Here is a 121896-nt window from a genome sequence, read left to right on the forward strand (position 1 = left end):
AACCTTCAAAAAAAGAAAGCACTAGGCCCGGATGACATCACTGGTGAATTCTACCAAACATTTAAGAAAAAAAAGATACCAATTCTCTACACTCTCTCATGGAAAATAGAAGCAGAGGGAACATTTCCTAATTTACCCTGTAAGGCCAGATTACCCTGATACCAAAACAAAGACATTAAAAGAAAACTACAAACCAATAACTCTTATGAATGTAGATGCAAAATTCATCAACAAAATACTATCAAATTAAATCCAACAATATATCAAAATAATTATACACCATGACCAGGCATATTTCTACATTCAAAAATCAATCTGTGTATGTACGTATAAATAAATCTATCTACCCATCTGTCTGTCTCTCTATCTCCTGGAGCTGATGAGCAAGTGTAGCAGGGTCTCAAGACACAAGGTTAATATACGAAAGTCAATTGCTTTTCTATAAATCAGCAATGTACAATTGAAATTAAGAAAACAATACCAGTTACAACATACCCCCACCACCACCAAATTGAAATACTTTGCTATCAATTTTACAAAATACGTATGGGATCTATATGCTGAAAACTACAAAACTCTGAGGAAAGAGATCAAAAAAGATGGAAATAAATGGAGAGATATTATTCCATGTTCATGGATAGGAAGACGAGTTATTGTTAAAATGAGTTCTTCCGAATGTAATCTGTCCAATCAATGCATTCCCAATCAAATCTCAGCAAGCTATTTTGTAGCTGTCGACAAAAGGATTCTTAAAAGTTTATACAGAAAGTCAAAAGGCCGAAGAGGTACAGCACACACTGAAGCACAGAGTTGGAGGACTGACATTATCCGATTTCCAAGCTTCCTATTTAAGGCTGCAGAAATCCAAAGAGTGTGGTATTGGTAAAAGAATAGACAAAAAAAAAAAAAAAAAAAAAATCAATGGAACAGAATAGAGAGCCAGATCGTAGACCCACACAAGTACTGTTAACCAAGCTCTGACAAACGGGCAAAGGCAATCCGATGGAGAAAGACGGTCTTTTCAACAAATGGAATGATTGGACGTCATGCGCAAAAATTTTAAAAGTGAATCCAGACACAGACTATGGACACTTTTCACAAAACTTAATTCAAATGGATCATAGACCTAAGTGTAAACCTCAAAACTATAAAGCTTCTAGAAGAAAACATAGAACCTGTGTGATCTTGAGTTTGGTGATGAGTGTTTTGTTACAACACCAAAAGCACAATCTGTGAAAGAAAAATTGATGTTAGACGTTTTAAAATTAAAAACAAAAGACACCGTCAAGAGAATGAAAAGACAAGCCATATACCAGGAAAAAATCTTTGCAAAGTACATATCAGATAAAGGACTTAAATCCAAAATACACAAAGATCTCTTAAAACTTAACAATTCGGAAACAAACAAGCCAATTTTAAAATAAGGAAAAGATCTGAACAAACACCTCACTAAAAAATATAAACAAATGTATACGAAAAATACTCAATGCCATTTATCAGTAGGGAAATGCAAATTAAAGCAAGGAAAAACCACTGCATGCCTACTAGAATGGTCAAATTCCCCAAAATTGACAATACCAATTGCTCTCAAGAATGTGGAGCAATTTTCATCCCTCGCTGGTGGGAATGCAAATTGGTACAGCCACTGTGGAAGACAGTCTGGCAGCTTCTTCCAATGCTAAACATAATCTCACCATATGATCCAGCAGTTGAATTGCTAGGTATTTACCCAACTGACTTGAAAACGTATGTCCACACAAAGCCTGTATGCAAATGTTTATAACAGCTTTATTCAGAATTGCCAAAACCTGGAAGCAAACAAGATGTCCTTCTGTAGCTGATGGATAAACAAATCCTGGTACATCCATACAGTGGAATATTAGTCAGGGATAAACATTAACGAGCTGTCAAGCCACAGAAAGACATGGATGAACCTTAAATGTATATGGCTAGGGGAGAGAAGCCAATCTGAAAAGGCTATGTTCTGTAGGATTCCAACTCTATGACGTTCTGGAAAAGGCAAAACCAGGGAGACAGAACAAAGAGACAGGGTCCCAGGGCAGAGAGCAGAGGGTGACCAGGTGAAGCACACAGGATTTTGAGGGCAGCGAAAGTGTTCTGTATGAGGCCGGCATAATGGATACATGACCCTATGCATTTGTCACAGCAAAGAGCTTTATGCAAATGAGTGGTCTTAATATATGCAAATGTTGAAAACTTAGGAGGCTGGGGGTTCCCGGGAAGATGTGCAGACTGGGACAGAAGAGCCTAACTCTAATAAAAACGTATGAAACATCTTCGCTGAAGGAGGTGAGAGGGAAAGTGCTGATCTCAGTAACTTCAGAAAGGAGTGGAGCCTGTGAGATTACAGACAAGAGGAGCTTCGTGTAACACTGCGCCCTGGTCAAGTCCCCCCCTGCTCCCCCCACAGGGAGGACACGTGGACGATTCTGATACTGCTATACGTATACACTGGAAATGAACGATGAGGTCCATGGTCGGGGGGCCAGGTTCTACAGCTGGAGTGGGAGGTCACAGACAGCACGGGGAGGAGGCTGGGACGACCACATGGTGATGGATTCGAGGTGAAGACATCTGCGGGAGCTCAGCTTAGCTTAACAGTGTTATGAATGGGGGGTGGGCAGTTTTGTGTGTCAACCCCATGGCCACAGGTGCCCAGATTACGCACTGTTTCTGGGTGTGTGTGAGGGTGTTACTGGATGAGGTCAGCACTTGGACAGGTGGACCAGTAACACAGGTGACCCCCCCCCCCAGTGCAGGTGACCCTCCCGTACAGGTGGGCCTCATCCATCCACTGAGGGTCTGAATAGAACAGAAGGTGGAGGAAGGAGGGATTTGCCCTTTTGCACCTGCCTCACCATCGAGCTGGTCTCGTCTCACCTCCTGTCCTCAGATGGGAGGGATGCCATCGGCTCCCCAGGTTCTCAGGCCCTCGGACTTGGGATGAATCACACCACCTGCTCCCTGGGTCCCCAGCCTGCAGACGGCAGCTCGTGGGACTCCTCAGCCTCCGTGACCGCATGAGCCGACTCCTCATAATAAAGCTCCCTGTCGGGGTACGTCCTATTCGTATGTGTCTCTGGAGAACCCTGACTACTAATACAGATGGTTACATAAAGAAATAGAGACGTGAGTCATGTACGTGATATGCGTGTATGTACACACGTTAGTACCCACACGTATTCCCTGGGTCTGTCAGCCGAGAGGGCCAAGAAGCAGCAACACCCCAGTAGCAACCAGCACACCTAGGGCCCAGACCTTGCTTTCTAATAGGATTCTCCAATAAGAGGAACCAGAGCTCCCTGGAGCAATGGCTGATTCTAGGGCTGGGGCAGAGAGAATTCCAGAGAACCTGCAGCTTCTTGTTCTGCCAGAAAGTAAGAAAGTGTCAACAAACAATAAGCATGTCAAAGACAAGGGAGCCGGGCTTCCCTGGTGGCGCAGTGGTTGAGAATCCACCTGCCAACGCAGGGGTCACGGGTTCGAGCCCTGGTCTGGGAGGATCCCACATGCCGCGGAGCAACTAGGCCCGTGCTCCACAACTACTGAGCCTGCGCGTCTGGAGCCTGTGCTCCGCAACAAGAGAGGCCACGATAGTGAGAGGCCCGTGCACCGCGATGAAGAGCGGCCCCCGCTTGCCGCAACTAGAGAAAGCCCTCGCGCAGAAACAAAGACCCAACGCAGCCAAAATTTAATTAATTAATTAAAAAAAAAAAAAAAAGACAAGGGAGCCACCTGAAGGGCTCCCAATGGCCGAGAAATAAAATAAATAGCACTGGATTATCCCAAAGCATAAAATGAATATCCATGGGTCCATACTGATATAAGTAAGTGAAATAGATAACTAAATGCGGAAGAGACAAATCTCCCTGCAGAAGAATTCCAAATCATTTATGTAGATGCTCCGGCCTCAAGGAGGTGAAGGATGACTCCCTGGTCCTCAGGTGTGGGCTGAGGGTGACCTTCCAAAAAGGACAGTGTGGAAAGTGGGGATTGAGGGAGGAGTCATATTCCAGCGGGGAAGCCAACTCAGACCACCTCAGCCAGAGATCAAAGTCAGTGTCAACTGTGATACGTCCTGTCGAGAGTAGGAACCGCTGAAATGATGTGAGGAAAGCTGGACTTATCTCTGCATCGTCCGCCTGAACCCCAGTGTAATCAGGAGAAAAACATCAGACAAATCCCGATTGAGACACCCTATAAAACCCCCAACCTGTTCACCTCAAAACTGTCAAGGTCATCAAAAACAAGGAAAGTCCGAGGAACCGTCAGGACCAAGAGTAGCCTAAGGAGAGGTGATCAGTCAGTCAGTGTCCTGGAACAGAAAAAGGACACTAGGCAACAACTAAGGAAACCTGAATGATGTATAGACTCTACTTAGTAATAATGTATCAATATTAGTTCACTAACTGTATGAAATGTACCATCCCAATATGAGAGGTTAATAAGAGCGGAACTGAGCTGGGGTATATGAGAACTCTCTGTACTAGCTTCACAATTTTTCCGTAAATCTAAACCTGTTCTAAAAAATAAAGTTTAATTTTTTAAAAAGGCATGCATTTCATTGCATGTGAATTTCACCTCAGTAAATTTGATTTTAAAGTTTAAAACATGGGCTTCCCTGGTGGCGCAGTGGTTGAGAGCCTGCCTGCCAATACAGGGGACGTGGGTTCAAGCCCTGGTCCGGGAAGATCCCACATGCCGCGGAGCAATTAAGCCCGTGCACCACAACTACTGAGCCTGCGCTCTAGAGCCCATGAGCCGCAACTACTGAGCCCACATGCCACAACTACTGAAGCCCACGTGCCTAGAGCCTGTGCTCCACAACAAGAGAAGCCACCGCAATGAGAAGCCCGCGCACCACAAGGAGGAGTAGCCCCGCTCGCCACAACTAGAGAAAAGCCCGCGAGCAGCAACAAAGACCCAATGCAGCCAAAAATAAATAAATAAAATAAATAAATTTATTTTAAAAATAAAAATTAAAAAATAAAGTTTAAAACAGGATAGACCTAGAGATTGTCACACTGAGTGAAGTAAGTCAGACACAGAAAGACAAATATCATACGATATCGCTTATATGTGGAATCAAAAAAAGGGGTACCAATGAATTTATTTACAAAACAGAAGTAGAAAACAAACTTATGGTTACGAGGGGATGGGGGGGATAAATTCGGAGATTGGGATGGACATATACACACTACTATATATAAAATAGATAACTAATAAGGACCTACTATATAGCACAGGGAACTCTACTCAATACTCTGTAATGGCCTATGTGGGAAAAGAATCTAAAAAAGAGGGATATATGTATATGTATAACTGATTCACTTTGCTGTACACTTGAAACTAACGCAACATTGTAAATCAACTATACGCCAATAAAAACTTTTTTAAAAAGTTTGAAACAAAATGTGGTCCCTGCTCTTTGGAGCTTTAGTCTCGTGAAGGAGGAAGATACAGTAGCCGCCTAGCACAGGGAGATCATCTCGGTGCTTTGTGACCACCTAGAGGGGTGGGATAGGGAGGGTGGAGGGAGACGCAAGAGGGAGGAGATATGGGGATATATGTATACGTATAGCTGATTCACTTTGTTATGAAGCAGAAACTAACACAACATTGTAAAGCAATTATACTCCAATAAAGATGTTAAAAAAAAAAAAAAAGGAGGAAGATAGTATAGCAGAAAAGCATGCATTTACGTCGCAGGTTGTCACCACCCCTCTGAGTTAAACCCATAGGGACCAGCAGGGAAACTGAGGCAGGCAGTTCATTGACTTGGCCAAAAGGAGGCAGTACAGAGCTTCAGGACAGCTGACTCTGAAACCAACCCTCCCACCCAAGGAGAGCCAGTCCCCATGGAATCACAAATGTGGACGAATCAGCATGGGGGTACATCGTAAGGCATTTTATTTTCTTGGAGGAAGACAGAAGCCCCCGCAGCACTGAGATGAAACGTGCCCGGCATTCGGCTGTGGTCAGAGACTGTAACAAGGCAATCACCTTTCCCAGTTTAACCAGGTTTCTAGGAAAACGGCCCATGGCCAAGCGGGGACCGAGACGGTACTGGTGAGAAGCTCACAGCCATCAGCTAAGTCTCCCCAGCCCCCAAGCCCCCGCCTCCAAAACACACTCTGCGTTAAGTGTAATGGGTCTTAGGGAATTTATTTTGCCAATTTTAGAACCCACCATAAAGAAGAAATATGAGAGGATTTTATGGGGTGTACTGTATATCTTTAATACTCGTATCTTTTCTCGAAATGCTGAGAATATCAATTACATTTATGGCTTTATGAGGAGACGCTCCAGCACCATGGAGGGCAAAGCAAGTTTTAGCAGAAAATAAACAATGGTGGGCATGGGTCACTGGTGCCCGGTGGGCGCCGAGATCCCGGACTGTGTTTGAGGGTCCAGCAGACGTCAGACAAACCAACGGCTGCCGTTCGGGGGGATTTTATGTTTGGGTGTGCATGCATGCGTGCACACGTGTAAATGCAGGTGTGCGTGTGTGTGTGCGTGTGCCCCTCATTCCTCATTGTTTGAGGAGAGGATGGTCTTAGGGGAGAGGAGCTCCTACCCGCCCCGCACCCAGGGCAGATAGCAGCTCTGCTCTGGGATCCAGCCTCAGCCCCCTCTCCCCCGGCCACAAGCCTGACCAAGGGACTCCCACAGTCCTCCGGCCCAGCCTCCACCCCCCCTCACGTGGACCCCCCCTGTGGCCCCCCTCTGGCTCCAGATCTCTGCAGGATCTTCCCCTCCAGCCTGGTCTGGTCTCCCCAGCTGGCCGGTAGGAGCATGGACATCAGAGCCAGGGACACCTTTGGCAGCAGGTGGCTGGCCTGGGGTCTCCAGACTAAGGGCAGCAGAAGCGTGCCCTTGGGGTGCAGGGACTGGGGGCGGAGCAGGCTGGGCTCCAGCCCCGCCCCCTCAGCCACTGAACAAGGGCTCCAGCAGCCACTCATCCTACGGAGGGTGCACAGCGCCCCAGGTAGCGACCGTGCATCTCAGACGGGCTGGGAGCCTGAAGAGACACACTGCACACGTGTGCACACACACGCACGCATATGCACCCTCGCCCAGGTGGGTCCCTGCTCCTGGGGACTGAGAGCTCCTAGCAATGAGCCCCCTCCCCACCCCGGACCCTGCCCCCCTCGGGGTGGGGAGCCCAGAGCCTTTCCCTCAGGCGGTGGCGTGCCCCCCGCCCCCCGGGCCGCTGCGAGGTGGCAACACTCCCGCCTCTGCTTAGAGTTATTTATGGCTCCGACGTGCGTGTTTGTTTAAAATCTGCTGCAGAATTCATCCTCTCTGCCACTTACTCAGCTATTATCAGCCATCGCAAAAGTGCCAAAGAGAGAGTCGTAAACGGCAGAGATTTACGAGGCAGCAAGAACACAGGAACGAACGAGGGGAAATTAAATCCTTTACCTGCGTGGTTATTTACGAGCTGGGCTGACGCGCGCCACCACCCGGGTGGACGTGGACCCCGACCTCCGCCCTCAGACACCGCCCTCCCGCCGGAGGCAACCCTCCTCCACCCCCGCCAGCTGTGAGCTGTGGTGGGACCAGCCCGCCAGGAGACGTGGGGGCTGCCTCCCGCCTGCTGTGTGACCTTGGGCATATCCCTGCCCTCTCTGGGCCTCAGTTTACCCTTCTGTACCAAAGAGGGGAGCGGACAGATGGGCTCTAGGGAACGTGCTAGTCACGCAGCAAGATAGGGCTCCCCAGCTCCACCCCGTGCTGCCCTTCTTCCCAGCCCCACACCCCAGCCTGGCCGCCCCGTGGCCCCTGTGTGCAGGCCAAGCCCTCTACTGCTGGGCTGGGCTGGACCCCGCATCCTGGGCCAGAGGATGGCCCAGTGCCCCATCCTGCCCTTTACGGGGGACCCTCCTTCGTCTCCCACTGCTCCCCACAGAGGGGGCTGGAGGGTGGGGGTCCAGGTGGCTGACCGGCCTCTCCTGAGACGCGGAGGAAGGGGCTGGGGCAGACTTCCCCGGGCCTTGCTGGAAAGCCCCAGAAGAGGGAGGAGGTCAAGGGGAAGCACCGGTGGGAGCGGGAGTCCAGGCTCCTCCTGGGTCAGAAGAGGCCGCCACTCCACGAGAAACCCTTCGAGCCACGGTGGCCACAGCCCTGGCGGAGGGGCGGGGGGTCAGTGGGCCGAGGCCTTGGCCTGGCGTGAAAAGAGCCCTGGACGGAGAGGGGCCCAGGACAGCCGCCTGGGACGTCCCCCTGTCTCCTTGAAAGACAAGACCAGCATCTGGGCCTCGTCCACCCGAACTGCTCTGAGAAGGGACCCAGCCCCGGGGCAAGCAGGAGCCTGGGGCCATCTTCGGGGACAAGAGGCCTCGCTGGGGTCAGCTCAGCCAGGGTGGGCTCGGGGGCCAGCAGGTGGCCCCACTGTCCCCAAGGACACACCTAGCCCTGTTCGCCCAGCCAGGCTAGGTGTGTGGGAGTCGCAGCCCCCCAGGGTCAGGGCTCAGGCCCAAGCAGGAGGGTCCCTCCCTGAAGTGAGGTCTCACTGGGCCCCTGCCCTTCCCTTGTGCGGGCTGAGTCCCTCGGGGCCGGGAGAAGGAGGCAGAGCGGAGAGGGTGACTGACACCTGCAGCCACCCCTCTGACTGTGACCCCCCGACTCCGACCTCAGCACCCCTGCCCGGGCCCAGTACCCCCAAGACCCGCCTGCCAGAGCCCCTCTCCCCTTGCCCCTTCGCCAGGGCTGCCAGGGGCTCAAGCCGTGAGCCTCACTTTGACGTTCCCCTACTGCCCGAGTGTGCTCACCCCCCGGGGGCCAAGGACGCAGAGAGAGCTGGCTCTGCCCCCACCACAGACCTCAGCCATCCCCGCAGCGGCCCCGTGGTGCCGGCCAGATCGGAAACAAGAAGCCAAAACTGGGAAGGGGCAGACAGGACGGGGGGTGCCCTGGGAGGACACAGAGGAGGGGGTACTCTGGCCAAGACTGAAATTTTAAAGAGGGAGCAGCGAGAAGAGGCCCGTGATGACGGTCACCTGAGGGCAGGTGATGTTGGGGACAGTTTGCAGAGGATGCCAAGCCCCAGCGTCCACACCCCGGCTGCACAGCTGCCGCAGGGCTCCACGGGCCCCTCCTGGAAGGTTCTGGCTTGTCCTGACCGCACATGTTCACAGCAGGGCAGAGCACAGCCTGACCCCCTCACTGGAGCCGAGGATGCCTGAGCAGCACGGGGCTGCTCTCCCAGGTGGCGGCCCTCCGACCGAGGACTCCCGGGGTGGGGGACCCGGTCCATCCCGGCCTCAGACCGCAGGTGAGGTCGTTCTCCCCACCCAGGCCTCGGTTTCCCCAGTCAGACAAAAGCCGGACACATGAGGGCACTTGTAGCTCAGAGGCCCCGAGGTGTTGACCAGCTTGAGGTCCCTGGCCCGTCAGGCCCCCCGCCGAAGCCACGCCCGGCCGGCCACCTGGGGTCACCATCTGTAACCCCGCAGCCGCCCGCTCTGGGCCCTCTCCCTCCATCTCATTCTCGTTTTCTTCCCGGTGTAATTGAAAAATCAATATGTTGCAGAGTTTCTGCGCAAACCACAAATACAATTATTTCCAATCACACAAGGAATGAGCCGAGAGTAACCGCAGCTGCTCCATGGCGAGACCCTGGCCTCAGCGTACACGGGCCCAGAAGTGAGCGAGGGCCCTGCAGACACCAGAGCTGCGAGCCGGCCCGGGGGACCCCTTGTCCGACACCCACTCTGGTTCTAATCGGGTCTTCCCTCCCGTGACTTTGCCTGATAGTGTGGTGCCCGGCCTCATAAATAACAGAGCTTAATGAACGGCATGAAAAGTTAATTAATTGTAAGCGTAGTTACACACAGCCACGCCATACCTGTCATAAAATATATCTTCTGTTGGAACTTATTACATTTTTATCAACTCAGCCTCACAAGTCCCGACGCGTACCTGGGCCGTGGACCGTCCTCTGCAATCAGAGTCATTTGGCTTTTATGGGTTTGCTCAATTTCACCCAAGGGACAGATGGGACAAAGCAAGGAGAGGGCCACCTGTCCTACCGAGCACAGGACGAGGGAAGGCCAAGTGCCAGCCCCGGAGTGGATGCCGCCAGCCCCAGCCTGCCCACCGCCTGCCCCAGCCCAGCTGTGCACAAGGGCCTGCCACCTGCGCCCGGCCCCACGTCCTGGGGGACAGCATCACCCCAGCCACCACCAGCGCAGCCCCCCTGCAAGGCTGCGGTGTGCCTCCGTCTTCAGGCTGGCTCCCCAGCCCCACGGTCCCCACGTGAGGGCTGAGCGGCTAAGCTGTGCCACCCTGAGCTGGCACCTGCCCCCGGAACTGGTCCCTGCCCCCCAAGGAGACAGTGGCAGGGTGCAGGAAGCTAGGCTACTGGAGTCCCAGCCAGGGGTCCCTCTCCCCCTGAGTGGCAGGGTCCCCAAGACGGAGGGAGAGGCAGGAGCTCAGAACGGGGGGCTCCCCAAAGCCTTAACCTGCCTGGGCCCCTCATCTGTCCCAGGGCAGCTCCCCTCGGGCCAGGGTCAGGGAGGCTCTGAGACCTGCCCTCACTGCTTGTAACCACACGCATCACACTTACAGGGGTGGGTCCACCTGCCCCCCCACCCCGGCGTGTCCTCTTCTCTTTCCCAAAGGCTCAGTACTGACCCCACCCCTGACCTGAACTGACCAAGGCCACCCCCCACAGGGCAGCATCTGTGCCCCTACCCCCAGGGGCACCGCCCTCCGCTCTGGCCTTAGGCCCCTCACCACCACTGGAATTTGGCATCACCAGTACCCTGCATGGGGGCCACCACACCTCTGTCCTCACCGGGATGGGGAAAGGGCCCTCCCCCCACGGAGGGTACTCCCAAGGCCTGGTCACCCTCCTCCTTGTTGTCCCCAGGTGGTGCACACCCACGGTACGGATGCCACCACTGGCCACGGTGCATCCCTTGTGCACCATGCCCTCTAAGGGACACTCTCCTCAAGGCAAAGATGCTCTTTACCTGCCCCATCTGGGGGGTCCACCGGCCGCTGTGGCCACTGAGCACTGGACAGGAGCCCAATCCAGCTGCAGGATTGGATTTTTAAAATTTTATTTGAGTTAGTAGCTTTATTGCGGTACCGCTGATACAGAGTAAACTGTATGCATTTATAGTAAACAGTTTGAGAGGTACAACCATCCAGGCCCAGCGTGGATGACATCTTGGTGCCCCTTTGTCACCAGCCCTCTCTCCCTCTGCTGCCGGCCCCAGCGCCTGGGCAGCTCTGATCCATAGTCTGTCATTCTGGACTAGTTTGCATTTTCTAGAATTTTCTATACATTCTTTACAGACTCGTAATTTAGATTTTATCTTTTGTCCAGCTTCTTTCACTCGGCATATGGGCATTCATCCCTGGTGTGCTGTTTCTCGCTGACAGGCGTCCACGCTTGGACATACCAGAGTTTATTTGTCCATTCGGGTGTTGATGGACATCTGGGCTGGGTCCAGTTTGGCGCTGTTACAAATAAGGCTGCTCTGCACTGCCACACACAGCTCTGTGTACGCGGAGTCTTTCTCGCGCAGAGGAATGGCTGCATCATACGTCAGGTATACGTTTTTTTTGTTTGTTTTTTTGGGGTTCTTTTGGGTTTTTTTTTTTTAAAAGCACATATGGGTTTCACATTATCTTTCTTTCTTTCTCTCTCTCTCTCTTTCTTTCTTTCTTTTTGGCTGCGTTGGGTCTTCGTTGCTGCGCGCAGGCTTTTATCTAGTTGCGGCGAGCGGGGGCTGCTCTTCATTGTGGTGCGCGGGCTTCTCACTGCGGTGGCTTCTCTTGTTGCGGAGCACAGGCTCTAGGCGCACGGGCTTCAGTAGTTGTAGCACCCAGGCTTAGTTGCTCCGCAGCATGTGGGATCTTCCCAGACCAGGGATCGAACCCGTGTCCCCTGCATTGGCAGGCAGATTCTTAACCACTGCGCCACCAGGGAAGTCCAGGTGTACGTTTAATGGTTTAAGAAGCTGCCAGATTGTTCCCCAAGGTGGTTGTACCACTTTACATCCCCCACACAAGCAGGTCTGAGACTCCCAGCCCCTTCCACAGCCTCTCAAACACGGGGTGTGGCCAGTCTTTTTAGTGTTACCATTCTGATATGTGTGGGAGTGCCTCACTGTGGTTTGAACTTGCATTTTCGTAACAACTAACAAGGTTGAGCATCCTTTCCTGTGCTGATTTACTGTCTGTTTATCATTATTGGCTGTTGGTGGTGTTTTTTCCTTTAACATTCGGTAAAATTCATCAGCAACCCAAGTCTGGAGTATTCATTGTAGAAAGGTTTTGTTTTTGTTTTTGTTTTTTTAATTTTTGGCCGTGTTGGGTCTTTGTTGCTGCGCGGGCTTTCTCTAGTTGAGGCGAGCAGGGTCTACTCTTCAATGCAGTGTACAGGTTTCTCATTGCGGTGGCTTCTCTTTGTTGTAGAACACAGGCTCTAGGCGCTCGGGCTTCAGTAGTTGTGGCACACAGGATCAGTAGTTGTGGCTTGAGGGCTCTAGAGCGCAGGCTCAGTAGTTGGGGTGCATGGACTTAGTTGCTCCACAGCATGTGGGATCTTCCTGGACCAGGGCTCGAACCTGTGTTCCCTGCATGGACAGGTGGATTCTTAACCACTGCGCCACCAGGGAAGTCCTGTAGAAAGGTTTTTAAGTACAAATTTTATTTCTTTAATAGATATAAGACTAGCAGGCTATATATCTCATCCTACTTTGGTTATTCGTGTCTTCCAAGGAATTTATCCATTTCCTTTCAGTAGTTGAATTTATTGGTATGAAGTTGTCCCTAACACTCCTTCTCCTTTTAATATCAGTGGAATCAGTTCTGATGTCACTTCTTTCATTCCTGATATTGGTAATTTGTTTTCTCCCGTTTTCTCTTGATCAGCCTACCTAAAGGTTTATTGTTGTTATTGATCATCTCAAAGAACCAGCTTGGGTTTTATTGATTTTCTCTATCCTTTTTCTGTTTACTATTTCATTGATTTTCACTCTGATCTTTATTACTGCCTTTCTTCTTCTTACTTTGGGTTTCATTTTCTCCCCTTTTTCTAGTTTCTGAATGTGGACACTGAGGTCATTGATTTGAAATCTTTTTTCCTTTCTATTATAGACATTTGATGCTATAAATGTCCCCCTAAGGAGTGACTGAGCTAAGTCCACACATTTTCTGTGGGATTTGCTATACTTTCAATTGGATTCAGTTCAAAATACTTTCCAATTTCCCTTTTGATTTCTTCTTTGACCCATGGGTTATTAAGAAATGTGTTAGTTTCCAGATCTGAGAGATTTTCCAGAACTCTTCCATTTCTAATTTAATTCCACTGTAGTCAGATAACATACTTTTTATGACTTGGATACTTTTATATTTTTTGGACTTGTGTTATGGCCCAGAATATGGTCTATCTTAGTAAATGCTCCATGTGTGCTTGAAAAGAATGACCATTCTGTTGTTGGGTGAGTGTTTCATGAATGTCAGTTGAATCCGAAGTCTTTACTAGCCTTACTGATTTTCTGTCAACTTGTTGTGACAATTATTCAAAGAGAGGTATTAAAATCCTGGCTTTAATTGTGGATTTTCTCTAATTCTCCTCATGGTTCTATTAGGTTTTGTTTCATGTATTTTAAAGCTCTGTTATTTGGTGCATAAACATTTAGGATTATTATGTCCTCTTCATGAATTGACCCTTTTATCATTATGAAACAATTTTCTTTATCCCTGGCAATATTCTGTGCTCTGAAATATGTTTTGTCTGGTATTAATATAGCCACTCCAGAGGTCTTTTGATTAGTGTTATCATAGGATATCTTTTCCAATTCTTTTACTTTTAACTTATTTGTATCTTTATATTTAAAATGTGTTTCTTATAAATAGCATATATTTGGATCTTGCTTTTCTACCCAATTTGTCCACCTGTCTCTCATTTTGGATATTTAGACCATTTACATTTAATGTATTATTGGTAGGTTTAAGTCCATTATCTTGTTATTTATTTCCTATTTGTCCCATCTGTTTTTCTCCTTTTCCTCTTTTTCTTCCTTCATTTGGATTAATTCAATGTGTTTTTACAATTTTATTTTATCTTTTTGTTGGCTTATTAGCTATGGCTCTTTGACTTGTAATTTATTTATTATTTTAAGGTTTATAGGAAACATTTAATTTATCACAGTCCTCTTCAAGCGATATTATAGCACTTCATGTACAATATAATAACATTAAAATAGAATATTTTCATTTATTCCCTCCAAAATTTATGCTGCTGTTTTCATGCATTTTACTTGTATGTATGTCATAAACTCCACACTGCATTATTATCATCTATGTTTAAACAATTACCTGTTAAATGTGTTTGAATAATACTAATACATCTTATGTATTTACTATAAAAGTGCTAGTTGCTGTACTTTCCATTCCTTTATGTAGCTCCAAATGCCCAGCTGGTATCATCTTCCTTCTGCCTGAAGGACACCTTTTAATATTTCTTGGAGTGCAGGTCTTCTGGTAAGAAGTTCTTTCAGCTTTGGTATGTTTGCAGAAGTCTTTATTTTGTATTTGTTTTGGAAAGATATTTTTACTGGGTATAGAAGTCTACATTGTTAGATTTTTTTTTTCTTTGAGGACTTTGAAGATGTTGTTCTACCATCTGTCCTGCATTTTCCACAAACCTGCTGTCATCTTTACTTTGGTTCCACAGTATGATTCTTCTATTTTCTGGCTGCTTTTAAGATTTTGCCTTTATCACTGGTTTTGAGCAATTTGATTTAGATGCGCTTGCTGTCTTTTTTTTTTTTCATATTTCTCATGCTGGGGATTCCTTGAGCTTCTTGAATGTGAGTTTATACTTCTCATCATATGTGGAAAATATTTGGCCATTATTTCTTCAAGTATTTTTTCTGTTTCCAATTAAACATGTTAGGCCACTTGGAGTTTTCCCAAAGCTCATTGATACTCTGTTTATTTTTAGAAAGTTTTTTTTGTTTTTTGTTTTTTTTAATTTATTTATGGCTGTGTTGGGTCTTCGTCTCTGTGCGAGGGCTTTCTCTAGTTGCGGCAAGTGGGGGCCACTCTTAAAATTTTATTTATTTATTTCTTTTTGGCTGTGTTGGGTCTTCATTTCTGTGCGAGGGCTTTCTCCAGTTGTGGCAAGCGGGGGCCACTCTTCATCGCGGTGCGTGGGCCTCTCACTATCGCGGGGGGCCACTCTTCATCGCGGTGCACGGGCCTCTCATTATCGCGGCCTCTCTTGTTGCGAAGCATAGGCTCCAGATGCGCAGGCTCAGTAATTGTGGCTCACAGGCCTAGTTGCTCCGCGGCATGTGGGATCTTCCCAGACCAGGGCTCGAACCTGTGTCCCCTGCATTGGCAGGCAGATTCTCAACCACTGCGCCACCAGGGAAGTCCTGTTTATTTTTAAATTAATGTTTTTCTGTGTTTCTATTCAGATCATTTATAATGCTACATCCTCAAGTTTGCTAATCATTTCTTCCACAATGTCTAATTCACCATTAATTATATATGCTATGGTTTTCATTTCAGGCATTAGAGTTTTCATCTCTAGAAGTTTAATTGGGGTCTTTTATTTTACATCTTCCATGTCTCTGCTTAACTTTTTGAACATATCCAAAAACAATCCAGTTGTAATAACTGTTCTAATGCTTTTGTGTGCTAATCCTAACATCTGTGTCAGTACTGGTTTGGTTTTGGTGATTTATCTTCTCATTATGCATTGTATTTTCCAGCTTCTTTAGATGCTTCTGAATTTTTTATTGGATTCCAGACATTGTGAATTTTATCTTGTCAGATGCTGGGTTCTTGATCTTTTTGTGGGATGTAGCTAAGTCACTTGGAAATAATTTGATCCTTTGGGGCATTGCTTTAAAGGCTTTCTAGGCAGAAGTGGAGCAGTGCACTAAGTCTGGTCACCCCACTGGTGAAGCAAGGCCCTTGGGAGGACTCTGTCCAAGGTCCAGGAGTCCTGAGCTTTTCCAGGCTGACTGTGGAGCACGCACTATCCCTGAACACTGAGCCTGTTACTCCTAATCCTTTCCCCACCTCGAGTAGTTCTCTGACCCACTTGTGCTGATCATTCCTCAACGGAATCAACTGAACCCTAAAAGGGACCCTCTGTGACCCCAGGGCTCTCTTGAGCTGCTCTCTCCTCTCCAGCTTGCTAGCCTCACATCCTCACCTCCTTGGTCCCCCTCTCAGCTCCATCCCCCATTCCAGGGAGCCCCCTGCACCCCTCCTTCCAGCTCCAGGGCACTAAGCTGGGGTGGTTGTATGATTTCCAGCCTGTCACCATACTCCACTACCCGATGTCCTGCACCTTGAGAATGGACTTTCTATATATTTTTGTCCACTTCTTGCTTATGTCAGGTGGGACAGTGAATCTGGTCCATGGTACTCCATCTTGGCTAGAAAAAGCCCCATTTTATTTCATTGTATTAAATTGTAATAGTTAGGAGTGGCCAGTACCAACTAAATTGGGTAGCGCAGCTCGAAACTGTGGGCTACGTGGGGACAGGAGTCCGGTTGGCCTGGTTCCCTGTGGGCACCACGGGCACTGGCACAGCCAGGGTGTCCAGGAGTGCTTGCTGAGTGAACAGTTGGCAGGACAAATGTGACAAGCATAAGCCCCAGGCCTGGAGGGAGGATGGAGACCACCAGGAAGACTTTCCCCAAAGACCCCCACTCAGCACGTGCACCCTGGGATCCTCATGGCTCACTCTCGTCCACCAGGGGAATCCCCTGCTGGTCCTGGGCACCCCCAGCACCTGCAGCCAGGGGGGCTCTGCCATCACTCAGCACCCCATCTCCTGTCACTCCTCCCGAGAGGTCATTCCTGTCCTAATGACCCCCAGCTTCTCAGAGCCCCCACCCCAGCATCCCTCAGCATCATGGGATCCCGGGCTCCTGCAGTTTAAACCCAGACCACCGAGACCCAGCCTGGCAGTGTTCCTGCCCTCTGTGACTTAGGAAGACAGACCTCAAAAAGGCTGGAGGTCCCAATTCAAAAACGGGCAACGGACTTGAATAGACATTTCTCCAGTGATGACCTACAAATGGCCAACAAGCACATGAAAAGATGCTCAACATGGTTAGCCGTCAGGGAAATGCAAATCAAAACCACAGTGAGAAACCACTGCACACCCACTAGGATGGCCAATATCAGAAAAACAGAAAATAGCAAGTGTTGGCAAGGCTGCGGGGAAATTGGGACCCTTGTGCACTGCTGGAGGGAATATGAAATGGTGCAGCCACTATGGAAAATAGTTCGGCATTTCCTCAAAAGGTCAGCCATAGAATTATGATACGACTCAGCATTTCCACGCCTGGGTAACTACTCAAAAGAACTGAAAGCAGGGACTTGCACCAGCATTTACACACCCATGTTCACAGCACCGTTATTCACAATAGCCAAAAGGTGGAAGCAACCCAAGTGTCCGTGGGTGGATAAATGGATAAACAAAATGTGGTCCATCTATACAATGCAATAGGATTCAGCCATAATAAGGAATGAAGTTCTGACACCTGCTCCAACGTGGACGAAACTTGAGGACATCATGCTAAGTAAGACAGGCCAGTCACAGAAGGACAAATACTGTATGATTCCACTCATACGAGTTACCTAGAGGAGTCATTTCACGGAGACGGAAAGTAGAAGGGTGGGTGCCAGGGGCTGGGGGAGGGGGAGGCGGAGGGGATAGTGTTTAATGGGGCAGAGTTGTTAGAGATGATGAAGAGTTTTGGATGCAGATGGTGGTGATGGGTACACAGCACTGTGAATGGCCTTAGATGGCCACTGAATAACTGTACACCCAAGATGATAGCTAGGCGGTTATGTATATTTCACCACAATATTTTAAAGGCTGGAGGTGCCTACAGGCCAGGCCAGGTGACCTCTGGCTGCGTGGAGTCTCGGGTACAGCAAGGCTGGGTGTCCGGGGGCGGAGCTGACGGACAGGGTGACGCTGACGCTCTCAGCCTCTGACATCTTGACGCGAGGGAGGCGGGGTTCCTCCCACCTTTATATGAATCCCACTCCGCCCCGGCCAAGGACGTGCGTCTTCCCAGAAGCATAGATTTAGCAGATTGACTGGAAAACGGCAGCTGCCTGGGGCTAATAGCATCCTGAGCGCCCATAGTTTAGAGGAGGGGGCGGCACTCTGGCTGCGGGGGTGGCGGAAGCGGGAGAGGACCCAGCCCAGCACCCTCTCCTCCACAATTGGCTTTGGCGGGGTTTATGACTTTTTACAAAAAGATAAGCCAGGCCCAGACATTCCCTCCACTCAACCTGGCTCTCATCACTCCCCCCCCCTTCTCCTATCTCCCGGCCTCTGACTCTGCCTCAAGTTTCCCACCTGCACCAACAAGCGTGGCTTTTGTGCCTTGGGGAGCCCTCAGTTCTGACCCTCCCGGCCCCTCTCCCACACCTCCCAGGCCAACCTCCCCTCTTCCCTGTGTCCGGCTGAAGTTGCCGTGACCTGGGGCCGGCCTCCAGGCACCCGGCCCGCTGCCCACAACTCTGCAGAGGCATCAGCTCACACGGACACACACACACAAGCACACACACAGAAACAGACACAGACACACACCCACCCACCAGCAAACCCGGGCATCCACGTGCATCTTGCAGAAAGAAACAGCATTTGTGCCCCCCTCTCTGCCGCCTCCTTTGGGGGCTATTCGGAGTCCCGCAGGGTCCCGACCCTATAAGCCCACAGCGTGATGGGCAGACACACACCAGGGGGCTGCCGCACGCTCCCCAAAGCTGATGAACACGTTCCCTCGGCCCCAGGGGGTTGCCGGGATTAAGTCTGAAACTGCATGCGTGGAGCTGGCGTCTGGAGCCCCTGCCCAGGCTCAGTGACCCCAACGATGCTGAGGACCCTCTCCTGGGAGCCCCCGCGCCGCCCAGCCTGTCCCGGTGTCCTTGAGGGCGCCCTACTGCACCCCTGCACGCTGGCCGCTCCACGGATGGGGCACAGCTGATTCCTGCAGGTCCCCTGAGCCACGTGGAGTCAGACGGGCAGGGCAGGGTGTTAATGAGGATTTAGACACGCCGCACACACAGGTACACACACTCGCAACTCTGCTCTAGGGGTAAGATGCCGGACGCCTTTCTGTCTCAACTCAGCCCCTAGGTTTGCTTGCCTCCCCCTCCCCTTCCCCCCATCCTGGAGCCCACCCTCACCCCAGGTAACACTGTTAACCCCTCCTGCTTCCTTGCGTATCCATCTCCACTGCACTGTGTTTAAACACATTCACTCATTGCTGACGTTTATAAGCAGATTTCAGATCAAAGCCGAGTTCAGGCTTTCTTGAAATACTGGAAGCTCCGCTGCACAGGCCATCCTAGAGCCATCGGCTGGCACCCAGCGAAGGCTGCGGCGCCCTCTGCGCGGTACCACACTCTCTCGGCCACACCCAGCCCTGCAGGCTCCGAGTTTGCCGCCCCAGCACGAAGACCAGGGTGGAGGCCGGCTGGACAGCCTGCTCTGCCGCCCTTGGTCAGAATGAGACGGGACCCCAGGGCATCAGCTGCAGCCGGGCCCGGTGAGAGACGGGGAGGCCCAGCAGGCACACCAGCAGCAGAGGGCTTGGCCTGGTCAGCAGTGCCCGGCCTGAGTGGGCGACGGGCCAGCCGAGGCAGCGGAGCGGCAGGGTCCGCAGAGGCAGTGGGCCTCAGGGGCCCGGCTATGGGGGAGGAGAGGACACTGCCCGCAGGTGCTAGAGGCCAGACCCATTCCAGAGAGTCTGGCTTCCTCCTCCCAGTAACCTAATCGTGCCCATTTTATGAGTGGAAAAACCGAGGCTCAAGGAAGTGATCCATTTTGCCAAGTTCTCCCAGCTAACAGCTGGTGGAGTGACCCCTGAACACCTCCCTTCGACAGCCGAAGTTTGACGCCCCCCGGCCCCTCCAGGCATGGTAGCCAGGAGTCGGGGGAAGGAGTGGGGGGCCGGGGGGGGAGCCAGCTTGTGTGCTGCGAGCCCGTCCCCACCGGCTCGCCATCAATTGGCTCAGTTCCGCCAGGCTTCCTTGTCTGCTGCGAAACACTTGGTGGGATCAGTGGTCTCCGAGGGCCCCCTCCTCAGGACCACTGGGTTCGGCCAGAGGCGGGAGGGGCAGCTCTCACAGGGGCGGGGGGTCAGCGCTACCCACCGTGGGGGTCTGACAGAGGCCTGAGGACCACCTGGGCCGGGGATTTGACCTAAAAAGCACCTCTGGTCCTAGGCAGGCTCCTGAGAACTGGAATCCTGAAGCCCCCAGGATGCTCATGGCCCTGCCACCCTTGAGCTCAGAGACCAGGGCGCACGGGGTTGTGGAGGGGGTGCTGGGGGGGCCGTTCCTGCTGCCCACCCGCCCGCCTGCCCGCCAGCTGAGCCGCCAAGCGGGGCCACGCTCGACAGTGGGGGTTAATTGGAGCCCACACGGCGCCTTAGCTGCATCTCAGCTCCCTGATGTTGGCCGCCAGGCCGGCCACGGCAGCTCAGGGGGCCGTCAGGGCCGGACAAAGGGCTGCCTGCAGATTGAGGGCAAACTGAGCTGGCCTGCGGCGGGGTGTGATCATCGGGCCCCGCTTTAAGGTGTCTGGGGCAGGGGGTGGTGGGCGTTAATGGGGAAGGAGAGACGGGGCAGGGAGGAAAGGCGCTGGGCTGCAGCTGGGGAGCAGCTGGGAATGTCTGCCAACAAAGGGCCCCCGCTGCGCTCAGGCCCCTGCACAGGCGCAACCTCAAGGGGGCTTGAGAGAGCCCCTGCCCACCACCCAGCGCTCTCGGGGACAGGGGTCGGCAGGCCTGAGCCTGCAGGGTCCCAGGGCAACTGTTCTGGGGAGTGAGATGAGGCACGAGGAGGGGGCTTCTCAGCTACAGACTCCCTTTCCTCATCAGAGACTGGGAGCATCTTCGCTGAGGCTTTAGTGAACATGGTGAAGGAAGGCAGGGATGGATGGATGGATGGATGAATGGACGGACGGACTGGTGGATGGACGGACGGACTGGTGGATGGATGGATGGATGATGAATGATGAATCACAGATGGATCATGGATGGATGTATGGACGCGCTGCCTTACCAAGTGAAAGGGAAGGCCGGCAGGGCCCTCGGGACACCCAGTCTAACACCACCCAGAGCGGGGTCCCCTCTGCCCCATCCCTGGGGGCTTCTGCACAGCCTCCCTCCTCCCCTCCAGTCCGTCTCCCTTCCTCCCCCCTCCTCCGCTCCCGCACCCCCCACCTTTCCCGGTGCTCTCACCTCCTCATCTGCCCCACGAGGCTCCCCTCTGGCCCCTCTCAACTGCGCCATGGCCCCAGGTACCCTCAGCCGGCCCCACCAGACAAGCCCTCGGGTCGGCCCAGTCCTCTGGTCTCCTGGGTCAGCCAGGCCACTACAGATAGGACCACACAGGACCCGCTGCCCAAGGAGGGAACCCGTGCCCACCCCAGGACCAGCACTTCATACTCCCACCCTCACCATCCCCACCCCATGATGCCTGCCAGGCCTCTCCCCCCACAGGCTCCAGGCACCCCACGCCCCGCTGTCCCCCATGCCTTGCTCACCCGGCCCCCGGGCAAGTGCTCCCTAAACCCATGAGGCCCTCCTGACGGCCCCCAAGCACCCTCCCCGCAGAGGTGCAAGGAGAGAAGGTGGGCTTTAAGGCTGGCAGGGGGAGGGGGGCAGGTCCCTTCCTGCCTCTGAGCCTCGGTCTCCCCACTGAAATGTGCAGGCAACAGCACGACCACCGGGGGTTGGCACGAGGGCTCTACAAGATGCTCGGGGCCCGTGGCCCCTGCCTGGCAGCTGCAGCGTCAGCACTGCAGGAAGAAGTACGCTCACCTCACCCCCAGGTACCCTGCTACCCTGCAGCTCTCCGTCACTCCCGAAGCATCCTGGGGTCGGGGACGGGAGCCCCCAGAGGGCAGGACATTCTCTGCTGTCACCAGGCACAGCTGTCCAGAGGGCAGACAAAACACCCCCCCCACAATGCCCACCCCCAGGCCCGGGACCCCTGAGCCCAGGAGAGGAGTGGGAGGTGTGCTCTCCTCTCTCACCCTCCCAGCTCCTTCCGCCCGACTGCGGGAGGGTCCCACGGCACAAATCCCCTGAAACAACCCTTGAGCAAGTGACTGGTTCATTTCTGCTTCAAAAACTTTAAATCACCCAAGTATTCTTTTGTGTATATTTCATTGGCTTTTACAAAACTCAGATCACCATTTAGTCTGATTACCCCTTGGGGGGTGATGAGAAGGCAGTTTAAGTCATTAACTGCATCTCCTCAGTGTTCCTCCACTGGCGAGATTGGGGGTGGGCAAGCCAGGCACACGTCCCCCCTGGCAGGCAGGGGGCCCGGCAGGGGGGCCAGAGCAGCCCCACTCCCACGACCACCCCGGGCGGGCCAAGGGGTCCAGCCTCACCCAAGCTTCGAGAGGACAGCTGGCGTCCCCACGGAAGGCTCCGGCCAAGCCTGGGGCTCTGAGCTCCCCTCTGGCTGGTCACTGTGGGCAGGATTCTGTCCCAGTAGAGCTGGTTTTCTCACCGGGGGAGCAGGCCGGCGACCTCCACCTCCAGGGCTGTGGGGGATTGTAAGGGAGAAGGAGCCTAAGTGGGCAAAGGGCTGGGCGCCCCCCGGTCTCCCGCATCCCGGGGCCGGAGGGAGGGGCTGTGGGAGGCACCTCACGCCCACCCCCAGCCCCGTGCCCACTCTGCTCTGGACCTCGGGCGCGCTCCATGGGACCGACCCTAGAGCCCATGGGCCAAGCCGCGTGCAGCCGCCGTCTGAGGGGCAGATTTCGATGACATCCAAATTGCCTGGCGCAGCGAGGAGCTTCCACTAATGCAAACCTGAGAAGAGAATCGGAGCTATTGATTTTCCCCGTCCAGCGCTGTCATATTCCCTTAAAGGCATTTACCAAGGCTTTTAAGAGCTATAGCACTTCCACAAAGGAACAAATTACGTGCAAATCAGGCTGCTGAGATTTATTCTCCCTTCAAACCCTTGTTAGGAGAGCTGGGAGGGCCGGATGGCAGCTCCAAAGCGTCCTGGTGCGGCAGCCAGAGCCCAGGAGAAACCATCCCCCGCAGGGCCCAGAGCAGAGCCCGCCGCCCGGCCTGGCCCGCCGCCCCACCCAGCTGCCCGGCCAGGAAGACCCCCGGGGAGGTGGCGGCAGGCCCCCAGAGGTGCCCAGAGAAGGACACAGAAGCTCCCGGGAAATCCTGCCGCCCCGCCCAGCAGCCTCTGCAGAGGGACCCGTCGGCAGGTCCATCGCCGGCCACAGCGGACCACGGCCCCTCACCCAAGCGTCCCAGGACGGGCGGCACCCCCGTCAGCACCTCAAAGCCTCCTGCTCTCCGCCCTCAGCTCGGGGTCCCGGAGCCCCAGTCCTTCCTCAGGGCAACTGCAGGGGCCAGAGCAGCCCCTCCCTCTTCCTCCGGGCGCCCCGAGCCCACCACAGCTGCCCCCCGACCCTGGAGCCCACCCAGCAGCCCACAGCCTCGAGCACAGCGCTTCCCCCGAGGCCGGGCATGGCCACGCCGTGTCCACGCGGGGGGCCCAGCACCGGACAGGGCGTCTGCCGGGCAGGCGGTGTGGGTGGGAGCTGAGATCTCTCTGAGCACACAGCCCCGGGCCCGGGCCTGGCTCTGCTGAAGAGAAGCGACGGTGGCCACACCGGGGCCCCTTGACAGGGAGACCCTCCGGTGGCCTTGAGGCTCTGCCGGCTGCTCGCTCTCGGGGCCACAGCTCCAGGAGGCTGCACTCGAAACTCACGCTAGGCGCAGTCCCGGAGCAGAACGGACCCTCGAACGCCTGTCCCCTCCCGGGTCACACACGCCACACACACGCCCACACACACACAGCAGGAACACTGCAGGGTGCCAGCCTCCTGATTCTGGCCAGGCCAGCCCTCTGAGGGCCCCAGGCCCCGACGACATCCCGCACACTGTGGGACCAGTCCGGGTGTCCCTGGAGCCCCGATCAGGAGAAGACCCAGGAAAGCAGGAGGCTGGGGTCCCCTGGACGGAGGGGACAGCATTCTCCCTCCCATGCTCGCCATCCTGTCTGCTTCCTGTGCCGGCGCCTGCGGCCCCTGAGCCAGCACGAGGCTGTGACCAGGGCTGTCTCTGCATTAGGACACGGTTGAGGTCCTAGCAGCAGCCCAGGCCGGCGGCCACGTAGTCAGGAAAGCGCCCACCTCTGCGTCTCCACCCCCTGGGCCCCGGGATGGGCTGCAGCCGTCCCGTGGGTGTGTTGACACTGCGTGCCGACGCATTAAGCAACCTTCTCTCGCCTTCCTCTGGGGTCCCTGCGGCCCCCGCCAAGGCCCCACGTGCGTGAGACGCGTGTCAGTCCTGCACGGGCTGCCTGTTGAGGCCGCCACAGCGCTGACGGCTCTGCTCGTCAGCAGCCCCTCCCAGCGGGACAAGGGCCCCCCGCCCTCGACGGTGAGGCTGACACGGGGGGAGGGGGCACGGCGGGGCCTCTCCTGGTGCCCTGCACGTCCTGCTGCTCCGTGTGGCGAGTGACCGCGGGGCTCTGGGCTGAGGGCCCAGCCAGGACCCTGAAGACCCAGCTCGCCGACTCCCAGAGACTTGGTTTCCCCCTGGAAACAGGCTTTTCCTTTCATCCGGTCACTCCTTCAGCGGTCAGTGCCCGCCACGCAGCTGGTCCAGTGCCAGGAGCCCGGGCGCTCACACCGCTGTGCACTAGACGCCCACGGGCCAGGCCTGGGGCAGGGGCTCTGGACCAAGGCGAGGCTGGCTCGGACCGCACGCCAGCCGCTCGGCGAATGTCGTGTGCCCACCGGCTTGGAGGCCCGTGGCTGGGCAGGGTGCTTAAACCTGCAGGCCTGGCGCCTCTTCTGAGAGCAAGGGTGACAGGGACGCTGTGACAGGCTGTTGGGACAGCAGCGGGAGGCGCTGGGGACAGAGCCCGGCCAGGCCGGGAAGGGCGGAGGCTGGGGGTGCATAGCGGCTCGTGTACAGGGTCCGCATTCTCTCTGTGGACAGGGTGATTTCTCCATCCTTCCGGCGTGGCCCACCAAGGGGAGGGAGGAGGGTCAGTGTGGGCAGCGGGGAACCAGCAGAGCCTGGCGCATGTCAGAGCACCGTGAAAACACCCCCAGGAGGGAGCCCTCACCTGCCACATCCCCGCCGAATTCCCCGCAGCCCCTCCGCAGCCTCCTGCTCCGTCCCGTCTGCCTCAGGTCATGAGGAAGACGACCGGCCGGGGGGGTGTGTCCATGGGCATGTCTGGGGCAGGGTGGGCGTCTCCCAGGCCCCAGCAGCCATCCTGCGCAGGAGGACCAGGACGTGGGACCCCAGCCTCCCCACCTGGTGGTCCATTCACCTCCCACTCAGGGCTGGGGGCAGGAGCTGGCCACACCCCCTCCCTCGGGGAGGGTAACCCGCTCCGTCCCAGCACCGAGGGCGCCGGCCCCACCCCACTGCCGGGCAGACCCCGGGCCCCCACGGTGTCTGCCGCTGCGGGACCCCTACCCAGACCTTCCCTTGTGTCTGCCGGGCCCCTCTCCCACCTGCCGCGGCCCACAGGAGAGCAGGAGGGACACGGTGCCCCGAGGAGCGGCCTCGGTGTATTTTGGGCCTGGGCAGGAGTTTGGGGTCGGGGGCGAGGACTAATTATGGCTCGAGGATGGAAACGAGACAGGCAGCTGTGCTCCGCGGGAAGAATACCACCCTCAGAGACACATTTTCCGATTCCTGGGCCGCCAAGAATGCATTCTTGGACGCTTACGAGGCTTGGGTTCCCCGTAAACCCAGGACTCCAAACCGCCTGACAGCTGGCCTGATCCCTGGAATCCGGGTTGCAAGGCCTGGTCCCTGTGGCCGTTCACAAGCGGTACGCTGGCATCTGCTTTGCCCGGGGGGATCCTTGCGTCCCCTGATGTCCCCTGAGCAGTGAGCGGCCAGACCGGGGGTGGGCTCATCTCCGCAGCCCGAGGAAAGCAGGGCATGGTCCCTTTGGCAGCTGAGGGGACAGAGGCTCAGAGAGGCTGGAGGTCCTGCCAAGGCCGGGAGCCGTGGTCACCACCGTTTATGTCCTGGCCTGGCCCTGCCCTGTACAAAGCTGCCTCTCTCCATGCACAGCGCAGGCCCTGGGCTGAGAGGGAAAGTCCCCAAAATACCCATAGTGTCCTCACTGCTGGTTGCTTTATACCCTTCTTCATCTTCCTCTTTCTCCCACCATGACCCGATATTAATCTGAAAACAGAAATAGGGGACGTCCGCTTCCGGGAAGAACAGGTTAGGTGATGGGGACCAACCCTTCCACTGAACACAACTAGGAAAGCTGAATGCAAACGGTTTAAATCTTCTTTAAAGCATAAAAGAACACATCAGACAATGAGGAATGAATCACCAGGCCCAACCTCAGAGGAGGCAAGAGGCCAACAAGGTAAGCCCGGAAGTCAAATCTGCTTTTGCTTAAAAGGCCGCTGACTGACCCCTGGAAGCAGCAGGTGAGGCATGCCCAGTGGTGGCTGGTTCACAGGAGCTGATCGTGGGCATTGGTGCCAGTGTGACGCCGTGCCTGTGGCTTAACATCAGCCACGGTGGGAGCACTTGCACCACAGGCATCAGCAGAGGCTGTCAATCAGGGCTTGTGTTTTTGGAGAACCGGTTGTTAAAGATTTACTGGCACAGTGGACCCCAGAGCTGGTAAGAGACAGGGTCTGCCAACGCCCTGGCCCTTTCAGCCCAAAGGCACGGCTCAGGGCAAGGGGGACCAGAGGCAAGTCAGCCCTGCCTGGGGTCACACTTTGTGATAAACATCCTGACCCAGGAAACGTCAGGGCTTGATTTTGCCTAAAATAGTTCCAGGTGGAGCGCCCCGCCCGGCACCTGGAAAAAGTAAGCCAAAAGCATCTCTAATGGAAGGGTCTTCCCTCCTAGGGCACAAATGACCACTATGAGGACTTCTTCCAATACAGTCTCTAGCAAACAAGGACAGACCCACATACTGTAAACCAAACTCCATGATCAGGAGCCAGCAAAGACACAAACAACAGAAACACACACACAGGAAGTCTAGGTTCTGGAGTTACAAGCACAATATATGGAATAATGATCCTTTAAAGGATAAAAAAACAAATTCTGCAGAGACTGAAAACTGTAAAACACGTCAGAGCAGATTTGAAAAAGAACCAAAGAAAAACGTGTAAATCTGAAAAATTATCACAAATGAGAACCGGATGCACAGGTTTGACGGCAGATTTTACACAGCGGAGGAGAGAACGTGTATCTGCAGATACTGTTGGGAATGCAACACGGTGACATCACCAAACAAGTAGGAATGTGATGTAAAAGCATCAGATGAGGTTGGCTGTCTAGGGATATAGCTAACAAAGTTACACAAGGCTTCAGTAAAGAAGACTAAAAATTATATGACAAGAAATTAAGGAACACCAAATAAATAGACATAAGCCACGTTCACGTGTTGGAAGACACAATGAGTGAAGATGCTGGTTCTTCCCAAATAGTTTTGATTCCATAAGATTCCAACCAAAACCCCAACAGGGCTTGTTTCTGTGTCTCTGGGGACAAGCTGACTCTAAAAGGTCCATATGGGATTATAAAGAGACTGGACCAGCCCAGAGCCCTTTGAGGAGGAAGAGAGTGGCGGGGAACTTGCTCTACCAGACATCCAGACTCATCCCAGAGCCACCGAGACGGGGGATATTGATGCCGGGACAGAGAAGCAGACAGAGACCCCAAATACAGACCTGGGAGTTGATGGCCGCTTGATTGTACTAAGGTTGGACCCCAGAGCTTGGAGAACAGACAGTCTTTGCAACGATAGGGGGAAAATGAATTTGGAGCTCTCCTTACACTATGCACAAAATCAACTCCAAGTAGATTTACAGACCCAAGTGGAAAGGACAAAATACCAAGCTTTGGGAAGATAATATAGCATCATGGCATCATGACCCCTGAGTAGGAAAAGGCTTTTTAAATAAGACACTAAAAGCTTTAACCAACAGGAAAGATTAATAAATTCAACCGCATTAGCCTTAAGAACTTCGGTTCGAGGAGGCCCCTGTAATGAGAGTGAAGACACCCCACGCAGCGGGGGAAGATAAGCTCGCGCCCCTTACCGAGGATGCGTGAGGAGCGTCAGCAAGAAAAAGAGAGATGGCGCAAGTCTGAAAACGGTGGAAAGACTCCAACAGGCGCTTCGCCAAAGAGAATATCCACACAGCAGTAAACGTATAAACAGGGGCCTGATCTCATTAGAAGTCAAGAAAACACACAATAGAACCACAATAACAAGATCCCACTACCCATCCAGCAAATGGGCAGAAACTGCAAATTCTGGTGATCCCAAGTACGGCACATCGGGAGCCCCCATCGACGCTGGTCACTTTGAGAAACGGATTGGGTAGAGCACAGCATTTTGGGGCCATGAAACAAGGCTGGGTGATGCTGTAGTGATAGATTTATGACATTATACATCTGCCCAAACCCACAGAATGCACAACGCAGCGTGAATCCTAATGTAAACCACGGACTTTACTAGTAACAATGTGCCGGTGCTGGTGCATCGTGTGTAACAAGCACACATACCAGTGCAGGATGCTGGATGCGGGGAGGAGGCTCTGTACATTCCACTCAATTTTTCCGTAAACCTAAAACCACCCAGAAAAAGTCTATTAAAGTAAAAGATTAAAAAGCCAGATGGGTTCTCTCTAGAAGGGTTGAAGATGGACCCACCCTATGACCCGGAAGTTTCGCTCCCTAGAAAACTCGGCACCAGCGGACAAGCGCAAGAATGTTCTTAGCGATACCGCTCCGGGCAGACAAACTGGGGAGCGGCCCAGTTTTCCATCAGCAGGGGGATGGACGAAGAGACTGTGATGCATTCGTGCAAGGAAGCCGCACAGAGCCACACACGCTGGGGGATTCCGGCTAGACGGTCAGAGAACACCAAAGCGGAGCTGGGAGAAGAAATACTGCAAAAACGGGCGTCAGGTGAAAGAAACAAGAAACAGAGGGGAAGTCACGTTTCATTCCATTTATATAAAATCCGCCGCCGGGGACAACTCCACGGGCTCGGCGGAGGGCTGCTTACTTAGGTAGCAGGGACCGGAGCGGGAGAACGCAGGGTGATGGCCGTGCGGTTGGCAAGGGGTCAGCTCGCAGCGGGGGAGGAGGAGCGGGGGGGGGGGGGAGGGCGAGGAGGCGGGATTTCAGGACCCTGTGAGGCTCTCACAGACCCACAGTTACTCATTATATCGTATGTTTCTGATTTACGCACTTTTCTGCATGAGTGTTGTGTTTTACAGTAAAATAAGAATTAAAAAAACAAGAAGAACGTACTTTGTTCTGTGATTTGGTTTATTCTGCTTAATTCATGGTGCAAATCTCCAGCCGCTGTCGTCGCTCCGGGTCCAGCCTTGGGCACCTTGGGGCGTTTCTGGGTGCAGGGCCTGTGCTGAGGCTCCCACCCCACGGTGCCAGGCCAGCGTGTCGTGTGCTGTCTGGGGGCAGCTGCAGTGCCTCCAGGGGACCTGCCGTCCCCAGTACAGAAAAAAGCCTCGCGTCGGGCGCCCTCACTGCGTGTCTGGGCTTCCCTCCCAAATACACAGAGCGAAGGTGACTGATGAGGTGCCATTGCCACCCCGGGGGTCCCGCCACGCGGCCAGCGCCCACAGCGGGGACCCTGAGTGGCCGACAGGAAGCAGCAATCAGGCACGTGCTGTGCTGGTCAATAATTAATCTGAACGTTAAAAAGCGTTTTCTTTGTCTGACAAGCAGCTGATTGCTGCAGTTGCCCCGGGATCCCGGTGTCCTTCTCCAGCCTCCTCCTGGGGGAGGGGAGGCCTCGCCTGCCAGCTCGGGGGGAAGGGGGGTCCTGGCTGCCGTCCCCACTCATGCTGAGAGCTGCAGCGGGAGCCCCCAGCCTGGTGGAAGCCGCCCCGCCCATGACCCCATCCGCCCCGCGGCCTTCAGGACCGGCTCGGAGGCCCCCTGCACAGGGCCCCCTCAGGGACCCTGTGGGGTGGCTTCATTCTTCGTAGGCCCGGTGCCGTGGGCCCCGCTGTCCCCCGAGCCCGGCTCCTGCCTGACCGCCCGCTGCACACATCTCCCCGTGAGGATGGTGTGGCCGCACCATCTTCAGACGGGCCTCCTGAGGTCAGCATCTCCCCGTGAGGATGGTGTGGCCGCACCATCTTCAGACGGGCCTCCTGAGGTCAGCATCTCCCCGTGAGGATGGTGTGGCCGCACCATCTTCAGACGGGCCTCCTGAGGTCAGCATCTCCCCGTGAGGATGGTGTGGCCGCACCATCTTCAGACGGGCCTCCTGAGGTCAGCATCTCCCCGTGAGGATGGTGTGGCCGCACCATCTTCAGACGGGCCTTCTGAGGTCAGAAGAGCACAGTGACCGCCGGGCCTCCAAGTCTAAGGCCCTTTGAAGGGCACTTACAATGTCCAGTTTGTAGTAAAAACATTGATAGGCGAGCAAAGAGAAAAATGACGTTAAAAACAGGTATTATAACTATGTCCAGGGTTTAAATAAAAATATTATGTAATTTGTTATAGAACCTCAGTAGAAAAACAGAAATGATAAACAAGAATGAGAGAGAAATTCAGAACTGAAAAATATAACACTGAATTTTTTTTTTAAATCACTAGAAAAGTTTAACAGCAGGTTGGAGACTGTAGAAGACTCAGGAAGATTAAAGGTGGATCAGTAGAAATTATTCAACCTGAAGAACAAAGAGATTGTAGAATCTTAGAACATGAAGAGTATCTGTATTAAGCATGTCTTTTTATTCTGATGCTTTGACATCTGGGGCCTTGCTGACCCTGGAATGACCTCCCTTCCGAGGGCAGCCAATTCCAAGAGATAGTACATGACTCAGGTGCATCTTTCACGAACAAACAAACCAGTCCCGAACCCACACCCCAGTCACCTCCTTCACTGGGTGATCACACTCTCACCCATTCTTCCTCTGCCCCGGTCACCCCCGAGGCCAGGTACCAGACAGCTGGGGACAACCCTATGCCCACAGCCCCCTGAAACTATTCAAACAAGCCGTTCCTCAGCCTGTTCACCAGGCCTTGCCCTGACCATGGAAAGGGTAAAGGCTCTTGCCCACAGTTCTCCCCTCTCCCTCTGCCTCCTGACGGACCCTGGGGCTTCCCCATGTGGCCCTACACGGCGCAGCTTGACCCTGCCTCCTGGGGTCTGTGAGTAACAAAATCTCTTCAATGGTGCCTCACGATCTGGTGGCCTCACCATACCTGACTGATAATAAAACCTACATTTTATAACAGTGCCCCAATGGCCTGAGGTGGCCTGAGAGATACGTGTAACTGGAATTAAGAAAGAAAGGAGGGGGAATTCCCTGGTGGTCCAGTGGTTAGGGCTCCATGCTTCCACTGCAGGGGGCACAGGTTTGATCCCTGGTCGGGGAACTAAGATCCCACAAGCCATGCAGTGTGGCCAAAATAAAATAAAATATCGCACAAAAATTTTTTTTAAAAGGGCAGGAAATGTATTTGAAGATAGGATGGCCAGATACCCTGAAAAGTATTATAAAAGTATTGAAGAAAATGTCAATTACAGATTTGAGAATTTCAGCAAACCCCCAACAGGGTGAACACACACACAGACACACGCACCCCTAAGCACATCATAGTCAAACTACTGAAAACCAATGATAAAGAGAAAATCTTGAGAAGAAAACAGAGAGGAAAAAAGCAGGTATATTTCTCCTGCAACCAGCGCTCTCTCTCCTGCACTATCAATTTCTCCCTCTCTCCTTGTTCACTCCTTTGACGTAAAATTATTTCTTAATATTATCCTTCTTCCGTCACGTCTCTTCTGTGTTGCCCCATTTCTTGAAAGGCATTATCTTCCAAGATGATGATGACAGTAATGACAAAGACAGTGACCACAGCAATGACCTTGGTGACGACGGTGGTGATGGTGATGATGATGGTGATGGTGACGATGGTGGTGATGGTGATGGCGATGGTGGTGGTGATGGTGGTGGTGATGATGGTGGTGATGATAGTGGTGATGGTGTTGGTGATGACGGTGATGGTGACGATGGTGGTGATGGTGATGGTGACGATGGTGGTGATGGTGATGGCGATGGTGGTGGTGATGGTGGTGGTGATGATGGTGGTGATGATAGTGGTGATGGTGTTGGTGATGACGGTGATGGTGACGATGGTGGTGATGGTGATGGTGACGATGGTGGTGATGGTGATGGCGATGGTGGTGGTGATGGTGGTGGTGATGATGGTGGTGATGATAGTGGTGATGGTGTTGGTGGTGATGGTGATGATGGTGGTGATGGTGACGATGGTGGTGATGAAGGTGGTGATGACGGTGATGGTGATGATGATGGCAATGGTGGTGGTGATGGTGGTGGTGATGGTGGTGATGATAGTGGTGATGGTGTTGGTGGTGATGGTGGTGATGATGGTGATGGTGACGATGGTGGTGATGATTGTGGTTATGGTGAAGATGGTGGTGGTGATGGTGTGATAATGATGATGATGGTGATGGTGACGATGGTGGTGATGATGGTGGTGATGGTGATGACGGTGGTGATGACGGTGATGGTGATGATGATGGTGATGGTGACGATGGTGGTGATGGTGATGGCGATGGTGGTGGTGATGGTGGTGGTGATGATGGTGGTGATGATGGTGGTGATGGTGATGAAGGTGGTGATGATGGTGATGGTGATGATGATGGTGATGGTGACGATGGTGGTGATGATGGTGATGGTGGTGATGATGGTGGTTATGGTGACGATGGTGATGATGATGGTGGTGGTGATGGTGTGATAATGATGATGGTGGTGATGGTGGTGATGATAGTGGTGATGGTGTTGGTGGTGATGGTGCTGATGGTGACGATGGTGATGGTGATGGTGTGATAATGATGATGATGGTGAGGGTGATGATGTGGTGGCAGAGATGATGGTGATGATAGTGGTGATGATGTTGACAATGACAATAATGATAGTCGTCTCTTATTAGGCACCAACTGCATGCTAGGTACGTCCATGCATCAGCTCATTTGGATCTCACAACCATTCAGAAAAGTGCATGGCATTTCTTCCCTCCATGGAGGAACAAACAGACTTCTCAACATGAAATGTTCACCAAAGTGGACAGACACAGAGCTGGAGCCACTGTGAGACTCAGGCCAGGCCTTATGGTAGAGGCTGGTGTGTACAAAACACCCGTCCCTGTTCTCTGAATTCTCTCAGCCCATCTGTCATGACGCCCATTTTACAGATGAGGAGACGGGCGTCAGGGGGGCTAAGTGACCCAACAAAAGTCAGCGCTCCATCAGGCCACGGCAGGAGTGAGAGGCAGCGTCGTTCTGCGGACGAGAGGCCGGCAGAGGCCCAGCCGCTTGACGGTGGGGAGCTTCAGAATTACAGAGTCATCATTACCCATCTCACAGGCGGCTGGGGAGATGCACTGGGCGCCAGGCACCCACTGAGTGCTTGGTCAACCTAGTTGGGTCTGACTCTGGCCCATCAGCACCAGGCTCCTAGCCCAGTGCCCTGCCCTATTTGGCCAGAACTCCAGGACCTTGGATGGGCTCGGGCCATGGCCCAGTCCAGGCAGAGTATCAGCTGCAGACCTGCTGAGGGGTACCTGAGGCCGGCATCCTGCAGCACCCACCTGGGACAGCCCAGCAAGCCATGAAATGGTTAAGACCCCCCGGCCCCGCAGAATTGGCTCATTATCATTTCTAATACCAATCAATACTCACCAGGCGTCAGACAAAGCAGCAGCTCTCAGCTCCCTTCCCCACCCTCCACAACATAAAAGACCCTCTAAGCCTCCGCTGGCCCCGCTCGGGCCAACGCCCCTTCTGCAGGCCTCATCTCCATACTGCTCTGCACCAAATCAAGGGGAAAGATGCAAATCGATCGACCATCATTGATCAACTCTTCTCCCCTCCATCCCACTGACACTTCGTCACCCCTCCCCCACAGTAGCTGGGCTAATAGGGTCCCTGCCTCCCGTGCAGGTGGGGGCCTCTTGAAAGGCCCTGATTGCTCTGAGGCCCTGAGCCTCCATGGCGCTGAGAAGCTGCCAACACAACATATGCTGCCCGCCCGCCAGCTTTGTCTGCAATAATAAAAACAGGATTTCTCTTCCATTTCAGCCCGGAGTCCGATTTATCAAGCCCGGCGCTGATAATCTGCTTCCCGGTGCCGGCCAGGCTTGGGGGATAAACAGAGGCAAGTGAATGCGGAATTGCAGTGATCAGATCTCTCCAGGCCGAACAGAATCCGCATTAGGCTCCTCAGAGGCCGCGTCTCCATCAGCGCAGACACACAAAGGGGCAGGAAAGGGAGGGGCGGGCCCCAGAGAGTCAGACTGAGGTCCTCTCACCGCAGGAGACAGAGGAAGGTGCAGCCTGAGTCCCAGGCCGGGCTCCCTTGGGCAAGTCTCCCGCCGCCCTGAGCCTCGGCTTCCCACTGGGGACACCAACCTCAGGCTGCTGGACGCGCTCAAGGAGAGAGTCTGCACTCGAGCCTGGTACCTAACAGCCGCTCAGTAAGTGGCTGCTGGTGCGGCCGCCTCTACACTGCCTCTGTCCACGTGAAGCCACCACACATCCTGGCATACGGCACGCGTCACATTCACGCGGGGCACTCGCAGCCCAGCCGGCAGGTGTACGCCCCATGGCAGCATCAGTGATGTGGCACCGTTTGCCCGTCCAAGGCCACCACACCTAGAGATGCTCCCTGCGAGCCAGGTGCAGGGGTCCTGTGCGGTGGGGGAGGGGCGAGCTGCCGCGGGACTCCGGGCTGATCAACGCCCACCCATGTCGGGAGTCGCCGGGGGCTCCACAGAACATCTCAACAAACGCTCCCAGACGCGAGCTGGAAGTCGATCAAACACCATAAATACCGCACAGCCAAGGCCGCGACTACATCACTGCAAAGCAAATAAATACCAGCCCCACCGGAACCACGGCGGCCCAGTAATTTATGCCGCCCGCCCCATAAAACTCGGTTAGATCCCCGCGCAGTAATGCTTGGGATTAGCAGGTCGCGTTCACAGGAAAGCCGGGCTAGTAAGCGGGAATCGCAGCATGCGGGGGTCGGGGCCCATGGGGAGGTGGCCTCCCCGTGACAAGGGACAGGATGGAAATCCCCATTTCAGCATGCAGCGGGGAGGCCCACCGCCCGGCCTGACAGCCTACAGACAGCCCTTCACTGGCGTCCTCCTGTCCCCTGACAGCCCCTCGCAGTGACAGAGGATGCGCCGCTCAGCACGTTTCAATCTAAATGGAGATGCGGGTCCAGCAGGAGCCGCCATCCACACCTTCTTGAGCAGGAGGCCCAGCAGGGAGGAGGCAGCCTGGGGCCCGGGGCCAAGGCAGCTCCAGCCCAGGGAGGGTGAGGGCGGCTGGGCGCCTCCTCGTGGCAGCAGCAGTAGCAGGGTCTGTGGGCAGCGGAGCAGGGCGGCAGCGGGCCGGGCACCTGGGAGGGGCGCCCACCACCCTCCCGGGCCCCACAGTCCTCCCTCACAGCCGCTCCACCTGTGGCTGCAGCCTCGTGGAAGAGGCCCTCATGGTCGTCCCCCCATGGCAGTTCCTCCGTGGCTGCCGCCCCGTGGCTGCAGCTCCCTGCCTCTCTCTGTGGGTCTCACTTCGCGGTCAAACTCCTGGAACAAGAACCTGGCAGTTTGCCAGCGGCCAGGCATTAGGGGCACCCTGATGGGCAGATCTGGGGCCAGCGCATGGTCAGAGCACAGGCTCAGGAGCCAGACCTGGTGGAACTGAGTGACTTGCTTGAGGAGCGTAACCCTCTGCCTCCATCTACTCATCTGTAAAGGGACGAACAGCAGCTCCTGCCCAGAGGGTGGGGGGTTCAAGTGAGCTACAGCATCCAGCACCCGCCGGCACACAGGAGCGCCAACGGTGGTCACCATCGGCCAGCCAGACCTCTGATCCTGGCACTGCCGGCAGCCTGGGGAGGGAGAGCCAGGCTTTGGGGGCACTGGGAGTCCCTTGTGGCCACTGGCCTGGGTGGGGGAGGGACTCAGAGATCACGACTCGGGGGAACGATGGCTGCACCAGAGCCCAGGCATGCTGGTGTCCCCTCCAGCTAGCGTGCCACTGGGGGCAAGGCCCTCCTCCTCTCTGAGCCTCCAGTCGCCATCCGCCCATCCCCACAGTGCCACGAGAAGGATCTGATCTTGTCACCCTGTTAAAGTCCTCCTGTAACTCTCCATCATCTCCAGACTGAAGTCCAAGGCCGTTCCATCCAGAGCCCAGCTACTCCCCCAGGCTCTCCACCCTTCCCGCCATCACTGTGGCTCTGGATCCATGCTCCATCTTGTTGAACAATTTGTTCTTCCCAAGCAATTCCAGATCTCCATGCCACTCCCTCAGGTTTCTTCGCTCTCCAGCTCTGCCTAGTGAACTCTTATGGATACTGCAAAACCCTATCCACATGTCCCCTCCTCTATGAAACTGTCCGTTATTCTTTCTTTTTTTTTAAATTTTTTTTGACTGCGTTGGGTCTTCATTGCTGCGCATGGGCTTTCTCTAGTTGTAGTGAGCGGGGGCTACTCTTCGTTGCAGTGTGAGGGTTTCTCATTGCAGTGGCTTCTCTTGTTGCAGAGCATGGGCTCTAGGCACACGGGCTTCAGTAGCTGCAGCACACGGGCTCAGTAGTTGCAGCATGTAGGCCCTAGAACACACAGGCTTCAGTAGTTGTGGTGCGCGGGCTCTAGAGCGCAGGCTCAATAGTTGTGGCACACGGGCTTAGTTGCTCCGCAGCATGTGGGATCTTCCTGGACCAGGGATTGAACCTGTGTCCCCTGCATTGGCAGGTGGATTCTTAACCACTGCGCCACCAGGGAAGTCCCCCATTATTCTTATAAGTAAAGCTAAGTCACACCTCCCTCTGAGCTTGGTGAGAGAGGAGACCAATGTTAACCCTTAGCCCAATACTCCTTTCTAGGAGCTACTCCCAGTTCTCCACACCCACAGCTATTGCAAGAGCCGTCGTGTTAGTAAGATGTGGCCCTACCGCCCTGGCCCCAGCTGATTAATCCTGAGAGAGTCACCTGATTCAAGTTGGGCCAATCAGAGCACTTTGCTGGGATTACTGGAACTGGAACTGGGAAAGAAAAGTCCATCTCTCTGGTAGCCAAAAGTGTAAGGTATAAAATTCAGAAGCCTCCAGCCACGTGTTTGCCACAATATGGAACAAACCAGGAAGAGACCAGAAGCTCAGCATGGGAGGCGAGAGGCCAAGTGTTTCCTGCAGACCTCTGGGCTCAGGTCCCAGTGGCCCCTGAAGCCCAGCCCCTCCCACCCTTCTCATTCCAGGGGGTCCAACCATCCTTGGATTCCATACGATGCCCAGGTCTGGTCCAGGAAAACCCTCAGCCCCACTTACTGTGAGTATTTCTGTTCCTGCCGACCAGAGGCCTCATCCCTGGGGATGGCAAAGGTCCTTCCCACCTGACAGCCCCTCAGGAAGGCTCAGTGCAGGCCCTTCACTCACACGGGCTCTTGCAAGGCCCAGGAACTCATGTGATATTTTTACTTCTAGGTTTTCTTTCTTAAAGAATACTCCCCCCCACGCACCCCCGAATTGCATAAGCCTCAGGCCCCACGGGATCCACCCCCAGCCCCCGAGGTCCCGCAGGGACTCAGGACTGTGTCTCGTGACCCTCTCTTGGCCTGGTGCCCAGCACACAGAATACACACAGGCAGTGTGGACACATCCCTGGGGTCCTGTGGGCCATGACTAATTTCGTGCTTCCTGACCAGGCCCCCTTAATAACTCAGGCACGTGAGCGAGTGGAGAGGCAGAGCTGGTGGCACCTGCAGGGCTGTTTCACGGCCTTGTCGTAACAGAAGCGTGCCCTTAGCAAGGAGCCGGGGACACGCTCTCCCACGGCCAGCCCGTTCCTTATGGCAGTGTCGTGTCCGCCCAGGCCCTACGGGGGGCCGTCTCGGCAGATCACCGTCCCCAGCGGCCAGGGAGGCCTGCCCAGGTCTGCTGGGAGGAGCCCATGCTAATGCCCCTCCCCTGGTCCTCCCAGGACGCCCGAACCCTGGGGCCCCACATGCGTGAACGAAACCGTGCTCACCAGGGTTCCTGCCAGTAAATCAAACACTAATAAGCTCCCCCTAATTTCTCTAAGACAATAGTAGCCACACAAAATGCAACGTAAATGTTAATAAGACACGGCTGTCTGGAGGCCCAGGGGCAGGCGGCCTGGGAAGTGGTAATTTATTGCGTGTTTGCCGAGGCAGGCCAGGCGCAGACACCAGGGACAAGTTGGTGTCTTTAACTTAACTGGCGTCCTCTTAAAGGCACAGCGGCCTCTCCCCAGAAAGCGGCCTCCTCGGCCGCGATGCGATATGTGCACCGGGGCCCGTACAGCTGGAGAGACACAGTCACGCTGGGAGCAAGTGTGTGGGTCCGGGAGCGTCCTTGTGGGAGCTCCCTCGCTATTTCAGCAAACAGCTCAGGGTCCTAGAGGCAGAGGCAGACAGATGCCCCCCATCACCCAAGACAAGAGCAGCCGTGAGGCGTGCGGAGTTACGCCGTGATCACGTCTGCTCCCATCAGCACCCTGTGTCACGGGTCTTATTAACCCAATCTGCAGCTGAGAAAACTGAGGCTCCAGAGAGTATAAGCCACTCCCCAGGGTGAGGGTCAGAGGTGGGAAGCAAGCCTGCCTGCCGGCCACACCGCCCACAGAGCCCTGGTCCCAGGAGGAAACACGGCCAGGGTGATGGCAGGTCGATTCCCACCCTTAGTCCTACTTGGTCCGGGAAGGTTGGGAGCCTCGCCCAAGGTCATGCAGCAAGGTCAGACCAACCTTGACCTCAAGCCCAGCGCCCTCTCCTCAACCCCCGGCTGGGGTGGGCCTGGAGGTTGCGGAAGGGTGATTTCAGGCAGGCAGCGCCTCCGCCATCTGCAGCGTCCTCCAGCTTCCTGGAGCCCCCTTCCGCCGTGTGTCAACAGCTCTGCAGGGCTCAGCCCACCCCCGATGTCCCCCCCACCGTGGTCCCCAGCTGGCCCCCATGGCAGAGGGCTGGGCAGGACTGCTGGGCCCAGGGAGCCTACCTGGACCTGCTCCTTCCACCCGCCTGGCTCACACCCTCAGGGTCTCCATGTGAAACCCACACTCGGCAGGGCAGGGCCAGGTCACTCAATGACCAGGGTGGCCACCACGGAAGCACTTCTGCTGCCCACAGCGCTGGCTTCCCCAGCCCACAGGAACCACAGCGCCCTCTCCAGCCCAGGAGTCCACACACCCCATTGGTCACAGCTGCCCTGTCCCCTGCCAGGGAAACAGGGCTGAAGCCTCACGGGCAAGGCCATCTGAGGCAGTGGACTGAGCCTGGCGTCCCCGGACCCTGGAGAACCTGGGTCAGGTCTGGAGACCCCAGACCCAAGGCCAACTATCACAGTGTGACTGGGTGGGTCTGAGACGGGGCAGCCCTCACCCACGAGACGGGGTTAAGAAGACCACCTTGCCGGCAGGGAGGGCTCGGCTGAGGGTGCGTGCGCCAGGCAAGTGGCCGTGTCTGCGGACAGAGCCTGGGCCCAGCCTGGCCATCTGCAGAGCCCCAGCCGTGCATCTCACTCTCCCTGGGTCACCTTGGGCCACATGCACCGTTAGCCAGTAACGCCTCGCCGTCCAAAGCTGACATCCGGCCTCCGGGCTGCAGTCCCCAGCCCAGACCTCCAAGTTCCGGGACCAAATCAGATCTAACAGCCCCGCCAACCCGAGCTGCCTGTTAAGGGTGAGGGAGGGGCCAGGGAGGGGGAAGCTCCATAAATCTCTTTGGAGATTCTCCCCTGGTACCAGACCCCAAAGCCTCCTGGGCAGGCTCGTCATGGGAAGGAGATGGAAGATGAGAATTCGCAGAAACGGGCTGAGAACCAAAGACCAACAGACAGGACGCATCCACCAGACAACACGCACACGGCAAGAGTTGTGACGGCAGGGAGTTGGGGGTTTGTGTTTTGCTTTGACTACAGTTCAGCTGTAAAGGGAACATCAGCGAGGGTCCTTTACTCATCGAGGAGGAGGAAGGGCCATGGGGTGGGGGACAGCGGGCCACGCGGCCTCCCAGGAGGCGAAGTGCAGGTGCGGGGGCGTAGCTGCCGGCCGGCCCCCTGCTCTGCAGCCCACAGCACAGGTGGCCCCCTCGGGCCAGTGGAAATCCGTCCAGGTTTAATGGAAACGTTAACCTCAATTTCACCCGATGTCCTCCCTGGGCTGCCAAGGTCTGAGAACAGTGAGGACCGTCCCCGCAGCCCCCAGCCACACGCAGACACATCCCCGGGCCAGCCAGCCACACGAAGACACATCCCCGGGCCAGCCAGCCTCAGGGCGGCCCCACCGACGTCCCCTCCTCCCTCCCCTCCTCTCTCCCCAGTCCCAAGCTCCCTAACACCCAACAGATGCCCCACGTCCGTGGGTGCTGCACCCAGGCGTAGCCATCAACGCCAGCCACCTCCCAAGGTGGGGCAGGCTTCAGGCAGAGGCCTGAGGGTAGGAGTCTGGGTCTCCGTGTCAGAGACCACGCATCTTGTCATTTTTATCTGCTCTGTGGGGGCCCAGAGCCGGGGCCCTGGAGGCAGCTTCCCAGGCGTCAGGTGGCGGGTGGTCCGGGTCGGGGGTGTGTAGGCTGGGGTGGGGCCTGCCCACCTCCGGGAAGGCAGATCCCTAGCAGAGCGGGACCGAGCGTCCAGGTGCGGGGGGGCAGAGGGCCCCGTGGGCGCCAGGGCTGCCAAGGCCCCGGACCTTTTGAAACGGTCACCCCTCTGCCTGAGGCCGTCCAGACCGCCCTCCCCACCTGCAGGGCGGAGTCCACCTCTTCACCTGGCGCCCAGCCCCTCAGACATCCCTCGACGTCCACTCGCTCAGCGCTGGCAGCAAAGCTCTTCCATCCTCTGGGTTTGCCCACGAGGTGCCAGCCGCCAACACTGAGAGCCCCCTGCACTGAGCGCCCCCCTGCTCTTCCCTCCTAGACACCAATCTCTGACCCTAGGACTTGGCCCAGACTCCTCTGGTGCCATCTCCTCCCTCCCCCTCCAGGGCTCTCCAGCCCCTGGGCCCTCCCGAACCCCGGTCCCCTCGCCTGCTGGGCCGTGAGCTCCCAGAGGACAGACCCGGCTCTGAGGCCTTTCAGGAGCCTGGGGCCCAGCTCCGGGCCTGGCACACAGTAGGCGCTCAGGGAACACGAGCTCCGCCGAGCAGAGAAGCAGAGAGAAAGACGCTTTCGATCCTCGACCGGCCTCCTCCACAGGGAGCCGCCAATGCCCACCCAGGGGGCCAGGAGCTGCCTGTGTGTGCAGCTGGGAGGGGGAGGGTCCGGGGGCTCTGGGAGCTTCAGGGCCCAGCTGCCCGATGTTCCTGACTCTCCCCAAGCACCCTGAGAAGCCGCTACCTTGGTCCCCCTATACAGATAGGAACACTGAGGCAGGGAGCACTGAGTAACCTGGCCTGTGCCACGTGGGCACCAAGGGGAGCCCCTGATCTCACTGTTTATCAGCCCTTGGATTTGAACCTGCTTCAAAGTGCGGTAAACCCCCTGGCCGACATCCTCTCCTTCCCCTCTCCCTCTGGAGGACCCGCCACAGAGATACCCTCCCCCTGCCCTCCCTGGGAAGAGTGTGTGGCCCACAGAGGGATGGGGAGGGATGGGGAGCCCCATGCCCCCCCCTGTTTGGCCCAGGCCCCTGCCACAGAGGGTCCCACAGAGGTTCCCGCTGGCCTGAGCCGATTAGCGTGAAATGGACTTTGTGTCCTCAGCCCTGGGCAGCGTCTCCCGATGCAGACAGCCAGCCCGGAGAAGGCCCCTGGAGGCCTCAGACCCACCCACCTGCGGGGGAATGCTCCTTCCCGAGGAGCAGACCAGGCCTCGCCAACCACTGACCCCGGCGCCAAACACCACGCGGGGCTGAGTCCATAGCATCTCCCACCGCCTTCCCGAAGGGCCATAAATCCATGGCTAGAATAACCCCTGAGCTGGGAGCCTCCGTTGTATCAGAGGAACAGGCTGCCAGCCCCATGGTAGCAGCCTCCCCCCGGCCAGCTCCGGCCCCGTACCCTGGGCTCCGTGCTCCCCGCCTGCCGAGGGGGCTGAGTTACTTATGGACGTGGAAACCAGGCCCAGAGACACGTGGCAGCCACAGCGGACTCCCCCTGGACGCTCGCCTTGTCACCCCCCATTTATCCAGGGCAAGGTGGGAAGCGACACTGCATGCTCATCTGCGGGCTCCAAACCCATCCCCGTGCTGCCTTGTTACCGAGAGCCCAGCGTTTCCAGACACCGCGGGCTCCTGGTCCGTCGCGGGCACTTCCTGGGTACAGACAGGACCAGCTTCTCTCTTAGAGGCTGGAATTCTGAAGGGGATGGGGGGGGCAGCCATCATGTTATGTTGCTGAGGGGGTGGTGGCAGGGTGGTCCCCTCTCGGCGACACCTGCAGAGGAGCGCTGTGCATAGCCCTGGTGTGAGCAGGGCTTCTGAGCAGCTGCTGAATCAAATGAAACGCTCCTTCTTGCCGAGTCTCTCCAAGAGACGATGCACCATCGCACGCCACCCCCTCACCTGGTCCTCCCCACGAGGAGCCCATCTCCCCCACCTCACCACATAGCCCCGCCCAGAACGGAGGCCCCTAACCGCAAGGCCACCGGACACTTTGTTAAAATTCATCACCACGTTCCAGGCCCCCCAGCCGCCGGCCACCGCAGCGAGGAGGTGACCTGTGAGCTCGGACACCTGCCAAGACCTCTGTCGCTGTCACATTAGAAGGGGCCGCAGAAGGATTTGCCACCAATAGCATCCCGCGGCTTGTCATTAAATATTGATGAAAGGCGAGAGGGCACAGCTATGCAAATTAGAGATTGATCTTCCCGGGCAGGGCTGAGCTAATGAGGGGACCAAGTAGGGCCCGGGCGCTGGGAGGAGACCCCCCCATGCCAGCCTGCCGTGGATGGGGCCTGGGACGCAGCAGGCCCTGGGGTCCCGGCACCAAAGGAAGGAGTGGGGCGGGGAGGGACCGGGGCAGACCGTGCAGCTGCTCGGCTGTCCAGCCTCTGCTCCTTGGCTAAGAGAAGCCCCTGCTTCCCTGGGCCACCCCGCAGGAGGGGCCTCAGCCCCAGGTGTGAGATACAGTCCCCCACACACAGATCCATATTCTGGCTTTGCTGCCTGCATGTTTTTTGTTTTTTTAAAGAAAGATTTGACTTTTTTATCTTAAAAGAATTTGCATAGTAAATCTCTAAAAATTAGTGACAATTGTATTAGTGACAAATGTATATTCTTGAAAATTCCCTTTGTAAAAAAACCTCAAAGAACTGAATTATGTATCTGCTTTAAAGAACAGTGATGCTTAAATTTTCAAGAAGGAATAAAAATGTCTTCCTTTGTTTGAAAGGGTGGCGGCTCTAGCAGCATTACTCTCTCCTTCCAAAGGCAAGACTAAAATCATCACAGTGGGCAGGTGAGGAGCTCGGTACATGAGGATGGAAGCTTCTGAAAGATTCCCCCCTTTCTAGAGAAAGGAACATTCTCCTGGAACATTCTGACCGTCCAGCGGCATTGCCTTGTCTCCTTTAATCCTCAGAGAGCCCCGCATCTGTGCCAGGCCCCACCACCCCCGATTCCTGGATTGTCTGAAACGGGGCCAGTTTGTAAACGCACATCTGCTGGACCCCAGGGGCCCCTCAGGGGCCCCTAACCAGGCACTGTGCCTTCTGCTTAAGAAACGAGTGGGTCCATCCTTCATTCTAGAGAGATTCTGGTGCAAAATGGTTCCTTTCCAAAGCGGTTTCTTTAAGAAGTGGCTGTTCAGCTATCCGGAAACCTCTGATTTCCAGACACAGACCTCCTGGTGGGGATTTCCTGGCCTAGTGCCATCCCTGTGCTGGTGGTGGTGGTGGTCGTGGTCATGGTGGTGGTGGTCGTGTTCATGGTCATGGTGGTGGTTGTGGTGGTCGTGGCCATGGTGGTGGTGGTGGCCGTGGTTGTGGTCATGGTGGTCGTGGTGGTGGTGATGGTGGTCGTGGTGGTCGTGGTCGTGGTGGTGGTCGTGGTGGTGGTGGTGATGGTGGTGGTGGTGGTGGTGGTTGTGGTCATGGTGGTGGTGGTGATGGTTGCAGTCAAGGTGGTCCTGGTCGGCCTGGGAGATAAGCCAGGGAAGGCAACTGTCGTGTTTCCTCATCCAACATTTCCCAGCACCTCCCCTGCTTTAGTCCGATCCGCCACCTCTGTTTCCTCCTATTAGTTTTCTGTCCACTGACCCACCTGCTCCTTGGCTGTAAACCCCACTGGCGCGTGCTGTATTCGGATTTGAGCCGAATCCCCCTACCCCAGCAAAATCCCATCACCGTGGTCGTGGTCCCCATGCCTATCCTGACGGCCCCTTAAATAAAGCCTGCCTTACCCTGTTTGACAAGTGCCATGAATATTTTCTTCCACAGGGGCGAGAGTCCAGGCCAGCCGACCTCTCTGCCAGCTGTGCCCCTGGACCCGCGGAGGCGACGCCCCCCCCCCACCTTCTTCACATCTGGCCTAGCCTCTGCCCCCTCCTCCCTCCCCCCTCCCCATCATTCAATGTCGAAGTCACGAGCTGGGGGGCAGGCCAGCAGCAGACTCAGTTTCCCTTACCCACGTGCATGTGCTGGGTTAGCTGGGCAGAGCCGCTTCCAGGTGTGCCCTCCTCCCAGCACGCATCTGGGCAGAGCCGCCTCCAGGTGTGCCCTCCTCCCAGCACGCATCTGGGTAGAGCCGCTTCCAGGTGTGCCCTCCTCCCAGCACGCATCTGGGCAGAGCCGCCTCCAGGTGTGCCCTCCTCCCAGCACGCATCTGGGCAGAGGCTGAGCGGGCAGCGTCCTCCCCACCCCCATCCACACTTCCAGGACTTTCTCCTGCCTGGAAGAAAGAGAGAAAAGGATTTTCCTGTCCCCCCACCAAACCTGACAACGAAGGGCGTTTTGTTGCTGGGAGGACTGAATTGCTGGGGTCTCCCCGGCCCCTCCACCCCAGACAGAAGGGGCAGCTGGGGCTGCGTGTGACCCTCCCACCTGCCTGATGCTTCACACAATTGGAAATCCAACTGGCGGTCGTCCTGCTCACAGCAGGGGCTCAGCGCCTCCATGCACCCTGAGGGGGCAGGGGTCACTCAGCAGAGAGCCCTTTGCTCCATGGTCAGATGTGCCAAAGTGGAGGCGGGGGCAGTAGCCCCAGGGGGGCCAACACACCTCTTCTCACCCCCTCCTAGCCTGTGGGCGCGGTGCCCCCAGCTGACCCAGCAGGTCCTAACACCCAGTCTCAGGCCCTTCCTGCCTCCCTCCATGTCCCACACTCAGCGGGCTCTGCTCGTGGGGAGGCTTCAGGGAAGGAGCTGGGGGAGCCCCTCAGCTCCCCACGAGCCCTGGCCCACACCCTCCTCCTGGAGGACAAGCCTGGGGGGGCTCTTGGCAGCCCATCCCCCGTCCCTGTGGGAGGGGTCTGCTGCCCACTGGCCTCCCCAGACACTCCTTCCAGTTCATTCCAAGGTGTTAAGAGGCAGTCCCAGCAGGACAGGGTGTGAAAGGCTGAGAAGCAGCGTTTCCCATTAACCCTCTCCACCCCTCCCGCTGGAAACCAAACCTCACTCCCAGCCTTTGTCCCGTTCACAATGACGCTCACGCGTAGGAATAATTAACACAAAATAAAACTGGCAACAGCCAGAACTCTCCTGGAAAATGCTGTGCCTGCATAAAGCTTGGCAGAAGCGTGCCCCACCCGCTGGGCCTCCCGGGTGAGAAGCCAGGATGGGAAGGCATGACCGCAGATCAACCGTGCAATGCACGATGTGCCCGGAAAACCATGGGCAAAGGAGGCTTCAGGGAGATGGAAATGTTTACAAAGACAACTAGAAATGTGAATCCACGCCTCTGCAGAGAAAATTGATCAGGAAATTCGAATGTCTTTGAGGCTGAACGTGGCCCCAAAGACAGGAGATCCCAGCCCCAGAACCTGGGAGTGTGACCTAATTTAGTAAAAGAGCCTTTGCAAATGTGATTAATCAAGGTTCTTGAGATGGGGAGGTTACCCTGGATTATCCTGGATTTTCTGGCAGTGGGGGCGGGGCGGGGCGGGGACAGCCCGAGTGCATCATGTGTATTTTATCTGAGGGAGGCAGAGGGAGATTTGATAACACCCAGAGGAGGCCCTGTGAAGGTGGCAGCAGACACTGGAGGGAGGTGGCCACAAGCCAAGGGATGCGGCAGCCACCAGGAGCTGGAGGAGGCTGGAAGGGTCCTTCCCTAAAGCCTCCGGGGGGAGCTCGGTACGGCCGACACCTCGATTTCAGCCTGGTCATGCTGATTTTGGACTTCTGGCCTCCAGAAACTTGAGAGGATGCTTTTCTGTTCTAAGCCTCCCAGTTTGTGGTAATTTGTTATGGCAGCCACAGGAAGCTAATAGGAGGCACGTCTCCAGAAAAATACCCCATCGGGTGGTGTGTTAGTTTCTGGTGCTGTGTGACAGATCACCACAAACTTGGCGCCCTAAGACAACACCCACTGAGGATGTGCAGCCTGTCTGTCAGACGCCCGGGGCAGCGTGGCCTGGTTCTGCGCTCGGGCTGGGCTGAGTTCTCATCTGAAAGCCCTGGGGAATGCTCCCAGCCAGGCCCCTTCTTCTTTTCACAGAATTCAGTTCCTGGAGGCCTAGGACAGAGGCTCTCGCTCTGGCTATCGGCCGGGGATGGGGGCTCTCAGCAAGCAGAGGCCGCTTGTTGTGTGGCCTCCCGACCTTGAGTGGCAGTGGCGTGTGGAGTCCTGCTTCCAGCCCCTGACCCCCCCTCTGCCACGGGCCAGGGAAAACCTTCTGCATTTAAAGGCCATGTGACTACGTCAAGCCCACCCAGAGAATCTCCCTGTGTGGAGGTCAGCGGATTCATAACCTTAATTATGAAGTCCCTGGTGTCATGTAACAGAACACAAGAGCGGATCGGGCCACGGGACCATCCTGGAAACCTGCCCACCGCAGGCAGCCTTGTGCTGACGAAAATACTCATAGAAATAAGGTCAAATAGCTCAGGGCCAAATATGTTCAGGTTGGAACCACAGGGCGACGGAATCTGGGCCCAGCTTGCGTGGTGCACCCCAGAGCTTTCCCCCCCTCTCCAACCTGACCTCCCACTGTCCCCAGTCAGGTCCTCTTGGCCCCATCTGGTCCACCCTGGGCCCAAGCTGACCTTTCAGTCCTTGAAGGGGCCTGGAGGCCGAGGGCCTGGCTTCCTGTCCCAGCCGTGCTGCACAGGCCGTGGGCCTCGGGGCCCGTGCGGGTTTATGGGGCACCCGCCATGTCAGAGGCTGTGTGCTCAGTACCCCAGGGGTGCAAGTGAGGATCCTGCACGCTCCAGATCCAGTCAGTCCCTGAGTGTAGACACCGTGGGTGCCCCGGCCACGAGCCATCGGCCCTCAGAGCCCACCGTCCAACCACACGCACCTGTGGTCCTCCACCTGAGGGCATCTCCGGCCACGCCGCCGGGATCAGCCCAGCCAGCTCAGGTGGGCCGACTCTGGTAGGTTCTGTATCAGCACCAGAAGCCCCCGAGGGCCTGCGCTCCGCCCCCCATCGTCAACCCCCTGTGTTGGCTTGCTCCGTCCATGTCTTGCCCCCGCTTCTCTGCTGGTGACCCCAGGATTCTTCTCCAAATTCACCACTTGCCCTGAGTCTCAAGGCTCACTTCTGGGGGAACCTCAACCAAACACTGAGAGCTCAGATCCAGAGGATGCAGCGCCTTTCACTGATGAAGAAACCAAGGCAGAGACATGAAATAACCCACCCACGATGGCAAAACTGGTAATTTGCAAGAGTGGGGACCGACCCCATCTGGCTGCAAGGCCACCCTCCTAACCTCCAGGTCTTCTGTGTTCTTGCCTAGGTCTCCTCCTCCCTGGCCCTGCACCCTCCCCAATGAGTCAGGGGCCAACCCGAATGTCCGTTCCCTCAGAAGCAGCCTTGGATGGCTCGGGCCCTGCCGGCCAGCGAGCACAAGACCCCGGCAGACCCGAGACACAGAGCGCGGGCTCACTGCCCCCCGAGCACCCCAGGCAGCGTCCACGGGTCCCCACACACCCCAACACCACTCAGTCTGTCACTCGTGCATCCCTCCAGACAGATGGGCCGGGCTTATCTGCAAGGTGGGAGCTGCAGGATTTATGTACTGAAAAGTCTATTTCTAAAGCTGACAGTAGTTGAGGAATAATTTCTCCACAGTAAATTCTGCCTTCAGCACCTGGGATCTTCTTTCTGCTGATTTGTCACATTCTGAGTTTCTCCCAGGGATCAGAAACCCATCATGTGTCTGAGAGGCAGTTTCCTGCCTGGGGCGGAGGGCGTGGTAGGGGGGATGGAGGAGTGACACACAGGCATCAGGGGGGAGATGTGCACACCACCCGCTCAGAAGGGACCACGGCTGTGAACTCGGGGGCTGGAGTCAGTTCCTCGAGTGATGCCCCGGAGGTCCCAGGTCTCTTTCCAGGTAGGAAGGAAAACCAGCCGAGTTCATAGACCCCTAACTGCTCAAGGCCTCACCCGGCTCCCCGGACCTGGACCTACCAGTGTCGGGTCAGCCTCCTTCCTGGGCACCTGGCTCTGACCAGGTAACCCAGACCCACACCTACAGGGACTCCCCAGCCCCTTGGCTCTGGCATGCTCTGGTGTGCCCTGCCCACTACCCTCTCCTGCCCAGGCTGGCTGGCTCTCCTGACCCTGCCTCAGCCCATCCCCCATCACTGGCCACCTGCCCACTGGCCAATCCCGCTTCCTGGAATTCCGGACTCCTTGCCCTCCAGGCCCAGGGCCCCCATCTCTGCTCCCCAAGCTCCCGATGTGGGCGGGGATGGGCCCTCCCCGAGCACTTCTGAGGTCCTGCTGGATCCTGGCACAAAGCAGCACCAAGGGCGTACAGACTGTTGGAAAGAAGAGGCACTGATTCGGGTCACGCAAGTGGCAATTGAATCCTCAGTCTGACGTTTATTTCGGCAGAGCTGTAATTAAAATGCATTCGGGAAGCACTTACTTGTGTCTAATTAGAACTTGTTGGGTTTCTATGGGGATCCCTTCAGCTGTAACGGGCAGATCACCGTTCCCGCCCTCTCTGGCGGCCGTGGACGGACAGGAGTCCCGGGGACAGAGCTGGCCACCGCTAGCTGCTCTGTTCCCGCCACTGATGGGCCAGCTAACAGACTCTCGTGCGGGAGACCCAGCTGGGCGAGTTGGCCAAACGGCTCCTGGGACTGCTGGGTCCCCCGGAGAGGATCCAGCCTCACTGCTCCCCAGGCCCCCACCCACCCACAGAGGGGGTGGCCCCAGGCTGGGGAAGGGCTGGACCTCAGAGCCCCCCACCCCAGCCTGGCAGGAGTCTCGGCCTCTTCCGGAATAGTTCAGGTGCCTGCAGCCTCCCATCCTGCCCCCTGCAGAGTGGCTGGGTCACCGCACGCTGGCCGGCCACCCGACCCACACGGACAGGTGGACAGAGGGTGAAAGGCTGTAGAGACAGGACTCTCCAAAGGGAGCAAAGACGGGCCTTTGGGGTCAACGTCCTGTGACAGTTCAGCCCCCCTGTGGTGCCCTGTGGTGGACGCCATGAGGCTGGCCCCCCAATATGGCTGTGTGACCCACACACGTACTTTACAATGCGTTCAAGGGCCACGTGGGGATGCGGGGAGACAAGCAGAGAGACCGCCAGCACCAAGAGGGGTCACTTCAGGCGGGTCACCCATTTTGCTGATGAGGAAACTGAGGCAGAACCACTCAGCCCAGAGGAGGGAGGGGCCGGTATTGGATCTCAGGCCGGTTAGTCTCCTGAGCCCCCGCTGTCCCAGGCCCAGCGGGTCTGATGGTCAGGTGGAAGGCAGGAAGGAAGGAAGGCAGTGTCCCCCTGACCTGCAGGGGCTCGGCACTAGGGCGGGTGCAGCCCAGGAGCCCCCAGAACATGCCCAGGACAGAGCTCCCCCCAGGCCCTGCCCCTCCCCTCCAGGCTGACACCACATCCAAGGCCCCCCACAGAGGAGGACCCTGACGGCCCAGGAAGCCCTGCCCACCCTGCCCCTGGGCCTGAGCCCGCAGCTCAGCCGCATGAGCTAGGCAGCGAAGGGTTCTCTCCCAGCTCTGAGCTTCTCATCTGTGGAAGGCCCCGGGGCCACCCAGTCCCCACTCCCTTTTGGTCTGGGTTGGCCGGGCCAAAGCCGGTGCGTCAAGTTCAAGTGTGTGGCGCCATCACTGTGTTCGTCATCTTTCGAGAGCTCAGTTCTCTTCACCTGACACCCACGGGGGTGGGCATCCTGCGGGCTCTCCTCATAAAGAGCGGTGTGCCCTCACCCTGCCAGGCACGCGCTTGCATGTACACGCTTGCACACATATACGTGCACACAAGCACACATGTGTGCGTGCACACACGCAGGCACACGAGCATGCATGCACACGTGTGGGCACACATGCACACACATGCTTGTACGGACGTGCACAGGCACACACGTGCACACACGCACGGCAGTGCTCATTAGGAGCCGGGGGACAGGCCTAATCCCTGAATTTACATAAGACCTCCCGGGTTAGACTCATGATTGGACCCGGTGCTGCCGAATGACCAGGGAAGTGGCATTCGACCCTCGGGCTGGGGGGCGTGCTTCCTGGGGAGTGGGCGCGGCTGTAATTGGCACCCCCTCCCTTGCACCTGGGGCCTGCTGGGCTGCCTTCCCCTGGGGGCGGGCGGGGGTGCGCGCTCTCATCATCCCTCCCAGCGCCCCCCCTCACCTTCTCTGCACCCACCTGCGCCTGCCTGGTCTTCGCGGTGCTCGGCCGGCTGAGTGGACACTGTCCACGGCCCCCGTTACTGATGGCCCTCGCCACCAGATCGTCCCCTCCACAGGGCCGGGACGGGTCTGCCTGGTCACGACCATTTCCTCCGGGGCCCGGAAGAACATCTGTATTTGCCAAATGAAAGATCACCATTGCTTAGAAGGGGAAACCGAGGCCCAGAGAGAAGAGCCAGCCTCAAAGGCTACGGGCAGCAGGGTCAGCAAGTGGGACAGGCCATGTGGGGACCACTCTGTGACCAGGACAGACTGGCCACAGGCCACGCAGGGACCACGCTGTGACAAGACAGCAGTGGCTTCCAGCCACCCCGTCCAGCTTTTTGTGGCCCGAGACAGTGTCCCAGCCCAGCCAGGTGTCTGGCCGGACGCCCCCAGACTCTGCCCCCCGAGAACCGAACTGGCAGCTGCACCAATGTGGCCCTCGCTGTCGCTTCAGTCCAGGGCACAGAGCCAGGGTTGTCCCACGCCTGCCCCCAGCTCTCCACAGAGCCTCGCTCCACACCGGGCAGGGCCACGGGACCCAGCGCTGCAGGGCTGGAGCGAGAAGTGGCCCAGGAACCACCTGGAGAGCCAGGCCTGCCCACCCGCTGGCTCACCGCCTCTCGTCCCAGCTACACCGCACCCCACACCGGGAGCCCTTGACACGCGCAGGGCCGGGGCGGGGAGGGGGCGCTGTCTCTCCCCGCCCCCGCCCCCAGCCTGGCAGCAGTACCCCACCAGCCCTAAGTCCTCGTCTGCACCCCCCTCCTCCTGTCGGTATGGGCAGGGTGCTTATAGAACACCTGCAGGGAGCCGCCTCTGCCTGCCTCGGGCTCCAGCCCTCCTGGACAGCAGCAAGGTGTCCACCGTCTGTCCCCTGAAGACGAATATGTGACAGGACAAGAGACAGAGACAGAGGGGCAAGCGGGTAAACCGGGGGGAGGGCGCCGGCTTCTGTGAGACCCTCCCTGGAAACGTCCCAGCAGGAGGAGAGGGTCCCCAGGCCCCAGGGGCTGCAGGGACAGGCTTGCTGACCCTCACACAGGTCAGAGCCCCTTCAGCTTTCCAGTGACACCCAGCTCAGGACATCAACCGTCGCCCAGCTGGGCCTCAGGGCAGGTTTCAGAGCCGCTGCCACCACAAGGAGGCTGCAAGCAGCACGTGCCCAGAGCCGGCTTCCTCACCCATAGAATGCACAGAATCACCCCATAAAATGGGCTCCGCGGACCACCGAGAAGTTTCACCACAGAGCGCAGAGCTCCACACACACAGAACTGGTGCGCCCGCCATCACCTCCCGCTCCGAGAGGATGTGGGTGCCACGGTGAGCCACGGAGCCCAGGACCTGCCAGCCCCACCCCAAGGGGATGCACACCTGGCCGGCCTTCCACCCCATGAAGGGGATGTCCCAGCTCAGGGACACTCCAGGATGTCCCACAATGGCCTGTCCTGGTTCACTGCCCCAAAACCCTTGGTCCAGGCACTATGGTGTCCTCCCAGGAGTGCCTCCCGGGCCCTCGGCTGAGCTGGGATCGTCTCTGGGTCCTCCCAGCCTCTGGCTTTCCTCTTTGGGCTACAGCACTGGACCATAATGGCCTGACGGTGCAACCCCACAGCCTAGGGCCAAACTGGGCACGACTGTGTTGGAAGAGATAATGGGCGGGAGGAAGGATGGATGAAAGGGACGGAGGGGAATAGATGGTCGGAGGACCAATGGATGGGTCAGTGGACACACGGAAGGAAAGGTGGGCTGTGGATGGATGGATGAGGGAAGGAAGGAAGGATGGAAAGAAAGAAGGAAGGATGTGCAGGTGGGAGGGACAGGTGGACAGACTAACCAGAGGATTCCCTCCCAGTGACAGCGTGACAAGGAACCTTCTCCTTCACAGGCTTCTGGCTGCTCCGGCCCCTGTGAGACAGAGCTGCAAAGTGACCCCAGTACCCCGCCATCCTAAGCTGTCCTCTGAGGCCAGCTTCAGTGTGTCTCTCCTCCTGTCCACGGCTCCATGTGCTGGGACAAAGTGGACCGGGGGGAACCGCCACCCCCCACGTACCATGACCCCGGGGCCATCGCCCTGACCCACTGTGGGTGGTGCAGACCCAGAGGACTCCTAAACAGCTGAGCCTCCTGCAGCCTCAGCTCCCTCGGATTGCCTTGGCCTGAGCGTAGATGGGAATGCTCAGCTGCTGAACAAGCACCGTGGGCAGACTCAGGGGCCTGGTGAGCTGGAGCCAGGGGGTGAGGTGTGGGGAGCTGCCCAAGGGATAGAGAAGCCAGCGGCCTCCACTGGGAGGCCAGCGAGGGAACCGAGGGCAGGGGAGACTAGGCACACGGCCACCTCCGGGCACCTTCCCTGATTCTCCTAGCTAAGAGTAGCCTCTCCCTCCTCTTTCTAGAACTTTCTCTGACCCCTTGATCATGCCTCACTCTCCCCTTCTGCCAGCATCATCTGTGCCTGCATCTTGTACCCCTGGAGCCCAAGCACCCCGGCTTCCTTGTCTCACAACCGCCCCAGGGTCCAGCCGTAGGACGTCTTGCCCATCGCCTGTCTGCAGGGGGGACAGTGCCGGTGTGTCCCAAACTGGGAGGTGTCCCCGTGCACCGCTTGACTGTCATCTGCACGTCTGTGCTTTCACTCAGCGCACATGCACACTCCAGACACAAATGCATCCCCAGCGAGCAATTAGCCAGACTCGATGCCACCTCCTAAAGACTCCAACAGGCTGGTTTGACGGACACGGGAGCAGCCGAGACCCTGGCGATCTGCCTCCTTGGGGAGGGGGGGCACCAAGCGTCCCCAGATGGCCATCAGGAAGGGCCAGGCCGGCCCTGGGCCGTGGTGGATGCAAACGAGGCCCCTCTTGGTCGGGCGGGGCCCCCCAGCTGCCGCCGGTCACCTGGCTCACTAGCACCGGCCGGCGGGGGCACAGCAGGAGGGTCCCCCCATAAATCCCACACCTGCTGTGGCCGCCGCACCTGCCGCCCGCCCGGAAGGAGCCAGCTGTGCCACCAGCCCGGCATGAGGCAGCGGGCGGGCGGGGCAGGCACACTTCTCAGCCTCAGGGGTCCGGGGGAGGCCGCCACGTGAGGGTCCAAGAAGGCTGTCTCCTGCCAGACCCCTGCTGCTCAGAGCTCCCAGAGAACATTCTAAATCAACACGCAGCCGCCGGCGGTGGGGAGCTGCAGAGGAAGCCAGCTTCGAGGACAAATCCCAACCACAGCGGGCTTGTGACTCTTCCTGGGGAAGAAGGTAGGAATGACTCGGGCACCTCCAGGGCGGAGGGGAGGCTGGGGTGCGGGGGTGGAGGCCAAGGCGGCCGGGGCTGGCGTTGAGGCTGGGCGTGCTCCCGTGGGGGCCTGTGTCCGGTGAGGAGACCACCAACCCCGGCGAGCAGCCCCAGGCCTGCTCCCCGTCGGTTCGTTCCTCCGCAGCACACCCCCCGGCCTTCCTCAACATTCACGTCCTGGGGGCCCACAGCGCCCAGCCGCCCAGGTGAAGGGACTCAGGCCTCCTGCTTCTCTGAGGGCGGCCCCACCCCAGAGGGTCAGTGTTTCCGGGCCCTCCCAGAAACAGCGTGCGTTTGGGGTGCAGCTGCTGGGGCACAGGGAGGGGGGCCCCTGAGACGTATCTCCGTGGCTCAGGGGCAACAGGGTGCAGGGCCCCATGGCCAGAGGGGGGCCCTCCCTCCACACCTGCCCAGCTTCCCAGCCCTCGGTGCCCGTCTCCGTAGCACAGGTTGGCGGCGGGGACGAGCCCGGACCCGCCTCTGGGGTCTGCAGGGGAGGGGGCCGGGCCAGGACTCGGATGGCCCCTCCTGCCTTTAGCACCTATAGCCACCGCCTCGGCAGCCCCCCACTGGACCACTCAGGTTCCCAAACGCCATGGGAGAAACCGCAGCCCTGGCACATCCAGCTGGAGTTCGTGGTCCCTCAAGTACCCAGCTCAGCAGAGGTGCCAGCCCAGCTTCTGCCCAGGCCTCCTGGCACCTCAAGGACCCCCGGCCACCAGGACAGGCCCCAAGCCCTGGCCACGCCTACGCTGCACGGTGGTGGTTTTGTGGCTGCCCAGGGTGGGGCTTGGGCTCAGGCTCTGGCCAGAGGTGTAGCCAAGGAGCTTGGGGGATTCTTCCGAGGGCAAAGGCCCAGGAACCCCACACACCCCGCTGCCGCCTTCCCAAGGGGGGCTGTAATTGGAGGCTCCAGGGACAGACAGGCCCTGCTGCCGGGACACAAAGCATCAACCGGCTGATCCCCCAGCAAAGATCAGGCTGGGCTCGGGCCCCCTAATCCTCATCCCCGTCCCCGGAGGGTGCCCAGGTGCCCGCGCCAGGCCAGGCCTCCACTAAGAGGCTCTAATTGGTAGGCCCAGAACGGGGCCCGTCTCCAGGGCCGCTCACACGGGCGCAGGTGGGCGGGCGAGTGTGAGCCAGGGGCCGGGGCTCCCCGTCCCCTGCTCCGGAGCACGAGGGTCTGCCGTGTCCCCGGGCTAGGGCTGCTCCTAGGGGCACAAGCCCACCTGTGCATTCAGACCCTGACAGCCTCATCCACGGTTCCAGGGTGGGGGGCAGCCAGCAACCCACGGGGCCCCATGGGGGGTTCATGAGTCTGCTGCCTCCCCAGGGCAGGTGTGGGTGTTGGCGGCTCAGCAGACGTCCTGAGCACTGGGCATCCACCGTCCCACCATCTGTGGGGAGACCGAGGCCCCCTCCTGACCTGCGGCACATCAGACCCCGACACCTGCCGTGGGGTTGCTGCACAAGACAGCAGAAGGGTCTTTGTCCCAGACTCCATTAGGGGGGAACCAGGAGAGGACGGGGCACTCAAAAAGAGAGGCCCCAGCCCAGGCTCCGAGGAGCCCCTGCCCCCTGCTCCTCCTGCCCCAGGCTCCCCAAGGGGCACCCAGCACTCAGTTTCCCAGGCAGAAGCCCAGGAGGCCCAGATCCCCTCTTCCCACGGGGCCCAGCCATCTCGATAAGGGTCCCCAGCCTGTCCCTCAGCCTCACGCTCCGTCTAGGGCCCCGGCCACGCGTCCCTGCTGCCTCCACGCCACACTGTGACCCCCAAGTCCTTCCTCCTGGAGGCTGTAGCTCATATTCTTGAAGGTGATCTGAGCCGTTCCTCGAATCTCCATCCTCACCGTGGCCCAGCTCAGTTCTCCCACTTGGATCCACTGCTGCCCCCCCGGCCTCCTCCACTGTCCCGGGGGACCCCCCCACCTCCTCACGGCATCGGCACCAGCGACCACGCTGCCGGCCCCAGCAGGGCCACCCACCCAGCTCAACGGCAAGCAGGACCTCTTGCAGCACACACGCATACACACACGGCTGCACTCCCGGATCAGGTACCCTGCTTGCCAGGGTGCACCAGGGGCAGAGCCCTGGATGGATGCTCAGGGCCAGCCCTGACCCCAACCCTTGGTGTGACCCGCACGAGTCCCCTCCCTCGAGGGTCTCCACACGGGACGGGGGCTGATGGCTAAACACCCCAAGCGCCCACGGGCTCGTGGGCGGCATCACTGGCTCTCCTCCCAGTAAGGTGTCCCCAGAGGTAATTGATGGCCCTGGTGCAGACGGAGGGGGCCGGGCAGAGTGTGAGACAGTTCACTGTTCATCACGCCCCTCGCTAACCCCAGACAGCCCCCGACTCGGCCAGACAAAGGCGACACGTTCCCCTCCACACGCGTAATTTATCCTCCATTAATGCTCGCGACAACCTGACAAATTAAATCTCTTTTAAATGTAATCTGTCTCTAATAGTTAGCAGAAGGGGGAAAGCCCTACCTGGTTTTGAATATTTAAACCTCCATATAAAAATTTGAAACCCCCGGAGCGCGAGTGCATTAAGGAACCTAACATTATCTTTGGGGAAGAGGGCTGCCCGCCCCACACACTCCCAGATGCAAATGTCCCGTTTTTATCTGTGGCTTACAGGCATGTCACAAATAGGATTAGAAAACCATTTTGTGAAATGGAAACGAACGGGATTTAATGGAAAAACCAAAAGATGGTCCAAGACCCATTTTTCCTTAATGTTATTTCTGGCCAGGAGATTCCCCTAAATCACCTCCCAGGTTGCATCCCCAGGACACCCAGGAGAACAAAAGCCAGACAGAGCTAAAGGACCCCGTAAGAGGGGCGCGGTGAGGAGAAAGGGCAGGCCCCCAGCCAGCCCGAAAGCCGTCACAGGAGGAATCCGCCAGCAAAATTCACTTACCGGCTTCGCTGCGGCTTGATTGCCTTAACCGAGTTAGTCCTCGCCCTGGAAGTCCATCCTGGGGTCGTCTGGGGACCGTCCTCCGAGCCCCAGGCCCAGGAATGACCCAGCTGGGCACGCTGACCTGCAGGCTGGCCACACGCCCAGCGGGGCTTCTGGCATGGGGGCCGCCCTGTCTGCCCGGCCCTCTGCCCACCTCCCTGGCACCCCGCAGGCCGGTCACACCCAACAGATGGTGCAGTCGGCCCGCTGGTCCCTCGTCCCCTTCCTCCTAAAGGAGAGAGGGAATTCCAGAGTCTTTGTTGTGGCTTCACGGGAACCCACGGCCTGGCTCTCCCAGGCCCACGACCCCCACCCACCCTCGTCCTGACCCCCAGACCCTTGCTCCACAGGCCTGCTGCCTGGGGCCGCCCACCTCCACAAGGGATGAAGGCGGAGCTGGGAAGGAAGGGGCTAGAGCATAGGACGGGTGGGGTGGGGATATGTCACACGCTTTCAGGGGCTGCTTCACCCAATCCGGCCGGATCCAAGCCTTATGGGCTGAATTACGTCCCCCCAGACTCTGCATGTTGACGTTCTAACCCCCAGCCCCCCCAGAATGGCTCAGGCTGAGACAATAAATGTCTGCTGTTTAAGCCCCACAGGCGTGGTACTGTGTGCCATGCAGCAGCCAAGCAAACTCCAAGGTCGGGGAAGGACGGGGGATGACGGGAAGCCAGGCTGCGTGGCCGAAGCGGCAGGGAGCTATGGAAGGTGTGTGAGCAGGGCAGGGCCACGATCAGAGCTGTGCCTTTGGGAGCTCATTCTGAAGGAGCGGAACACACAGAGGGCTGGGGCACGGCCCCCTGGTCTGCCTGCCCCCCCCACACCCACCGCACCGGCCCGTGGGCATTCGGGTTCTGCTCAGATATGTAGCCCAAGGCCACCCCCTGGGAGCAAGTGGCCACTCCCCAGAATGCCCTCCCCCTGCCCACAGCCAGAGGGGCAGGGCCAGCTGAGCCCCTCTGGGCGGCCTGGGAGGCAGGAAGCTTTCGAGCCCAGGTGGCCTTTGCACACCTAAAATGAACTCTTCCTCAGGTACCAGTATTTGTCCCCCACCCAACGACAGACGGAGGCAGAGGGTGGGGCCGTTGGAGGGTTCCCCCCTCCCCAGTCCCAGGCCATCACTGGGCAGCCTGAGCCTTGTCCCCCTGCCACCTCCCTTCATGGGGGAAGACAGGACATTTTGCCCTTAGGACAAGGCAGGCACATGCTGAACCCCAACCCACGTGGGCTGTTGTCCGCTGAGTGATTAAATTAATGGAGGAAAGCTGGACATGTGGAGCACACACCCTCCTCCCCTCCCTCTGGCAACCTCGCACAGATGCTCTCCGAATGCAAATGTTCCGGTTAGGTGCCAGGGCCTAGCTGTAGGGTTTCAAGTCTCTTGGTTGGAAATAAGGACTCTGTGTGCCCACCGTTCAGCTCAAACACAGCCAGGGACACACCTTTTGTGCAATGTCCTTGCAGTGACCTTGAGCATTCCGGGGCCTGGGATACCCTGATGAGCAGATATGCCAGGCTCCTGCCAACTGTCCCCCCAACCCGGTCACCACACCTGCCCCTGCAGCGCCCCTCCCCCGCACCGTGTGCCCACCTGCTGCGTCGGGGGTTTTGCCGGAACTGGGTTTGAACTACGGGTCTGAGGGCTGAGCCGGTCAGGCTTCCTCTGCTCAGGCCCGGGATAAGTGAAAATGTTACTGGGCATGAGAAAGGAAACCTTATTCTTCAAATCAGATTTTTAGGTGCAATCCCTTAGCGTTCTTACATTTTTTTCATCTGTTTCAAAAGAGCTCAGTGTCATCGTAGAAAATCCAAACAACGCAGAAAAGGCCAGCTGCGCTGTCCCAGGATAAATCCGCAGGTCTACTGCCCAGCGTCACGCCCCGCAGCCGGCCCCCGCGGTCTTTGCTCCCCTGGGACTCAGAGTTTGGGACAGTCAGAGCCCCCTCTCCTGGCACCTTGCTCCTGTCCCCTTCTGTCACTGTTCTGCCTATGAACAGCTCCTAAAGGGCACTTGCCAGGGCACCTTAAACACAGACAGGACACGAGTTCCCTACAGCCGCCGTGCGGGCGGAGGCCTGGGCCCGGCTCTGTCCCGGGCTGACTCCGCGGGTGCCCCTGCCCTGGGTCCGCACACCGCCAGCCCCGAAGCCAGAGGCCACAGAGACCGCTGGCCCGGTGTTGAGGCTGGCGACACAGAGGGCAGTGGGGGACCCCTCTGTGTCCCCACCACACCAGGCCACCAGGCCAGGGCCTCACGCGGCGGGGCTGAGGCAGAGGTGGGGGAAGGCCACGCACACGCCCCGTCGCAGCACATCCCCAAAGCCCCCTGCACGCCTCCCCTCGGGTCGGCGCCGCTGGTGGCCAGCGTGTCCCCACCCGGAGCTGACTCTGCCCAGGAATGAAGCTGGTCCGAGCCACTGGCATCTGCCGTGGGGCGCAGACAGCCAGGAGCCCACACTCCCCCCCACCCAGGGCTCCACTCAAGCCCCCGCCCCGCAGTTGCTGATCTGGAAAAGCGTGGCTCCGGCGGGCCCAGTGTTTATATACTTAGCGTTTCACACACAGTTCTCAGCCTGGGCGGCTTATGGCGTGCCATGTGCCGCTCATGGGACCCCCAGGACGCCCACCCGGCCCCCCGGCCCCGCAGAGGCCTGAGCTCCCCGCCCGCCCTTCAGGAGGAGTGGCCCCTTCCTCCACCATCCAGCAGCTTCCACAGCCCGAGTGTCCCAGACCCCTGGCCTCCGCCGTGAGTTCAGGGTCCAGCGTTGTCGGTGCCCCTGCGCTTGACGTGAGCCCCGGGCAGAATGCAGAGACTGGAGGAGTGTGGGCCCCTCCTCCGCCCCAGGACTCGTGGATCTTCCCCACAGCTCAGGCCAGCATTACCCACTCGCTGGCCCATCCACTCACTCACCCCACGGCAGCAACAGGGACCCCTCCCGAGGACGCACCTCCGCACGAGGGTTCTGGGGGGCAGGGTGAGCCCAAGCCCCCCTCGGCTCCCCCCACCGAGGGCCCGCTCATCAGGCTCTCTCCAGCGAGGGCCCCGCCTGTGCGGGAGGGTGCAGAGGAGGGCTCCCCAGGAAAGCCCGCAGCCTAAGAGCCCTGCCAAGTGCCGCTCATTATCGATTTGACGAGTGCTAACAGCTTTCCTGGGCAGCCTCTGCAGGGCCCGTTCCAGGAGCAATTAACTGTCATTATCCCCGGCCCCGCGCCCCCAGCCTGGCCCCAGGCCCACGAAGGAGAAGTCGAGGCTGGGTTACATGAGGCCCCGCAGGTGGCAGCAGGGGCCTGGTCCGCAGCTTGGCTCCTGCAGGTCCCTGCCCTCTGGGGCCTCAGACAGCCTGTCTGTGGGGGGGGGGGGGGAGGGAGCCGGGTTCCAGAAGGTTCAGGCTAGCTCCCCCCTCCGCCCTTCGCACACCCCCCAGCCGGCTCCACCCAGCACCCCACCCACGGACCACACGCGGTGCCAGCTCCCGCCCCACAACCACCAGTGCTTTCTGTGTCTCAGGGTCCTTCCACGCCCTCCCTGACCTTGGACTACCTGGAGGGAGGGGGACCTGTTCCCATTTCAAGGAGAATCTGAGGTTGAGGGGCAGCTCCAGGGTGGGGTGGAGCTGGGAGCCAAGCCCTGGCCAAGGTGGCATCAGGCCCGGCCAGGGCTGACCTAGAGGTGGGTCTCTGACTCCCACCCTGACCCAACCCAAAGCGACAGCTTCTGCCGCCCTGGCACCGCTCAGGGGCCATGGGGGTGGAGGGGGGGTCAAGAAGAGAGGCACCCGGTGACCCTGGCTTCCTGGCCTGGACCACAGGTAAACGGTGACCCCTCCTCTGGCACCGGGATCCCAGGCAAAGGGTGGGGCAGGCCGGGGGCAGCAATGGTCCTCTTTGGGGTGTGTCGAAACAGAGGGGTGTCCAGGGGACACAGGCAAAGGGCAGCTGGACACTTGATCTGGAGTTTAAACAGCAGGACCAGCTGGAGGTGGAGGTGTGGACAGAGGGCACGGGTGAGGCTGTCCCGGCCACGGCGGGCCACGGCGCTATGTGGGGCAGCACAGGTGGGTGAGGGCAGCAGCAGGGACAGCCGAGGGGACAGTCCAGGGCTGGCCGTACGGGGCTGCGGAAGCTGCTTCCCAGGAAGCGCGGGGCCGGCCCGCCTGTGCTGTCCGCAGAGTGCCCAGGGGTGTGGGGACATGCCCCCACGTGTCCTGCTTCCCCTCAGACTGCGGGCCGAGGGCAGGGATGCAGGAGACACCGGGGTGGGGCACAGGCTGAGTGAGTGGTGGGGGGCAGCCAGGCCCCTGGGGACAGGGTGGGACCCGGTGGGACCCTCCCGTCGGTCTCCTGTGCAGAAGCAGCTGAGGAGGCTGGAGGCTGGGAGAAGCCAGCTGGACCCAGACACCAAGGCCGGTCAGAGGACCAAGCTGGCCACAAGGATACTGGCATGAGCTGAACTGTGTCCCCCAAGTTCCCGTGTCAAAGCCGACCCCCGCACCTCAGAATGTGACTGCATTTGGAGACAGGGCCTTGAAAGGGGGATTAGGTGAAAACGAGGCCCTTAGGGCAGGTCCTAAACCAGTCTGACTGGTTATAAGAGGAGATTTGGACGCACAGGGAAACACCAGGGGTTCGCAGGCACACAGGAAAGCCGAGTGAGGACAAAGCAGGAAGACAGCCATCTGCAAGCCACGGAGAGAGGCCTCGGGAGAAACCAGCCCTGCCAACACCTTGATCTCGGACCTCAGCCTCCAGGACTGCGAGAGGATAAATGTCTGTTATCGAAGTCGCCCGGGCTGCGTACTTGGTTCCGGCGGCCCTGAGAAGGCGAACACAGATGTTTTATACTGCGAAACAAAGCCGAGGCCACAGCGGGGCAGAGGGCAGACAGGTGACCACTCTCAGTCCCTCTCCAGGGCTGCAGAGACACCAGCCCCAGGCCCTGAGCCTGGACTGCCCCCTCCCTTCCCTCACCTCCTGAAAGCCACCCAGGTCCATGCCTCCTCCTCAGAGCCTCCGCAAGGACCTCACTGTCACTGCTCTGTGTCCTGCCCACCCCACAGCCCAAGAGCCCCTCGGGGAGGAGAAGGTAACCCCTGGAGCCCCCAGCTCAGACCGGCCTCCACAAGCTGGGGACCAAATCCCCTCCGTTCCCTGACCCACCCCAAACCAGACTTTTGCCAAACACAGTCAATAAATTATTCAGTTTGCAAAATGCCATTATGTGCGAGTTTACTTAATTGAATAGAATAATTTATGGTAAAACCTGGGGAAAGAAAGATCGATGAGGAATGGCACAGAAGAATGATTGAGTTTCAGTGAAGGCAATTTGATTTTTATCCCTCATTATAATAATGTTAAGGGGAAAACATCAACTTGGGTCAGAATCAATATTTGCCCGTGGCCGGACCATGAATTTTAACTGGAGGTGGCGAGGAGGTGGGCTGGCGCATCAATAATTAATGTCTCCTCGTCTGCCGCCACATATAATGGCGGGCTTTGCGTCCAGACGCCCGCTGCCCGCAGAGTCGCGGGCGATCATAAAAGACAATTTAGGAACCAGTCTGTTCGCGATACGCGTGTAACAACACCCCCCGACATGATTCAGGACGCAGCTCCTTGCCGGCTTCACAGCAAATCACCCAGAGACGGATGGCGCGAAGTTTCAGCGCTTTTCCTCGGTGCCCCGCCTTGGTCATCGTGATGCCCTCAGCCAGGGCCAGGCCGGGCTCAGCCTGCGTCTGGGCCACGACCGCCCTGCACCCCTGATGCCCAGGACTAGGCCAGCCCGTCCTGGAGGGCAGCTCAGGGGGACACTCGTGCCGGCCACGAGAGGCACAGGCCAGAGGCTCCGCCACCTGCCACCTGCGGGGACCCCAAGCGCGTCAACCCTGCTAGAAACCTCAGTGCCCTCGCCTGGAAAGCAGAAATGGGGATCCCCGGGTCTGCACAAATGATTGTTCCTGACGCTGCTTCCCCCCGCACTGAAAAGAGGTTCCTGATCTGACGTCTTCAACCCAGACACCTGCCCCATCCCTGCCCACAGGCGCGTGTGTCCACGCACCCACGGCCCACACCCTCTGCAGGAAACCTCTGGCTTCAGTCCTGCAGGTCCAGGGAGCAGCAGAGAGTTCCGAGGCCCGCAGGAATGGTTCCCTGAGCGACAGACCCCAGGGCTTCCTGCCTCTTGGCTCTGGAGCCCCCCGAGCCCCCAGTGGCCCTCCTGTGTCGCCCCCACCACACACACCCATGCGGTCAGCTCCAGCAAGCCCGGGCCGGTGCGCGCACAGGTCCTGGATCGGTGTCCCCAGTTTATAGAGGAGAAAAATGAAGCTCAGGGAGGTCGAGGGACTTGCCAGGGGCCACACACCCGGGTGGCAGAGCCCTCCCTCTTCAGACCATCTGACCACTTCTAGGGGCTGGCCTCGCGCAGGGCTCTGCAGCGGGGACAGGGTGAGACAGACCCGGCACCACGGCCCAGCATAATGACGGATATGCTTCACAAATGGCTCACGAAAGCCCTGAAAACTTAGCAGCTCTCACTGGCCAAGAGGAGCCGGCTCCCAGCATGGTCCCTGCCTCCATACCTGCCTGACATAAATGAATGAATGACTGAACGAACGGACGAATTCTGTGTCTCAGCCCAAAGCTTCCTTCTGGAGCTGCCTGTGGGTCCCCTGGACTGTCTAAAGCATTTCAGACTAAACAGGTTCCCAAAGCCATGTTGGCAATCCTGTAGTCCCGGGGCTCCCACCTCACCAGCCTCCTAAACCAGAAGGGCTGTGGGTGAGGCCGTGGCCAGAGGCCCAGCACGCCAAACACCAGCAGCGTGCTGGGCCCAGCTCCCCACCCACCGGTGGAGGGTCTATGGAGAGGCCTGGAGCTGCAGGGCAGGGATGCTGCGAGGGCTGAACGAGGTCTCGGGTGCTCAGTGGACCGCAAGGGAGGTGGCCAGCACTCCGCTTTCCTCCCGAGGCCCCATCTCAGCCTGGCCACCCCGGATGGGCCTCCCCTCCCCTGGCAGCCAAGACAGCAATGGAACTGAACTGCCCGCCTCGCCATACACATCCCCTGCAATTACACCTAGCATCCTTTCTGCCAGGAGGACACTCACCCCTGCCTGTCTAGTCCTCTCTGCCTTCCAGGATCTCACTAAGTGTCTCCTCTTCCAGGAAGCCTTCCCTGACTACCCCTGCCCCAGAACCTCCCTTCCTCCGAGCCCCCCCACATACGTTCTCTGACTTCTTTCCTGGCCTAGATTGCCTCCCAGACTGCAGGTCACTTGCTAGACCGTATGTCCTGCTTCTGGGGCCTATAGGAGCTCAGCCTGAGCAGCGGTGGGACAGGCACCTCTCCCCAAAGGCACAGCATCACTCCCGTGTTGATTGGGTTTGTGGGGCGGAGGCTGGGTCTCTGTGGAAGGCGCCCCCACCACCCTAGCCTTAGCCCGACCTTGACTGCTCACCGCACAGGGTATGGCGTCCCCCTCGGCCACAGAGCTCCCGGGGGGCTGAGCTGAGCAACAGAGGATTCCATGCAAATATTTGTTTCGAGAAAGAGCAGGAGACCCTCAGGTGCGTCCACGAGGAACACATCAGACGGACTGCGAAATCCACTGCAGGATTGGTCGGCTCGACCACGTCGGGAAGCAGCTCAGCAAACAAAGCAATGACCAAAAGCAGACTAAAAAGAGCAGACCAGATTTCACGGGAAATACATGTTGTCTTTTTGAGTGAAATGCTGAGTTGCGAGTACAGAGTACCTTCTGGCCTGTCACTGAGAGACGCCCCCCCCTTCCTCCCTCCCCAGGATGGAGACACCTGGGTCTCTCCCGGTCATGCCTGAGAGCCGAGGGTCAGGACTGGTGTGGCCATGGGGTGGGGTTGGAGGCCTCAGGGGGCAGTGGGCAGCCCAGGTCACCCCAGGTTCTGGGAGGAGGATGGAGTTCCCACAGTGGGGCGGAGGGCAGGGTGAGGGGTGGGTTTGAGGGAAGAGAAAGCACTGGTTTTGATCCTGCAGGCCTGGGGAGTCCAAGGGGCACAGGGCAGAGGCCAGGGGTGGGGGGTAGGGGCGACAGAATCACAGATCTGGGGGCATGAAGCCACAGGGCGGGGCAAGGTGGTCCTGGGGGAGAGGGGAGAGGGAGGAGGGCCACCAAAAGGACAGAGCAAGGGCACCCACAGGGTGGGGCGGCTGAGGAACATCCAGGGAGGAGGCGAAGCACGGAGGGGAGGGGCCCAGATGGCAGGAGGAGTGGCAGCACGTGGCACCTTCCTCTGCAGCCTGTCTGTGACCTCGGAGTGGGGGGTGGGCTGGCCGGCCCTGAGCAAGGGACCCCAACCCCTCCTCAATCTCCCCAGCGGCCTTGCACTGGGGTGACCTCCGCTAGCAGGGCTGGGTCTCACCCTAGGCCCCGCTCCAGGGCTGTGGGGCCATTTGCAAGTCTAATTGCCCTGCTCCCGCTCTGCCTTTCACACCCCATATATTGGCACCGGAGCCAGAGCCGAGATGCCTGCCTGGGTGAGCTGTGTCTATAAGCTCACAAGTATGGGGGCCCCCTCCTCCCCCGACTTACAGCACAGGAGCCAGGAGGGAGAGCCCCCAAGGGGCAGGAAGGAAGGTGTGGGGAGAGGGCCTAGGCCAGGCTGGGGCCCAGGGGCCTTCCTGGAGGAGGGGGCTGGGAACACGCAAGGACAAGGCTCTCTCCCCACTCTACTTCCCCACCTCCCGCAGCTCACATTGGGGCCACGCTCCACCCCGCCACCCCCCTTCCCACCCCCTTCCCCATCCCGGCCCCCCCCTAGGCTCCTTCCTGCAGCATTGGCAGGGGAGCAGGGAGAAGAGTCAGAATGGAGGGACTGGGGTTCAGGCAGGGAGCGGGGAGCAGGTGGGGCCTCACTCCCCCAGGGCTAGGAACTGAGAACTTCAAGGTGGCCACAGCTGAGCAAGCGCACAGTGGAGACCCCGAGAGTGGCTCTGGAACTGCATAGGTCTCAGCCCTGCCCCCTCTCCTCCATCCTGCCCGCTCCACCCTGATTTCAGCCCTAGAAGCTTCCCCGCCCCTCCCTCACTGCCCCCTCCTGAGCCCCACACCTGCTGCCTCCATGGGGACCCCTGGCCCACCGCCTTTGGGGATGCCCTTGGGGTCTGGGCCAGTCTGCCCAGGACTCTAGGCTGGGAGGCCAGGGGACCCTGGAGGCCCACCTGCCCCTTGCATGGCCAGCTGGGGCCAATAGAAGCTTCAAACAGAAAATCCTTGTACCAAACTCCAGCTTCCTTCAAGGGAAACTCCAAAGCAGCCCAAAGACCTGAGCTAGACCCTCAGATCCCCAGACCCTCAGATTCCTAAATCCTCCCACCCTCAGATCACAGACCCTGAGACACCTAGAGCCTCATTGCCCCAGACCCCCAGACCCTCAGGCCCCCAGGCCCCCATGCCTGCGGGCCCTGAGACCCTCAGACCCCCAGACCCCAGACCCCCAGACCGTCACAGGCACAGAGTGCCCCCAGGCCGAGGCAGGAAGGTCGCACTACCCCAGGCGCCACCGAGGAGCAGCTGGGACAGGAGTTGACGGTTTGGGCAGAGCTCACGCTGAAGGCCTGGAGTAGATGAAAAACTTCTGGAAGCTGCCATCAGCCACCCAAAGGAACGGCCCCCTCACCTCTGCCTCACTCAGGCCTCACCTACACCTTCCTCCCTGCAAGGCAGGCTGTCCTGACCCCAGCACTGGGCGAGGGGACACAGGGCGCCTGCCAGTCGGGGGGCAGGAGACACCGCCCTGCTGCCCGAGGCCCCGTGTCAGGAGGGGGTGCTGATGGGGTTGAGAGGGAGGCACGGAGGCCAGAGCCTCCCAGAGAGCATGGCAGGTGGAGGCTGGCTCTGAGGGGGGGAGGGAGGCAGCCTGAGCCAGAGCAGCCCCCCGACCCACCCCCTCCCACTGCCCCGACCCCTCCCCTCCTCCCCCTGCCCCATTCCTGGTGCCTGGGGACAGAAAGGGGGCCTCCTGGGGAGAAGCCACCTGGTGATCTAAGTGCCAGGACCAGGCCTGGAAGCCAGACGCGTGGGTCCTGGCTCATGGCACCCAGGGAGGGCCGGCCAGGGAGGGCTGGGGCCGGTGACCATGGCTTGTGAGGACACTAAACAGGCCAGGGACAGAGCCCATCATGAGGGACAAAGAGAGAGGGCAGAGGAAGCAGACAAGGGCAGGGGGACAGACAGGACAGGAGAGGGAGGCGATGGAGACCTTCGGGCCTCGGCCCAGTCCTGACCCCTCCAAGGCCTGGGAGACCTTGGCACGACCCCGTGCCCCCCGCCTCAGCTGCCCTCCCCTTGCTGAATGAGGCTGTCCAGACTCTGCCGTTCGGAGCCGACAGCTGGCCCCCCGCCTCCACCAGACCCCAGGAAAGGAGCAGGAGCTACAGGAACTGGGGGGCAGCCAGGAGCCAGGCCCCTCTCTGCCGTGGAGCCACAGGGGCTCTGGAGATGAACATTCCTGGAGAAACAAACCCAGAGGAAGGATGAGGAAATACTCATTCTTTAAAGGTGCGTGCCCCGCAAACGGCAACCACCCAGCCCGCCAGATGGCTGCCCTCGCCCTGGACGGTCCTGGGGCCCGAGCACCCACACCCACACCCACCTCCCGCAGCCTCCTTGACCCCTGCTCCTCCCAGCCCCGGGCCCCCAGCTCCAAAAAGGGGGGGTTTCCCTGCAGAGCTTCGTCTCCTCAGCTTTGACTGCCAGGAGCCTGGACCCCCGCCGGCCCCCACGGGAGACGGAAGGAGGGCTTCTCATCCCACCCGGCCCAGGACCAGCTCAGCTGCTGTCAGCCAGTGTGCCTAACTGGGGGAGTTCTTAAATTACACTTAAAGACCCCCATGCAACCCAGCGGGGAGGCTGGTGAGGGGGCAGCTGGTCCACTGGCCTCCACAGACCAAGGTGCCCACTGGGCCCTGCTCTCTCAACCCCAGCGTCAGCCAAGGGCACCTGCCCAGCCCGGCTGCAACACAGAGCCCCACCCTCTTCCCGGCAGCAGCTCAGGGGCCCTCCTGCTGCCCTGTTGGTCCAGAATCTGGACTCTTCATCCCAACAGCCCCAGGCATCCAGCAGTGCCAAGTTTGGGACACCAGCCCGCCCATCCTCTGCTCAAGTGTCACATGCTCACTGCTTGGACGGTCACCACTCCTGCCACTGAGCCCCTGAGCTGGCCGGCCGGCTGTCCGTCCAGGACCAGGGGAGGTGGGGAAAGAGGCCGAGAGCCGGGCTTCTGGTGGGAAAGACTCCCCCAACATCGGGATTCCAAGAACTTTGACATGACAAGCACAGAGCGTTGCGGCCAAACTCCCACGTGTGTGTGCGCACCTGCATGTGTGTGCGTTCGTTTATGTGTGCCCGTGCACGCCAAGTAATAAATCTGTCCTTCTGGGGGAGGCGTGCTTCCCACCAAGCCCATTATCTTCCTCAGCTTATTAACAAATCGCATGGCCTGACACGCGTTTCCCCTGGGACCAAATCTCCCCATCCGATCAGCATAATGTGAAATAAGTAAACACTGCGGCCTCCTCCCCACCTGCCACCCGCCCGCCCCAGCCCTGGGCCCTGCCCAGGACTGGCTGAGTCTGGACCTTCCCCCGAGGGCTCAGAGCCATGCCAGATCCCCAGCCCTCGCTGCCTGTCGTGGCCCATGGAGGGGCCTGGGGTCCCCGGGACTGTCCCCAGGGCCTCCTGGTTCCCCTCGCACATCTGCCAGCCCTAGGAAACTGCCCCCCCCCGCCCCTGCGTGAAGCTAACTGGGGGTCTTCAGGGCAGGTCCTCGGGGTCACCGTGGTGTTTATAGGGAAACAGTGAACTGTGGGTAGAAGGGCCCACCCTCGGCTCACACAGGGCTGGAACATGAGGCCAGCCTTGCCCTCCCAGGCCAGGCAGGGGCACCAGCGCACTTGTCCCGCTGCCACTGCTTCCCAGATTCCCGATTCCCTTCTGGCTGATGGAGGAGAAGATGGTTTTCTCTCCAAGGAGGAAAGAGCACGGCAGGGGGGCCAGCAGGGAGATGGGACCGTGAGATGCACCCCCCCTCCCCACCGGGTGCCTGGGACTCGGAGGAGGGGTCACCTGCCGGGCCGCCCAGCTCACAGCCATCTGCTTTGCTGCTCTGAGCCAACCCCACCCCAGACCTGGGGACCAGGAGGTGTGATTTCGGGGCCTCCCTCAGGCTGGGGTTTCCAGGCCCAAAGGGCTCGAGAATGGGAGTCCCCAGCTGGAGCTCACCAGGCCCTGGGGGCACCTCGGCATCCCCCCCAGCACGACACAGCCCAGAACAGTCCATCCTTGGGAGATCCCAGGCCTCCCACTGCCCGGTGCTCCCCTCTGAGTGGGCCAGTGCAGGGTCCGGAGGCTTGAGAGACACGTGAACATCTAGGCTCACGTCCCTGAAAGGGTCGGTCCTGCCCGGCCTCCAGGAAAGCCGGGAAACCCCCAGAAGGCCCCAGAAACCCGAGCCCAGAAGCGGATGCAGGGAGCAGAGATGCCAGCCCACAGCTGCCTGAGTGTGGCCCTGAAGCCCAGGCAGGGCCGGGAGGTGCCTGACCTCGAAGGACAGGCTCTGGCTCGCTGAGTGCTGCCTCGGTCCCCCTCACTGCCACCCTGAGGGACGGCCTGTTTGTCCCCTTCACCTTCCCAGTGAGGAGACTGAAGCTCAGGGAGGTGAGGCCACACCCCGCCCAGCAGCACACGGCAGGAAGTGCAGGGACCAGGCCGCAGACCTGGCTCTGTCCTGCTCCGGAAACGGAACTGGGGCAGCACTGTGCCTCCTGGCTGTGGGAGGGATGCCCGCCAGCCCGTGCCTGAGACCAGCCTTTTGCGAAAGGCTCAGCAGATGAGGGTGCTGGCTGAGCCTGGATCCCCCCCGAGGAAAGTCTCAGGCTCAGCCAGAAAGAGCCACCGGCAGACTATCACTTACAGAGGCAAGAGCAGCGCCCCCTGTCTGCAGGGCGGTTTAGGGACCAGGACCCCAGAAATGGGCCACACGTGTCGGCAGCGGGTGGCCTTGACGTCGGGAGCGGCCAGCAGGCCTGGGGGCACGGGGGGCCCTGGTCAGCGACCTTCCCTGCAACCCGTCCAGGCAACGGCCACCCAGCGACCCAAAGGGGCTGAGGCTCTTGTCGGGGCTGGAGGCTGGGGGCTTGGTGGGAGCTCAAGGAGGGGTTGGCGAGACAGGCGTGGAGGCTCAGGGGATTCCAAATGTGTCCTGCTAGGACAGTCACCGATGCGTGGTGACCAGCAGGGACCGGCAGGTGACATCACAGCTAAGCGGGCCCCCAGGCGGGTCAGTTTCCCATCCCAGGGCTGCCACTGCACACCCCCTCGGGAGACCCGCAGGGCCCTCGTCCGAGGCTGACCCTCACGCTGGACCCACCACCCTGCCTCTAGCGCGGCCCCCTCCCTCCACGGGCTGCCCCTCCCCCTCGGCTCCACTCACCCCTGTAGGAGCCCCGGAGCTCGGCACGTCATTAGAACTGTGTCCACTTCTGGGCAAATCAAATCACCCAAAGATGAGCGGCCAGAAATGGAGCCGGGACCTTTGCTCCTGGGAAGGAGGCCGCAGGCTCCCCGGGGGCTGGAGCGACACGGGCAACCCCCCGGGGGAGCCTGGCTTTCGGGGTGTGCTGCGCACCCCGGGTGGATGGGGGCGGGACCGTGAGCCAGCCCTGCCCTGATGTTAGAACAACAGAGGCGGGCGCTTGCTGACACAGGTGAAGAATGGTGCACGTGGAGCCCCCGTGACCCGCACTATGGCCTTGTTGCCCTGTTTTGGAGATGGTGAAACCCCAGGTGCAGAGCTGGGATTCGCACCCAGGCGTGGCGCCAGAGCCCACCTGTACCCTTGACGCTCTGCCGGCAGCCTTGGGAAGCACAGTGCAGGACGGCCTCCTCACGTCTCCAGGCTCCAGGCCACCACCCACAGATCCCTCCTGCCCCCGCGCCCGGAAAGCCCCGGTTCCCTGCTGCGGGACCTGGGTCCCCATCTTCTGTCCCCCTTGGCTCAGCCCAGCCCAGGGCTGGGCACACAGGGCTTGGAAGTCCCCACCACTGACTGTGTCCCACGCGAATTCCTTCCTGAAGCCACATTGCAAGGACGTGGAGCAAGCACCAGCCTCTTCCCGACCTCAGTCTGGGGCCCAGATGGTGGCTGATCCGGGCCCGGCTCAGGGGGCACAGTGTGGCTGGTGGATGGGCAGGCGGGGCCGGCTCAGGGGACACAGTGTGGCTGGTGGATGGGCAGGCGGGGCCGGCTCAGGCTGTAGATCATCCCCATCCAGCCCCGAGTCCTCAGCCGAGGCTCATCCTGCCTCGTAAAGATGCCAGCGAGCCTGGGGCCAGCACAGGCAGGCCCACAAATCAGCACCAGGCGCTGGATTTAGAGCATCACCCCTCTGCCAGGCGGAACAGCCTCCCCAGGTGGCCACCGAGGCTGCAAGAAATACGGCCCCACGTCTCAGCTGCTGGAGAAACAGGAGAGATTTATTCCAAACCAAAGAGCCCAGTGTCCGCTGTCTGGGCGTCTCAGACACAGCCCGGCAGTGGCTCCCTCCACCGGAGGGGAAATCAAGGCACAGGAGGGGGACCTGCCCGGGACCCACAGTGCCACATCTGTCTCAGGCCCCATACCCAGGGGTCCATTCTGGGGGTGCTCGGGTCACCAGCTGCCCCCAGGTTGGGAGTTTTCTCTCGGTGGAGCACCTAGGTGGTCGTCTTCAGAGGACATTTGAAACCATTTATTAACCTGGACCATGTTTTCCCAAATAGCTGAGAAAAGCAGGAGCCAGTGGGGGGAGAGGCTGCCTTCCTCCAGATTGGGGGTGTGGGCAAATGGCTGTCCCTGGAGATGGCTGGAGGCGGTGGGCAGACCAGGTGACCAATGGCGGGAGGCCCGGCTGCCCAGGGGGTGGGGGGCATGTCCCAGCTCACCTGACATTCCCCAAGTGATGAGAGCGTGAAGGCGGGTATAGGGTGACCTCGCCCTGGAGCCGCCCTGTGGGTCCTCAGGGACGTCACTGCCCCTCTCCAGCCCCGGGGCCGGGCCGGGTGACCAGGTCACAGCAGCTATTAGACCAGCATCGTCGGCACTGAGGCCGCAGCCCCAAGCCCTCGAGCCAGCAGGCCGCCTCCTGGGTCAGCCACTGAGTCCACCGTGAGGCCCAGAGCCTGGCACCCGGCCTTGGAGGAGACGGACCCAGCCTCGGGCAACCCCCAAGGACGCCATCACCACTCCCAGGTCTCCAGGGCTGCTCAGAGTTGGGGCCTGGGTGCCTCTGCCTGTCCCCCGGAGCTCCCCTCTGCTCCGGGAGCCCCAGGAGGGGGCCTAGGCTGACTGTTCCCCCCACCTGGGCACTCGGAGACTGCAGCGCCCCCAGGGCCTCAGCCCTCACAGCTGTCATTTCATGGGCTCGGGGCCTCCCATTGCTGGAGACCCAGGCCCACGGGCACAGGGTGTCCAGTGGGAGGCTGGTGAGGACACTATGGCCACCGACACAGAGTCAGCAGAAAGTCCATGCCGGGCGGGGCGGGGCGGGGAGGGCGCCCCGAATTTGCCACTGGATGTCTGGCGGGCCGCCCATTCCAGCCTGGGCCACGTGGGGAGGGCACAAGGGCCTCCATGCAACCATCGAGGACTTTAAAAATGACTCTGGCCAAATGCAAGGGCTCCCAGCGGCCAAAGCTGGAGGGATTTTAGTAACAAAATTAAGTAGTATTGGATTATAACACAAAGTATAAAATAAATATCCGCAAGTCCATACCAGTAGACGTAAGTGATGGTATAATTAACAGCTCGCTTGTGTAGGATAATTCCAAATCATTTACGTAGGTGCCACCGCCCTTCCACGGTGTTACCCTGGGTGGGACCCTGGACCAGAAAAAGGACATTAGGGAAAATCTGAACAAAGAATGGACTTCAGTTAATAATAATTATCATTATAACAAATGTACAACACCACATTAATGTAAGATGTTAATATTAGAGGAACCTGGGTATGGGGTATATGGGAACTCTCTGTACTATCTTCTGAATTTTTCTATAAATCTAAGATAAAGCTTATTTTCGAAAGGTGATTCTGAAACAAATACAGGATAGCAGGAGGCTAAGGTTTGGTGCAGCTGGGTGGTGGGTACATAATGAAACTCTGTGCTTGTCTCTGTGGGGGTTGTTTCTCCAGGTAAGGAGGGGGGAGGGGGAGGGGAGGGGAAGGGGGAGGGGAGAGGTGGGGAGGGGGAGGGGAGGGGAGGGGGGAGGGGGGGGAGGGAGGAAGATATACATTCATGAAGGCCTCCAGGCCCGGCTACCAGGCCCGCCTTTGTTTGGAAGGCTGAGCAGAGCATTGGTGGTTTTTAATCTGGGATGAAGTAACCTGGCCAGAAGGAAGTTTGAGGAGGACCCTCTGGCTGCCCAAGGCTGGAGTGGGGCGTGGAGGCGGGTGGCCCCCGGGCAGGGCAGCGGAAACAGAGGGAGGGTCCACAGGGCAGGCTCCAGGTACAGGGTCTGCGGAGGCCCCACCCTGGCTCCCACCCCCTCCTGGAAGACCCCTCCCCGAGACCTCCAACATCCCTGTGTGCCCATCTGCCCCTGTGCCAGGCCACGCTGGGCTCTGGGGAGGGGGAGACGCAATGCTCCTCGGCCCTTTGCCCCACTGGTAGGGAGATAGTCTCTGGACCTGGCCTTAGTGTCCCCAGCCACAAGGGGCTGGGGGGCACAGGCCTTCCAGGGTCCCCAGCCCTGAGTTCCGAGTGGGGAGGGGCCTCCCTGAGCTCTTGGCTGCTCCATCCCCACCCCCACCCCCCACTCTACAGACCTGACCCACAGGAAGCCGGGCTTCTTGGCCAGCCCAGGGAATTCCTTCCCGGCCCCCTCCCAGCCTCCTGGGTTTCCTGTGTGGAAACGGGCCCTGGATCCCGCCTTGGTAAACACAATATCAGGAGGGAGAAGTCACCCTTCGAGCTTCCTGTTTGCTGGGAGCAGACTCCAGGGCCAAGCCCCGGTCCCCAGGGGCTCCGGGCACCCTGTTGGGGCAAGTAGCGGGGTCTCCACCCGTGAGACAAACCCTCCCCCACCCAGGGCTGCAGGGAGATCCCACTGGGGTCCTCGAACTCCCCTGGGACCATGGGGCCAGGGATCCCAAGCGAGTGTCATGCACCCCAAGACAGGTCGTGCATGCACCCCTGGATGGCACCGTGCACCAGGAGGCCGGCCAGGGGTTTTGGCACTGGGGGGAGACCCAGGGGTGGGACAGACGCCCAGCCATGAGCACACAAACGGTGGCATAAACAGAGGCGGGAACCGAGGCCGCTGTGCTCCGCTGCCCCTGCCCCAGACCTCAGGAGAGCACCAGGTGCCCCCCAAGGGGCGGGCGGGCGGCGGGTCACTGCTGTTTATTTAGGACCCATCACTCCACCCCCGCCAGGCCACAGGGCTCAGGCCCAGTGGGAGCCCCACGGGGGCGGCTGACATGACCTCACCCCCATTTCCCAGGGAGGACACAGGTCAGGAGGGGACAAGGCCCCACAGCTGGCGTCACTGGGGCCAGAGCCCAGGAGACAGATGGCCCCACGGGCAGAGAAGGGCCCGAGGCAGGCAAGAAGCCTGCTGCAGCCCGGGCTCCAGAAGGCCCTGGGCGGTCTGCCAGGCTCCCACACCTATGCTGTCACTGCTCTGACCCCTCCCTCCACCGTCCCCACTGCTGCCACCCTCCCCAGGGCCACGGCTTGGGTGACCACAGGAGGCGGCTCAGAGGACCGGACGCTCGCTCTCGAGGATCCAGACTCTTCCCCTGGCACCTGAAGCACTGGGCGGGGCTCAGCACTCCCCTTGGTCCAGATGAGGCCCAGGAGGGAGGGGGCAAGTCTCTCCCGGGGGCCGCGGGCCCGGTGCTCAGTTCCCGCCCCGCCAGCCCACCCACCCTCCCTGGCTCAGGCCTGTTCCCAGCCACCGCTGGGCCTGGTGAGCCCCCCGCCCCTGGTCACCCAGCCCAGCCCGACCCCCCCCCCCAGCCCCACCTCCCCACGTGGCCTCCTGGTGTCCAGGGCTGGGGCGGGGGGCGGGCGGAGCAGGCCTGAACTCACAGAGTGAGTCAGGCGGGCACCTCGGAGGCCGCAAGAGGCCTCACCTGGGTGGGCTCATGCCCCTGTCCCGAGCGGCCCAGGCAGCCCCCCGCCCTCTGCTTCCACCCCAGACTCGGCTGGTCCGGCCCTCCACCGGGCACGCCCCTCTTCCTCCCCTCCCAGGAGGAGGGACCTGCCCACGCTGGGTGTTGGCGTCCCCAGATGTTGAATGAGAAGGACGCCCACAGAGCCCTGCCTGCGGCACGACAGGGGGCGGCCCGGGCTCTGCTCAAGGAGCTGGGTCCCGCGCCGCCGCAGCTTTCCCATCCGTAAAATGGGCATCCTCGTCCTCGCAGCTGCTCCCCCAGCCCGAGTTCCCAGCCTGTAATGACAGGGCTGAGGGCTTTGATGGTCCCGAGGAAAGACCGCCCAGGCTCCCAGGCTAGCCCCAGGACAGGGGCTTCCCGTCCAGAAGAGCAGGCGCTGCCCTCCCGAGCCTCCCCTGGACTGTGGGAAGGGGGCTCCGCTGGCCCCGAAGGTCAACTGCCCCAGCCTGGGCCTGCTCCACAGAGAACCCCCACCCAGGACAGGTGCTGGGGCGGGGGTCCAGGAGGATCAAGGGCAGGAGGGGCCTCCTCGGGGAGAAGCAGGCTCTGGGCCCCTCAGTGACTGGGGGTCAGGTAGGGGAGCAGGGGTTTCTATGCGGAAGAAAGGGACCCACCCAGCATGGCCCACGCACCACCCCATCCCCCACACGGCCCAGGTGAGATGGTGCAGGGCATGTTGGGAGCAACAGCACAGCCGTCAGAATGGACCCCGGGCTCAGAGGCCAGCCCTGGTCCCCGAGCACGGAGCCCTGACCCACCCAGACCCCAGCACCGCCCGGGTCCCTCAGGATGGAAGGGCCACCTAGCCGGGCCAGCACCTCCACACAGCAAGGTCAGACCCTGGATCACCGGATCCACAGACCAGGGGGGCTTCTCAGCCCCTCCTTTCAGATAACAGGCCCTGAAAGGACCTATCTCCCCATCCCACCCTAAGTCCCACCACACCTGTCCCAACCCCCGAGAACCCCCCAAATTCAGTGACAGAGAAGAAGGCTTGGGAAGCATCAGGCTGGCCTCAGAACAGAGAGGGAGAGCCTGCAGGGTGGGGTGGGGGGTCCAGGGTCCCGGTGCCTCTCGGCCGACGTGCGACCCCGATCCCAGGGGCCCCAAATGCCATCCACAGCAGAGAGCAAGGAGGCAGCCCGGGGCGGGGGTCTCGGTATGGGCGACCCTGGGGCTGGACCACGGGGGCCACACGGCCACACAAAGGACCGGGCCTGTTTGAGGACAGGGAGGGTCCAGGGAAGCATCTTGCAAACTGTTAAGTGTTCTCGGTCTTGGACCTGCTCTGTCCCAGAGGGACGCTCCTTGAGGCAAGACCTCGTTCACTTGTTCGCTCGTTCATTCATCCAGCGTGTGCCCCCGGGGCCCCACTGGGGTCCAGCCCTGTGCCCGATGAGGGGGTGCAGCCATGACTCAGACCCCACCACGCCCCCGAGGGGCCCCTTCGAGGCCGGGAGACGAGCGAAGACCAAGCAGGGTGTGACGTGCCGGGTGGATGCAGCACCGGGCAACCAGGCCACCAAGGAGGGGCCCTGACGCTCGCCGCCCGGAGGGAAGTCCCAGGTGTACGTAGGGGCTGCGAGAGGCCCGGCTGGCTGCGAGGGGCCTCGAGGTGCCCGCGTGGGAGCCTGTGGTGGGGACACCCAGATGGGGCGGGGGCGGCAGACAGGGAGTACCCAGGGCCGTCGGGTAGGGCGGCCTGAGCACAGCAGAGAGGGGCGGAGTGGGGAGGGTGGCTGTGCTAGGTGGGGACCCCCTCCAGCTCAGGGGGTCCTGAACCTTGACGTCCCCGTGGAGTGTCTGCTCGTCTACCTCCTGGAAAGGCAGGTGGGGGTCTCCCGAGGGGTCACCATGGCCGCTGCCAGGATTTCCCCAGCTAACATAACCTCTGGGAAGGGGGCCAGGAGCCCACCAGAAAATGCTGCTTCCCATCAGCCCAGCCCCTGCCCCTGGCTCCCTGCCTCAGGACCCCGAGAGCCGGGCAACTCAAGACAGAGTGGCTGGGGAGGGGGACAGAGAGGAGGTGGGGGCTTGAATTCCAGCCTGCAGGAGGACCTCCTCCCGGTCAGTGCCTTCTCGCCTACAACGCTGGTCCCTGCAGGGGCTGCCGTAGGGTTTGTGGGCAGAGGGAGCGTCCCCTGCTGACCCCGAAGCCCCCGGATCCCGTGGACGCATCCCTCCAACGTCCTGCAGCCCCCTCGCCCCAGGACCCTCAGAGGACTGCACGCCCAGTGAACTCAGAAGCCGCGTGAACAATGGATGCATCTTTTATTCACAAATAAAAGCTGTAGCAAGATATTATCTACACATTTGTACAAAGGTTTGGACAACCCTAGAAAATACATGACGATCAGAACACAGAACCCGTAGTGACGGGAATGTCCCGCTCGTCAGCAAGCTCACCCCTGGTCTACATTTGGCAAGAAGTGCCTCCCGAGGACCCTCGCCCTGCTTGGGGAACCCCCAGAAAGAGTCCGGCCGGAGTGACACCTTCCACAGAAAACCATAAAAACATAGATCATTTGTCTTCAAATTTCGACTGCAAATACCTCATTTATAGGCAAAACGATATAAAAATACGAACCTAACAGAACCTTTACAAAACCCTCCCCCTCCCCCCCATTTTTGTGTGTGTTGGTTTGTTTTTTGCTTGTGGTTTTGGTAAGAATTCCTGCCGTGGAAGAAGGCGCCAGGTGCCTTCAGCTCAGCCCTTGGGCGCCGCCCTCCCGGTGACCTCAGAACAGAACAGGTCCTGGGGAGAGGAGGGTCGGCCATCCCCGCCTGGAAGACCCCACCGGCTCAGTCTGTGCAGAGAACACATGCAGGCCGAGGGTCTGGAGACCACCAAGGCGGGCTCTGCTGAGAGGAAACAGCTATGAAAGAAAAGCAACCCTGAATCCTAAACCAGAGCCCGGCGAGCCCGGGGCTGTCTTGCTACATGGAACTGCTTGGCTGTAAAGAAGGCGCGATCAGATCAAACAGCCGGGCCGGCGGCCCCAGCGCACCGTCTGCTGGTGTCTTGAGTCCTTAGCACCAAACGCGAAAAGGAGAGAAATCCAGTCCAAGGTCAAAGGCACTTGCGTTGCTGTCCGGGGGCGATAGTCTTCCCGCGTCCCGCTCGCTCGCTGCTCCGTCCACGTGCTCGGCCGGCCCCTCCCCTGCCTCACGCTCCACTGCCTCCAAGACCCGCGGGTCCCCACTGGACCCTCCGCATCCTCGTCCCTCCAACCCCTGCCACATCCTCGCTCCATCCCACGTCCCGTCCTCGAGCCCCCAACACCCCCGTCCCCTCCCCCGTGTCCCAGTGCCCAGCCTCAGACGTCCACCTCCTGCGGCCCCGGGGCAGCGGTGGCGGCGCTGATGTCGAAGCAGGTGACCATCATGACGCGGGCCTTGCACAGATTCACGCACTGCTCCAGGGCGGCCGTGGCGCGCTCCAGGGCCGCCAGGTACTCGGCCGACTCGGGCTCCAGCTCCGGGTCCACCTCGACTAGGGATGGACGGCAGACCGCTGGTCAGGCCAGGGTCCCCGCAGGGCCCAGGAAATGCTTCTCTCCCTCCCAGCCTCTGGGTCCCCACCTGGGGCGGGGTGAAGTGGCTGGACTGGGGGCGCAGGTGGGGCGCACGCCTCCCGGGGTGTCGGGGGATGAGCGGGGAGACTCACACTGCTCCAGCCAGCGGCCGGGCTCCACCATCAGACGGCCCTGGGTCTCAGCCAGCTCCTCGCGGAGCGTCTCACGCTTGGCCCACACCTCCTGCAGCCGCTGCTGCCTACGCTCGGCCAGCCGCAACTTCGCACTGACGCACACCGGGCCCTGGGCGGCGGGGACGGCGGCGGGTGGGCTCAGGCACGGAGGACGGCCTGCTCCCAGGGGCTCCGTGAGCCTCGCTCCACCCCCGGGGCCCGGGCAGGCGCACAGCAGGGCCTCAAAGGCGGGCAGGGGTAGGACCTGGGCCCCTCCTGCCCGAGGGGGCTCACGCCACGTGCTCCCAAAGCAGCCCGTGCCTTCTGGAACCCGGGCCCAGGACGAGTGGGCACAGCGGTGGGAAGCATGCCCACACCCCAGCGTAACTCCAGGGCACGAGAGCGGTGGCCTCAGGACCCCTCCAGCCCCCCACTCGGCCCACAAGGGCCATCAGGAGATGCCAGGGGTTCAGGGCCGAGCGGGGCCTTTCCTACCTTCTCTGCATTCTGGGAGGGCTGTGGACAAGAGGGCGGGGTGAGGTCAGTGGGCTGCCCTGCCACACCCCAGGGGCCCACCCTGCCCTCCCAGGACCGCCTGCCCCCGGCCTGCCCCAGCCCCGACCTCGGCCGGGTCCTCCCCCGGGGGCAGGCGGTGCCGCTGCAGGCGCTCCACGTCATCAATCTCGTACACCTTGATCTCGAAGGGCTCCTTCAGCGAGCCAGCCAGGGGCAGCGGCAGGGCCACCCACTGGCCGGGGAGGCTGGGCTTGCGGCCCAGGGCAGCGGCATCGGGCAGCGGGGCCGGGATCAGCCGTCGCCGCTGCAGACCTGCACAGAGAGCCGGGCGCTGGGTGAGCAGAGGCCGGACCCCAGCCCCCAGCCCCCAGCCCAGGACTGAGAGGGGCGCCGGGCTGCGGTTCTGACAGGCAGAGCCCACGGGGGCCCTCCCAATCCTGAAACGCTCAGCCCAGCGCCGGCCGGAAACCCGGCCACCCCTGCCTGCCCCGTGGAACAGATGGGTTCCTGTCCGCCAGCCCCTCCCCCAGCCGCCTCCCGCCTGGACGGCCACACCCTCCCTACTGGACAGCAGCCTCAAGGTCACACCCGCCAGCCCTGGAGGCAGCCCTCCGACACCCTAAGGGGCCACGCTGCTTCCTAATCGCAACCGTCTCTACCCTGGACAGACTCCCAAGCCAGGCCCACGCTTGTGGCACCACCCACACCTCCCAGCACACCCCTCCCTGCTCCCCACGCCGGCCTCCTGCTTTCCCAGCCCACCTTCAGCCAGGGCGTGCCTCCCCTGCCCCTCCGGAGGACATCAGCCAGTGGCCAAATCCCCCCAGCCACACACAGCATGAGAAACAGGCCCACCCTACCCGGGTCCCCAGAGACAGAAGGTCCAGGAGGCGGAGGCAGGAACGGCCCAGCAGGGGGCTCCCAGGCAGCTGGGCACCAGCCCCGGGGGGGAGCCCCAGGCTTGGAGCCCCAGACCCAAGTCCTCGCCCAGCTCCCCCCGCCTCAGCAGGGTGCCCCGTGTGAGCCCACCCCTGCCACCCGCTCCGAGGGGACGGGGACCAGCCTCAGAGGCAGCGTGGGGATCAGAGAAGGGCACACGCCGGGCGCGTCCACAGACGGTAGGGGCTGCACACATCTAGAGCCTGAACAGCCCCAGGCACGTCTGTGAAACCGTCGAGGGCCGCATACACTGGGACCCACGGAAGTGGCGCCCAGCTGTCAAGTGCGGCCGGGCCCCGGGCCCTGCGGGGGCTGGGCCACACCCACCTGTGGCTCTCTTCTTGGGGGACTTGAGGCTGCGGGAGCGGGCGCCCGGGGACGCAGCCCCGCTGTCGCTCATGGAGTCGGGGGCCGAGGAGGCGCTGCCGGTGGCCTCGCTGTCGCGCATCATGCTCTCGTAGCCGCTGCTGCCGCCGCTGTGGTAGAAGAGGGCCGTGCGGCCCATGGCGGGCGGGAGCTCCCCGCTCAGCACGCTGCTGTTGTCGCTGCCGTGGCCGCTGCTGTAGCGCTGCGGCCGCCGCGGGGCCGTCACCTTGCTGTACGGAGAGGGCAGCACCGGGCCCACGGGCGGCCGCTCCTCGGACACGTTCACGCCGCTGTCGTTGCCGCTGTCCGAGTCGGCCGAGCCCCACAAGGGGCCACTTCGGCCGTGGCCTCCGCCGGCTGCCAGCTCGTTGACGCGGCTGTGGGCGGCCCGGAGCGCCTGCTTGGTGCCCATGATGGTGCCCCGGCTGGCCTTGGCCCCAACGCAAGGCACTGCTCGCGGGGCGACCCTGGGGCCCGTCACCGGGCCCCCAGGGGTCCTGCCCGCCGCAGGGGCCAGCGGCTTCACCGAAGCACCCAGAGCCCTGGACCCGCCTGCCGCCGGGCTGCGGCCCTTGCCCCCGCTGGTGGGGGGCTTGGGGGCCCCCACGCCCTTGGCCGGGCTGCTCCTACAGGCAGGAGCGGGCCCAGGCGTGGGGCTGGCAGGCGGCACACCCAACCTGGGCACGGCCCGGGCCGGCCTCCCGGGGCCTTCCCTGGCCTTGCTGCTGCCGTGCGCCAGGCCCTCGCACCGCTCCAGAGACCCGTGAGTGGCGGGACGGCACCCCGCCTCTGCCTTGCCAGCCCGGGCCTTCAGGCTGGACGTGGCCCTGGGGATGGAGTGGTCGGCCCGGCCGCCCGGCCTGGCCTCCCCCTCCCCTCGGAGGAAGGCAGCAGCCCCGGCCCAGGCCAGGCTGCCGGCCTGGGGAGGGGCCGGCGCTGGGCTGTTCTTGTGCTCCAGGCTGGACTTGCGCACCGGCGGGGCCGGGGGGGCCACCCCGCCAGGCCTCGGGCAGAGGTCCCCTTTGGAGGCCACACTCTTCTTGCTGCTGGAGGCGGCCTTTGGGCTGCCCGGGCAGGCCGCTGCCTCGGCCGAGGCGTCCCCGAAGGATGTGGAGGGCGTGGTCACACCCAGCGTGGTGGCCCCCCTCCGCAGCGGTGGGATCTGAGCCACGGCCTCTGGCCTGTGGGCTGCCCTGCCCACCTCACAGCCGTCCACCACCCTCCGGGCACAAGCCAGCATCGGGGCCAGGCTGGGGCCCCTGCTGGCAGAGGCCAGGGGCAGCGGGCCACATTCGTCCGCCCGGAGCAGCCAAGGGTCCTCGAGGCCTCCGGGGCCAGGCGGGCCCGGGGCCAGGCGGGGGCAGCCCACACGACTGGCCGCTGAGGTAGTCCTCGGTTTGCGGGGAAGGCTGGAGTGGATAGTTTGTGCCGGGGCGGCCCCCCGTGGAGACGCGGCGTGGGGCTCCCGGCCAGGTCGGCTGGCAGCTGCCGTGGCCTCCTCCGTGGGACAAGGCCTCTGGGCGGGGCCGGGACTGTCGGGTCTGTCACGCTCTGAGAACTGAAAGCTGCCGTCCTCCAAGGGGCCGTCCAGGGTCGGGGAGCCCAGAGGGTCAGGCCCCGCGGGCGAGTCGGGGCCGGAGGGGTCTGGGCTGGCCCGCGAGGGAGGCCGCGGGGCGGGGGCGGGGCCGGGGCTGTCGGCCGCGCCCACGCTGACCTGGCTGAGCCACGAGCTGATGGAGGAGCCGCGGCTGCCGCCAGCCCCGGCCGCCCCGCCCAGGGCCGCCCCGGGGGCCTGCGAGGTGCACGCGTCGAACTCGTCGTTAATGCTGCTGATGATGCTGACTGGCCTCGAACCCGAGGCCAGGGCCTGCAGGGAGCAGTTGCTGCTGAGGCTGGCCAGGCTGGGGGGGCGCCCGGGGCCAGCCAGCGCCCCCAGGGGCAGCCCCTCCACCAGCGCGAACACCAGCTCGTCCTCGCCATTGAGCTCCACGGGCTGCTGCAAGGTCACCGTGGCGGTCAGCAGGCCCCGCTCCAGACGGCGGCCGCGTGCGGCTGGGCGGGGGCAGCCCTCCTGCCCACTCCTGCCCACGGGGGGTGTCCGCACCACACCCACACCGTCGGCTCCCCCAGGCTCCTCTGCGGCCCCGCCAGCTTCCGGCTGCCGAGGCGGCGGGGGCGCCGGGCTGGGCAGCGGCCTCCTGCCTCTGCCCCCCGCGGCCTTATCCGGCACAGGCAGCTCAGGCCTGGCACTGCCGTCCTCTCTCTGGTCACCACCAGCCTTGGAGGGCTCCGGGGCCCCCCGGTGGGTATCCGGGCCGGGGCTGCCGCGAGGCGTGCTGGCGGCCAGTGGGGAGCCCACGGCTTTCCTGGGGGCCGCGGCCTCGGGCAGCGAGGGCTTCCTGCCCCCGCGGGCCGGGCTCGCCTGGGCTCCGCTGGCGCCCGCCGGGCCTCCCTGGGGGCCCTCGCTGCCGTGGATGCACTCCAGCCGCTCCTGCAGCTCCGCGAAGGTGCTGCAGCGGAAGTGGTCAGCATCACGCGGGCCCCGGGAGGGGCGGCGGCGGCTCAGGGAGGGGATGATGGGCACAAAGTCGGGGGGGCCCTCGCTGTCCGTGAGCTCGCGGTCCGACAGCGCCGCCCCCCCCGGCCCCACGTAGATGACGGTGTCGCCGGACTGCTCGCTGCTGGACGAGTAGTCGGGGTCGCCGGGCGAGCTGGCGGCCAGGCGCTCGGGGTCTGGGGCTGCCGAGCGCGGGTGGAAGGGTCGCAGGCGCGGGGGGCGGCGGGCACGGCCTTCCTCGCAGGAGCTGTCCCCCCCCGAGGAGCTGGACGCGTACTGGGGACAGAGCAGGCCCACCTGAGCGGCCTCCCCGCCTGCCCCCCCTTCCCCTGCACCCCAGCCGCACACACCGCGCTCCAGTGAAGGAAGTGACAGCGCAGCCACCAGCCGTGTCCCGTCAAGCACTGGACCGGCACGAAAGGTCTCAGGCCCTGAACATAACCGGACCTCCTCAGCAACTTCCAAGGAAGCGTTAAGCCGAGTCACCAGGGAGGTGAGAACACGTGCCCTCAGCACACGGCGAGTAAGGGCAAACCCAGGATTCAGACCCAGGGCACCCCGGGGCGCCCCTAACTCCACCCTCCGGCCCGACGGAGGGCCGCCTGGGGCATGCCCTGCTGGACCAGGCCTGGGACGGGTACGGGCCACGGGCATCCCACCAGGCTGCCCTGAGCACACACCTACCCCTGGGCCAGGCGGACAGAGGCCAGGCAACCACAGCCCCCAGTGCGATCAGGTCCGGTTCTGCTTGGGGCGACCTCAAGCGTGGGCCCCGCCGCCTCTGGGCAAGGCCATGTGGGCACAGCCCTGTGAGCCCAGGGCACGCGGGGCCCCAGCACCCCCACCATGCAGGCAGGGGCCCTCGGGGAGAGGGAGAGGCAGGCGGGAGGCGGAGCCAACCTTGACCTTCTTCCTACGCAGGCGGTGGAGGTGGGCGGCCAGCTGCACGGTGCTCAGCGTCTCGGCGTGGCGGGCAGGCGCATCGGAGACGTGGGCGATCATGGTGGTGCGGCAGTTGGCGGTGGCCAGGGTCTCCCGCAGCAGCATGGTGAGCCTGTGCTCCCTGGGGGCCGGGGAGGGGCGGGGGTCAGGGGCTGAGGGCCCATGAGGGATGCCGGGTGGCAGGCCAGGTGTGTGGGCTGCCGCAGGGCTGGAGGGAGGTGGGCCTCTTGCTGGACCAGGGCCAGGCCTGGAGCCTTGGGGTCGGGGCTGACCCCCACCTCTGTTCCCCATGCCCTGGGCGCCAGGACCCCTCCCCCAGCCCTCGGGCAGCAAAGCCCGTCAGGTGATGGAGGAGCAAAGAACTGAGGGGCTCAGGGGCCACAGACACACTGGACACGCCTGATGTGGGCTGGGCTGGGCTGGGTCCCCAGGGCCCCAGCCAGGAGCCCACCACTCACCTGTAGGGCACGTGCTTGGCTCCGCTGACCAGGGCCAAGATGACGCTGCCCAAGGCCGACAAGGACAGATATGGCGGGCCCCCGGGGGCCTCCCCACCCCTACCGGGTGCCCCCTCACAGCTGCCGAAGTCGATGAGGTGCAGGCGGCTGCGCCCTCCAGACACTGGAACCACAGGGCAGGAGGGTGAAGGCTCGGCCGCAGGGCACCCAGACCCTGCCCCGCGGCCCACGCCCGGGACAGTCCGGCCGAGAGGGAGGGCGGCCGGACCCACACCACGCAGGCGCCACGGCCACCTACTTCCACCCCTGCCGCACTTCTCCACACGGTACTGGTACACGTGCAGCGTGAAGAGCATGTGCGAGCTGCCCAGGGCGTCCTCGCCGCCGCCGGCCCGGCTGGTGCTGCGCGCAGCCAGCGCCGCGTCCAGGTAGAAGGCCGCCTTCTCAGCCGTGGGCGCCCGCAGCTCGCTCTGGTTCTGGAGCTGCCGACAGACGGACAGCGGGGACGGCGCCTGAGCGGCTCGGGGCCGAGCCGCCGCCCCGCGCGGGCCCCGAGCCCGCGGCCCTGCTCCCCGCGCGGCGGCCTCGGCGTACCTGCGCCCCGCAGACGGGGTCCTCCCGCAGGTGCACCCCCGGGGACTGGGCATCCTGCAGGCTGCTGGAGGCCACCTCGGCCAGCAGGTCCCGCAGGCTCTGGTCCCGGCCGCACACCTCCACGGCCGAGACGCGGACGGAGAAGCGGGCGCCCACCCTCTCCTTGCGCTCGTCAATGAGCCTGAAGAGCCAGGAGATGGCGCAGGGCACGATGCCCAGGCTCTGGGGCGAGCTGTCCTTCCCGATCATGGTGTAGGACTTGCCTGGGGGCCAGCGGGACGAGCCCTCAGAGCCCAGCCAGACCCGGCAGCTGCTTCCCTGGCCCTGCCCGGGGCCCTCAGGGCCAACCTGGGGCCTCTTCTGACCCACTCCATGGCTCTACCTGCTAGGCCTACAGGGTTTCAGCTTCCTCTCCACAAGACCCCGCCCCAGGTGCCCACCTGCTGCCCATATGGGATATGCCCACCTCCCACCCCACCCCACCCAGAAATGGCACCCAGCGACTGCAGAGAGGGGATGGTAAGGGACATTTACCAAGGCTCGTGTGGCCGAAGGAAAAAATGCAGCCATCGGCCCCGCTGACCACCGACTGGAGCACGTCGGCCACTGTCCCCGAGCAGACCTCGGCCTGGGGGAGGGGCACAGAGTCAGGCGGCCACCCGGCCTCCCACCACTTCTGTCTCATCACACGCAGACAGTGAGCCCACGAGGTGGCCGGGAGGGCACCCAAGACCAAGGACACAGAAATCTCCACGTGGACACACGACACACATGGACCGGACACGGACACACACACTCACAGCGTGAACCAGCCAGACACAGCTGACAGGCACACGCAGTGTACACGCACACACACGGAAGTCACAGTGCCCTCGCGGCCACGCCGGGCACAGACCACGCCACACACATGCACGGCACACACGCGACACGTGGAGGAGCAACCCTGGGAAACAAACCACCACTCGGAAAGCTTCCATGGGGCATGGGCTCTGAAAAAGCTGGCCTGAGAAGCAGGCCAGGAGCTGGGTGGAGACACCACGAGGGCCGGGGAGGCCAGCGAGGAAGAGGAAACCCAGCCGGCCTCCTCTCAGCGCCTCCCCCCCACCCCCCAGCCCTGGCTCTGCACGAGAAGGCCCCGCCCCCACCCGAGGCCGCCACTGCCACCCTCACCTGCTCCGAGTCCTGGGGGAAGACGGCATCGAAGGCAAACATCTTGGGAACGGCAGCCGTCGTGGCGTGTCGGGGGCCCGTGCTGCCTGGGGGCCCCGTGGCCGGGTCATAGAGGGTCACCTGCTTCTTCCTCGGGTCCACCTTCAGGAAGGACGTGGACTCGGCCGAGCGCCGGGCCCCCTGCGCAGGCCAGATCCGCAGCGTGACCTTCACCTGGGGAGGCAGGCGGGGCGGGCATCTGAGCGGCTGCGACGTGCAGGGCAGGAGGAGCTTCACGCGCGTCAGGACAGTGGGCCAGGCCCCAGCATGGGGTCCCCACCGCAGGAACGTGGCGCCGGCACCCCAGCTCCCGGCCAGAGCGCCTCCCATACGAGGTCAGCCAGGCAGGGAGAAAACGAGGGCCAGCGAGAGGAGGGGCTGGCCGGGAACAGAGCACGTCAGCACAGAACGGGGAGCACGGGGAGGGGGGGCACAGGACGGAGGGAGGGCGGGACAGAGGGAGCGGACTCCAGCTGCCCCCATGCGCACAGAGACAGAAGGACGAGGACGGTACCCCGAGCGCACCCCACCTCGATGTGGGGCTCCTCCACACCCTCTCGCTGACTCCGAGGCAGAGCCAGCACCAAAGGAGCTGAACCCAAACACACAGGCCTCTGAGAGCAGGGTCACCCCACACAGGCACACCCCAGGCCCGCCAGCTCCCCGCTGGACCAGCCATCATGGCGACCCACCCCCCAGGCCCGCACAGGCTTCAGAAGGGGGAAGGAAACGCACTCAGAGAGGTCGACTGTCTCACCCGCGTCACACAGCCTGCCAGTGGGTCTCCTGAAATCCCAAACCCCAAATCTGAGGGCGGAGGGAGAGGGGCAAGCAGATCGGGGCAGCAAGACCCGGCGCAACCAGATAGGAAGGCACAGGCCCCGGCCCCTCCCACAGGGTCCCCTCAGAGCCCCACGCACCCTCCTCTGAGGGCGTGTCCTCCACCCCGACGCGGAGGACAGGGGCCGCCTCAGAGCCGGGGGCCCCCCCCACACCCCCCGACTCCCGACCTCGGGCTCCACGCACAGCAAGGTGCAGCCCCGAGGAAAGACAGCCGTGCACCGCGGCCGGGCAGGCCCCGCGAGCAGCTGACTCCCTGCTGAGGGGAGGGACAAGTGCCCCACACCCCGGCCCCCCACGTGTCCGTCCAGCCTCACCTCCTCCAGGGAGCCCTTCCTCCCAGCTCCCAGCCCCAAGCCAGAGGCCTCCAGGGCCCTGGGCACCTCCTCCCGTGTCTGCATCCCAAGTGGGGGGCAGGCAGGAGTGTGTGGAGTGAAGGAAGGATGAACGCACGGAGGGGCACGGGCCTGACGCCTGCGGTGCCCTCGGGGAGAAACGGGATCTGGTGCTTCTGACCCCAGAGCCGCTCGGAACCCCAAGGACACCTGGGGAGACTCAAACCCCACGGACACCTGTGGCAGGCCTCCGGGTCAGCAGGACGCCAGAGGCGATCCCACCGGCACAGAAGCCGGGAGGAAGAGGGCAGGATGATCCCAGAGGAGACGGGGATTCTGAATCCCCAGGGCAGGGGAGATGGTGGAGAGACGGAGGCTGGGGTGGCACGGGGGCCCCGGGGTGGGGACAGGGCTGGGCTGAGCTCAGGGCCCGACAGGCCACCAGGCAGCCTCTGCGAGTCCCCCAAACACAAAAAAAGATGCAAGGCTTGCCCGTGCTCCCCACCCACGTTCATGCCAGCTCCGGGGGCTGGACCACCAGCCCCAAGGCCCTCAAGGGTACAGAAGGCTCAGAGGGGAGGGGGGCCAAGAACCAAGATGCAGGAGCCCAGAACAAGCTACACTGCAAACACCCCAAAACCCGCACGGAGAACCAACACCCTGGGCCACGCATCTTGTGTGTGGCCAAGGGGGGCCGAGTGCTGACAGGGCAAGCCACCCTGGGGGAGGGCCCCTCCCAGGAGAAGGCACCAGACTCCGGTTTCCGCTGGAGGACACCGCCCTCCACTCTCCGGTGAAATCTCCGATTTCTCCACTACAGTGTAAATCATATTACCAGCCTCATCTCAGAGCCAATATTTTTCACGGGTTTAATTGTAAGTGACAGATACATAACTCCGGCGAAATTGGTTTACCATGGGTAGTTCACACGAGGCACCATCTACGTCCCCTCGGCATGTGGCAAATTGACATGCAAAATCGCGCCGCGTAAGGAGAGGGGGTCCTCCGGGGAGATGCGGAAAGACATACTTTTCTATTGAGCTCCTCCAAACCTGGGCTCCATTAGGCGAGAATCGATTCTCTTATTCCCCGACGACATGAACAAAACTATTTCATTTCCAAACGCCACTGCCAAGCAGATGAAAATGTGCACTTCCCAGTAATTTTGGGCAATTTTTTTTCAGCGTGAACTCCTGGCCGCTTCAGGAGCCAAATGGGTTCTGCGGATTGGAGAGCGTTCCCGGCGGGGAGGGGACATCGCGTGCGCCAGCCCCACACCACGCGCCACCATCCCAGTTAAATGCCCGGGTCACTGTCTGCGAGAATCCTTTCATTACCGCAGGGAAATGACAGGGTCTTCGCGCCACACAAGCATGTCTCCCCCCACTAAATGTTCAGATATTGCAAAGCCCCACTGAATAGCTGCCAGGTAGGGAAAAAATACATTTTGCATAAAAAGGGGCTTCCATTCCTAAGAGACGGCCCAGGCAGTCGTGGGGGGAGGGGCCGTCATACCGCAAGATGATGAATTATCTTAAGTGGCACATTAATGTCAGGAATCGAGTATAATCTAACTTTCTTCTCTCTGACAATATTAAATGCCTTTCAGGAGGCATTTCTAACTATGTGCTATTCGTGCAAATAACATCCAGGGAGCTGGGGAGGGGGCTCTGGGGGACACGGTGAGAGGACCAGGACGGGTGGCCACGGGCTCCCTGCCGCAGGGGACCAGGGCACAGCGGTGGTCTGCCGGAGAGAAGGGAGGAGCCCCCGCCCTGGAATACTTGGGTGGGGGGGCCTGACCCCAGGGGGACGGGGAGGCCTGCTGGAGCCCCAAGTAACACGGCGGCAGTAAGAAAGCAGGGTCTGTGCCACGAGGCTCCTCAACCCTCCAGCCACCCAGCCCCTACCCCAGACGGGCCGAGTGACCAGGCCCAGAGTTGCTTAGAGCCCCTTCCCCACGGCCAGCTCGCAGTGTCCTCCCTCTGGCCCCGGCACTCCCACCGCCCAAGCAGGGCCCAGATTCCCCACTTCAGCAAGCTCCCGAGGGACATGTCTACCTCCGTCTCAGGGTGTGTGGGTGACGGGGTGAGGGAAGGCTTCCTGGACGTCCGGACACAGGGACTGACCTCCGGGAGGCCGAGCACAGAGGCTACAGCGGGAGGGCCAGGGGGAGGGTGGGGTGGGGGCCTGGGGAGCAGCTCGGGCCTGGGCAGGGTGCCCCCTGCAGACCCGTCGCTAGGAGCAGAAGCCCCCTGGGGCGTGTCCTAGGCGGCAGGACAGACTGAGTCCAGGGGTGCGTGGAACCCGCCCCCCCAACTCTGCAGGGGTTGGGCCTCTGGGCGCTGGAAAGGCTGGACCCAGTGCCCGGTGGGCGGCCGCCACTCTCAGAGGGGCGCAGAGCGGGCAGAAGGCCAGGGAAACGCGATGGGGTGCACGCTCAGGGTTGGGGTCCAGTCCTCACCCCAGAGCCGTGTGGCCCTGGTGACAGGCCCAACCCCGCTGTGCCTTGGTCTCGCACCCTCCAGAGGCACAGAATCCCCCCACTAATGCACTCACACAGAGCCGCACACGCAGGCCCCGACCCAGACTTGGGGGGCAGTCACAGGCAACCCAGATGGGGCCAGGACAGAAACCCGGTCTCAGCCGAAGGCCACAGGAGCCAGGAGGCAGCCAGCCCGTGACTGGGCGAGGCCCTCCTCCACTCTGGGCCTGCTTCCCCGCCTGAACCCGGGTAGCATCCTGACTCAACTCCCCCACTTCTCACATCAGGCTGCGGCTGGGGTTTGCCGGGACTCTGGATAGCTGACGGATCCCACCCCTGCCCCCCGGACCCCCTGAGGGCAGCATACCAACAAAGACGAGCCAAGGGGGATCCTGGGGCCAGACCCCACCCCTGAGTCCCGCGAAGCCCTGGCCGCCCCGCCCCACACTGAGACCAGCCCGTGCCCCTGGGACCCCCCCACCCACTCCCTGTAGGCCCACCACAGTCTCCCAGGCTCCCTGCCGCCACCTGGAGCCGTCAAGGTGGGCCTGGGCCTCCGTTGCCCCATCTGTACGCTCACCAGCCTGGTCCAGCCCAGGAGAAGGAAGCATTCCCTCCATCTCCCGCTCCCCATCCCGCACCTGCCCCGACACCCCAGCCTCGTGCCACCCCCCAGGGTCACCCCCAAGTCAGGGCAGGGCCTACCTTTCCGACACTGCTGGGGTTGTCCTTGGCCTTGGAGGTGGTCCTGAGCAGGCAGGGGGGCACAGGGGGCGGCCACAGCTGCAGGACCCCACTGAAGTCCGTGGGGTAGGTGGAGGCTCCGCGGGCGGCGGGGGCCGGCGGCGGGTGGGGCTTCTTGCGCTTGGAGGCCAGGCTGAGCTTCTGGGCAGCCCTGGGGAGGGGAGGGGAGGAGAGGGCAGGGGCGGGAGGCGCGTGGGGAGGGGAGGAGAGGCGGGCGGGCGCTCAGAGCTGTCCTGCCACCTGCCCCGCCCTAAATGCGGCTACACAGCCACAGGTCATTCCCCCCCAGCCAAGCAGGGGCCCCCGGGGCTGGGGCCGCCACGTCCAGCCCCTGGCAGCTCTGCCAGTACAGGCCAGGCGACAGAGGCCCCAGGCAGACACGGGACCCCGGCCCCTCTCCACACCCCACACTGAGGGTATCCCCTTCTCCCCACCCTCTGCCACCCCAAGTCCCCGACTCAGCAGCTAGGGCAGGACGGCACATGCTGGGGTCAGCCACTCACAGGCTGTATGACCCACACGTGGTGACTTAGCCTTAGTTAAGCCTCTGTGCCTCGGTTTCCCCATCTCTAACATGGGATGACATGACTACCAGAAGCCCTCATGTACAGCCCTGAGGAGCGAATGCATTCAAGGCACCCAGCAGAGGTGACACAGACGGGCCTGGGTCCAGATGGCCCTGGGTCCAGATGGCCCAGGCCTTCGTCCGCCCCCCACCCCGCCCGCCTTCCCGGCGAAAGGGGCTGGAGGCCAGAGTAGGGCCGGCTCAGGGCTGAAAGAGCCTGCCCACCAGGCCTGCAGGCAGCCCCCCGCCGCCCCGCCCAGCTGCCCCTCTCCTGGTCCTGCTGCGGCTGCCCTCCTTCTCCCAAAGCCCCCAGGCCCCTGAGTCTCACCTGTGCTCCTCAAAGGGGCCCGACAGGAGGGCCTGCACCCTCTGGGCACACGGCCCCTCAGCCCTCCTCCCACTCGGAGGAGCTACCAGCATTTTGCTTAACTCCTCTCATCTTTCACAGGAGTTGTCTTTTAAGAGACCCCAGGGACCGCTTTCCTCCTAGCGAGGTGTCATCAAGGAAAATAAAAGTAATCTACGGTGCGGGGCGGACCCTTACTAACGCAGTGGGGCGGCTGGTGCACGCCTGGAGGGGGCGGGGGCCTGAGAGCGGAACCCACGAGCTGCCCAGACAACTCGGGCCGGGGCCCTCAGTCGGAGACGCGGCCCCGATTCCTGCCTGAGCCCATGCGCCCTAAACCCAAAACTGCCTGAACAGAAGTCCTGCATCCTGGCCCCCATCCCCACGGCGCCCAAGGATCGCACACGGGGCAGAACGGGCGCTGACACTGTCCCCCAGGCACAGGGTGAAGGGCCGGGGGCAGAGGAACTCAGAAGGGAAGCCCAGGGGAGGCAGCTAGAGCGGGCAGGATGGGGACCAGGGGACCAGCTCCACTCCTGGGGCTCCTCCTGCCCCGCCCACCCCCAGCCCGGCCGGCTGCCCTGGACCCCGGCCATCCTGGGTTAGGCCACAGCTTGCCGCCAACCACTCCCACGGGAAGAAGCTGCAGCCCGACTTGGAGGACCTGGAGGATGTTAGGGTCCAGCAGGCAGCCCCATCCCCGGGCGCTGCCCCAGGGCGGGGACACCCAGGGCAGGTGGGCTGGCCCTCAGCCTACCTGGGCGGGGCGGGCTGGGGAAGCGGGGACACGGACTGGCGCCTGTGAAGGCGGAGGAGGCCCGGTGGACCGGGCTCCTCAGCTCCACATGTGCACAGCGGTGCTGCCCCCAGGACGTGGGGGAAGGGGGGCAGCACAGGGCCTGCCTGGCACCAGCCTGTCCTGGGGGGCACCAGCTGGGCCCTCAGGGTGACTGGATAGGTCAGCAGACCCCCACGGCCGAGGTGTGTCCCCCGCTCCCGTCACAGCTGCCTCCCTGCTCCTCCCTAGGTCGGGCAGGGCCACCCAGGGTCCCCGAGGCTGGGGGGGCCACCCTGAACCCCCCAAGGCTCAAAGGGACGTGAAGGCCAGGACGACGGGTAAGGCGCTGGGGGAGACAGGACAACATCGGGCTGCAGAGGCCACGACCAGAAGGCAGTGCTTTGCCTGGTACTCAAGGCCACAGACGGCTCTGCACCCTCTGTGACCCTCTCAGGAACCAGGGTGTCCGGCACAGACCTCAGCCCCCTCCGTCCCCCTCAGGTCCCAGCAGCAGAGCATGGGGAGGTGTCCTTCCCCGCTGGACACGCCCAGGTCTCGCCTGGACGGAGGCTGGGCCCGGAGCCGTCTGAGGTCCCGCCAGCCCCACGAGGCTGGACCGGTACTGGCCGGGCGACTCTGCCCCGTGGTCTGACCTAACTCGGGGCACCCCCTCCTCCCTCCCTGGCCCTGGGTCAGCCCCCGCGGGGCTGGGAGCTGAGAAGCTGCGCCCAGCCTGCCCAGCCCTCCAGGTCTCTGCTCTTACAGGCTTGCCTCACCGGGCATGACTCAGAGGCCTCGGGACAGCACTGTCTCCTGTGATGAAACCCAGCTCCCTTCAAGACCGGGACAAGCCCGTCAGCCACTCGGCAACTGCACCTCAGCTCACACGGGCTGGGGGTGGTCTCGGGAGGGTCCCAGCCTTCTGGGTGCACAGACCTGGTTTCCAGGCAGTGGGGGTGGGGGAGGAAGTGATGCCAGGCTTCACAGAGGCTAAGAGAACACACAGGCACCACGCTCAGGGCCACGAACACCCACTGCATTGTTGGGGAGCAGGGATGGGGTGCGGGGTGCTCAAGGCAGAACCCGCAGGGGGCGTGTGGGCGCGTCTGAGTGCTCTGGCTCTACAGGGGAGACTTGGAAAAGCAGGAACTTCACCTGCACGCGCAGCTCTCCTCGTCCTCAGAGGACACCTCCCCCGGGAAGTGTGCCCTGATGCCCCCACACTGGGCTTCCCCAAACCCTGTGCCTGCTGCTACCACGGGAACCATTCCACGCCCTGAGCCACAGGTTTACATGGCTGTGTCCCATCAGGTGGGGGCTCTGGAGGGCAGGGGTTTGCCAAGCCCAGGCCTAGAACACAGGGAAGCTCAGGATGCGGCCGTGAGGGAGGGAAGGAGGGAGGGAGTGAGGGAGAGAATGAGTGAGGGACCGAGCTCCTCCAACCTCCCTCTGAGCCCCCAGCCCTCTCACCTAATCCCAGAGGCCTTTCCCCAGGCTCACTGGCCCGGGTAATTAATTCACGTAAACAGAAAGGAAAACATTTGCCTTTTTACAAAGAAAAATTGCCTCTTCCAAACAAGAAGGTAATTTCACAGGCAGTTGGCCTTGATGGTGAGGCCCTTAATCACCCTGAGGAGACACACGGGCCTGTTTGGGTGTGGGTGGGGGTCAGTTACGGCCAACCCAGGGCTTCCTGCCTGGGCCGCCAGGAGGCCAGCGGACCAGGCCACATGCCACATGCCACGCCCCATGCCTGCATCCCCCCACCTCGGAGCTGCCCGCTAAGGGGGCCTACGCCTCCGAGGCCGAGGCCCACGGTCCTAGCAGCCCTGACCTGGACCCCTGCTCCCTGCCATGGCCTGCTCGCATTTTCCACGTCACCTGGGAACTTCACGCTGAGGCTAGGAAGCTGCCTCGTGCACCCTGCAGGTGAGGGACACCTCTCCGCGGGGCCCTCCTGCCCGTGAGCCTCTGGGCAGCACCCGCTCTGGCTCTGGGCCTCTGCCAGGCGCCACACCTCACGTTCCGTGTCCTGGGCACCCGGGCAGACGTGGGAAAGGGGGCTCCGCTGAGGCTGCAATGGGGCGGCGGGGGTGCCTATGAGTGCAGGGGGCTCCTGCCGCCGAAGGAACCCATCACTCCCCCTGCCCTGCACCTGCCCAGAAGACCCCCAGCAGTTCTTCCCACGCCATCTAGATTCAGGGGTCCAGGAGGTGAGCCCCGGAAAGGCCCAGAAGCGCGGGGAGGAGAGAGCGCTAATGGACGCATCTCGGGGGAGGGGAGGCTGCAGAGACGGGAAGGACAGCGACATCACACAGCGGGGAGTGGGAGGACTCGGGAAGGGGGAGTCAAGGTCACCAGAGCCTCCGGAGAAAATGTAATTACCGGCGGCCGGGCCTTTTCAGGACTCTGGTGGGGGCTGGCACACTGAGCTCCCGCTCACAGCTGTGGTTGCAATGCCCGAGCGACCCACCCAGCCCAGCAGAGGGGTGCAGGGCGCCAGGCCTCACCCATGTGCCCTACGACCCCGTAACAAGACCCTGGGCACCAAGCCACCCACAGAATCACCCCCACCTTGGCTTGCCCCCAGCGGGGCGAGGGGCTCGGAGTGGGTCGGGAAGGCCCGCGGCTAGCGTGCCCGCCGGGAGTGCTCGGGGCCAGTGGAGAGACCAGCTCCTGACCCCACCCTATCCCACCTCCACTTGGCAAACACTGGACTCCTACTCAACCCTCAAAGCCTGTGTCCTGCGACACTGCTCGGCCCCTTCAAAGGTTCCATGCTGCCGTCAAAGGTTCCATGCTGCCGTCAAAGGCTGACAGACCCCACCCCGACCCCCGACTACCAGAAACTTCCGAGGGGCAGGGCACGGGCTGGGTGTCAGCTTTGCCCCCCAGACGGCCAGTGAGGGATGCAGGTGGAAGCACGGAACATGCGCTCAGCTCGTGCCCGAGGCCCCCCAGGGTCCGGCAGCTCCTGGTCTGTGGGGACTCTGGACAAGCCCCTTCCCCCTCTGAGCCACAGCCCCACAAAACAAAGAAGGGCACATACAGCTGAGAGCACCCCACCTCACCCCAACAGTGAAGGGTGCCACAGCCCCAAAGAGCAGAGGGTCTCGGGCCCAAATCAGGCACGAGCTGGACACGGTGTTCCATCAGCAACACCCACCCCACGACATGGCCCATGACCCTCTGGAAGCCGCTGTGACTGGGGGGATCCAACAGGCTGGAAGTAACGGCAGCCGGCAGTGCCCCCCGGCCCCGCCCCACGCCTTGTAAACCAGCCCCCAGCCCCCAGCCTGAGCGCTTGTTTCTATGGTAACTTCCCAAGGTCAGTGGAGGCAGCCTAGCTCGGCTGGAGACAAAAGGCGCACCCCTCCTGCGGGCCCTGGGTCGCTAACGAGCCAGTGTGGCCCCCAGACCCCCGGAGCTGGTCTTCCTCCTCAGAGGGTCTCAGGCTTGAAATCCCCCTGAGAGCACGGCCCAATAGAGCGCGGCCGCTGCCCAAAGCCCAGGGGCAGAGACTACCCGGGCCAGGACACCTCCCGAGGCCCGCTTTGCCCCTCTCGTCCCCTCCACAGGGCTCCCGGGCCCTCCAGGAAGGCCCCACCCGCCCCGCAGCCAGAGCCCAGCCGGGCTCTCTGCATCTAACTGGGGCGGTGAGCCCGCACCGGGCCACGATGTTGAGCTGACCAGCCCGGCGCCCCCCAACGCCCCACCGCGTGCCCGCCACTGGGCCAAGCGGACGCGGCGCAGGCTCCTGGGACCCGGGGACCAGCTCATCAGCGCCCGCAGGGGCTGCTAACGGGACAGTGACCCGTGCTGGGCCAGCCATCACCGCTCATTACCACCGTCACATCCTGCATTCCCCACACCGCAGGGGGAAGCTCGGAACCCAAGATCATTGCCGGGGGGAGCGCAGGTGGGAGAAGGGACCCCCTGCTCCCACGCACCACTCCCCCCGACCCCGCACCTTGCTCACGCAGCGCCCCGGCCTGCCAGCCTCGTCCACGCCAGCCGACGGCCCAGAACCTGGTGTCTGCAGGGCCACGCAAGGCATCCCGGGGAGGCGGACGGAGCAAACGCTGGGCTCCGGTCGGCCCCACGCACTGGAGCTCGGGCCTGGGACGGGGACCCACTCGGCTCCTGCTGACGGTGGAGCCGGATCTGACAGCAGAGCCGTGAGGGGATGTGCCAGCAGCTCCCCAGGAGGGGGAGCCCGGCAGGCGGGGTGTGGGTACAGCCAGCCCCCAGGACAGCCTCCCCAGCTCACCCCAGCCTCCTCGGTCGCCCAGGGACGCTCCCCCGGGGCCCGTTCACCCCTGTGCTCCCCGACTGCAGGGACAGCTGCCCTGAGACCTGCCTCGTCGGCCTCCCATCCATGGCCACCCTCCCCTTCCCGCCGGCGCTGGCTCAGGGCCGCCCGAGGACATCCACCGTCCACAGCTGAGCGTCCGCCCGCTGGGCCAGCGTCCTCTCAGGGCCTCACACACATCAGCGCGCTGCACCTCTGAGGAAACTGAGGCACAGAGAGGACAGAGAGGTTACGTGAGTTGCCCAGGGTTGCACAGCTCGGAGGGGCAGAGTTTGAACCCTGTCCTTGGCTGTACCCCACCCCCAGGGCGAGAGGCCTCCACTCACACTGCCGTCGATGTGGCGCCCTGAGAGGCCGGCCGGACGGAAGGACGGCTGCGAGCTCCCCTTCCGCTCGACTGCCGGCAGCGCGAGGCCACAGATCTCCCCGGGAAGGCCCGCAGGCCGCCAGGCCGGGGGCTGAGGTCCCCAGGCCCCCTCACGCTGTCCGCGTCCAAGCTGCCCCCAGGCCAGGCCCCGGCCCTGCCCCAGGAGGACGTACCTGAGGAAGAAGGAGGCTGCGGCTGATGGGCCCGTGGAGGCCTCCGCTGGGGTGCCCGGGGCTGGGGTGACCAGGGCCGTTGTGCAGGCCCCGCCGCGGCTCCACGTCTTCGACGCGCCATCAGGGCCCGCGGAAGGGGGGCCGTCCCGGACCGTGTCTGCCACCGCCACCGCGGCCACCGCTGCTTCAGCCTGGAGGGAAGCAGGGAGCCCGCATGAGGGACAGGCACCTGTCCCTCACCGGGGCGCCGGGGAAGCAGGCCCGTGCACCCCGGAGCCCAGCAAGCTCCCTGGGCCCTGCGCGCGTGGGACCAGCCGGCTCAGAGAGTGGCCAGAGCAGAGGTGGGCACAGACGCCCGCCCAGGGCCTGGACTTCCCAGCCCCTCCCCCTTCCAGTTCCAGAAACACAGTGACCACAGTGGTCAGGACCGATGGACAGGGACCCCCCTCCCCTCACCCCTGGGCCATCTGTCTGGGAGCACCCAGAGGCATGATTGAGAAGAAACCACAATAAATATTTGTCACGATCACTAATTGCCCCATGTACGATAATACACTGTCTTCCTATCATCTGAAATACTACTCTGGCATTTCCAACTAATTAGTTAAAATAAATTCCGGAAAGGGAGACAGCCTCCTAACGAAGCACAAAGGTAATTAAACGCTCCCCGGGACGGCGCTGGCAAACTTGAGATCCAGCCACTGTATATTACGTTCATGCCCACGTGTCGGGCCCTGGACCCCCAGGGCAGACCTGGCCCTGGAGGGGGGTGGACGTCGGCCACCCCAGCCCCATCCCCTTCCCCAAGGGCCCCAGCCTCCAAGGCTCCCCAGGCACCACAGTCCGGTCCCTGGGGCTTCTGGCTTCACTTGGCCCTGAGCCCTGTCCGAGGCGTCCTCTGTACCTGGATGAAAGGACAGGGGTCTGTCTGGTGACCCTGCCTGTGAGGAACCCAGGGAGCAGCCACACTCTAGAGGGCCTGGCGTCCTCGGGGTCTCCCAAGTGACACGGCCACAAGCCAGGGTGGCACTTCGGCAGAATAAGCCATCATGGGCCCCAGGAGGAATGTTCTGGCAGGAGGTCCTGCCACCTCACGGCAGCATTCCTCCTCACCACGGCAGAGGGTCTCACCCCACCCAGCCCGTGGTCAGCACCAGCTCCCAAAACCCCCCTAGGGACACAGCAAAACCATGTCTGCAAAGGAAGTTCAAAGGGAGCCCCAAACCTTAGGCTGGATGGACGCCAAGCACCCCCACCTGGCCCCCCTGCAGCACCAGCAGCACCCCCAAGGCTGCAAGGGCAGGTCAGTGGCAGAGATGGGCCAACCTGGAATAGTCCGGGCCCTCACCACGCACTGTGCTAGCGCACCACACCCTGCCACCTGCCTTGCATCTGCCTATAGGGCAGGAACTCCTATGCATCCCTCAGAACCCAGCCCGGCCAGCCCTCTCCTTCTCCAGGCCACTCCCTGTGCCTGCCCTGACCTCCCCCAGCTTCCCCCAGTCTACCTAGTGCTGCCCACTCACAGAGAAACAAGGCCAGGCTCAACTACACAGCACCATAGTCTCCCATCCCCCAAGCTGGCATGAGCACCTAGTGCATGCCAGGAATCAGGAGGCCCCGGAGGGAGTCTCTACACCTGCCAGGTCTCCTCCACATCCATGGCACCTTGCCTGGCACATAGTAGGTGTTCAGTAAATCTGTCCTCCAGAAGCACAAGGCGTGGTAGGGACACGCGGAGCTCATGGCCAGGAGGTGGGCCCTGCGCCCCAGGGGAAGGGGGGGCTGCAGGAGCAGAGGGGCACCCGCTCACGGGGAACAGTTCACAAGCGGGGGTGGTCAGCCAGGCCTAGACCTGGGCAACGGGAACCAGACGCTGCTTCTCCTCCAGGCAGCTGTGGGGCTCAAGGCAAATGTGAGTGACGCAGGCCAGCCAAGGTCCCCGACAGCCTGGACGCTGCCTGCTTCCCCTGCGGCCTTACACGCACATGACGTGCGATGCTCCCTCACCTCAAACGTCAGTCCCCTTTCTGTCACTTAACATACGTGCTCCCCATGAGAGATCTAAACTCCTTTGTCGAGCAGAGCGGTGGAAGACAGGACTGATGTTAAAAGCTGCGTCACCCACAGGGCCTGGCCTGGGTCTGGCTGAGCACCCCCCTGGGAGCAGCACACGGCCGGGGGCTCCCGGGGGCCGGGGCAGGGCTCACCCCCGCAACGCCCCTGGTACCCGCTGCTCCACCCGGCCCGAGGCGGGGCCCACGTCCAGCGGCCCAGGCTGGCCCGGCTACACTGGCCAGCAAGGCCGCCTGGACGGCAGGGGACAGGGCTGCGAGGTCACGGCCCCACACGGCCCTCCACCCACTCCCTCGGGGCCCAATCATCCCACCTCCCACGCCGGCATCTCTGCCTTCAGCCAGAACGTCCGGCCCCACCAGCAACGGTGCAGGCCACCCAGCCTGCCTACGGCCGGCCGAGCCCCACACTGACCTGTCGGGGGTCCCGCACGCGCCTCGGCTCCACCGGCCCACGAGCTGCCGAGACCCGGCTCCGGCCACCGGGAGGCCGCTGCCGATTCCTGCCGGAAGCAGAGCCCAGACGCGCCAAAAGAAGCCGAGGGGGCGGGGGAGGGCGGCGGGAGGGAAGACCACGACACGACACAACACGGGGACAGCAGACAGGGGGCGAGGGCGGGGGTGGGCGGGCGGCCAAACAGAAAACGTGATGGAGGCGCCACAGCAGCAACGAAAGAAAAGCATGAAGAGAGGAGAGCGTGAGGAGGGCCCACCGTCCCGGGAGGCCCCTGCAGGAGGCTCCAGATCTCTCTACAGGGTGCCCATGACGGGGCGCCAGGGTTCCAAGGAGCACGGTTTGGGAAACACCAAGCTAACCCATTCCTTAGGAGCCCTCTGGGCCTGAATTCCGTATCTGCAAGATTGTGGCCCGTGAAGGACAGCGTTCCCCAGCTCCTCAGGATAAATACCTCTCCGGGGGCTATTTCGTGCCCAGAGGAAAGGTGGGGAGGCAGAGGAGGAGGTGGCTAAGGGGCAGCCAGAGCTGAATCTTGCCCTGCAGGGGGGCACGGGTGGCATCGTTCACTGGGCATGTGCCGGGCCCCCTTGAAGCTCTGCCTGGTCACCCAGAGGGCCCCGGGCTGGGACTGTCCAAGCCTCTGCAGGTGCCTTGTCCCGCCCCCATGTCACAGAAGCAGCCTCACATGGAAGTGGGGGGCCATCTGTCCAACTTCCACTCCACAGGTGGGTGAACTGAGGCCCAGAGGGGGTACCAGCAACGGGTTAGCCAGGTCAGAGAGACAAAGCTCCCTCCATCCCACATCATTTCGGCCTTGTCCCCGAGGACAGGTGAGCACCCACCAGGGACCCCGCCAGGGTTCACGGGAAGTGGGGGGAGGCAAGCAGGCTGGCACAGAGGCAGCAGGAGCAAGGTCCCCAAGCCGGGGCCACCCAGCCTCCATGGACAGAGGGAAATCCTGGCTCCACCAAAAATGACCTCACCTCCCACTCAAAGCAGCGTGCAGCACCTCCTCCAGGAAGCCCTCCATCCTCCCTGTCCAGGCCGAGCCTCCACTGCCCCAGCCCCTGCGGCAGGCTGGGAACCCTCTGCTCCAGGTCCTCCTCCACGAACTGTGGGACCCTGGGTAGGGCCCGGCCCGTGTCTACAAGACTAGGGAAGGTTCGCACAGGCTCTGCTAGCCTGGACCCAAGGTAGCTGCACCCTTCACCCAGTTACTCAGTCCCGCCCTCAGCCGCCCCAGGCGGTGCTACCTCTAGCCTACCGTGGGGTCAGGAGGCCAAAGCCTCAATCTCTTGGCATCTGGCCGTAAAATGAGTGCAGATGTCCTGTGAACATCTGACGGGGCCCTGCCAACATGGGGGAGACACCACGGTTCACAGCTGTGTGCCCGTGGAGCAGGCCAGGGCAGAGCACCTGGGGTGGCCCACGGGCACCTCCATCCCCCACGGTGGCAGGAATGCCTCTGCCTGACACAGTCTGCAAAGCAACTGCCCGACTGCCCCGCTGGGCGGCTCCCACTGCCGGGAATCGTCACCGGACACTCGGCAGGTGAATGACCCGGAAAGGGCCGAGCTCTGTGCTCTGGACGGGGAAGTGGGCTGCAGTCTCGACAACAGCGTGGCTGGCCGAGGGCTGCTCCATCCGGACACTAGATAGCCACACGCACAGAATGACCCCCGGCAGCCCACGGCGCAGGCTCCCAGCCACAGCGCCTAGAACACGCCAGGCCCTCTCCGCCCACCTCGCCCGCCCAGATCCAAGTCTGCCTAGAGACCATGGCACCCAGGGCCGCTGATGGGCTGTGGTGGAGATTCACGGCACGTCTCTCCAGAAGTATTTAATTCTAGAGCCTAACATGCAGTATTTTAACATTCCAGGGCCACCTCTAATGATCAATGCCCCGGTTCAGGGGAAATCACCTCATCTGAGTCCAAAGGTTCTATTTATGGGTCTAATAATCTCTCTATTGATCGCCAGGACTGTTGTCTAATTATAAATCCACTCCCACCCACCCTGAATGCAATCAATGCACACATAAAACCAACAAGGAGCCTTAAATGCTCACGTTTTATGGTGTGCAGGCCGCCGGCGGGGCCGCCCAGCAAGAGGCCAGTGACCCCACCAAAGCGCAGGGAGGCTGCACCAAGGCACTGTGCCATCCCGCCCTCTCCCACCTCCGCTCACCCCACTCCTCCACCTCCTGGAGCCCTCAGAGCCGCGGCCAACCCCTCTCTCCACCTGCAAGACTGCGCTCAGCTCCCTCCCAGGTAAGGAGCCCCCTGGCTATTCCCATCAGCCTCCTCTGCCCCCATACACTTCTCGCTGGGCCCACTATCTCTGACACTTCCCTCCAGGCCCAGCTCAATGCCACCTCCTCCAGGAAGCCGCCCAGCTCTCTCGAGCCCCTCGGCACATTCCTCCCGGGCAGCTCAGCTCTCGGGCCAGGAGGCACCCTGGGACTGGCACGGCAGAGGCTGGCCTCCTACTTCTTGGCCTCACTCAGGACTTAACAAATGCAGGAGTCGGAAGCAGTGAGGCCACACCCAGGGTGCGTTGTCACACCAACTGGAGGCTAGTTCAGACCCAGAAGTTCTTCCCAGGAGCCCCCTGTGCACCCCAGGCTACTGAGGGCCAGGGAGGCCCCAAGGACAGGGCAGCCTCAGGCGGACCAGCTCCAGCAGCGAGTCACAGGGGGCCAGCTCCCAGCAAGGGCAGGGTCTCGCCAAGGGCCACCCTGGAGGCGGCAACGTCCAGCCAGCACATCTCAGTGCCTTCAGAGGGGACAGCAAGCCCAGAGGCGGGGGCAGGGCGGGGGTCAGTCCCGCCCGGGGGCTGTACGGACTTTGCCCCAAGAGCTGGGGGCCCTCCTCGTGCCTCCCTGTCCCACAGCCCCACGGGGCACGGAGACCCCAGGAGACGTCTGCCTCGTGCTCTGTTTCAGAGACACTTGCTGGGCGAGTTGGTGCGGCTGGCGCTGTGGCGACTGGAAAGGCTTTCACAGCCACCTACCCGTCTCCCTGCCCCTGGGGCTCCACGGGGGGGCAGACGATACAGCCACAAACGCTTGTGCCACACCGCCACCTGCTCGCCGCCGGCCGTGACCCCACCCCCAGCTCTGTCTCCCAGTAAGGCCTCCCCACCTCCATGCCCACAGACCAGTCCCTCTGCTTACAGGGTCCCTTCTACTTTGTCACCTGGTGAGCCCCTATTCTGGGCACGGCTGGGCCCCCAGGAGAAGGCACCCCACCCCCCCAGGTCGTGCAGGGCTTGGGCCTCCTGGGGAAAGGCCCTCCCGGCGCCCAGAACACCTAGTCCCACGTACCACCAAACCCAAACCAACTCCCTCCAGCGTCCCAGGAAACCCCCGATCCGATAACCCACCCTCTCCCGACCCCCTACCCTGGTACGCCTTCTCTTAGAAGGAAGACTGGGGGGGCACAGAGGACACTTGGGAGAAACTCCCACCAGCGAAGCCCTGTGACCAAGGCGGGGCCGGGCCCCCAGCTCCGCCCTCCGGAGCTGGGGTCATCTCAGGCCGCGGGGCCCTCCCTGAGCACACCCAGCCCAGGTCCGTGGCACCCCCGGCACCCCTGGTGCCCAGAGCTGGTTCCACAGAAGCCATGCCACTGCTGTGGGTGACAATCTGGTGGGCCTGAGGAGGGGAGCCCTGGAGCGGGGAGGGGTGTATCCTGCAGTCACCCAAAAAGAGGCGGCTCCTGAGAGGCCAGGCCCCGTGTAAGCGGGAACGGGGTCCCCGCCACCTGCAGGCCTCCCGCTACCCTCCGGGCTCTGTCACCTGTCCACGGGGCAGGGCTGTGTCGCCCAGGGCTGCTGCACTCCAGGCAGGAGAGCCTGGACGGGGAGTCACCAGGGGGAGACGTTGGATGACGGTCTGATCTTGTCCCAGCAGCCCACAGGGCCCTTCCGTCAGCCCACGGCGCCACGCGTGCTCTCAGAGTGGCCAAACCTTCCCCAACCACATGCCTGTGCCAGGTGGAAGCGAAGCTCCAGGGGACACAAGAGGACCCTGCCCCCCAGGGACCTTGTAGCCTGACTTGACGAGGGTCTTGGGAATGTCTGGGGCCTCCTACAAAAGGCGCAGCCCCCCTGCTCTAGGGGGAGCCCTGCTGCAGGGCACCCACTGAGCTGGGCACTCAGTCCCGGAGAGCGCCCAGCCCTGACCGGCTGTAAGCGTCCTGCCTGGTGTCCCGGGGGCCCACAGCCCACTGCGCCCCAGGCACTCACCAGGCACGTCGGTGGCAGGAAGCTGTTGACCCTCGAGACGCTCCACATGCCCTCTAGGCACTGCTGGGCCTGGATGGTGACCGTGCTCAGTGCCCCGCCCAGGCCAGCGGGTGCCACCGACACCTGGACGCTGGGCCCGGACGGCCAGCCCAGCCCCTTCCTCCTGTCTGGCCCCGCTCGGCCCAGCTGCCGCCCCACCGGGCCCACCGGCGCCGGTCCATCCCTCGGGCTGGTGGCGGCGCCGGGGCTGGGGGGCATGAGTCCAGGGCCTCCATGGGGGGCGTCAGGGTCCTCGCGGCTGGCGGGCGCCTGCAGCAGCCGCAGGGCCTCCCGTGTGAGCTGGGTCAGATGCGTGGTACAGACGTCACAGCGGCGCTCAGCCTCCGGGCGACACGCAGGCAGCTCGTCAAGAAGCAGAGCGGAGAGGCACGGGTCCTGGGGGAACAGGGGACAAAGGGACAAAGGGATGAGTGCCTGGGTGCCAGGACTCACCGCCTGGTCCTCACGTCCACGGCGCCAGGCCAGCGTGCGTGGCGGCCGCTGCACCGTCCATAGCTGCTAATAAGCCCCGAACGGTGTCGTCGGTACACACCCAGCAGGAAATAATCATCGGGGCTCGAGAGTGAGGCTCGCGGTGCCCTTGACAACTGCCCAGCTCCTCCTGCCGTCATCACCACGCTCGCTCACGGCTAACGAGGCATTCGCACGCTCCCCGACGTGCAGCCAAGGCCAAGGCCAAGGCCGCCCGGCCGAGGAGCAGCCAGGGGGCTGGCAGAACAAGGCATCCACGGCAGGCTGGGGGCAGCCAGCACCAGGGCCCCGGCTGGAAGCAACGTCTATTCCAGAGCCAGTGGAGGTGGGGCTGGGGGGCTGGAGACCCTCTCCCTGCCTTTGCGGCATCTCCGGCCCTGCTCCACAGGGCCGAGCTGGCGATTCCAGGTCCACGGGAAGACAGAGGCCGAGCGCGGCCAGCAGAGACAGGAGGCAAGGCTCGATGGCCTCCACGCTCCATCCCGGGTGTGGACCTGGTCCCTGCAGCCCACCCCCTGCCTTGCACTGAGGGGGACACACGGGTCTAACTGCGAGCCTGGTAACCAGAGACGGCTAAGAAGAGGAGCTAGGGGAGCCCAGAGGAGGCCCTCGCCTAGCCTGGAGGTCAGGGAGGGCTTCCTGGAGGAGCTGACATCTCTGGAAGAAAGAAGAGGAGGAGAGAGCCAATCCTCAGAAGGAAACTCACTGGCGGGAAGCTATCAAGAGTCCCATTCCCAGGGCCCAGCCCCTGCACCTCGACCACCCACCAGGCTCTGCCTCAGCCCCTCCCCGGGGCAGCCCCGCAGGGCTCCGGATCTGTGCTGGGACCAGCCCCTCAGCATCTTTGCCCCTTCCCCGAGGGGCAAGCCCCAACCACAGGTGCCTGGCTGGGACATCCCCTCAGCAGAGCATGAGCCCAGCCCGGCTGTGGCTGTGACCACCCAGGACTTTACCAGTGCCACCTGACAGAGCAAACCCCAAATGTGGGCCTGGGTCTCCAATTCGGCCAGCTGGTAGACTCGGCCGGCCCCATCCCTTCCCATCACCACAGCCTGGACCCGCTGCAAATCTGCAGAGCCAGGGCCTGCCCCCCTCCCGGGCCACACTTCTCCCAAAAGGTTCTAGGCAAGGCCCGGCTCCAGTCCAGCGGCCCTCTTGGCCAAAAAAGGCCTACGACCTCTCCAAACCCTCAGATGCAGAAGCCGTAAGCACCGTGCAGAGGGGGTGCCTCAATCATCCCAGCAGGGTTCCCCGAGCCTGACCTGTGGCCGGCCTGACCAGTGTCCACAGACGCCGGGGAGGGCTCCAGGGGGTGACAGCTGAGACAGAGTGGCCTTGCCATGGAAGTACACTCTGCTGGTCCAGCATCAGCAGGCCATCGCTCTGCGTCTGTGTCCCCAGGACAGGCAGACCTCGGAGGTATTTCAGTTTCGGTCCACATCACCGCAATAAAAGGAGTATTGAAATAAAGCGAGTCACATGAGTTTTTTGGTTTCCCAATTATAAGAGCTATGTTTACGCTACACTGTAATCTGTTCAGCGTGCAATAGCATCGTGTCTAAAAAAAAACAATTTAACATTAAAAAACAGCACGGATTGAAAAATGACGCTGTCAGAAAAACAGCGCTGACAGACTCGCTGGACACAGGCTTGCCACAAGCCCTCGGCTCGCAGAACACACCGCACCTGTGAAGCGCAGTAAAGCAAAGCACGTCCAGCCGGGTGTGCCTGTGCCGCCCCACGCTCCCGGCAGGCTCGGCCATAGAGCTGCCCCCTCACGCGCCGCCCGGGCAGGCCTGGTCGAATGACAGCGCGACCCCAGCCAGGCCAGGCCTTGCCAGCTACCTGATTTACGGGCCACTCCGGAAGGTCTGGCTTTTCTCCGGCTGGGGCTGGAGGGCCCCAGAGCCTCGGAAGCGCCCGGGATGTCTGGTCCCCATCAGCGACACCACCCCCGCCTGCTACTCCCCCGTGGGGCCCCGGGGAGGCCCGGAAACGCCGCGGGGACCCCACTCGTGTCGCCCGTGGGCCACAGATGGAATCCAGACGGCGGCCCAGCCACGCCTGGCTCACACGGCCCGGCTGTCACTCCATCCCCCACCCCCAACCCTGCCAGTTTTCCAGGCCCGGCCCTGATGACTCTGGTTTTTCCACTCAGCGGGAGACAGCTAATGGTGGGCTGGTGAGAGGGCAAGGGAGGGCCGCCCGCTAGAGCCATTAACCCGACTTGAAAGGCGGCCCAGGCCCCGCCCGCCCCAGGCCCAGCCGCCCATTGTTCTAGGGCCTCTGCTTCCGGGGAGCAAACCTGACATCCCCTCCACGGCCTGCACGGGAGGCGGCGGAAGGAAAGTGGGAAGCGCAGGGCGTGGGGGGCTGCTGATGGCCCTGGGCCCGCACCAGACCCCCACCACACAGCCACGGCAGCCCCCCGCCCGAGCGCCGCCCCCAGCCGGTCCCAAGGAATTCAGGTGGGGCGCCAGGGAGGCCCCAGCGGCCCCAGGCCTCAGGCCCTGAGCATCAAAGCCCCACGTGGGAACCACAGGGGTCTGCTCTGGGGGGAGAGAGCCCCCCGAGCTCAAGCACCCCCCGCACAGGGAGACAAGCCCAGGGCTGCCCGGTCACCTGCTCGGTGAGCCAACTGCAGGGGTTTCCGCGCTCGTGGCCCCCCCAGGCCACAGTCTCCTGAGTCCTGCTTCACAAGTTCCCAGGAGGGCCAGGCCCAACACACCCGGGCCCACCCCATGGCCAAAGCCCCCTTGAGGGGCCAAGTACCCCCTTGCAGCGCTGGCAGCCGAGCCCACTCCTTGGGGGACCCTCACATCATCACTGCCGAAGGCCTGGCTGATCCCCCGGGCCTCGAGGGGCTCCCGGCATGGGGCAAGCCCGTCTCTCCAACCTCTGTCTCCTGTCACACACGTGAGATGGCAAAGGCCAACAAGGAGGAGGGACGCACCTGGGGTGACCACACGGAGAGCCCAGTGGACCCTGAGCCCCTCAGACAGGCCAGGCAGCACCGGCTGGGCCAGCTCAGGGGCCAAAGCGGCTGCTCGGGTGGCAGTGGGCCACTGAGCAGCCTGGGACAGTCACTGCACGCTGGTCACTCAGAACCACAGCCCACACTGGAGGGACCAGCCTGGGGACCGCAAGCTTTGGGCAGGACAGGCCTTCTCCAATTCAGAAAAGCCCCCAGGCCGCAGGGCTATGAGATGACCCTCTCTGAGCCCCCATCACCCCGTCTTTTAAAAGGGCGCCCTGGCACCCACTGGCAGGGCGGCTAGGAGAGCACACGGGCCCAGAGGCCAGCCACACGGTCAGGCTCGACAAGCAGGCGCTGAGCAAGGTCCCACCAGCCCCAGCTCCCTCCGCCCCATCCTCCCTTCTCTCCACAAACAAAGCAGCTGGGCCGTGACCCCGCGTGGCCCCCTTTTCCGGAGTTGACAACAGGTCCAGGAAGGGACCCCTGGCTGCCGGGCCGGGCGCTGCCCTCCCAGGCTCTGCTGTCGAGGACATTCCCAGGTCGTGTGCAGCGGGCTCGGTTTCCAGCCACACCGCAGCCATCCCAGGCCCTCCCTCCCTCCCTCCCACCCAGCCAGAGCCTCACCAGGGGCCCGGCCCCCAGCCCCAGGCCCCACCACCTGCTGGGTCCAGTGGGATGCCTGGAGACCCAAACCCGACCCTCCCTCTGCCAGCCAGGCCGCCAGAGACCACCCCGGCCTGCAGGCCTGCAGCTCTGAGGCCCCAAGCTGACACGGGGGGAGGGGCAGGGGGGCCACAGTCTGGCCCACCCAGCGCTGCCCAGCACCCATCCCCAAGGCCCTGTGCCAGGCACCGGCCAGCTGGGCAGCTCGGGGCACACACTAGCTCATTGAGACCTCCTCCCCTCAATGGCCCCCCTATCCTCCACACAAGGCCACACAAGGGTGGCGGGGGCCCGGGGGGCTAAAGGCCAGACAGGCAGGACGGCCTCAGCGGGTGAGGGTGGTGGAGAAGCAGCCGCGGGGTGGGAGGGGGTGCCTGGAGCCCAGCCAGACACGACCTTCAGTCCGACTGTCCACCTCCGGACGCGAGCACAGCCTGTGGACCTCAGTTTCCTCATCTGGACAACGGGCCGTGGCAGATCGCACCCCGCAAGCCCAGCCACGGCCAGGGCCCCCAATGCCACTTGGGGGGCTCTGAGCCCCGGCAAAAGGGGCAGGTGCAGAAGCCGAATGGGGCCCCTGCCCCCAGGTGGCCCCAGGTACCGTGTTCTCCTGCACACAGGGCCACCCCCGCCCGCCAGCCCCTCCGACAGAAGAGCCCGGAACTACGGCTCTTTATCAGAGAGCTTCCCAGGACACCCCAGGCCCCACTTCTACTCCAGGGCTGGAGCCCAACTGCACTCCACCCCACCTCCCGACCTTCGACCTCATCCTGCTTTCCCCTCGTCACCCTACAGGGCCCCCAAGACACAGTCTCCACACGTGCTCCGGGCGTCCCCATCCTCGAGCTCTTGATGCTCCACCCCTGGAGACCCTCACCCCATCTCTGGGCCAATTCCAGCCCAGAGCAAATACCACCTCCTCCAGGAGGTCCTCCTGGGTGCCCCTTTCCAGAGCCCTCCCTCCCAGGACACTTTGGTTAAGAGCACAGACTTCGGGGGCGGGGAAGCCAGGGTGCGTGGCCTCGGGCAAGTCACTCACACCTGTGTGTCCGCTATTTCCTCCCCTGGCGCATGGGGTGGTGAAGCTAAGCACATAATTCCCAGAGGCCTGCTCACTGGTGACGGGTTTTGAACAGGCCAAGTATGTGGGGCTGACGGGGATTCCAGGAAGCAAAACTGGGCCGTGGCCTTGCACCGAGGCTGTGTGGGGGAGGATGGGGACGGGGAGCCTAGGACAGGACAGTCAGGAAGGAGCCGACCCTGCAGCCCACACCCCCGAGCAGGGCACGGGGCAGGGCCAGCGCCCGGCACGCTCCACCCGGAAACAGAGGCAGTTGCGCGGGCCAGCCATCCATCACACGGGATCAGAGGTGAACGCACACGGCGGTGTAAGGACATCCACCCGAGGCGGACACAGCAGCCTGTCGCTGGGCCGTGTAGGACCGTAAATCCGCCAGCCCCAGGCGCCCAGCTGAGCCCACCCACCCCTGCCCCAGCCCAGCGCCCACAGCCGAAGCCTGGGATGCTGCCCAGGGGGGCAGGGACCAGACCAGATGAGTCCGGGGAGCCCCCCCAGGCTGCGGGGAGCCCCGCAGTCCACGTGGGTCCCTCGGCCACAAAACGTAGCACCAGAAGCGAAAGCGCCCCTTCACCCGGAGGGGGCCAGAGTGGCTACTCAGCCCAAGGACGCTGTTCCCAGACAGGGCAGCTGAGGCCCTGCCAAGAAGCGACCACGCCACGGGAGCTGGGGCCACAGGAGCTGGGGGAGAGAGGCTTGTCCGCCACGCGTCCACCCAGCGGGAAGGGAGATCATGGGGCTCAGAGGTCAGGGCTCAGGGGTGGATGACCAGAGAGCGGCTCCCAGAGGCTCCCAGCCAGCCCAGACTGGCTGCTTCCAGAAACCTGACAGGGGACAGCCTGGCCCTGAATGCCACCCCCCACCACACGGGCTCCCTGTCCCCAGGAAGCAGACGAGTGGACGGAGGCCAGACGCACTGAGGGACACTCGATCCACTTCTATCCTGTTTATTTATTCATACCCCGCACCTTCTTGCACAAAAACTGCGGTGGCTTCCAGGAACTACTCGGCATAAATTGGAAGCAAAACCACGTGGCTAGAGACAGTCATGTTAGAGCAGCCAGGAACGATCAGTTCCCACAGACGTGTGAGAAAGGGCCCATGCGGTTGGCGGAAGCTGAAGACTGCGTTTGCTGTGAGCTTCCTGGCAGGCAAAGGAAAAAGGAAAACAGACTTTCCTTGCCATTCAAGACAACCAGCTCTTCCAACTCCCAAGTAAAAGATCCCTTCAGGACACTCGAGAGAGCCTTGAGAAGGCCCCAGACCCCCTCCTTTAAGCCATGCCAGACCAAGACAAGCCCCCAGCAAGGCACTGAGCAGCCCGAGGTACAGGGGTGACACCCTGACCCTCCCCTTTTCAGCAGAGAGGCAGTGAGGAAAGTCACCACAACTCACTCCCCTGCTCAGCCCCAGTGCTGACTGCAACTGAACTCCCCTCAAGAAGCTCCCTCCTGCAAGACACAGAGCTCCCTACCCCAGACCCCGGCCGGCCCCCAAAGCCCCATCTCCGCTCTGGCTGACGTTCAGAGGGCAGGTGTTCAGGACCCGAAGCTCAGTCCCGCCTCCCACTGCCCACCCTCACTCCCCGAAACCCCAGACCAGCAAGGACCCAAGACGGGCACACGGATGGGACCAAAGGAGGTTCTCAGGGACAGCAGGGGACACCAGCTAGACCACCGCCCACCTAGGGAGGAGGGGGCCAGGGCAGGGTGTGGAGGGGCCGGCCGAGGTCTCGCAGAGGCCAGGCGGCAAGGCCAGGCCTGACCGGCCTCCTCCCTCCCCCGGCCCAGGCTTGGTCCCCGCGGCCTGATCCCTCCCCCGCTGAGTCATCAGTCCCCTACCAGCTGGGAGAGCGCCCAGCAGCCAGCCCCAGGGAGCACCCGCCCCTCTCACACCTCCCGGCTGCCTCTGGAGCCTGCCAACACCTGGCTCAGCTGGAGAACGCCGCTGACACCAGGGGCCCCGCCCCGGGGAGCACCCCCCAGAAGCCGGTGGAGCTCAGGCCAGGCCCCAAACAGCATGGGGGACAGGGGCCCAGGGACTGTGACCCCAGTGGGCGAATGTCCAGCACCAGCCGGGCTAAGCCCCTGCCCCCCCGGGACCCCACCACGGCACACCAGTGCGGTCAGAGCTGGGGGCGGTGGGGACAGACCACGCAGGCTTCCTGGGGGTGGTGACAGAGGCCCACCACCCCCGAGCCAGGCCCCAGAGAGAGATGGAAGGGTCTCCAGGCCTCTAGCCTTAGGAGCCTGGTCACATCACCCCGAGCTGTGCCCGGGGGAGCCCACGGCCTCCCGGCAGCCTTCAGACTCGCTGTCCAGCTTGGTGAAAAACACGAACCGGTGCTGGGGCTGCAAGGGTGGGCAGTGGTCCTGGAATTCGCAGGGCCGGGGAGGACGAGACCCCCCTGCCCGGGTGAGCGAGAGATTCGCAAGGTCGAAAGGAGAACTGATCACTTTCCCCATCCGAGCACTAATCAATTCAGTGCCGTATTGACACGTGGAAGTCACGGGTTCCAGAAGAGTCACCACCTCCACGCGATGCATCTGGGCGGCAGCTGGAGCAGATCCCCAAGCAGGATCCCTGCCCCCCACGGCTGCAAGGGGCTGGGGACCGCCATCCTCCACAAGGGCCTCATATGGGGCGGTGGGGAGAGCCGAGATCCAGTCCAGCAGCCCTCGGGGTGAACACAGCAGGGTGTGGGAGGCAAGGTCTGGTCACTCAGTCGTTCAACAAACGTTTCTGGGTGACCCAGACTCCATGCCTGCCTTGACAGAGCTCCTGGCCTGGGGGTAGCACACTGGCCACAGAGACCACACAGTGGCCGTGCAGTGTGGGAAGGGCTGAGAAAAGGCGGGGCCAGGTGGCAGCAGGGGTGGCCTCGGGGAGGACGGTGGAGATGTGGGGGAGGGAAAGCTCGGGGGAGGGGAGGAGAGGTTCACTGCACACGGAGGGCCGCCAGGCTCTGTGCCAGGAGCTCAAAGTGAGGCCACTCTGTGCGGTCTGAGTCCCCCACCACCGTCAGCTGCCCAGGCGGGGCTCAGGGCAACTCAGGCTGTACGGTTCCACCTAATGAGCACGGGAGGAGGGGGGGAGTCTGCCAAAGGGGCACGGGGTGGGGGGAGGTCTGCCAAAGGGGCGCTGTGGCAGACCACCATGCAATGAAGAAGGGGCACCGTGCCCAGGGGCTGTGCCTTTCGGGGGGCCTCAGTCTGGCCTCAGTCTGGCAGGGCCCAGCTGGACAGCAGGACCCAGGACTGGCCGGGGACCCTCCTGAGGGCTCCACGGTTCAGAGAGTCCCCTCTGGCTGCCCTGAGGGTGGGCAGCTGTGGGTGGGCTGGGCCGGGGGACAATGAAAGGGGCCTGCAGGAACTTGGTGACCAGTTTGCCAGGGAAGGCTGGGGCCTCAGGTTCTGACTCGGGGGATAGAGTGGCCAGTGCTAAGCTGGAGGGCGCTCAGTCGTGGAGGAGAGGAAGGCCTGGCTTCGGTCCCTGGGTGGGGGGCTCTGGGAGCTCCCAGCAGAGGCCTCTCAGAGGCAGGGAACCGGCAGGACCACCCGGGGAGGTCGGGGCGGGGGGAGGGGGTCTGGGAGAAGCAGGGCATCTGCAGCGGGGCCCACGGGAGGAGCGGCCCATGGAGGCCACAGGACAGTCCGAAGGGCATGCTCCAGGCCACGGAGGGGTCCGAAGAGGTCACTCAGGGACAAGGCCCTGGACCCTGGTGAGGGCAGAGGTGGCTCCGTGGAGGCCCAGAGGCCCCAGCCTGACATCCCCTCCACAACCGGGCCCACCGCCCCTCTCAGTTCAGGCAGGACGGTCTCTGGGCTCCAAGCTGGGCAGGCAGAGCACGTTCCCTCCCCCACGGCCCCCAGGGACACCGGGGCTCAAAAGCAGGGGGCACAGTCCTATCTGCTCCGCATGGATGAGGTCCCTGGGCGGGAACCACGGTCATCCTCACTGCCCAGATGGGGAAGCTGAGGCAGGTGCAGGGAGAAGGGAGCAGAGACAGCAAGGGGGAGGCGGGCCCTCCACCCAGGCCGCCCGCCCACCTCCCATGGGCACCAAAGACCTGGGCACAGCATGACCCCCGAGCCCACATCCCAGCAAAAGCAGCAAGGGCTGAGGCACACGGGCCAGCCTGTGCCAGACGAGGCCCAACACGCCTGTGAAAAGGGCGCGAAGCTGGTCCCAGGTACAGAGAGGGAAACCGAGGCCACGAGCTCTCAGCAAACCTGCCCAAGGTCCCACAGCCCGGAGCTGTCAGCTGGCAGGAGGGTGGGCAAGAAGCCAGCGGGGAGTCGAGCCCCGGCAGGGATGCCTCGGGCAGAGGATGGGGTGGCCGTGAGCTGGCTAAAAGATCACGTCCCTCGACCCTTGCAAGCCTCCCTCCCACCTGAGACCAGGCAGGGACCCCCAGGGGCAAGGGCCTCTCGGCCAGGCTGGGGTCCCAGCTCCACCCTCACCCCAGGCCATGGGAGCCCAGCAAGCCACCTCCGGTCCTGGGCCTCCCCAGATGCCCCAAGCATGGGACTAAGTGAGATGACAGCCAGCAAAGTTCTCTGTAAACTGTGAAGTGCCGTTCTCACAAAGCTCATCTCACACGATGAGAAACAAAAAAGGGCCCCCTAGGGAAAATTCTAGAACACAAACTCTACATTCCAGTGCCTCGTCAGCCTCAGAGCAGAGCCCAGTGCCCCTGGACCATCGGGCCAGACTCCTGGGAGGACCCCCTGGGGCTCACCCAGAGCCGGGCACACACGGGTCCTCCCCGCTGCCCCAGCCTCCCTCCCAAACTAAAAGCAGAAGCAGCTGCACAAGCCCATCCCGGGCACCATCTCCCCAGCCTGCCCTGCAGGAAGCTCTGGGGCAGGCCGGGTGAGGCTGCAGGCTGTGCGCGAATCAGCCTGGGTCACACAGGACAGTGACGCCCGCCAAGGCCCCAACCACTTTGTCCCATGTCCCACGGCCCGGGTGGCTCAGCCCAAGGGCCTGAAGTCCCCTTGGGCCCATTCCCACCCTCTCTGGAGAAACAGTGGATGATGGGGCCCTCCCTTCCTCAGGCACAGCACCCTACAGGTTGGACAGCACCCCAGAAGGGCCCCTGGAGGCTACCCCCATCTGACAAAGGAGGAAACGCAGCGGAGGAAGAGAGGCCAAAAGAGACCAACAAGGCCAGAGACCCTGGTTTGCTGCGTGAACAGGCCACTGGGTGCCAGAGACAGCTGGGGAAGGGGGTGAGCCCTCCCCTGGCACTGAGGGGTACCCAGTGTCAAACGCCAAACTCGGGGAGGCCAGGAGAGGTGGGAGGTGAGCACTCTGGGTGGTCCAGAGCCTTCCCTGATGGGCTGTCTGCAGGAAAAGACCACTGAGACCTCCCAGATGAGGGACCCCGAATCCACTAGCGACCGGTGTGACCTGCAGCTCTCTCCACCAGGATCCCCTGCCCACCTGCGACCCACCGGCCACATGTCCAGCACCACCAGGCAAAGCCCAGCTCAGTCACTGAAGTCTCTCCTCTCTCTGGCCTCAATTTCTCCTAACGGGGTAGTAAGATGGCCCTGTGGCCCTGTCAGGCCCCCAGGAGTCTAGCCCAAAACACCCTCTCCTGGGGCCCTGAAGGTCTTCTCATGTCTTTTCAACCAGATTCAGGCCATCCGGGGCACAGAGCGTGGCAAGGGGGCACCCTGCTCAGGGCAGCAGATGCAGGAGCGTCCAGCCCCACCCCAGGACGGGCCACAGGTCCCCTCCCCTGACCGCAGAGCGAGGGTGCCCAGGACACAAACCAGACTCACATCCCCACTCCCAATTCCACGGGGAACACCGCTGGACCCGGGAGGCCAGGGTCTCGCCCAGACCGCAGGACCTCCTCAAAGAACTATATTTAGATTCAATGGGGATTATGCAGCCTTACTTCCCAGGACAGCTTTCAGAAAGGCTGCAGGTCAGGCGGGAAGGGCTTCCTCTGGAGACCACCCCCCCCCCAGCCCCCAGCTTCCCAGGCTGTGCAAACTTCCAGAGCGCATTGTTCCTGGAACAATGGTCTCCGCTCCTTCCAAGACCAGGGCAAGCCCATTGGCTGCAGAATTCGGCAGAGCCCCCTCCCCTGGCCAACACCTTGGCAGCTGGGGCTGGAGCCTGGGGAACCAGATGGGTGGCCACTGCCTAAAGTGGCAGAGCTCCAGGCTGTGGGCCATACGCAACTCTTATCCATGGCCCTGGGAGGGGCCAGGGAGGGGGCCCCCCCTCACAGCAGCTGGCCCACCCTCTGGTCCTCCAAGCCCTCCTGCCCCAGGTGTGCAGTTTCCAGACACTTGGCTGAGGGCCCAGGTGCCCCAAGGGCGACAACGCACCAAATAACCTCTTGCTGCTGGCAAGGCAGGAGCTGTCCCGCCCAGGGTGGAGGGCCTGCCATCTCCCCCTCTCCTCCCCCTCCCAAACACACACTAGGCTTCCAGCTGTGGGACATCTGCAGCAGAAACGCTTGCCCAACCCCCTCCGATCAGACAGTGGGACCCTCTTAGGATGAAATGCTCCAACTCACACACAAGGTGTTACAGACGGAAAACCCGAGGCCCAGAGAAGGGAAGGGATTGGCCAAAAATCCACGGTGGAACCTCGCCTCCCTCCGGGCCCCAAAGACTCCCAAGTTCCAGCATGGGCCCCGTCCCAGGGGCCGGCCTGAGGAAGGGTCACTTACCCGGAGGGGTGTCCCGGGCCCGCCGACCAGCTTCCACGCCTGTCTCTTGAGCTCGGCGAGCTTCGTGTGGCAGTGGCGGCACCAGCCGCCTCCACCGGCGGAGTGGCCCTGCTCCGCGCCCGCCCCGGCGCCCTCGGGCGCAGGGCGGCTGCCGCATGGGTCCTGCTCGGGCCCGGCTGTCAGCCTCTTGCGGGGGGGCACCTCCAGCAGCTGCAGCGGCTCGCGGGCCGGGCCGCCCTCTGCCACCTGGTGGGGGAGGCAGAAGGGGACAGTGAGCTTGGGCCGCTGGGCGGCGCCACCCCGGTACCCAGCACCGGAGACTCCAGACCCCAGAGCGACCCAGACCGAGTGACGCACTCGACAAAGTTACGAGCGCTGGGCGCGAACCTGCAGCGCACCGTGTTCTTTCATCCCGGGAGGTCTTCATTGCCCGCCCCCCCCCAGCAGGAGGCCCGTCGCCACCCGCGCTCCGCTCCAGGCCCGGCCCCCAGGGGGCGCCGCGCACTCTGCCAGTGTCCTCTGCGTCCCGGGCTCGGTCCCGGGCCGTCCGCCGGCCCCCAGTCGCCCGCCTCCCTCTCGTGCCCCGCTGCGCGTACCGCGGGTTGCGCCGCACACAGGGGGGCGCCGCGGCTGCCCATGGCCGGGACGCAGGAAGGGCTGGGCCGTCGCTTCGGGGCCACGAGGGCTCTCCGGGGGCGCCGCGGCTACGTGATCCGGCCTGGGGACGCCCCCATGGCCCGGCCGGCCGCTCCGAAGTTCGCGGCGCAGGCAAGTGGCTGAGAGCGCGCGGTGGCTGCGGCGGCGAGCGCGCTCGGAAACGGGGGCGGGGCCGGGGACTCCAGGGGCGGGGAGGGGCGGGGCTCCGGGAGAGCTGTCCCGCCCCGCCCAAGCCCTCGCTCTGCAGTGTGTGGGGGAGGGGGTCCCGCAGCGCCGCGCGGCCGCACCCACTTCGAGGCCCCCAACCTGTTAGGCGAGTCCCAGCCCGAGGGAGGGGCGCTGGGGGCCGCGGTGAGATACCCCGTACACGCGCGCGTATGCGCCTTCCTGCTCCTCTCCTGGGACACTGGGGTCTCCTGAGAGGCCCCAACCCACTCGTCACTTTACAGGCGAGAAAACTGAGGCCGCGGAGGGGAAGGTCTTGCCCAAGGTCACACAACGAAGTGGCAGCGAACCCCGGCCCCCAGGCTCCCGATCGCTTTTTCCTGAAAATCCAGCGCACTCCGCGTGTCGGTGGCCACACTTTGGGTCTGTCACGCGTGGGTGAGTATCGCCGGGCTCTGCGTCTCGGAACGTGCAGCGCCCATGCCAGTGTATCTGTGCCTAGGCGTGTCTGCAAACGGCACGCGAGTTTTTGCAGCCGCGCGTGTGCAAGAAGGCCGGTGTGCGTGCCGTGCGCCCGGGAAGAGGGAGGAGGTGGCCCTGGGGGTGTGCGCGGGACCTGTTGTCAGCCGGCCTGGCAGATGGGAACTTAGCTCCGGAATTAATTGCCTGTTAGTCTCCGGCTGGGAGGTCGCCCCCCTTCTCCGGCGACCAGTTGCTCCCGCTCCAGCTCAGCCCTAAGTGTCGCCACTATCCGAGGCGGCAGGCGGCTCCGGGTCCGGCTCTGGGTCAGCCAGAAATCCAGGGTCGGGCTCCGCGGGCGCGGCCACCCGGTTTCTCGCGACGCGAGCGCCCCCTGCTGGCCGCCGCGCACCCGCCGCCGCGAGGCTCGGAAGAGGCCCCGCGCCACACGTCCGGGGTGAAGAGGCGCGCCGGGGGGGGGCGGCTAGAAGGAGCGGAGCCAGAGCAGAGGGCGGCTGGAAAACCGCGGCCCGGGCGGAGACCCCAACCGCAGCTCCCCGGCACGCAGTGAGACCCTCACAGATTCGAGCCGCTCCCCGCCTCTCCTGAGCCCCTCAAAGCGACTCCTTCTTTATGTTTTGCCCACCCTCCCTTTCACTTGAAAGGTCCTCTCCACGTACGCACTCACTCCCCAGAAAAGAGTGGAGCGGGGTGATCTGCCCCTCCTGGCTCTCCCAGTCGTTCCTGGCCTGCAAAGCGGCGAGGGGAGCATAAAGTGGGCAGAGGGTCCCCACTCTCACTCCACGGTCCCACGTCGTCCAGCCCCTTTCCACTCGGCCTGGAGGCCGAAGCTCTTCCCCTTTCCTAGCTCCTCGAAGCCTCCTGAAGGAAAGGGGCGTCACCCCCGTCCGGATCTGGGTACCGCGGGACATCGCAGCCCCCGCCCCTCAACTGCCCTGGGACACAGACACACGCATACGCAGGCCCGGGAAGCGCGACTCTATAGCACGCTGACGCTCACATTCCTCACCTGCACCTCCAGAAACACATCGGCCCCAGGAGCCCTTGTCCTATGCCCGGGGCCGGCCACACCCGCAACTTCGTTTGTCCGCACGGCTGCGGCGCTTCCAGAAGCACACGCTCACACCCTACACCCGGGTTCCCGGGGACGGCCAGACACAGCCCCGCGGAACCTGGACCACCTCGGGACTCCGGATCAGCCGCGAGACCCCCGGCCCCCTGCCTCGCCCTCCCCAGCAAGGCGCGCGGTGGGACTCGGAGTCCCTGCGCTGCGCTCTCCTCCCTCGCCGACAGTCCCCCGCTCAGGACGCCGCGCTGAGGGGAGGGAGAGAGAGAGAGATGGGGCAGCACTAAGGCGGAAAAGTGCGGCCCGGCCTGCGCGACGCTGCTCGGGACCTGCCGCCTCTTTCCCGGCGCCGCACCCCGAGCCGCGGGAGCCGCGCCGCAAAGTCGCGGAACGGCGCCTCTGCCGCCAGCCGGGTCCCGCCGCCCGGCCCTCACCTTGGCTCGGCGCCGCAGGAGGTGGCTGGTGAACCCCAGGATGATCTCCGAGTCCAGGCAGAGCGCCCCCATCTCCAGCAGGCTGGGCGCCTTGCGGGGCGCGCCGCGGGGCGGCTCGGGCGGCCCCGGCAGCGCCATGGAAGAGCGGAGCGCGGGGAGCGCAGCGCGGGGAGCGGCCCCGAGCTCCTCCCGCCGCCGCCGCCGCCGCCTCCCCGCCCGCGCGCTCACTGGCCGCGCGCCCGCCTCCGCCGCGCCCCGCACCGCGCAGGGCAGCCCGCCAGGTCCCCAGTCCTCCGCGGCCCGCGCCGGCGGCCCCGGCGCTAGCTCCGCGCCGCGCGCCCCCGCGCTCCGGCCCCGCCCGCCCGCGCCGACAGCGCCCCCTCCGCCGGAGCGGCGAGCCAGACTCCCGGACACGCACACCCGAGGAGGAGGGGCGGGGGGCGAGTACTCTGCTGGCCCTGGGGCGGAGGATGGGGGCCAGGACCCGGCCTGGGTCCGCACCCCCTTGCTTCGCGCGCCTCCTACCGGGTGCTCTGGCCGGGAAGCACAGGGTCCGGGCGGCAGCGCCTAGCGGGATTCCGCGAAACCTCGGCGGACAGGGGGCGTGTCGCGGCCCCTCCCACTCCAATCCGCCCTGGGGACTGCGCGCCTTGGGGGTCCCAGTCCCTAGACATGTGTAGGCAGCCCAGTGACCTTGCGCTCCCCCCTCTGCCCATGCTCCACAGCGCTCCTGTCTGGGGCCCCTCCTCGGAAGCCCCCCATCCCACACCCCAGCCTCGGTCAATGGACTCCTACGGCCCGGCCCGCCAGGACCCCAGAGCGCCTCCACTCCAGGACCCCGATTCCGCAGCCACCTGCAGCCTTCTCTGCCCTTGACCTGAACCCCTCCGGCCGTTCCTGGAACTCCCGCGGGCTGGAGGATCCCTGCTATTCGCCAGGCGCGACCAAATTTCGGAGTCCGTGGCGGGACGCTCGGGGAGCAGGGGGTGGGTTCTACCAGGATACAAACTCAGGCCCGAATTCCGCGCCCCTTCAGTGCGCAGCCCCCAGTCTCGCAAGCTGACGGGCGCCCTCTGTGGGCGCAGGCCGGGCGGCGGGACGCCTGCCTAGGGAGGGTGGAGGCCTGGGACAGGGTCTCCTAAATAACCTAGGCCCACGGGGAGGTCTTTGGGAGTTAGGGGGGTGGGTATTAGGCAACACTGCCGGGGGAGATGGACCTGAACAGGATCCGGAAGGTAAGCAGGCACAGAGAGAAGACCGGTGTCATAAACACCTTATCTGCCCGGCACAGGGCTGGCCATTACCACTGCTCTGCCCCACCCGGGCCTCGCGTCAGGAAGACACCCCAGGAGGAGCTGCCCGCCTCCCGATCCCCATGGCCACTCCTGGCCTGGGGCAGAGATCAGGGCAAGCCATAAGGAGGGCCGGAGTCCCCCACTCCCCCTCCTCAGCCCCTCCTGTCAGCCACTGGAGGCCACCCTGGGGACCTCCCACCCTCCTCCCTCCCCACCTCTCCAAGACCCTGATCCTGGGGGGCTTCCTCCAGTGGATCCCGCTCTTCTGGGAGGGGGCTGCCGCCATCTCAGTGGATTGATTAAAGCCATCGTGGGGATTTTTTTAACATTTAATTTACCAAGCACGCCGCGGCCAGTCAGAGCTGTCCCCGGGGAAATCTAGGCCAAGGGAGCAAAGGAGAAAAACCCCTGCAATTGAGTGCAGCTCTGACAGGATTAATTGCTGGACTCCGCTTCCAATCAGACCCCGCATGGCAGTGTTTCAGGAAGGCGGGAGGACACCAGGCTGCAGTGGTCAGATTCCTGCACCGGGCACGGGGAGCCTGAGCCCACCATACCACCACCTCACCACGACCTGCTGGGGACATTGGGAAGCCCCCCCAGCTCCACATGCAGCCCAAGTTCCCGTGGGTGGTCTCCAGCCCACCCCCAGCCAGCCTTTCTAAGAGGGGCCAAGCCCTTCCAGCCAGTAATTGGAGAGCCGAGCCGGCATCCTGACATGCGTCCACGTTGCACTTTGGAAGATGAGTGCCTGGCGGCAGTCTCTGTGATGGTGGGAAAGTGGACCAGTAGGGAAATGGACAGCAGATCCTAACACTCGACCCTCGCTGACAGTAGACACAGGTCAAAGACCAGGGGGTCCTGGAAAGACGCCCAGACACAGTGTGCAGCAGGGTCAGGTTTGCGTTTCTAGAGAACATTTATTCCCATAAAGGCCTGGACCTTTCCTGGGAGAGACGCAAGGGACAGGTACGAGTTGTTGCTTCTGCGGAGAGGAGAGGGTGGGCCAGGGAGAGGCTTCTCTCCACTTGCTATCCCCCCGTGTGGTTTTAACTCTTGCAGGGCTTTTAAACCATGAGTGCGGGTGTTTAATAAAGAGATCAAGAAGGGTTGCAGTGCCTAAGCTGCCAGAGATGAGATGATCTGAGGTCCTCGAACTAGGACCCCACTCAGCACGGAGCAGCCCCTCCCTCCCCTCCATGGGCAGGGTGGGGGAGGGAAAGAAACCTTCCCCCCTCATCTCAAGGGGGCCTTGGGACCCTCCCAACTTCCCCAAGTCTGGTCAGCTCGCCAGGCGCCCCCTCAGCACCCCTCCAGGAGGCTGGGGTCGCGTCTGGGGTGGGGGAGGGGTGCCTCAGGAGGGCGGCCTGTGATGACAGCCCCACCGCGTCCACAAGGGAAGCCCACCTCGGCTCAGGGCAGGGCCTCCTGGCCAGGTCACCTCCCTCCTCCTCCTCAGCTCCAGGGGGGTTGGGGGAGACAGGCTTCAGGTCAGGAGAAGATCAGCCATGTTTCCAGTTCTCCTTCAGGG

At 61.8% G+C, this 121896-nt stretch overlaps 1 protein-coding gene and 2 long non-coding RNA genes across 5 annotated transcripts; 2 read left to right on the forward strand and 1 right to left on the reverse strand.

The window, feature by feature from the left end:
• The first annotated feature begins 54038 nt into the window (after positions 1-54038).
• Positions 54039-62345, forward strand: LOC309625171. The gene is made up of 2 exons (XR_014242367.1): positions 54039-54128; positions 61748-62345. It is a non-coding gene; the product is annotated as an uncharacterized lncRNA (long non-coding RNA).
• A 15237-nt stretch (positions 62346-77582) lies between these two features.
• Positions 77583-119233, reverse strand: KIF26A (kinesin family member 26A). Of its 3 annotated transcripts, none has more exons than XM_082387593.1 (16): positions 119071-119233; positions 116269-116514; positions 104323-104757; positions 97543-97733; positions 90963-91152; positions 86559-86771; positions 85923-86016; positions 85389-85651; positions 85093-85276; positions 84795-84957; positions 84295-84457; positions 80799-83670; positions 79639-79844; positions 79512-79532; positions 78996-79146; positions 77583-78821 (listed from the first exon to the last, which is right to left on the reverse strand). In XM_082387593.1, the coding sequence occupies exons 1-16, from the start codon at positions 119206-119208 to the stop codon at positions 78646-78648; spliced, it is 5706 nt and encodes a 1901-aa protein (XP_082243719.1). In that variant the 5' UTR covers positions 119209-119233; the 3' UTR covers positions 77583-78645. The 3 variants fall into 3 exon arrangements, with proteins under 3 accessions (XP_082243719.1, XP_082243720.1, XP_082243721.1); XM_082387594.1 differs by lacking the exon at positions 119071-119233 and adding an exon at positions 116865-117024; XM_082387595.1 differs by lacking the exon at positions 119071-119233 and adding an exon at positions 116656-116705.
• LOC309626640 lies at positions 83054-84398 on the forward strand. The gene is made up of 3 exons (XR_014243342.1): positions 83054-83139; positions 83735-83887; positions 84316-84398. It is a non-coding gene; the product is annotated as an uncharacterized lncRNA (long non-coding RNA).
• Positions 119234-121896: the final 2663 nt, after the last annotated feature.

The sequence above is a fragment of the Balaenoptera borealis genome (genome assembly GCF_965194805.1).
Source record: "Balaenoptera borealis genome assembly, chromosome: 3".
Lineage (NCBI taxonomy): Eukaryota > Metazoa > Chordata > Mammalia > Artiodactyla > Balaenopteridae > Balaenoptera > Balaenoptera borealis.

What these genes read in the sequence shown, in the direction of transcription:
- KIF26A (XM_082387593.1), bottom strand. Translation starts at nt 119,208, where the DNA reads ATGGCGCTGCCGGGGCCGCCCGAGCCGCCCCGCGGCGCGCCCCGCAAG. An exon ending in GGCCCGGGACACCCCTCCGG is followed by an intron (nt 104,758 to 116,268) that starts GTAAGTGACCCT and finishes CTGTTCCCCCAG; the next exon opens with GACCCGTGCCTCTCCGCTCT. An exon ending in CCTCCCAGAATGCAGAGAAG is followed by an intron (nt 79,147 to 79,511) that starts GTAGGAAAGGCC and finishes CCCGCCGCCCAG; the next exon opens with GGCCCGGTGTGCGTCAGTGC.